Source organism: Crotalus tigris, unplaced genomic scaffold (assembly GCF_016545835.1).
Source record: "Crotalus tigris isolate CLP2741 ecotype Arizona unplaced genomic scaffold, ASM1654583v1 scf7180000024366.1712601, whole genome shotgun sequence".
In the NCBI taxonomy this organism is placed as follows: Eukaryota; Metazoa; Chordata; class Lepidosauria; order Squamata; family Viperidae; genus Crotalus; species Crotalus tigris.
The window spans coordinates 1,091,331-1,235,509 of record NW_024100534.1 but is presented as its reverse complement, the minus strand read 5'-3'; the positions used below and the strand labels follow the sequence as shown (position 1 = coordinate 1,235,509).

Sequence of the window (144,179 nt, the reverse complement as noted above, 5' to 3'; positions counted from 1 at the left end):
AAAACCAGGACAGGTGGCTTCAATGACTTGTTTCCTACTGTCATGGTTGACTCACTACGCAGCCTGCTTCAGCCAGGCAACAATAATGGGAGGTGGGAGGGAAGGCATTGGAATGTGAGGGTGGTTTGGGAGGGAAATTCTGGAATGCAAGTGTGCCATATGGAAGCCTGAGGCAGTTCCGCCCCAAGGCCACCAACTTTGAGGATGTCCGAGGTTGTTCTCAAAACAACCCAGGTGGCAACTGATTGGTGGCAAAGGATCATGAGAGGACTAGGGAGCAAAGGGCAAATTATCTTATGCTTTTGCCCATGAAATGTTAGAACTGGCTTTTCTACTTCTGTACCCTTATGGCTCTTCAGTAAAATATACCATTGGAGAAAAAAAAAATGTCTCAGGGGTTTCTTTTGTTGGCTAGCATATTGGGACAGTTGACACCTACCAGTATTGCCACTTTCTGTTTGACAGCAAACTGGCTGCAACTTGCTGCTAGACTCTTTTTTGCCAGTAAACAATAATTACATTGTTTATTTGCCACCTTCTGCTTATTTGTATTTTTTTAAAAAAAAATTTGCAGGAGGCATCAAGTTATTTCAAATGATTTCACTGACTGTCCTGTTACCTAGATCAGAACAAATGGTTACTCAACTCTTACTGGATTTACAATCTCTGTGGCTACCAATACGTAATGAACAGAATAGACAGGTTTGTTTGTCATTTTATCCCCATAAAAATCATGCAGAATAGGTTATGAGAAATACTGGCCCACAGTCACTCAGTGACTTTCCATGGCTCAACCTGGAATTAATTTCTTTGCTAGGCACCTTCTGATACCTGCCATGGTTTTGAAGCAAAGTCAGTCTTTGTGGGGAAGAGTGAGACCCCTCATTTCATTCCCTCTGGTCTGTCTTTTATCTTTATCTTCTATGTTTTATTGATTTTATTGTATTTATTTTATTGTTTTGAGCTGTCTAGAGTTACTGCAAGTCGGGTGGCATACAAGTTTAACAAATTATTATTAAATTATAATTCATGACCAGCACATGCTTGAATCGGAACACATTGGTAAAACATTTTGCCTTTGTTCAGATGTTTTTTTTTTATTTTTAATATTAATTCCATAATGCATGTTCAAACATAACCAGGATTTTGAGATGAATCTTTGCTATTTACCTATTCTCTGATCTTTATTTCTGAGACTTCATCCAGATGAGATAAAATTCTGGATGTCACTTGGGATGTCACTATGGATTTAACCCTGATCCTGGATCCCCATATTTTCAGCCAAAGATCAGGGGTGTATCTTCACAGCTAATGGTAAGTGTGATGCGCTGCCTCTTTCTCCAAATGTCTGAAACAGGAAATGTGCCAGAATTCAAATGCTTTTATTGCCCAAGAAACCCTGTATCTTGAGACCAGAGGAGCTGAAAGTTTTGCCTTACATAGAACTGCTTTCTCTTGTGGTAATTCTCAAGCTTTAGAACTCCTAGCAAGGGAGGTCAAGTCAATGCCTCCTCCATTAACCTTCTGCTAGCAGGCAAAACTGTTTTATTCAGGCCAGCCTTTGATGTAGAAGCTGTTTTTTTTTTCCCAGTGGGATGGATGCTTTTTTTCTTTTCTTTTATTAATGAGTTTTTTCATAGTTTTATTATTACCTGGGCTTGTAATTTGTTTTATATTATTAGTGAATCTGAGTAGCAAAGCACAGTTGGTGGAAAGGCAGGAACAATTAATTCATTAATATTTAAATCTATATAGATATCTTAAAGCTAAAATGTGCCTATCAGCATCATTGTAAATTATAATACATTTATAATGATAAATTAAAAGGATTTAGATTAATGTACTAATAAACCAATTTAGACAAATAGACTCAGTTTGATGCATTTTTCTCTTAATACAAAGATAGAAGGGTTTTTTTAAAAAAAGGTAAATAATCAATGTACATTAATCAATATTACAAATACATTCACCTTTCAGTGTGTAGTCAATCATTTCCCCACTTATTTGTAAATTCAAGTTTCTTTGTTTTGCATAGTTCATCTTTATCCCCTTCTCTTTCACTGTCGACATAGATAGCTGCCTCTGTAAAGGCTTAATTTGGTGAGTAATAGTTGTCACCCCTAGGGATTTTTAAACTAGTTCTTCCTTTTTTTTGTTTCATCCACAATAATGTATATTTTCTTTTGCCTTGTCTTTTTAAATTCACTACCGTATTGCATTGAATAAAATATACCCTTAGCTTTACTTGCATCCTAAACCATCCTTACTAAGGTGCCTTTGTTAAGATTATTTTCAAAAAATTCCTTTAGCTTCTTTTTACAATTCTCCACTACCATTTCATTTTGTAACAATATATCATTCAATCAAAACCTAAAATAATCATGTTTTTAAAAGACCCTGCATTGTGATCTGAAATGTTTAGTAGTGTCTCCATTTTACAGTATCAACATGAATAGTGAAGTTTTAGAAATCCAAAGCGTGTCTGTTCTTGGAAAAGATTCGCTTTTGGCAGAGCAGCCTTCAGTTCACTATGTCTTCACCAGATGTCCATAATGCCATATTTTCTGAAACCTACATCTTGTATTTGAAATGCATGATCCCATAATGTACCAAATGCATGATCCCATAATTATTGCTCTAATATTTGACTGGTATGAAAGTGTTTGAAGTGACACAAATGAAATCATCTATAGTGAATCTCATAGACAGCTGCAAACTCTAATAGGTTTGAGATCTTCCTTTGAAGATACATTGCTCTGATCTTTAAAAGAAACTTTGCAAAGGAAAAGTCAGTCTGTGCAAAATCTCTGTTAAATCTTCTTTTCCATATCAATATCCAACAGACTGCAAGAATTCTGTAACAATCTCTCTCTCTCTCTCTCTCTCTCTCTCTCTCTCTCTCTCTCTCTCTCTCTCTCTCTCTCTCTCTCATAAAAGGAAGAGAAATAAGCATTCACATTTACTTTATATTGTTTGTAAGCAACTTGTCTAAAATCTTGCAAAAAATAAGCTAAATCTTAAAGCATCAATAGTTATTTTTCTCTTTTTCTGTATTCCAATCTAATGCAATGGTAGAAGAATGTGTATAAAAGGCCTCAGAACTCTGTCTATCGGGATAACTGAAAACAACAGAAAAAGATCAAATCCAGGAATCATCCAACCTCCATCGTGCAAGAAGGATCCACAAAGCCTTCAGTGTATGCAATTTATTTTTATAATGACTTTGGAAATTTAATCCAAACATAAATTTTGCCTTGGTTGGCAATTTGATTAAGGTATTAGTTTTAACACACTCATTGAGTTCCCAAGGGATCACCTATCTCCCTTTGAAGCTATCTAGGCATTCACTTTGGCAAGAGAAGCACTCAAATACAGTCAGTTCTCTGAGAGAAGGCATTCTCCTCAAACCATTCACCAAACTTTTTGCATGCTTCTCTGGCAATTGTGTTAAGCTCACACATTTTCCACTTTCAGAAAAAGAATAAAGACCTTCCTCTTCCATTAGGCCCAGTTATATTACTACAACTAATCAGTTTCCATTTTGTTTTCAGCTTTTCACATTATATTTCAGAGTGCTACAAATGCCCAGTGGGCAGAAGCCAGGCTCTAAATCAAATAATAAATAAAACTAAATGAAACGTATTTTAAGACTGGTACAAGTTGGCAGCAATCACTGTGTCTTGTGGTATGAATGATTCAAATGCTTCTGCTCAACCAGCAGATGGAACAATCAGGAAATATTCTCATTGTCTTCACTGATATGCCGAGTGGTACATAATTCTACCATCCACACCGAGAACAAGGCCAGTATATTACTTGAAATCTAATTGAGACTGGTGACAAGCGCCTGCTGAGCTTGTAATGGGAACCTAAAATAATTGACCCTGAGAATGCAACTCTCCATCTTTTGTCTGATTAGATCTCAGCTTCATTCACTGCTATCAATACTGGAAAGGAATCAGCTTAGCCATTTGTGTTTATTGTGAAAGAAGTTGCATATTTTATTGCTAAACAAAAAAGAAAAATAGTGACAGAACAACCATTTTGGTTTGTGATCTAATGTTATCTTTTTGTGACAGCAGCAATGCAGAGAAGGGTCTAACAAAGCCACATTATCTGAATAGCATGAGGAACAAATACTGGTCTTTTGTCTCTAAGTTGAGGATATTCCAGAAATATGCTCTCTCTTTTCTATACTTAGAAGACTGGGACAAAATGTTATATCATAAAATAGATTGTGATTAATTGGGACCAGAATAAACTAAAATAAAATGAAAAGACTATGGTACAATGAAAACCTGAAAACAAAATGAAGCCACAAGTAGCATTAAAAGAGAACTGCCTCTATTTTCAGCAGTGAAAACTAATTTGAAGCTCATAATTGAAGGGACTCCATGCTAAAGACAGAGAAAAGACATAGGGGACATTGCCAGCACATGATCACTGACACTGATTTAGTTGTTCTCTGTTACTCTTGTACAGAACAAATGGGTTTAAAATCAGAACACAGTGATATTAGGGAGTGATTTCATACTAGACTAGAAGTTAGACTTTCCCTTCTCAGAAATGATTTCTCTGGGGAGATCTTTAAAATAGACATCATTGGTATCCTCATGCCTGTTTAAAGCAGTATTTCTCAATCTTGACAGCTTTCAGATGTCAGAATTTGAAATTTCCTAGCCAACCCAGGGTTGGCTCTTGACCTAACCAACATTTGTGCCTGGAAGAACTGTGGCTCTCAGCTGAAATAACATTTCCAATTTGCACCCTCAATAGAAATAGCTGCTTAATATATATTGTCAAAGTTGTTTTTATGAAGAATTGTCCTGCATTGTTCAGTCACTTTCATCTCCACCTTTGCAATCCTTTTCTATGATATGCTGCAAAGCTGGAATTCAACTTTTGACAAGTTGCTCCTCTCAGTTGCTCCCTTCTATTATTTCCAGTTTCAGAATAGCTTAAATGAATACTTTTTAGGTATCTGAAAAAATATATGACAATTCAGCAGAGTTAAAAATACAGAATCAGTGTCAAAAATAGATTTCCATGTTAAAGTCCTTGTTTTTGGAAAATTATTGAAAGTACAGTAAACCTTCAGTTTAATTACTTTTGGATTTACAGACTGGGTACATCATGTTCTTTTGGACATCACCCCAAAATAAAGAATAAAATATTATATCTAAGTAGTCTGGATCAGGGCTTTTCAACCTTTTCACCCATTGTACCACTTTTAAGATAAGGCAACATCCGAGTACCACCAGTCGCCCAGCAAAGTGTCAAAAACTTGACCCCCCCCAAAAAAGGAAAAAAGTGATAAAGTCCTTGACTTACAACAATTTGCTTAGTGACTGTTCAAAGTTACAATGGCACTGAAAAAGTGACTTATGACCATTTTTCACACTTATGACTGTTGCAGCATCCCCAAGGTCATGTGATTTACATTCGGATGCTTGGCAACTGATTCATACTTATGAAATTCACAGTGTCCCAGGTTCATGTGATCACCTTTTGCAACTTTTTGAGAAGCGAAGTCAATGGGCGGGAGGGCACGGCCAGTTCATCACTCAGGCTGCAGGGTGCCTGTGGGGGGAAATCCGTGGGTCTCTGGTGGAGGGGGGGTGGGACTGGGGTTGAGGTCCCTTCCTTCCCTCCCTCTCTCCCATTGTCCCTTCCTTCCTTCTTTCCTTCCTTCCTTCCTTCCCTCCCTCTTTGTCCCTTCCTCCTTCTCTCCCTCCCTTCCATTGTCCCTCTCTACCTCTCATTGTCCTTCCCTCCCTCCCTCTGTACCTCCCTCCCTCCTTCCATCACTCAATTTTAATTTCTTCGATGGTGGTTCCTTTGCTGAATCACTGTAATAATTAAGGTGAGCAGTGTTAAGTCCAGTATAAAGGAATGACTAAATCTCTTGATACAGGAACAGTTGCAAAAACTGCATGCCAAGATTCTGGTGCAAGAAATCTCAGCCTTTGTGTAAGAACTACAACCTCCCATAAAAGACACCCCAAAAGCTGTTACCCTTGTGAGTGGGCAGGAGGGAAACCAAACTTTTCAATAGGCATGTTACTGTTTATACTCTGAAGGGCAAATATGCTGCTTGCTAAGTGAAGCCCCAGGATCAACAGGCTACGTGTGTGTGTGTGTGTGTGTGTGTGTGTGTGTGTGTGTGTGTGTGAGAAAGGGAGAGGGACAATGTATATGAATATGCATATGTATTTGTGCATATATTCATATTTTATAGTGCTGTTCCAAGTTCACATTATCCAGATTGCATATTTAAATTTCATCTTGTTGTATATTTGTAGTATGAATAAGCCTTTTAACATATTCTGATTTGATATTGGTTTTTAGTCAAAATGTTTGTCTGAAAGTACTTTTTTAACTATCCTGAATTTGTCACTTTAGTTTTGGATATTCTGAGTATTTGAAGGCCAATTCTTTTGTTCTGGTTAATGACTGCAATAAAGTTAAGATGATGATAATGATAATGCAACCCAGAAGGGTGCAGTAAAGTTGAGAAATATTGAAAAGAATTAACACTTTGCTTCAACTGATAAAGAAGAGTATTTATAGCTCAGGGTTGACATGAGGGATCCTTGGTGTTCTCTGAGCTTGGTTTTCTTGCAGATGTTTCATTACCCAAATTAGGTAACATCAGCAGTGCTAGTAGAGAATGGGGTTTGCTGTTAATTTATATTCTAGTAATGGGTTGCCCTGTCAGTATAGGGAGGAGTGATCTTAGAGGTTTTTTGTTTCTTTGCAACAAAGCTTAGAGAGCACTAAGGACATCTCCCTTTGATTCAAATTGGCAGAACTTTGCTATGAAAAGTAAGGTAATTAAAATTTGGGGACCAAGGATCTTGATGTTTAACATATTACAACTGACAGGAAGAAATAAGAAACTCTGGAGAAATCAAATAGATCGAGATTAAGAGAGATTACAACTGCTTGAAAACTGTAGCTAATCAAGAAAATTACAATTAAGCAGATTCAAACAAGGGAGTAGATTGTCCCAAGCAGCAGAGAAATAAAATTCAGAAGACACAGAAAGGCGTCAAAAGCTGTTGATAGATAGAAAGCAAGCGGAAACCAAGCGAGGTGGGCAGGAGCACGAGACTGGCGTTTCTGAGCACACACCGATTCGCACCCCTGTCCATTCTCACTCACTTGCAGGGGTCCTGACCGACCTTCACCGGACAAGAGCGGGGAGGGCATAAAAGAGCCCAGAGGAGGCAATTGGAATTTGACTGCCACCGCCGCCACTTCCACCACCCCCGCTGTTGCTGAGCCAGACAGCTGCTACTGCAGTTCTTCCCTGCTGCTTCTCCTTGGCTGTTTCCTCTGAAAAGGAGCAGCAGTTGCACTCGGCGCAGCCGGGAGCCCAGCATAGCTGCTGTTCTTCCACAGGAGGAGGAGACCTCAGGCAGCGGAGGAGCGCATGGGGGCGGGGAAAGAGCCGCGGCTGCCGGACTCCCTCTGATGTGTTGCACACGGCTGCAACTGGAGAAAAGCAGCGAGCGGGGAAGCGGCTCATTCATTGCTGCAGCCAGCCCCGAGGAAGAACCGGCACAACCTGCAGGTGAATCCCTCCTGGCTGCATTCTTTGTGGCCGAAAGAAGGGCTTTGATCCCACTTCCCTTCGCTCTGGCCGGGTCCATGAATGCCAGATTCAAGAAGACGGAGGAAGGCTCACATGTCTCCACCCCAAAACTCCCAGCCAGCCTGCTGGCCTTTTGAACTGCCCTGGGGTTAGATCTGGCATTCACAGACCCAGCCTGAGCGAAGGGGAAGCGGGATCAAAGCGAGAATGGGCAGGGACGCGAATCGGCATGTGCTCAGAAACATCGATCTCATGCTCCTGCCCAGCTCACTTGCTTGCTTTCCACTTGCTTTCTATCTATTTATCAACAACTTTTGACCCCTTTCTGTGTCTTCTGAATTTTGTTTCTGCAAGCAAATGAAATGGGCAGGAACATGAGGTCGGCGTTTCTGAGCACACGCCGATTCCCACTCCTGTTCATCTCACTTGCTTGCAGAAACAAACTTCAGAAGACATGGAAAGGCGTCAAAATCTGTTGATAGATAAAAAGCAAGCAGAAAGCAAGTGAGATGGGCAGGAGCATGAGATCGGCATTTCTGAGCACATGCCGATTTGCGCCCCTGCCCATTCTTGCTCACTTGCCGGTGCCCACAATCTGCCTGGCCTCCCCTCTGCCTGCTTTGTGCAGCTCCTCCTGGGCCCCCCGTACCCACCATTAACCCCCCTGCTACCATGCAGGGTAAGGTTGGTGTCCCCACCCCCACCCAGATGCCCTCGCTTCCCCCAAGCATTTTTTTACTCACCTGCTTTCAGCTGCACTCCCTTCCTCCTTTTGCCTCTCTGCCTTCATTTGCTTCTCTACCTTCACCACGTGTTTGTGGGTAAAAAAGAAAAAAAAAGTTCCATGAGATTTCTAACTTCTGGTGAGAAGTTAAAAAGTCTCATGGAACTTTTTTTTTGTCTCACAAACACATGAAGGCTGAGAAGGAAAGGAGAAAGGGAATGCTGCTGAAATCAGGTGAGTAAAATAATGCTTGGGGGAGGTGAGGGCATCTGGGGGAGTTGGGGGCACCCAAGCAATTCATCGCACAGCTCCAGTGGAATCTCCACTGAAGACTGCTTGAGGCTGCCTGCTACCCTCAAGGCCGCCGCCAATCAGCTGGAGCTGCGCGCTTTGATCCTGGGCTCTCAGTAGGACCCAGGCAACCTGCAGTTCCAGCTGACTTTGCCACAACCCTTTGCAGCGCTGCTGCCACTTCACCTCATCCACTTTTACACTTTTTTTACATATTTCTTTTTCATTTTTTTTCACCCCATCCTACACATACCACCAGCCAGATGCTTGCGTATCACTGGTAGTACGCGTACCACCGGTTGAAAAGCCCTGGTCTAAGGAATGCATGAGAGCCTCCTGCTGCTTGAGAGGAGTTTTCCACCAAGGTCAAGTTCTGAGAACTGTTTAAATGCTGCAGATGTATTCCCAAAACAAAAGAACTGTGAACAATGAACTGTGAGTGGCTCATAGAAGAAAAGGGGGTTTTATTTTGTGGGTTTGCATGGGAAAACCTCAGAACTAACTTTGCTTCTGCTGTACCTAGATGGATCTTTCAATAAAGTTTTACTCTTGGTGAATACTTTGGACCAGGACTTCCTTTTTTAGAATGTGCCAACTGGAATGGCTGACAGTTAGTGTTCTTTGTAAACCTTCCTTCTTTTTTCACTATTTCACAATAAGCCCATAAAGCAACAACATTTGAAATAGTTATACTGTGGACTTCTTGATGCTCTCTGAACTTGGTTGTTTGCTTAAAGATGTTTCATTACCCAAATAGATAACATCATCAGTGCTAGTAAACACCAGGAAAATAAGCAGAAAACAATACCTAATCCAGGGCGAGCAGCAGGCGAGCGCATGGGTACGTGTGTTCCCCTTGCGTGAGCGGCAGATGCCTGTGCCCATTGCTCACACAATTGGAGCACATGAGCTCACCTACTCCATGTGGAACCATCCCTTCCCCCCCCCTTGTCAGGCTGCCAAGCCGAAAAGATTGGGGAACTCTGCCTATTCTGACTCAAAAATAAAAGCACCTTCTTTTAAATCCAGTCAGATAGATAACTCAAAAGAAAAGATCTTATAATAAACAAAATATATTTATTAGAAAGATTACTTGCATTCACGCTGTGGTTGATACTCCTGGAAAATACATCTTTGTCCATTTCTTTAGACCGTCTCTTTAGGTAAGAGAATGATGCTCTTCCATACCATCTTTATAATGACTCAGGCTCATTGTGTGACCTTCCATGGCCCATGCTTCTTACAGACAAAGAGATTCCCATGTGGCTTGTGTCCAGGAAGTCTCCCAATGACCTTTGAGACTCCGCCTACTGACCCATCCACATACGTAGCATTTAACCCAATAACTGCCAGACACTCCAACATACTGATACCTGCTCTCTAGTTAGGGCTACATATACGTTCCAGAATACTGCCTTAAACAAGGAACTACTAAGGAGAAAACACATCACCCACCCAAACTGGCAGGGCAAGCTACTGTCTATAAACAGGGAGAAAGCCACACACTCAACTGCACTGATGATGCAGTCAAACAACCAAGCTCAGAGAGCACCAAGGACTCTACAGCTCACCCTTAAGTTACAAATATTCTCTTTTATTGGAATAAAATATTCTCTTTTATTGGAATAGTTATATTCCCAATATCCCAGTGCCACACTATGCATGCAGTAGCGCTAGAGGATCTCCATTTGAAAATCCCTTCAGTTCACAACAGCAAGTTCGGTCTAGATTCAGATGACTGTATACAAAAATACTGACATAAATTCAGAAGTCCATCATCTCCTTCCTCTTCCTCTCTGTTCACAGAAGCAGACGGTGCGGCTATAGTGAAAATGTACTTGTCATTTTAAAAACAAAACATTCTTGCAAAATTTGAGACAAAGCTGAAGACCATTCTTTTTTTTCCCCATCTTTATAAAATGATCCAACCGATCTTTTTGATGGAGAATGGCAAAGGCTATAAAGAAAGGGATTAAAAATCTGGAAGAGTCATGGAAAAAGATTAGGAGTCATGGAAAAAGGATTCAAATCACTAGCACAGAAGTCACAGATGACTTCTCTGAGCACGTGGAAGCACTTTAGAAAATAATCAAGAGAGGTCAAAACATTAAATTACTTCCCACCATGTTCATATTTTCCTGTGATACAATAAAGCATTATGGAAACCTATTTTTCCTGCTCCAGGCAATGACATTTTTCTCATTACAAAACTGCTGAATGGAATTTCAGAATATATTTGGCTAGATTCTGAATACATTAGTGATTTCAGTGGTGTTAATCTTGGGGTTATGTCTGTGCAAGTCTTCTATAAAAGGCAAGGAAACATTTACCAGCATTAAATAACTACATGTTTAAAAATCTACTTCTGTCTGCTTCCTGTAAATTCAGAGGGAATATGTGACACACAATTATTAATCTTTAATAATTTGTATTTTATAAAAAATCTAGAAGTCTCAAATTTATTATTAAAGTTGCTTTACATTATTTACTAAATATGTTTGAGATTTGAGGAAAAATAATATTTTGCTCTGATCTGCAACAAATGTCTAATCTTTGTTGAAGGAGCAATACAGTTAATATAATGAATAACTATATATAGTTTATCTTTTGCTGTACTTTGTACTGATCTCTGAATAAAATTATTACTATCATAAATTACTATTAATCCTCAAGGCAGTGTTGATTCCTAGTAACCACATAAAAACATTTTCTCCATGACCTAATAAAATGCTAGGAAGTATAACTGAGAAGATGTTAATGAACCTATTATAGCTTTTTCCAATACATCATCTAGAATAAATGGGATCAGTTCAGAACCTTGTAATACTTAATACATTATTGCCAAGTTTGAAATATGACAGCTCAAAGCAGGATAGGGCAACTGCTGAAGACCAACAGGTGTCAGATAGAAAAGAATAAGAAAGAATAAATGATGACAGCAATGATGAAAACTAGTGGGCAGGAGGAAACAGACAGAGCTATTGAGGGAGTGAACTGTGCAATAGTGTTAGAGGTGGGGAGAAAATGGGAAGACTAAAATAAACCTTTTACTGACTGCAAATTTCAAGGGTTTCAGCTTTGCTTCCCCTTAAAATAAGGGTAGCTGTTTTTATCCAAATCTACTCTCCTAAATCATGACACTTTTTGGAGTAGGACTGGAACTGGGAAACCCATTCCATGAACTGCTTTACTGTAAAAATTGTTAAATTTCAAAGTCAGAGATAAATTAGCTAAGACAGTTTTCATAACTTTGCCATACACATACAGATAAACAGACAAATATATACACATACAGATATACAGAATTTAACTTTTAGTTCCATTTAATAAGGAAGGTTTAATCTGTAAAATGTATTAATTAGCCTACTTCACTACAAACTATAAAGTACTACTTAGCATTTTATGACACAATTCATTATTAAATAATTGATGATTGAATTGTATTAGATTGAACTGAATTGCCAGTGATCACTATGGTTTAAGGGAGTCAGACTAAATATTATTGTGAAAATAAATAAATGCTTATACAAAAGCATTGTACAAATCCCATGACTATAATACAAACATTTCTCTGATAAATTCTTGTACATTTATTATTTAAGAGGTATTTCACTTGTTATAGTTGTAGAAGAATCTATAGAAGAAAAATGATGAAATTGTAATTACAAAGAATTGTTTGGCTACATAGAGTAGGATGAATATATGAGTGACTGTAGAAAGCTACAGTGGAATCATGCATATGTCATAGGACAGAGCTCAGAAATGTCCACATTCCCATTAATAAAGTTGATCTAGCAATTAATGTAATTATATCATGCCAGAAATTACATAAATATTTCACCCATTTTCTCCCTAGCATTTATGCAGAATAACATAATCAGACGCTTAGTAAATATTTTGCACTTTCATTTCTATATATAGAATAAGATGTAGATTTCTTCCTCCTGTCATTCTTTCTTTCATTAGAATTAAAGGTAGTCCTCAACTTAGACTGCAATTGAGTCTGCCCATTATGGTCATGAGGGTTGTAAAGCAGGTCATCACATGACCAAACCCCATTTTTTGCAGTGGTTGTTAAGTAAATGTGGCCATTGTTAAGCAAACCCATTGTGCTGTATGGGGTGTTTTTGCCAAAACAGTTGTTGGCAAAAACATAGTAAATCAGAGTCACACCATGACATGATGCTACAAACAGCCATAAATGAGAGCCAGTTGTCCAACACCCAAAATGCATGACAATCATGTGACAGCAGGGGGTACCCATCAGAACTTTGGAACTGGATACCTGTCATGCCTCCGTCCGAGCCTGACTCTGAGGACAACATGGAGTTCCCTGTTGAGGTTCAGGAGGGGGTGTCTGTGGCTTCGGAGGACTGTGGGGAGGAACAGGCTGAAGCAAGCCAGGGCCGTTCAAGTTTGGAACAGGGAAGGCAGAGCTCAGGCAAGGAGCAAGGCCCCTCCCCACCAGATCCCAGAGCAAGGAGAGCAGAGAGGAGGAGGGAACAACAGAGGCAGGCTCACTTGCTCGGGAGGAGAGCGTCACGCCCCACTCCACAAGGCACACCTGGGGAGTAGGTATTTAAGGAGATGCTGTGGGATGGGGCATTTGCTGGGAACAAACATGAACTCTTGTGATGTGAGCTCTTGTACCTGGACTCTTTGTATTTTGGATCAAGTTTGTCTCCTGCTGAGTTCTCCTTGCTATCTTTTGCAGTTTTGCAGTTTGCAGGTTACAGGCAAGCTGGGTGTGGAAAAGATCATACTTTGTTATCTGTTTTACTATAAAGAATGTTTAACTCCATTGACTGTTTTACTGAACTTGTGCCAACATATGTGGGGGCTGTTGAGTGAACGTTGGCAGTGCTTACAAAGACAATTATTCTGACCAGCTAAGTGCTTTGCCTCTGTTCGGGGCCCTGGGTCATCACAATACCTTTTGGCGGTTCATTGTATATGCTTGCTAAATGATCGGCCATAAGGCAAGGATTACCTGTACTGGCCATTGTCACTTAGTTCATGTGCATGTTTTCTACAATTATTCTCTTTTCCCTTTACACCAGCATAAGTTCTCCAGCAGCTTACTCATCATTTGAGTGCAACAGACCAGAGATGACTTTTAAAATATACTATTTCTTAGCCAGAATTTCTGCAAATCTAATAGTGGGGAAAATGCTCCTGATGCATCTTTGCACACTTAGAATAGGCAGGTTTCCTCATTAGCAACTCTGAACTTCAGTGTTTAGCTAGAAAGATTCATCAGTGCACCATCTGGAAACCATCTGAAAGTAGGGTAGTTCATTTCTATTCCTCCAGCAAGAACAAGAGAGTCAATGAAGAGCAAGGAAACAAAACCACATGTTGAGAAATCACTATAAATTATTAAATTCCAAGAAGGAAGGAAAAACTGGTTACCTGCTTGCATGGATTGCATCTGAGAGACTAAATGAAAAACTGAAACACTCTGAATTAATCATTTTCAAACCATATTTTTAGATGCTACTATACCCCCATCTCCTCTTCCCAATTATAAATGTCTGTTTGCTGCTGTACAGTGGGAGAAAACAAGTCTTATAAAATACAGGGAAGGTAGGCACAAGTAGTAAGCTGGTGGGTTCCTTCCAGCTGGAACTAGGTTGTTACTATAGCAACAACCAAATGACAGACAGGGTTTGGGGGTTTTTTGTTTTTTGTTTTTTAATTTGAAAAGGTCTACTGTGATAATAGCACTTCCAGGATTTTTCCCTGCCAAGTGGTTTGAAAAACCTGTTAGAATCCAAATTACCATATGCCGTATGGGTACAAGTGCTGATTTTTAAATACTTTCCCAACTTTTTTTAAACTGCTATCTATTCTAGAAATATGGCTATCTTGATGACATTCCACAAACAAACCCTTGTTGTTATCCATATACATGCACACACATTATCCTTGGGACCCAAATCATGATACTAAGGAAGCAGTCTCCATTTGCAAGAGCTCTGGAAGTAATGGCTTGGGAGAGAGTGAAATTAATCCTTTGGGCTAATTTTCTAACCCCATTTTAGAACCTTTCCCATCATGTGGCTGTTCATGATGCAAAATGATGTGGAAGATGAGTTTTGGGCCTGGTGGGAATACAACACCTCTTTGCTAGTCATTAAAAAAGCCCACCTGTTTGAGGCTTCTGCACAAGTCTGGAACAGATGCCACTGATTTAAGGAATGCTTTCATTAAAGATAAAGTAACTCTTAAAGCGGCAGCAGCCCCTTTTGCATTGCACTTGGAAGCCAGGAAAAAGCCAATATTATTTAATGGCTATCAGAGCAAGGGATGGTTTACAAAGCCAAAGCTCTTTTTTAAACATTTGAAACATTGTGTGCAGCCCTGATACTTGGAAATCAAGTGCTGAGACAGGAAGCCATCTCTTTCATATGTCTGATGATTACTATAGAGTGGCTTTGTGGATGTAAACATTTATGCAGGAATAAAACCATACGTCCACCATTAGGACTCCTATCACTTTGGTGACAATCCTTTTCTCAACAGTGATGACTTCAGCTGTATTCCTGTCTCTTAGAAAATAATAGAGTAAAACTGCCTGATTACCAAGCAGCCATTCTTTCTATGTTAAATCCCATTAAGGGTAGCAATGATAAGTCATCAATTTTGTGACCAAGTGCTTTGCCCTGTGCCTCTAACTATGACGGTGGGTTGCAGCAGTGGCTGAAGTGAAGGAGAAGAGGCAATAAATTCCAGACAAAATCAATACTTTTTAGGCTGCAGAAACTCAATCTCATAGCAAGGGCACTTCCATGCTGTCACAGTTTCTACTTCAGTAAAGTAATCAACATCCCTTCACATTCTGCTCCACAGAAAAGGGAAATAAACAAAGAAACAAACAAAAACCTTAAGCATATTGCCACTTTACAGATCTGTTCTGTCAAAAGGAGGAGGAAACAAAAAGAAGTCTTATCAATTCCACTGTTGCTGTCATACCAGGGTAAAATGTGTGGGGGATGTGTCGCTCTAGAGTTTTATACATTTGAGATTGCCAGAAGTTGAGTTTGACTAGAAAGAGGCTTACTTTCTTTTTACTTCAAACAAATGTTCCTTAATTCAGTAGTGTAATTGTGAATCAACTCGTAGAAAAAGGTCCTGGGTTTATGTATGTATAGCTGGAAAAATATCAGATAAATTATGCAGGCCAATTTTGTCTTGCTTGTAAATCAAATAAGCAGCTTATATCGTCCGTAAGATTCATTCATGAGGCAGGATATCGCACAGCGAGTTTTCCTTTAGTTATCAAATCTTTCATAAGTATTCCAGACAGTGTGAGTAAAAGCTGGTAGAACAGATTTACAATCCCAATTTATGAAGAAATTGAGGTATAAAATTACAGCAATAAAGTACAACACTCATCTTGTATATAAAAAACTGTTTTCAGGTACTGCATTTCAATGATTTTGCAGGGAGAATTTAACATACAGTGGAAAGACATTTAAATGTACAATAATAGTTTTTAACTCAATTAAAATTTTCACAGATTTCACCCAAAAAAATAACATGGGCATGTAGAAAGAAAAAAGGAATCATCTGCTCTTCAAGAGAAGACATAATCTCTGGAGCTTTCTTAAAAATTGAGAGAAAAAGACTAAAGCTTTTGTAGAAGTTGAGATATGAGATAGAGCAGGGCTTTTCAACCAGTGTTACAGGTACCACCTGTGGTACATTGGCACCTGGCAGGTGGTACATGCCCATCCTAGAAAAGTGGTAGTGGGGGAGGGGAATGAATTGAACCGGTGGCAGCACTGCACAAGCCTGAGCAAGAGATGGCTGGAGCTGTAGGGCTGTCAGGGTTCAGCGGAAGTGCCAGGATCAGCGCTTCTTCGGGGCTGTCAGGGCTCAGCAGAAGTGCCAGGATCAGTGCCAGGTTCCAGATGGAGCTCGGTGCTGATCCTGGCGCTTCTGCTGAGCCCAGAAGAAGCGCCTATCAGCTGGAAAGCAGCACTGATCGTGGTGCTTCTGCTGAGCCCAGAAGAAGCACCCATCAGCTGGAATGTTACAGCATCTTCAGGGTCTTGTGATTTACATTCAGATGCTTGACAACTGATTCATATTTATGATGGTCACAGTGTCCCAGGGTCATGTGAAGTGACCAAAACCTGCTGCAACCACCCAGCAGACGGGGGAATGAAAACCAAACACCCCCCACCCCACCTCTGCTGCCAATCCTCAACAGAAATGCTCACAACAATGAAAACCTTGGACAGAAGGAAGAGCGCAGCCAGGAGGGCAGGCAGGTGTCTTGCTCAGCTGTGGCTTGGGGGCACTTTTTTCAGTGCCAATTGTAGTTGTAAGTTGAGAACTACCTGTATATAATTAATTAATTAAAACTGATTTGTAAATGACAAAAACTTTGCTTCTCACTACTAGACGTTCAAACAAATATTGAAGAAAAATATTTCTTCAAATAAACTTGCAAAACTCCTGTCCAGCAAAGGTAGAAAATTGCCAGCCCTATATGTTAGACCAAACTAAGAAGTAGACACTATGTGTGCCTAAAGCTACTTTTATAAGAATAGCTGTAGAATTACTATCTTGCAAGTCTGGATTTGCTTCCTTGTTTCCCTCTTTTATTTTCATGCAAATTGAGGGGGTGTCATTTCCAGAGACCAATTTCTTGGTCTGCACTCAAGTCACATTTATCTGATCATTCCTTGGTAATGTGTTTTGCCTCTATCATTCAAGGCTATGCTGTACATAAAATAAACCAAATAGCAAAAATGTTAGAATACTTGGAACCAAAGTATAGGCTTATGTTCCCAAGAAAAGAAGATAAAATTGAACCTCAGAAGTGATGAAAGGGTGTTTATTGGTTATGGGTTGAACTGAAAAAGAAACAGAATCCTTGATTTTTCCACAGAAAGTTAAATTACAGAGGGTGGTATGCTTTGATAAAGAACAAAAACCAAGCACTAATGAGATATCATAAATCAACTTAGACCTCCAAACAAGAGAAGAAATACAGTAGTGCAACAGGCTGAAGAAGAACACACTGCTGCAAGAAGAACAGACTATGATCTTCACTGGCAACAGGGAACCCAGTCAAAAAGAAGATGCAGAAATTGGGTCAAATACAAGCATACCAAACAAAAAGGGGTCACCTGGTATAATTTCTCTTCTGGAAGAAAGGAAGAGACCCTGGATCCCTTCACATGAAGGACACTGGAACTATACTGATGCTGAAGCACAAAAATAGATACAAGCCATGAAAAAAGGAATAGAATCTCATCACAGAATGAAGTATGGACTCTTTACATAACTATCAAAAGAGAGAATGACCCTTGAAATGTAATGTGGTCTTCAGCATCAAAGGAAAGAATGTTCAATGTTCAGCTAGCTGTCAAGACATACTTCCAAAACTATGAATATGGCAATGAAACCTTCATATCAGCAGTGAAGTATACTTCCATCAGGACATCAGTATTAAACAAGAAAATGAATGTCCATAAACCTTCTTTTATGGAGACATTAAGAAAGCTGTATACATGCAACAAGCATCATTGTTTGAAGAACCTGAAAAAATAGGATTCCTGTGCAAGCCTGAATCAAACTGCTACCTAATGGATTGTTAAGGCTAAACACAATGTTTCCTAGGAGTTTACAAAATGTAAAAGTGAACCCTACTTGTACCTGAGGTGCAAAAGTGAAACATGGATGTATATCTTACTGAGTTGATTTTGTATGTTGATGATGAAAGGGATAGTCAAGAAATTATAAAAGAAATATAGATGGTACAATTCTTCTATTGCCTACACACTCAAAGAAAATAAGATGGAAGCTTTTTCCTTAACCAGAAAAGAAGATAATGGACCTGATGAAGTACACTGGACTGGTAAAAAACTAATGAAATGCTACAGATATGAAACTGAATTTATTTGTAATCAATAGATTAGTGGAGTCTGTGGATGCAAACTGGGCTGAAGACAGAGAACACTGAAAGTCTGTTTGTGGCATCTGTTCTATGATGGAGGAATTATCTGTCTGTGTGCATAGTGTAATGATTACACCATGCACAAAACACATGGATGCTAAATACCACTTTATAAAAGAAACAGAAAACAAAGGGCTTAGTGAGCTGAAATATTGCACAACAGAAGAAATGTTGGCAGATATTTTCATTAGAGCTGTCCCTGAAACAAAACATTACATTTGCTATCTTCCAGGCCATTCATGGTTCAAGTAAAACAAATACAGAATGTTTTGCCTGGTTCAGTTTTGAACAATTTGAAACCTAAAACACTTTCAGATGTTCTGGACATAGAAATAGTGGTATTCAGAACAAGCCTCTGATTCCAAACTCAGGATGACTGACTACTAAACTATAGCAAATAGACATGGAAAACTTCAACCCTTTGCTTTTCTGTAGAGGCCATCTATATTTTAGTAGACCTAGGTCAGGGGTAGGCAACCTTGGCTCTTTTATGACTCGTGGACTTCAACTCCCAGAATTCCTGAGCCAGCATGGCTGGTTCATGAATTCTGGGAGTTGAAGTCCACGAGTCATAAAAGAGCCAAGGTTGCCTACCCCTGACCTAGGTAGTGTATGAACTATAAATGATTTTATTGTAAATTACAAGATAAATAAGTTGTTATAAGATTCATTTTACTAATATACTGCAAATTTTATAGAGTCCAATTCAACTGAGATATATATATATATATATATATATATATATATATATATATATATATATATGTTTCATATTTTTTTAAAAAATGAGTGTAGTTAAATCTCTTGGGTATTAGTTATAGAGCAGAGCTTAGTCACAAGTTGATCCAAGTAGCATTACATAGTTGGGGGAAGTTAAAGAAAATTAGTAAATAGTACTTACCAGTGCTTTTTTTGTAAAAAAAAAAAAAAAAAAAAAGGTACCAGAACTCACACATGTCATACAACCCACCTTGCCTACCCTACAAGGTTTACCTTTGTAGTTGAAAAAAAAAACCCTTCAATTTTTAGTGTATCTAAAAGACTAGGATTTTGTTCAAGGTAAGTTAATACTATTAATGTTACCATGCACTGTGTGGCTTTAAATTACAAGAAGGCATTTTATTAATCTTTTGGGACATTTACCACTGGCATACCCATTCAGTTTAATGAGTGGAAATGTCAGTTTTCTATGTGGAATGAAATTGGCCCAATAAAACAAGATGTGGTTGCTTGTAAAAGATTGAATTATTATTAAGAAGTTGTCAAGTAAGGTGGAAAAATTTACATTTGGAGTTTAATATGGATATTGACTTGAAACAAATTAAACTTGAAACTTTGTCAGTGAACAGATTATTTTTAATTTACCTTTAAGTTAAATCAAATTTAATAAATAGATCTGATCAAACCTCATACTGTAGATCTACCTTTACATCTGACCAATACATAATATATATTATTAATAATAATAATACCTCCAAATCACAAGACATTGGCTTTATTCTTATTCTTCCCTTCTGCAGTTTGAATATAAAGTATAAAAGACTAAAAAGAGATTTTCATAGACATCCCAGCCTTTGAACTTCCCAAGGAACTGAAAGAGCAAAGTTTCATTGTTGGGCAAGCTTCCATGACAGCTGCCTTTCTTTCCTCTCACTTCGCCTCTTTTTAACCACACCCCACCTTTTGTAAGGGAAGGCAAAAGGCTCACTCACCCTCTCATGAAAGATGCCTTCCATGCTTATGCATCTTCCACCACCACCATCGGCTTCCACACCACATGGTCCGACCAAGCCAATCAAGCCAAGCTGTGGTGCTCCAGCACCCCATGGCTTCTCCTAGAGGAGGCAGACAGCACCAGAGGGGACCCCACTCGCACCATACCGCCAGCGGGGCATTTTCAAACGAGGATAGGAAGGGCAATAATAGGAAAAGAATGCAACTCTGGAAAATCTGTTGAAAAAAGGTGCCGGAACTTCGTTCCAATGCATTCTATGACAAAAAAAAAAAAAAAAAAAAAAAACAAGCCCTGGTACTTGCAGTATATTCCCAACATTTCCTCCAAAGGCAGCTAATTTCTCAACTTCTTTATCTGTTTAAAACACACCCTTATCCTGAACATTAGAAACTGGGTTGTCAAAGATGGGTTGCCTTGGTCCAATCTACGCTATACTCTGGTTTTTCTGTAAATTGTCCACCCATCTTATTTGTCAAAAAAGATAAACAGAGAGACTGTAACATCAATTTACAAATCTGTATGGCTCCTGTCTTTTTTTTTTTTTCAGCCATTTTTCAGCTCAGAATCCACCTCTTTTTTTATCTATAGAGAAATACATAATCACTGCCCTGCAAATACAGTATATTTCAGTAACATTGTCTTAAGTTCTATAGAGGATGAATTAAACCTGGATATATTTAGTGGATTGGCTGTTCCTATTTTAGTACACATCTTTTGCATGCAGCAGACTTCTTCTATAAGTTAGTAAAAACTACGCTATGGATTCCCATGGATAGATTCAAAGTCCTTTGTTGCTTATGTGAGTTATTTTTCTGTTCTTTCTTATCAAAACATCATGGTTTTTGATGTCTAAATCTTATCTAGTGCACAGTAGATACTTTGAGCACTTAAAAATACAGTTTCATTGATGGTATGAAATATTGCATTGGAACAGAGCCCAGATGCAGGGATTGAAGCTAAGAAAAGTATATGTAGTACAACATGGCATCCAAGAATAACTTTCAAAGAATACCTCTTTTTTTGTTTGAAAGGAGAAAAGAGTTTTACTAATATACTGGATTTTTTCTTCCCTAAAGGACCCATAATCTCTAGTTGGTAGAGCAGAAAATGAAAGTATCATGTAGAACCAAAAAAGGCATCTGATAAAAAAGAAATATTCTATAAATCTTCTAACCAATGTTATATTTCAATGGTACACATTTACCCATTCAACACAGCATCTATTTACTAATCCCATAAGAGGGCAGAATTATTCATTGCTGCTGACATTTGCTTTGAGCCTTTACAAAGAAAGAATGAAATCTGTTTCATACTGCAAATCCTAATGGGAAAGGAAGGGAAATATACTAAGTTAACAAGCTTGGTTTCACTTTTATTCAATGAATGAATAAAATTATGCACCTGTAGGTCCTATTCTGCCTGTCCTAACACCAACTAGTTCCATTCCATGCTTTGAAGGCCAAGGGATTTAACAGTTGGAGATGGAGATCAGTCTGGAGATATGATTATTATGCTTCAGAAGCATACCAAACAAACATCCCACAAGGAGTCACACATATTTTACAACAAAACAGAACTATAGCTATATTGTTTTTTTCCATTAGAAGTCTGGAATACACTGATTTGTATTTCCTTGAAGTCTTTGTTGCAGCTTTCCTCATTTGCCATCAGATTTTGACATTTAATGAGAAGATGACTAAATACATGAGGAGTGGTGTGTAGAGATGAGAGACAGGCGAAAGTTGTGTGTGGAAAACTGCGTCCCCCAATGCTTGTGCCTTTGCTATGCATCTATCTTCTCCCCCCCCCCTCACATCACCATGGTGACGTGACAGTACGCAGGTCTGTGTGACCTTGCCAGTTTGATAAGGCTGGCCGGTGAACAGCAAGTTTCCCTGTTTATGGCCTCTAGCTTTTTTCTCTTGAGGATTGGTAAAGGATTTTAGCCAATGAAATGCTGTTGCCATGCTGTATCTTTTGCTATTTGTGAACCTCTATATAAACAATAAAAGGCTTCATAGGGTGGCCATTTCTTTGCACCCTTCAATGACTAAGGAGTGATTACTACAGCTGGCGCCCTCAGCAGGGACATTTTGTTTTGGGACCCCTATGGGAAGAAGCAGCTACCAACATACTTACCATTGGAACAGACCCCTAGGTGCACTTTCGTCTTACGAGACCCCTCAGTGAGTAAGTATGGGCTGTAAATTATCTCACCCTCAGCAAAAGCATGTACAGGAGTTCAGACTCCTGCTACAGAAATCAGGCTTGGCAACGCTTGAAACGAACATAAGGAAGCTGATTGGGGAGATAAGAAAACAGTGTTCTTCGAATCTTAAGCATCGGACGCTTAGGCTAAAAGATAGAGCATAAATTACATCTTGAACCTTGGGCTTCAGTATAACACCTATAGTGTTCACTCCTGTCAGATAGGAAAGAAAAAAAATGGACCCAAATACTTCAGAACGGCAATTAACTATCAGCCCGCTTCTGCTTGCAACTAAATAAAATTTATTCCTTCTAAAAACATCTTTAATTGGATTTTCAGCTTCTTCTGAAGAGGCTAATTCTTTGCTTATTAGTTGAGACATAAATCAAAATTTACTCCCTCAGAACAAAGTCTTTTGAGCAATCGGAATGCTTTGGAACTTTGCAATATATTAAGTTAGCCGTCAGACAAATGTCTGGTTGTGTTTTGTGTTATGTGTGTGTGGCCACTCAGAACATTATGCTTGGGCTTGGAATGGTGAGAAAAATGGGAAATGATTAGGGCCCTCAAAACCACTTTTTGGTTGAAATCACCTTGTCATTTTTCTCGCTTCTTGCAGGACAAGTTATATGTCTAAATAAATGTTGTTGTAACAGTATCTGTGTATATATGTTTGTCTGTGTTGTTCTATGTTATTCCAAGACTTGGAAGAGGCTCAAAGCCCTCTCTGATAACAACAGTACAAAAAGGCCTTGCTAAGAATATATGGTTTGCCTGGAGAAAGTATAAATGAAATAATTGTATGTGGAATGGTTTTATGCAAACAGTCAGTATGAAACTGAATGAGTTAATTTGTTGAAGTGTGTGTTAGCTTTCAAAACCCACCCATTTTTTCCCTAACTGTGAAAATAATAGTAAATATTTGTATGAGAAGAATTTATTGAAAGATGTATAGGAAGGAGGTGAAACTATTTTTTAGTGGTGAGATTTCCCCCCCCCCCTGTCTCTTTCAGCTGGCTGCGTTGCTTAAAGAGCCAGAGACAGGAAGGGGGGGGGAAACTGTTCGTTTAAAAAAAAATTTTCCTCTACTTGGAATTGTAATCTGAGAAGAGTGGAGTGAATCTGAAACTTGACATTCACCTATGCAGTTTCGGCAAATAAATTTTTTTACTCAAAAGAGAATGTTGGACAATATTTTTTATATCCAACAACCAAAAGAACTAACTGAATTACATTGTTATAGATTTATACATGTTTAACCTATTTATATACAAATTGTTTCCATCTGAATGGACTTTGCTTAAATTGAAGCACCAAAGATATAATTTAATTGGCTTTCAAAAAATATAAAATGATTTAGGATTGCAATAAGTCCCAGAAAAAATATAGTTGCACAAATTGATGACATCATGAATACTCAATTTGTGGACAGAATTTCACACTTTTGATTTTTTCCTACTAGTAAATTACCTAATGGAGCATTAACTGTAATAGAAGTGCAGAAAGTATATTGAATTGAATAATATTTACTTATCCCACATCTCATCCCAAAATGTTTATTTTTTATCCAGGTGGTTGCTAAAATGATAACCTTGGACGCACAAGAGCTTGCCATCGAAAAGGAACTGATTAATTAATATTGTTTTCAAAAATAACTTACCTCTTTAATGTGCTTTAACTGACTATATAGGCTGTATTTCATATCATTTGCCTAATGATCTTTGACTTGCTTGTTTAATGACTTTTTCCTTTCTAGTCCAGCCACTGCTTTCTTCCTCTTTATCCCTTGCCACAAGTTATTGCTTTTTCTGATGGAGGGTGAATGAGAGGAGCAATTGCTTACAAGGATGATACCTGGAAAGTGTCCTACACTGCAATGCAACCCTTATCACAATGCTCAGAATTATTTTAGCTTTTCAAACCTTTTCTCAACAGTCTTTTAACTTAATCTCTGACTCTCATTATGTGTGCCAACTTACTTTTACTTCTTCAGGTGCTTACATCACGCCCAGGATTGGCCCCAATCTTATGACCTTGTTTTTAACTTTGCAACAGCTGCTCCATAACTGAAAGCATTTATAATTTTGTTTTTCATATACACAATCACTCCTCCCTTCCTGGGCCTAATTTTTTTTTATGTCTTTTGTATGTCTTTTTTTATGCCTTTTATGTGGTTTTGCCTCTAATCAACTATGACAAATGGACATTATCCATGTTTTCTTTTTTTGGCTTTTTAGAAATGTATATTCACAAATAGGTATTTAGGAACAATTTCCCCCACCTCTATGAGGGGAAACAGGTTCACATGTTATTTTTCATCTTTTTTTGGACAATTTTATACAACCTGAAATATTGTTTTTATTCATGGTCTTCTCTATAATTCCACCGATCAAGCTATCGTGGAACGTGCTAATTGGTCTTTCAAGGACTGCCTTCACGAACAAATAAAAAAGGACGGACTATCTAGGATACCCAATTTGTCATGGGTAATACAACAGGTTCAAAAAGTATTATTTACATTACACCAATTGAATATTTCCATTCCAAATTTGACTGCTTATCAGAGACACTCTCAACAGAAAACAAGCTTGCCTCCACCTCTGGCATATCGGGCATTACCAGACAAAGCATGGTTGGGACCAGTCCCTCTGATCACTTGGGGGCGGGGCTACGCTGCTGTGCTTGCTCCAACAGGACCTTTGCGGATTCCAGCGCGTTGTGATCACCCAGCCAGGGATGTCGTTGCACCAGTCCCTGGACCCAGTCCCAGAAATGGCAAGGGTGACTCTACAGATGGCACAGCAAGTAATCCAATCCTGACATGCCAGGCAGCCAGTGACATGGGGAGATGTAAAGAACTTGATCCCTGAGAACCTGTGTGCTGCCATTTTTGCGGTTTTAACTGCAAATTTCTTATCCATCATTTGTTTATGTCTGATCATTAACATCTGCCCTTTGACAACTGTAACTGTCATCCCACTCAAACAATCATTCGAACAACGAATGAAGCAAAATCTAACATCACACTAAATGACTTCTTTTGTTTATCTGAAATGTATTACATGTAATTTGCTTTCTATATGTTTAGTCTTTGTTTGCACCCCTTCTGCAGTAATTCAAAACTTCACTGACTCTGGGAGGTTATTGCTTAAAAAAAATTCACTGTCATCGCATTGGCTTACCTGCTTTAAATTGCACAGCTTCAATAGAGACTTCCTTTCATTTTGGACATGCTTGGCTACTGCAAGGAGGGTTTTTTATGTGTGGTCAAGAAACTTTAAATTATATTCCTGCTAATATTAGTGAAGCGCAATGTTGCCTCAACCAGCTGATTCCTGTTTTGCTTTCCAAACAAGTTCACATGAACCATTCTCCACGTGATGTCATGCTAGACAACACTTGTGACTCTGAGACAACCTTACTTTGTAGCATTGGCTATATCTCCAGTGGGCATGCCAGGACTTGCTGTTCGTGCCCACCTCAACATTAATGCTATTACACGAAATTTGGCAAAGACAATTAATACTACTTCTTCAACTATTTCATCGATCAGCCATGAACTGCAAAATTTGAGAAAAGCTATTTTGCAAAATCACACTGCAATTGATTATTTGCTTCTACACCAGCATTTGGGTTGTAAACGTTTTGAGGAAATGTATTGTTTCAATATTTCTGATAATTCATGAACCATCCAGCACCAGATTTATATTTTACACAATTTGGCCTCTGATTTGAAAATTGGTACCTTAGGATCTTTATGGGTGCTGTTTATGTAATGTATTTCTTTTATTTTGCAATATATGTATTAGAGCTTTAAATCCCAGTAGATCCTCTCTCACATTGCCTCAGGGTCAAGTTTTGGCCCTATATTAACAACTGCAAGGATGCTCTTCTCCTGATTATAATCCTTTTATTAACCCCGCTTATGGCGATATTTCGTCTAACAAAACAAAAAGGAGTGAGATGTAGAGATGAGAGACAGGCGAAAGTCGTGTGTGGAAAACTGCGCCCCCCAACGCTTGTGCCTTTGCTATGCATCTATCTTCTCCCCCCCCCCCACATTACCATGGTGATGTGACAGTACGCAGGTCTGTGTGACCTTGCCAGTTTGATAAGGCTGGCCGGTGAACAACAAGTTTCCTTGTTTATGGCCTCTAGCTTTTTTCTCTTGAGGATTGGTAAAGGATTTTAGCCAATGAAATGCTGTTGCCATGCTGTATCTTTTGCTATTTGTGAACCTCTATATAAACAATAAAAGGCTGCATAGGGTGGCCATTTATTTGCACTCTTCAATGACTAAGGAGTGATTACTACAGTGGTGATTTTCACTTTATTTTAAACCAAATTTAGTTTGTGTCTTCATTATGCGAGAGCCTTAGTTACACCTACATCTTTGGTTTTATCCTACCTATTTTTAGGAGCCTTCTCCCTTGGTGGGGCTTCAAGAGCCAAGATGTGATCCCATCAACAAAATATTATAAAGAAGAATATTAAGAATTGGATTTGGAAAGTTATAAGGCTTTGTATAATGATGGATGCTTCATCCAGATCCTCCAGAACTCATTTTCTGACTTGACAATTCTTATCTTGTTACTGCACATTCTGAGAGTTCTTTTCACTGCTAAGTATACTAAAGAGGGTAATTTTTCTTATTTACTGAATAACCCAGCTTCTAGAGGCCAGTGGAAAGCATGAAACACATTTCTATTAAGACTGGATTTCATCAAGGCTCTGGCTAGAATCCAGTGTTGTGTAAATAAAACAGCTAATTGTCAGTACATACACATTGCCAGTCTGTGTCTCAAGTATATGGAGATGCCTCTCAATGTTTCTAAGCAATGCTCTGTGTGTGTACGTTAGAGAGGGAGGGAGGGAGGGAGAGAGAGAGAGAGAGAGAAAGAGAGAGAGAGAGCATGCTCATGTGTATGTGCACTGTGTATTATTAAAAGAGGAAAATAGTTGCCTTCCCGTGCCAACTAATATACAAACAAGAGAGCTGAACATTCCATGTAATAAAAACTTTCATCAATGCATCTGTTGGTTATGAGTGTGCTTAATATATTCTAATTGTGTCATGAAGCAATTTTAGGGAGTGCACAAATTGATAGTGTGAATCAAAGTGCAGGTTTGTACCAATGTATCCTGAAGATAAGCTGCAACATGTTGAAATATTTTAAGCATTTTTTTTAAAAAAATTATTGTACAATTCATTTAGAAGCAAGAGTGGCACAATTATAGACATAACATGTTTTTACTAGAATTCAGAAGGCTAGTAGCTTAATTGGTCACCTAGGGTGCATGTTAAGCAGCTTGTCAAATTTGATGGAAAATCACTACCACCACTATTATCTTCATTCTGAAATGGAAATATTTCCCAGTTTTTACACAACTCTCATTCTTGATACATCCTTGAGGAGGAGGAGGGGGAGGGACATTGATTAATGGTTTCCCTAAGGTGTCAATTGAGGACAACCAGAAATGCACCAAACACTGGTTCACCTTTTTCCCATCTTAAAGTTGCCATGGTATCCAGTTATCCTAAAAGAGGTTATGGAACTGCTATACTTATGCATGCTGCACCCCTGAAAAAGACACAGGGCTTTGATCACAAGGTTGCAGACAGCATACTGTTTTGTTTTGTTTTTTACTCCCTGGCAGATGCTGTTGCTTTTAGATCTATTACAGTTTGAACTCCTTTCTCTGCCATGCTACCCCTTCACTCTCTGACTCCATTGTATTATGGAGGACTAAAGAGTCCCAAGATTAATCTAAATAAAAAAACCCTCTACAGTATCATTTATTGTCCACATGGATTCATGTTTCAAAAGAAACAGCTGTAATGGGACCAGATTTCATCACTATAGGGAAAGGTATGATTCGTTTTTGAAATTAATGACAATCTTTTGATCAGGAAGCAGCAAAGAAGAAAGGGTTAATCTGCCTTTTCCAGTTCTATTTCTCTAATCAAATTTTTAACCACCCCATTTGTGCTTTTAAGTAAAAAATGAAAATGGTGGCACAGCTCATGAATGTCACATTAATTTTGGCCCTGAGGCAGTCCAGTATGCTATTTCTGATCAGAATTTTATTTGTTTGCCTAAAAACTTTAACTTGATTTTCATTATATTAATAGAAATTCCAAAGCAAGACCAAAAAAAAAAAAAAAAAGAATCAGTAGCCATACAATTGCATTATCTTAAATACATAAGTACACAAATGTAAACGAATTATAAAAAATGTCTTTTCCTTTGGCCAGGACAGTAGCCTAGAGTCAATTAAAGGGCTAGTGCCAAGATCTTGGACTGATTAGAGAGGAAATTTCTTAGGGTATCTGCATTAAGAATGCCTTTTAGATTCTATTTTTTTGTCTTGCTTTGGAATTAATATTACTGGCACATCGAACACTTTAGGAACCGAGGTCTTAAGACTAGACTGACACAGGAATCTTTATCTCCACACTCTGTTAAGTCACAAAGCCATCTGAGTTGTTCAGATTGACCCTGCTTTTTTCTGCCTGCTACCTAAAAGATTAAGGATTGATTATATTTGGAAGAAGACTCCTGAGACTCCTGTAGACTAGTCAACAGCAAATCAATCACAGAACAAATCAACCCAGGGTTTTCACTTGAGGCAAAAATGACCCAGATTTAAATTATGAGGTTTGGAAAAGATGTAGCTTCCTGAAAAAAAATATTATAATGATAGGCAGGGCTTTTTTTGTCATAGAACACCCAGAACAGAGTTCCGGCACCTTTTTTGGATAGAACATTGTAGGGTAGGCAAGGCGGGTTGTATGACATGTGTGAGTTCCAGCACTTTTTTTTTTCTTACAAAAAAAGCACTGATGGTAGGAAAGGTTGAAGGGGAGAGAAAAAGAGGAAACCCAGCTACAAGGTGGATGAATTCAGTTACAGTGCAATGCGTGCACTGTTGCAAGACCAAGTTAGGGACAGATCATCATCATAGACTGCTTAATGTTGTCAGCTTGAAGGATATCCAGGTATTTGTAGTGATCATCCAGACTCTTTAGGTTATTTCTATAAAGCCATGGTGGCACAAGAGCTGTGGTAGCACAGTGATTAAAATGCAGTATTGCAGGCTAACTCTGCTTACTGCCAGCAGTTCAATCCTGACAGGCTCAAGGTTGATTCACCCTCCCATCCTTCCAAAATCAGTAAAATGAGGACCCAGATTGTTGGGGGCAATATGCTGACTCTATAAACTGTTTAGTGAGGGTTTTAAAGCACTATGAAGTATTATATAAGTCTAAGTGCTATTGCTATTTGAGGTGATCTTCATCCATACTCTTGCAGCTGTTTCTATGGGGCATCTTGCAGATTTCATTATTTTTTCCCTGTTCATAGTAAGGATGGCACATTTGTTCAATAAAATAATAAATCAATATATTTAACTGTGTTTATCTTACCCAACATACTCAAGGAAATTATTAATAGTCCAGACAGCCTGTAATTCTAAAAGGGCATCTCATTCCTAGATGCTACCAAAGTCTTCAAAACATATTATAAATTTCCCCTTTTTAAAAAAAAAAAATCCTCATCCATGTGGCTCAGGAGGTGTGAACTCATTTTCTTTGCCATCAGAAGTAGCAATCCAGGGATTTCACTATGTGGTCACATGTGGAGTCTTATTATGAGCCGAAGATCTAATTACCCTAATCAGTCTGAAATACATGGAGTGTGAAATTAACTTGACTTTATGTTTACACTGTACAATAAACCAGCATTATAAAATTTGCAGAAAATGAAATTGTGAAAGATGTATAAGGCAATCATGATGATTACTGATTATGATATTATTAAAGTGCTATTACAAAGGATAGCAGAGTTTGTGTACTATTTTTATTTAGTCAGAGATTTTTTTGCTATAAAAATAAATAATCCCAATAAGATATATTCATAAAACAAATGGGGTAGATTTATAACATGGGACAGATGTCTTTTTTGTTTGCTCATTCTTCATTGGTTTCCCATAATAAAGACAACTGATATTATTGATTTGGTCATAATGTATCAGAATCAAGATGCATCTGTGAATATTTCTAAGCATTTTATTTTACTTATGCCCTGTTGAGAACTGCTTCACACTGGAATTGCAGCATATTCAGAAAAACAAAACAAGTTTCATGAATCATGCATTCATTCTCCCCACTTCCTTACAAATGTTTCCACAACCTATTATGGGCTTTATTTTTTTTTTAAGAATTTAAATAAATTAGAAGTGTTTTCAATCTGGAGCCTCAAAGGATATTTCACGCCACAGATACTTTGCTCTGTCTAGCTTTGCTCTGCCAAATTTACAGCTCTTTTTATTACCTGTGAACACCATCCTCCTGGGTGTTTACTAAATAAAAGTTGCATTTAATAACTGGTCTTGCAACAGTTCCTCTTTAAGGTTGATGTAGAGTCCATTTCAGCCAGGGAATTGCACTAATTACAGTAGCACCCTTTAGAAGTGTTGACATTATTTTGTAATGGCCAAATGATTAAGGGGAAATTAGCTAGATTAATATTTCAGTAATACAAGAATAGACAAGCAGGAGAATTTTGCCTCCGTTTCAAGCCTAGGGTGAGCAATTAATGTTAGCTATTTCATTCAATAATTTTGAAGTCTTACAATGATGTCAGTACTTTAAGCAAAACAAAAATTCCAGTCAACCTGGGAGACATTTGTGAAAAAAACAGAGGTATAACATAGAAATAATATTGATTTTGAAATCTGTCCATTTTCTATACTATTCTTATTTCTAAGCACTATAATTAGCTTATGTCTAAAGAACTGGAGTTGCTTCAAATCATAACTGAGAATTGATGTGACCCAGTAATTTCTTGGATTGCTTTGACTTCAACTACGGGAGCAAAAACAAAAAACCAATAATCTGAGATGTTGATATTCTCTACTGCAGGTCGATAAGGCCAATGTTCTTAATGAAAGACTACCTCACATCAGAAAAAACTGAAAGCAGGGATGGGACAGGATGAAAGGTGCTGATCCAGAGATACTCCCAAAACATAAATCTGTTTTTTATTAACAGTTTTAAAATCTTATATGCAGGGGCTACCTACCTAGAGATCTTCTATATTTAAATAAACACTAAAAATATGTTGAAGCAAAGCCATTAGTGTACAAAAAAGACTTAAGACAGAAAAGAGGACATTCTATTTAGAGTTTAAAATTATTTATTACATATCATACCAAGGCTACAATGTTAGCTTTTCCAAATCTGATAACCCCTAGTTTTGTTGGTCTTTAGCTCCCATTGCTTTGCCCCCATGCTGGCATAAAATAGCAGTTATGGGTCAATATATAAAGTTGTTATCAGATGCATATGAAGTATTTGGCTTTTACTGTGATAGATTGAGAAATAATAGCCTAAAACATTTTAGTTCAAAATCTCCTACTTGGCTTTATGATTTAGTGATTTTTTAAATGGATTTCCCTAATTCCATAGTTATCAAATAGTCATTCTGCATATATGAAGGCTAAAAAAGCAATGGAGGAATTGAATTGATGAGCACTAATGAATTTGGACTCATTTTCCTATAAATTCTTCATTTCTTTATTCTTCTTTAATGTGGATGGTTTCACTCCACATTATGGTTCCAGTTCTCAGGGAAGTTTACAAACATCTTCAGCCATTTCACAAATTCAATGTGCAAACAGAGAAAAGCTTGGAGCATGAAGGTGTTAACCAGATAGCTTGTGATCAATACCACACTGGCAGGTATTGACTGAACATCTGGACAGATTAGACAATGGTCAGAAACTAAGTTGAGATTTGTAAGAGATGGCTTAAGGAGTAGCTTTTGGTTAGTATTAGCAGATCTGGATTGTAAAAATCCAAACTATTACTAGATGGAATTTTCTGTGTTTCTTTGCTACTACCTGATAACTCACTTTGTTACAAACCAGCCCAAATTTGAACGTTCCACTCTTAGTAACAAAGTGAAAGGAAACAGTATTTAGTATTTGATGGTGGGCATTGTTACCCCCCCCCAACCAAGAAAGACGTGCTGAGTTACTTCAAAGCAATTTCTTTATTGCTCCTCACCTATACAGAAATCTTTCCGAACTAAGCCAAACTACTTGCATCATTAAATATATACTCTAAGAATTTCTAAAGAGGAGCTGACTTGACTCTCTTCCTCCCAGCAAAACTATCTAAGCTTCACTGTCTCTGTTCTAAAATGCAGCTCCTACCTCCCGGAAATCTGGAATACATTTCACCAGAGGGTCTAGGGAGATTCTCAGTCATGCAGGTCATAGTTGTCCTAAAGGTGCTTTTTCAAAAGGCAATTGGATGTTCTTTGTTTCTCCACCATTCAGTCAGAACTGAAGAAGCTTCTTGGATGAGAAGCAAAACGTCTTCAAGCAAAACAAAGAAAGTCCAGTTGCCTTTTGAAAAAACCCTTTTCAGACATTCCACCAGAGGCATCTATATAGTAGTTTTAGAAAGACAGAAGTACAGAAGAAAGTAAGTAGTAGGAAAACAGAAGATAAAAGTGGAGGATTGTGAGCTTATCATTTGCATGTTTGGGTTGTTTTTATAAAAGCTAATTAAGGCTATAGTCCCATGTAATTTATGTGGGATTAAATCCCATTGATTACAGGCAGATTGCAAGTAGAGATATATTGGGTTCTTGTATATATCTATTTTAGTATTTTTGCATTGCAAAAGCAGAAGAAAACATTATATAAATATGCAGCCATTCATATCACAAAGAGTCTTGTTACAGTTTCTATGTCACATTGGAATCATTTACAAGTGATGCAATTAAGACAAAAGGTGTAATTAGCATTACTTGTAAAAACACCTCTGGAAATTAGAGTGGTTCCAGAGTAACAGATTTATTTTTGAATCCTTCACTAAGCATTTTCAGGAGTAGCTCTACCTTGTAACAGGATGAATGATTAATTCCAACAGCAACACAATGAAAAGATTAAATGATGTAAGGACAATGGACAGTTTTAAGAGCATTAGTTAAAAAATCCTGGGTGGAATTGAGCTTTTTAAATATTTAAAGCACCTCCAGAGAAATCCTTGTTATTTATTTTTTCTTCAATGCCAGACTATTTTTGCCCAGATTGTTTCATGAAGTTTGAAGTGTTTACTACTTTTAATATTTGTACAGTATAAAGTAGAAGCAGGTTTGATAGGCCCATTCCTCATTTTGGGACATAGTATCTGGCTTTGCAGATGATGAGAAAACAAACTATTCTATAAATATAAATAGTGAAGATCAAACGATTTCTTCCTAACTGTTCCTTAAAAGACAAAGGGAATACAGTAATACACATCAGCTTCAGATAGGAAATATGAAACATGATGTAACTGATGTTTCACTATATTTCATTTTAATCAGTCCCCAAAGAACACTAAATTCTGAAGGCTTCATATGCTCACCTACCATCATGTTTGAGTCAGTTATTCAGTGAATATTCACATAAGGTGTTTTATTCAGCTAATATAAATCAGGGAACACAATAATATTTCTGCACTTTGGACATTCTATCTCATTCTTTTTCAGTTAAAAAAGTTTAATATCATTGTGTATGCATGGAAGATTCAGTATTAATGAATATTTAGTATAAATAAAGCAGAGAATATCTCAGGGGCTGCCATAAAGAAGAGGGAACCAAACTATTTTCCAAAACACCTGAAGGAAGGACAAGAAGCAACGGGTGGAAACTAATCAAGGAGAGAAGCAACCTAGAACTAAGGAGAAACTTTCTGACAGTGAGAACAATTAATCAGTGGAACAGCCTGCCTCCAGAAGCAGTAAATGCTCCAACACTGGAAGTTTTTAAGAAGACACTGGACAGCCATTTGTCCGAAATGGTGTAGGGTTTCCTGCCTGAGCAGGGGGTTGGACTAGATGACCTCCAAGATCCCTTCCAACTTTACTACTACTACTACTACTACTACTACTACTACTACTACTATTATTATTATTATTATTATTATTATTATTATTATTATTATTATTATTATTATAGAAGCTTACTACATTATATGTAGATAGTTCTAAATATGCGTATATTTTGCTTGATTTTCCAACAGGACAACTGGATTGGCTAATGAATATAGACATCCCACTGGGAAATATTCTGATTGGGTTAATACCTTAGAACGAGGGTATCAAACTGCTGGGCCCGGGCCGGATGCATCATAGCAAAACCACACATATCCCATTACCGGCAATGGCAAAAAAGTCACGATACGTTGCGACACGTCACGTAATGTTGCGAGTTTGACACCCCTGCCTTAGAAGGTGACCAGTATCAGACAAAGGCTCATCTAAATTATCATTTCTTTAAATATAAATAACTTAATGGCAGGATGAGGACCAGAATATAGCCCCCTCTTGTTCATATAATTCTGGGAATGATACTACCTAAACTCAAATGCATTGCTCCAAGAAGAATGATATCTTCATAAGCAGTTAATATTGTGATAGGTACACTTGTAAGATTTTTCACGAAGTCACGTCCACAAGGAAGGCTCCAAACCTCAGAGGTGGGAGCCGTGGTGGGATTCAGATATGTGAACAACCAGTTCTCTGCCTGGATGCTTCTTCCAGAAGTCCATTCTGGGCCTGGGCAACAAAAAATTAGCTACCAGTTCTGCCGAAGTGGTGCGAAACAGTTGATTCCCACCACTGGATGGGAGGAAAAAAAAAGGATTGTATCAGCTGAATCCATCCAACAGAAAGACATTTTGTGAAGCTTTGCAGGAATAGTTTTCTGAAACTCAGTACCCTAAAAATGAGAAGGCTGGGATTTGTGATTCAAAAGTTCAGTCAGTATTAGTGGGAATTATTGATTGTAAGTGTTATGTTCGCAGGTTGGAGGCATTAAGAGGAGACGCATAGTGTAACAACAAGCCTTCTTATTGTTCTCTTCCACAACCAACAACAGCAAAAACGGCGTGCAGGCCTTTTTTTAGTGTCCTAGCCCTGGACAACATCAACCAATGGTTGCAGAGGCTGTTTCCTGCCTTGTGCATGCACGCAAGGCTGGAGACAGCCAGTCTGGTCCCAGGCAGCTTTTGGTCTGCCCGGGACTCCCGGCCTCTTTTATAGGCCATTCCCGGGTCAATCTGCAACTTTTTGGCGCGCCAGCATTTGCGCATGCGCACAAGTACTGGCGACAGCCTGTCTGGTCCCGGGCAGCTTGCACTTGCCCGGGACCACTTGCAATGTCCTGTGAAGAGGCTCAGCTACACTAGCCTTGTGTGGAAGAAAAGAATTGTAGAAATTCAGAAGGCCCAGAAAAGCCTGTAGTTCGGCCTTAGACTTTGGCCTTGGGGCATGCATAATAGCTTTCAGTTTGGATTCAGCAGGGTGAATCCCAGTAGCATCAATTTTGAATCCCAGAAAGTCAGTAGAAGGCACCCCAATTTTACATTTGTCCTTCTTAAGCTTGAGGCCCGGTTTCCTGAACCTTAACAGAACAGCCCTTATTCTGTCAGCTAAATTGTGTGTAGAGTCTCCTGCAATTAAGACATCATCAAAATAAGGGCAAACCCCTGGTATACCCCGTAGTGTGTTTTCCATTATGCTTTGGAAAATTCCCGGAGCGACATTTACTCCAAATTGTAGCCTCTTCACCTTGAATGCTCCTCTATGGGTCACAATGGTCTGAGCTACAGCAGCATCATCATCAACAGGCAGCTGTTGATACGCTTGAGCTAGGTCAAGCTTTGCAAAAACACGCCCCCCCTTGAGGGAGGCCAGGATATGACTGACCACAGGAACAGGATAGGCATGTTGCTGCAATGCTTATTCAGAGTGCATTTGTAATCAGCACATATGCGAATGTCCCCATTTGCCTTGAGAGGGGTGACAATGGGGGTCTCCCAGGGATTGGAGTCAACAGGCTCTAGAACTCCTTGCTGAATCAGTTTGTCCAACTCAGTGTCAATTTTACCTTTTAAAGCAAAAGGGACCCTTCTTGCTTTAATTCTAATGGGAGTGACAGTGGGGTCTAGCTTTAATGACACAGGGGGTCCTTTGTATGTGCCCAGCTGGGGGCTGAAAACATCTGCAAATTCTTTGCAGACTTCTTGTAGGTCAAGTGTTTGCAGACTATTGAGCCCTGTGACGTGTATTCCCAAGGCCTCAAACCAATCGAGTCCTATGAGACTCGTTCGTTCACCCCCTACTACTATTAGATCTAGTGGACCTTCAAAATCCTTATACTGTACGTTAAGGGTGGCCTCCCCCTTAACACACACTCTGGAGTTTTGAAAGTCTGTTAACACAATGTCAGAAGGCCTCAGCTTGGCCTGAATTCCATTACCAGAACAAATCTTCCTAAACGTTTGCATGGAAATGATCGAAAGTGCAGACCCCGTATCCAGTTCCATAGCCAATGGAACCCCTTGTAGCTTCACCTTAAGTGACAGCTTTTTCTTAATGGGCTTGTGTGTGCCTGTCCTATAGATGCTTCTTCGCGAAGCGCAAAACCCACCCTGTTTTGGCTGGGAACCCTGGTACCTTTCAGGTGCAATTCTTCCTGATGTTGTACCTTCTGATGGCCCAGCACACAGCTGCAATGTGTCCTTGTTTTCCGCATGCTCTGCAGATAGTGGAGCGGAACTTGCAGTCGGTTCTCTTGTGGCGACCTCCACAACCGAGGCACTTGGGGAGAGCTGAAGAGCTTCCTTTCTGTTTCCCTTCCTTCGTGGGGTAGAGACGGTCCACTTCATTGTCAGGATCCTCCTCAGAGTTCCTTTGGACTCCTTCCTGGTGCACGGACGCAGTATCTGGAGTGCTTCTCATCGGCCGCATGTTCTTGATGGTGCCACCCGCTGCTTCTTCTGCAGTGACCTCTCTCAAGGCATCTTGGAATGATAAGTCTTCTTTGGCAAAAAGTCTCTGCTGTAACTCTCTATGCCTTAGTCCGCATACAAATCTGTCTCTCAGTCGTTCTTCGAGGTCCTTGAACTCGCAGTGTTTAGCGGCTTTTCTCAGCGCAGCAATGTATTCTTTGGCCGATTCTCTGGGTCGTTGATCCCTCTGTTCGAAAGTGTGGCGCCACGCGATGACCGACAACTTGGGCTGGAAATGCTCCTTTAGTAGCTTTTTTAGATCTGCGTAGCTGACAGAGTCTAGAGGAACAGGTGCTGCAATGTTCTCAGCGATTTCTAATGCATCTTGACCGCAAACGCACAGCAGGGTGGCAGCCTTTAAACTATCTTCCCTTACTTGATTTACCTTGAGATAGTTTTCCACCCTGGCTGTGTAGGACTCCCACCTCTCCGGATGTGAGATGTCGAATTCCGAAAGCCTTCCAATTTTTGCCATTTTGTAGAAAGAAAGTGTCTATCAGCCAGCCTCCCCCCGATGCTCGCTAGATTGGCGGGTAGCTGCCGAGTCAACGCCGTTCCTGCCACTCAGGACTCACTCGGGTAAGCTTACACCTTTCTTTGTCGATGTAAGGCATCCCACCTTCATCGCCAGTGTTCCGTCCTTCGCGAAATGGCAAGACACGAGAAGCAGTTGTAGTTCTCAGGAAACTTCTTTATTTCAGTTCAGCATACTAGGTACAAGACGCCGACAACGCCCAAAACTCCCGGCCTCTTTTATAGGCCATTCCCGGGTCAATCTGCAACTTTTTGGCGCGCCAGCACTTGCACATGCGCACAAGTACTGGCGACAGCCTGTCTGATCCCGGGCAGCTTGCACCTGCCCGGGACCGCTTGCAATGCCCCGAGCCTGCTTGCACAGGCTCAGGACATAACAAATATCATTCTAGGTGGATAAGCTATCCTTTCATTGGCTGTTCCTTCACAGTATTGCCAAGAAATTAACTCTTCTCCTTTGCCTCCTTCTAATCTGCACATGAAGCTAAATTGTAAAATAGTTTCAAGATACTTCTTTAGTAAATACAACTACTTTCTTCACAGTTATATTTTGAATAACTGTTTCATATAAATGAAGGATTTCACTCTCTTAGCCCATACACACATTTATGCCTAAATGAAATACCGTATTCAATTTCCTTTTCCTCGGGTATGTCCCATGCTATCAACTCACTTTTGTATCTGAATCTTATTCTATCCCTGGCAAGAAAATGTATTTCATCATGGCATATTTAAAGGGTTGAGAAAATGCTTGTTTCAGAAAAAAAGATACCTCATATATCAACTTTTGGGAAAGGATATGAAAAAGAAAATTGATTTATATCCTTTCCTAAATACAGGATATTAATCTTTTGAAAGCAAATTTTACTTTTAGACACAATTACCTCTCCAGTGAATCCATAAGGAACAAGAATTGTATCAATACCTATTTTGTCAAATAACTGATATTTATTATTTCTGCAAACAGTATACTTCTATGCAAAATGAGTTCTGCACAAGCCTCCATTTATAGGTACAAAAACATATTATAATCCAGAAATGTGAAGCTACAGTAACTTATTCTGGTTCTGCGATATATTGATCCATAAATTTTGTCTTGCAAAACCGATTCCAAGCCCGCAGGATGGCCATGTACATCTGACAAGCCACTGTAAACAGAGGCATCTGTTACAAACCATAATGAAAGTAATAAATGAAATGTATATTATGATGTAATAGCACAATCCTGACCTTTGATACTGCATCATAGAGTTTGCATCATAGAGAGATGGAACAAGTTTTGTTACTTGTTCCATCTCGCCATGAATATGATTGCGAAAAGTGAAGTGCTGACCAAAAGCCCTGATCCACCAAAGCTAATCTTATGTTCTTGTGATCCCATAGCCTAGAACTTTAATACCTTCACTGCTTAGGACCAAAAGGGTCCGTGGCTCTTCTCTTTTTATCAGAAGAAAAAGCTCTGGTTTCAACTGAACGTCAGTCTTTAAAATTCTATAATTAACAAGCTTCTATTCAGCATCTAAAATGGATGTTTCAAGAAATGATGAAGAATGAGTCTATTTTGCACCATGAAGAGGCAAATTTCAGATATGTTCATTCTCTATTCATCATATTTTAGCGCTAAGTCATTTGGCGGAGAAATACAGTGGCAAATCTAATTGTTCTTTGTATGTTATCTCTGGTTTTAAATTTGACTCAGTTTTAAAGTCCATCTTATGGGAAAATCTAAGGAATATTGAGACTGATCATCACCTATTTTCCTTATTTAAAAACTACATTAAAAATCCAGAATCCAAATAAATTGCAATTCACAACTTATCTATTAATTTAAATCTTTGCACACAAGGGAGAGGGACAGCCTTGCATATTAGAATCATCCCTGTCCAATCTTTATATTCACTTTGAAGAAATTCACAGGACTTAATTTCTACCCCCACCCAAACCCCCAAATAAGTGACAAGAAACTCTTGCTCTGTGCTGTTTATGCAGCTGGTATTTTGAAAACTTTGGTTGGTATCAGATGAGGATTTCAAAGCTTAGTGCAACACTCTAGAGAAAACCAACTAGTAATCGTTTTTGGGATGAATGAAAAAACAACAACTGGGAACACAATATGGGTTTTGAGTGGGTAAGAGATCATGTGGGTGAGGAGTTCAGATAACTTGAAAGCATATGTAGATGTGGCTACTTGGAGGCCCAAAGATGTGTTTCTGAGGGCTTAAACTTCTTCTGCATGGGGAATGTATCTCAGCAGCCTTGAATTTTCTTTGTTGTTGCCAACCCCTTTGCTCAGCTACTTCATAGCTTGCTGACTGACATCTATCCAAACATCAAGTCATTGGAAATAGTGCAATCTAAGTTCATGAGCATGCTGCTTTTAGGGCCAACCTGAGCATCTAATCTAGTCCTGAGACTGGGCTGCTAAAAATCAAGGCAGCAAATAATTAATTACTGACTCGGATATCATTGTTCCCCAAAGGGGCTAGTTTACTTTTTGTTTAACTGAATAATTTCAATCCTCATTGTCCTAGGCAGTTATAGAAAATCTTTTCTCATAGTCTTTCAGGAGATTTCTTAGATCTTTTACAAGTCATTAATAAAATAATCAGAAAATCGTTCTATACCGTGAACATAAAATTAGGTTGGTCTGATCTTCTTTTTCTTATTCAAAAATTGTATGAAAATGACCGAATCACCACAAAGTGTCATTCACAAGAAATATGTTTGCTATCAGATCAGAGCTTTGTACACAAGAGATACAGATAGCTGGGGGTTGGACTAGAAGACCTCCAGGGTCTCTTCCAACTCTGTTATTCTGTTAGAGCTAGGTATCAGCATCCCAGTTTAATTCATTTGGAAAGAAATTCACATCTGAATTTGGCCTAAATTAAGAATCCTTTAGGACAGTGGTTCTCAACCTGTGGGTCGGGACCCCATTTGGGGTCAAACGACCATTTCACAGGGGTCGCCAAACAACGCAGTCCGCCATTTTTTCCCCCTTTTCCTTAGCTGTGCTACTCCCTTTTATTCTATTGGCTTTTGAAAGCCAATAGAATAGACTCTCTTGGATAGAGTCTAATTCTATTGTCTTTCAAAAGCCAATAGGAATTGTCCAGGCTGTCTCTGCCCTGCTGAGCCCGCCAAAAGTCCCATTCTGCAAATGGTGCTGCACCAGTTGAGTAGTCCTCGACTTACGACTGGTTGAGTAGTCCTCAACTTATGACCGGTTGGGGGTCGCGGCATTAAAAAGGTTGAGAACCACTGCTTTAGGAAATAAACAGAAAAATGCCAGCTGGAACCCACTAATTATATCAATTCACTTATTTCACCATCCTAACAAAGGTACTTCTGTAGAACAAGATTCAATATTCTATCTTCAGCAGGAAAATTTATTAAAATCCCTATAGCTTGCTGTACTTGTCCCTCTGGCTGTGGTGCTGTTAAATCTATTCTTCATGTATAACTCTACTGACCCTCTTATAATGACAGCTGGAAAAACCTTATTTGTCCCTTGTTACTACCTGCTTCAGGTTATTCTGCCGAATTTTATGTTAACTTCTTCAGGGAAGAAAACTTCAGTCACAAAAATGTTGCCAAGTTTTATACAGCAGCAAAGATCCCATTTGTAAACAATTTATGTTGGACTCATAATATCAACTAGACAACCTATGACCCATTCTTTGAGAAAAAAGGAGTGGAGTCTGATGTGACCAGAATGAACATTAAATTTCCTGAATCATATTGCTATTCGTTTGGTTTGAAAATTAAACAAGAAAATATCAGTTTGTTAAAAAAGAAAGATTATAGCTAGTCTTTGTTTAACAAAGGATGCTTTTGATGACATTTGTGGCTGATCTGCCATCCATTAAGAATATTTTAACATTTTCACTTTTTTCCACTAGCTTAAAATGACATACAGCTGACCATACTGGAATATTAGTTTCTCCAGATAAATCAGCACATTCATGGTCTGACCTTGCACTTTATGTATAATGAGAACAAAGCATGACTATATTGGGAATTGGTCTGATGAAGAGGGACATCTTCACTTTCTGAAAATTCTTGGATTCACGACAATGTCATTTTTATATGCACCAATGTTTATCTTTGCTACAATTATAATTTGTAGGGTTCTTCCATGATCCACTGCAAAGTATAAAAAGTAGAAAGAGGGGCCCATAACTAAGGCAGAATATCAGCAAATAGCCTGAACCTGCAAAGATGAAGTGAGAAAGCTAAGGCTCAAAATGAACTAAGGCTGGTGACAAAAGCCAAAAATAACAACAAAAAAATCTTTCAACACGTAAAGAAGATGACAAGCAACAGGAAGAAAGCAGAACTGCTTAATGCCTTTTTTGCATCCGTCTTTATACAAAAGGAAAAAACAGTCCAACCTATCAAAAATAGTACTGTAAAAAGCAGATTATGAATACAAGTTAAAATAGGCAAGAAAAAGGTAAACAAAGTCATAATCAAAAGCCAAAATGGGTTTGTCACAAAATGCCAGACAAATCTTACTGCATTTTTGACAAAGTAATAAAATTAGTAGACCACAGAAAGGCTGTGGTTATAATTTACTTGGACTTCAGTAAGGCATTTGATAAAGTAGACCACAACTTACTGCTTAATAAAATAGAAAAATGTGGGTTAGATAGCATCACCACCAGATGGATTCATAATGGCTGACCAACCGCACTCAGCATGTAGTGTTCAATGTAACTGCATCTACATGGAGGGAAATATGCAGTGGGGTACCCCAAGGCTCTGTTTTAGGCCCAGTACTCTTTAACATCTTCATGATGTTGACACTCTAGAAAGAGGGCAGAGAAGAGCAACAAAGATGATTGGGGACTAAAACATATAAAGAACAGTTTCTGGAATTGGGTATGTCTAGTTTAATGAAGAGAAAGATTAGGGGTGACATGATAGCAGTGTTCCAATATCTCAGGGGTTGCCACAAAGAAGAGGGAGTCAAACTATTCTCCAACATACCTGAAGGACAAGAAGCAACAGATGGAAACTAATCAAGGAGAGAAGCAACCTAGAACTAAGGAGGAATTTCCTGGCAGTTAGAACAATTAATCAGTGGAACAACTTGCCTCCAGAAGTTTTGAACGCTTCAACACTGGAAGTTTTTAAGAAGAGATTGGACAACCATTTGTCTGAAATGGTATAGAGTTTCCTGCCTGAGCAGGGGGTTGGACTAGAAGACCTCCATGGTCCCTTCCAATTCTGTTATTCTCTATGCGTCCCAGGATAATGTTGGAGGATCCAATTTGGAACCAAAGGATTATTCTTCCAAGCTTTCAGGCTCTTACTGGAGCCCATGATCAGGGAACTTCTCTTGCACCAGAATATGTGTACTGAGCTGTTTTACCTGTTGTATTTATATGGTTCCTTATTGTGTGTTAGCTTTTAATTGTAAACTAGGGAATTGATAACTGGCTGTTAAGTTGTTAATTGTTGCTTCCTTATGCTGCCTAATCAGGTAATCAGCATTCCTATTGATTGATAAAGGGCCCATTTTGATTTGATGATTGAAGACTGGGAAATGGGCCCTTTCAATGGGCCCTCTTCAAGTTGAATACTTCTGTGATTAAATCTAGCCAATCATTTGGCTGTTGATTAAAAGAAGATGCTATCAGATTTCAGGCCACTTTGGATTGCATATCATCGTAAAGAAAAATGAAGCATTTTTCTTTTGTACATACATCATTGACATTGTTTCATCATATATTTTGGTCCACTAACATGTTTTGAAAAGGAGATGATGAGTCTTCTGATGTTTATAAAATTATCATTATTCAGTGCATCAATCAAGTCTCTGTATGTTGTTGATCTCAAAATTGCTTGATTTATTGGGATGTAACTGAGCCTCTCACCTTCAATTTTAGCAGGCATGTCAACCAGGTATTGTTGAAATAGACATTCACTTCTGAGAGATTATTAAACTCATTCTTGTGGTGATATGCATATATGCATAGTGACACAATGCCAATCTCTGCTCAGGATCAATGACAATGGAATTTTTTGCAATGTCTCAAAATTTTCTATTTGCAAGTGGAAGGGGTACCACAAGGGGGGGGGCACATTGAGTTGTCCTATGGAAAGTTTCCTGTGATCATTTGTCCCGTGCTAAGAGGGTGGAGCCGAGACGGCCATGCCAAGACCAAGGTGGCAATGGTGACATGGCCATGGCAAAATTGTGGCACTGAGATGGCCATGCCAATGTGACTGTGGTGACATAACCATGGCAAGATGGTGGCACTGAGATGGTGGCATCAAGATGTCATAGACTCTGATGATTGGGGTCTGGAATTAATTGTTCAATGTATAGTAAGGATGGATTTGCCCTTGAATAATCATAGGATTCCATTCATTTCTCATTGGAAGGACTTCTTTGGCACCAAAGGCTATCATTTGGATCAGGCAGGTATATTATTTAATGTTCTTCCTGAACTCACTTGCAATAGGTTCATCACTGCATATGAGTCATACATTTTGTCTTATTCTTACTCTATTGAGGTCACTGCAGTTAGGCTTGTAATGTTGAGGAACTCTCATATACTTACTGTTTACCATACAGTATATTCTTGAGTCAATCTTCCCTTTTCTTCTCCATCTCTTTTTATCTCCTCATTCTGTGCCTTTTGTTGTCATTTTGGAGATGTGCAGCCCTTTCATCCTTCATTTCCTCATCTCTTTTATTATTTGTTCTTTGTTTCTGATCCTGCAGACAGGTATTTCTATGCTCTTTTGTCTTGTCCTCTCTTTTCCTTTTGTGTGTGTTGTTGTCATTCTGGATATGTGCATGCCTCTTCTTCTTTGTCTCTCTTTTTCTCATGTTATTTGTCCTGACTGATCCTGGAGTCATCTAGCACGGGCCTCATCCAATTATTTTCTCTACTTCTTCTTGCTCCTTCCCAACAATGTTTGGTGTCATCTGTTGACCATGATATCCCATATCTCTTTCCATGTGGCATAATTAGGCTGATGATACTGTTTTTTAAAAAAATCCTAATGCTGATAGTGTCTTCATCACCTCAGAGGAATATCTATAACACATGACCCTGGGATGCTGCAATGGCTTGAACTTTCCAAATAAAAATGGTATAACATTGTGAAAATTTCAGTTTCTTAGGATTAATGAGTTCCCATTGTTTTTACACACTCTTTAACTTACAAGATTTGAAGAGATTAGTTTCTTCTATTCAACAATGTCCAATTCTCAGAGACTCTCAGAGAACTTGTCTGGACAGGTTCTTGCATTTTCCTTGGCAAAGTTTTTCAGAAATGGTTTGCCATTGCAACCTTTCTAGGGCTGAGAGAAAGTGACTAGCCCAAGGTCACCCATCTGACAATGCTTCTAGCTGGACTAGAACTCACAGTATCCTTGTTTCTAGCCTGATGCCTTAGGCACTGCACCAAACTCAACACAACAAATTTGAGGCACCTTGATTCACAAATTGTTGCAGAATAATGCAATAGGAGCAGGAGTGACTTCTGACTTCCTGCTGACTTCCCCATTGACTTTGCTTGTAGGAAATTGATAGTGTTGGAAATCATGATCATGTGACTGGCTAACCACAGCAATGTTGCAGTGGCCAAAACTTTGCAAATACAACAACTGTGAAAATCCTTGAAATTTCAATTACACAGGAATAATGAGATTCAAATTTTGTGTGCACTTTTATGTTAATGGCTTTAAGCCAGGTATTATGATTCAAATATTTTTGTGCTATAATGCAGAGTTTGGGCTAACAGAAGGTTGCAAACAGGAGAGGTTTAGTAGCATATAGATATTTTGTAGAGTAACAATATGAATATAATTTATAAAACTCATATGCTGTCCAAATTTTAATGATTCTACATTCAATGTAATTTTATTTAATTCTTGTTAATTTATTTGTTGATCATGAACTCTGATTGCCATTAAATAATATCATGCATTTAAATGCTTGTTCTCATATCTTCACTGATTCTCATCCATATTCAACTGTTATCCCCTCCTCCATATCTCATAGGTCTCTTAATTTATTTTCCTTATTTTATTTCCAATTATTTGTTATTTGAACTTGTTTTCAGGATGTATTCATTTAAAATACAAACTGAAAATGTATTATGAGTTTCTTTTCTTATTGCTACATTTCATAATCTTGTGTAAGTTTCTCTAAAAGAATTGGGCTCCTTTTTTAAAACACCTGTTGTAGTACTCAGGTTTCAGAGTATCATAGATTTCTAGGTCAACTTCCTGCCCAGTGCAAGAAATCTCAAACCATTTTGGATAACTGGTTATCAGTCTTTTCTTTAAAACTTCCAGTGATAAAACACCCAAATCACAAATAGGCTGTTCCACAACATAATAGCTCTCACACTCAAGAAATTCTTCCTTATAGATAGTCCTCCTTAACTACCTTAATTGATTTGGGTTGAGGTTCAGGGTAATTGCACCCTAGAATCTCTCAGGAATATATCTAGTAGGTTAGAAAGTTAATCCATCTATCTATACAATGTTTTACTTATCTGTATAAAATTTTACATTTTACTGTTTCATTATTATATCTTTGTTTCTTTTCTCTTTTGAAGATGCTCCTGTAATTGGCATTGTTCAAATTTTCTAATAAAAAGTTTCTAGGCTTCTTTTCCTGGACTTGCATTATAAAGCACATATATAAGAAATTTAAACTGTGATCTAACAATCATCTTTTATTTTAGAAAAAGCAAGGAAATTTGACTGTATTTTCTAATCATTATTTATTATTATGGTTCATTGCACAGCCAGCCAAATGTTTAAACTGAATTTGGGATTTTAGTCCATCTCTCCCCAAATATGTGGGATGGGCAAACATTGTTGTTTAATGGTATCATTGCAGGATGTAAGCTGTTCCAAGTAAACCTGAATTTTGCAGTTGACTGATGGTGATTTTGTCAATGCTGATGATATTCAAATGGTCCTCCAGTTGTTTTGGGATTGCACCCATGGTACTTATTACTATTGGTACTATATAACTTTCTTTTACTATAGTTGTTCTATTTCTACTGTATATCTAGGAATTGTAGTGTTAAAAACTATAGAAACTATCCACACATCTACTTAAATCCATATGATTAGAAACCAAGCTAGATGTACATCCATTCTGCAACAAGCATTTCTGCTTCTAATGCCAGCAGTTTTGCATCAGGTCAATTCATTCTTCAATTGGAGTCACACCTTCAGCTGTGATCTGGACCTATCATCTGTTTGAGACATCTTGAGACATGGGCAAGGTTAGCAGCAGCAGCAGCAGCAGCCATCTGTTCAATACTAAATACCTAGTCTCAAGTCAATACAAGTAGTTACCATGTTTCCCCGAAAGTAAGGCCTACACCAACAATAAGCCCTAGCTTGATTTTTTGGGATGGGGCTAATATAAGCCCTATCTCAAAAATAAGCCATAGTTTTGGGATGAGGCACACACCTAAAAATCAAGCTAGGGCAGGGATGGGGATATGGAGCTGCCCCACCCGCCCCGCACCCACTTAACTTGCAGTCAGGCCTATCCTAGCTGGCCCAGTTCTTCTTCTGAGGCCTCTTCTGCAGCCATGCCTGCATTTCTCAGTCACAGGGCTTTCCAGAAGGCCTGTGCAGCCAAGAACTAAGCTATGGATTGAATCCATAGCTCAGTACTCGGCTGCTTAGGCCTTCTGGAAAGGCCTGACTGCAAAATGCAGGCCAGAATGCAGCTGCAGAACTTCAGCCCCAGAAGACATGGACCAGTTGGGGTGTCTGTGCTGGAGGTGAGGTAAGGCCTACCCCGAAAATAAGACCTGGTACCTCTTTTGGAGGCAAAAAAAAAAGACCCGGTCTTATTTTTGGGGAAACACAGTAGGTGGAAATGGCTTCAGCTGCTAGAGATAGAAATGCAACCAGCGGGACTATTTGCTGCATCTGTTCTTAAGTACAGTTCCTGCCATAGGAGCTTATCTGCAGATAAGCTTCCACCTCTGGTTGCCTGGAGGAAGCATACAGCACTGGATTCAGTTACGTTGTTGTAGAAGATCATAATTAACTTATAAAAATATATTTAAAATATTACTTATATAAAATTTCTGTCAATTCAATTTAAGAAATATTTTGTTCATGAAAATATATTTAAACATATAACTTTTAATTAGTTTAAAATAATGCATTCCATAAATAATTTTGTAGGTTCTGTTATCGGTACTGTTATGTTTGCGGGTTAGAGGCATTAAGAGGAGGTGCATCGTGTAACAACAAGCCTTATTTATTGTTCTCATCCACAACCAACAAAACTGCTAAACGGCTCGCAGGCTTTTATAGTGTCCTATCCCTGGACAAGGTCAACCAATGATTGCAGAGGCTGTTTCCCGCCTTGCGCATGCGCACAAGGCTGGAGACAGCCAGTCTGGTCCCGGGCAGCTTTTGGTCTGCCTGGGACCCTTTGCAACATTTCTGAGCCCACTGAATGCTTCAGCAGGCTCAGGACATAACAGGTACCTATTGTTGGATTTTATGAGTGAGATAAACCATCGATTAGGGCTTTTTTCATAAAGCAGATTATTAGTTTTTGATCAATGGAATGTTAAATTGAAACAGAATTATGATATAAATTTTACAGCAGCATTGTTAATTACAATCTAAAGCACCAATTTCATACCTTGGATTATATTTGTACATATTAATAAAGTGTGTGTATATCTTATTTTAAAAACTAAATAGCAAGCAGAGAGCTTGTGGAACTATCCCTTTATTGCAGCTCTAGAATAAATAGGGGAGAAGTGTATCTTCCACAGACTACTCACTCATTTTTCAAACAAGCCACTAAGCAACCAGTTTTACTTTTTATTACCCTTTGTTAAAATTGCTCTCTGATTAAACTCCAATCATATCTGTTATGGAATTTGTAATTTCAAGGTAATTAAGTAAACCCAATTGGCTGATTGTGGTTCTGAAACAGTCACATGATGGCACATCCGCTGGAAAAGGTAATCCTTTGATGACTGACCTTAAGAGAAAGACTCAAAGTTGAGTCCTTCCCTTAAGGTCAGTCATCAAAGGATTGAAGATATAGACTAACTATTGGCATTCAACAGCTGGTAGCATCTGGCAAAACATGTCTCATCTTACAAGCTAAGTAATGGTGGGCCTGATTAGTAGCTGGATGGGGGAATACTAGGGTGTACACCAGAGTGGGAAACAGAAACACTTCCTACTACTAGATTGCTCCCTGTTTATAAATTTTTGTCATTCTACAGATGGAATTAGATAGTAAGCTTTGCTGGACGCAGAGTATCAATTGTAGCAGTAGGGAACTAAACAGTAGTTATTGGTAGATCCGTAGCCTGTTATAGGAGGACAAATTTCAGGAATTTAATAGTTGCTCTCTTCCAGTGGCTCTATAAACTCTTGGGCTTTAAGGATGTCCATTCATGAAAACTGCACTTTCTTCTCTGTAATGACAAATCAGGTTGGATAAAGCTGAAATCATATATAATTTGATTATGTATGATGGAGTTGTCTAGCTTGGATAACAGAGCTGGCAAGATACATTGGCTACAATAGTAGTCTGTTATAGAGTTCATAAGGAAAATAGTAGGAGAATAATGTGGCTATGTTTCATAGAAATAATATTACTCCTCCAGGATTCCTGTGAAGAAGTTGGGTCTCAGAAAGTGATTCTACCTCAGTCTGTGGACCACAAATAAGCCAAGGTTTCTGTTTCTGCATTGATCATCTTCTGGCCCACGAAAGTACCTGGAAAGCTAATGAAATTATTAGCAGAGCTAGAGTTTTGGAATGCTTTTGATTCAAGAGTTTTTCTGGGACCTCAGATTGAGAGAATGGCCAGGAGCACTTTTAATCAGTTCCAAATGATACATCAGCAACTTTATTTTTAGAAAGCTGGTAGATATGAAGACCTTTTGGCTTGACATCTGCAGTGAGCTACCTTTGAATATAATGAAGAAGCCTCAGCTACTGCAGAATTCAGTGATAACTAGCCAGCGTAGTCTCTGGAATAACCCAAGTGGACAACATTACTATCACACAGCATTAAATAATTACATTGGCTGCCAATTTATTTCTAGATGAAGTAGAAATGATTGGTGATCCACTATATCAGTGGTTCTCAACCTGTGGGTCGGGACCCCATTTGGGATCGAACGACCATTTCACGGGGGTCGCCAAACAACGCAGTCCGCCATTTTTTCCCCTTTTCCTTAGCTGTGCTACTCCCTTTTATTCTATTGGCTTTTGAAAGCCAATAGAATAGACTCTCTTGAATAGAGTCTAATTCTATTGGCTTTCAAAAGCCAATAGGAATTGCCCAGGCTGTCTCTGCCCTGCTGAGCCCGCCAAAAGTCCCATTCTGCAAACGGTGCTGCAAGTTGTTTGCAGCAAAGGCGAGCTGTCTGGAAGTTTCCACCCCTCCCTGCTGAGCAACTACTAAAAATGTAAGTAAAAGAGGGCCAGGGGTGGGAGGTGGGAGGCCGGCGGGCGCAGGGAGGGTTGCTGGCACGCGTGGGGCCCGGCGGGTGCCTTACCTCTCTTGGGCTGGGCCAGCTGGTGGCCCAGCTGGTGGTCAGCCTGTGCCATCTCTGCCACTTGCCAGCTACGCCTTGGCTGGCGCAGGGGGCGGCACCACGCACACACGGCACTCCTGGGCAGGGAAAGTCCTCAACTTACGACCGGTTGGGTAGTCCTCAACTTACAACTGGTTGGGTAGTCCTCGACTTACAACCGGTTGGGGTCGCAGCATTAAAAAGGTTGAGAACCACTGCACTATATACTCCAGAGGGCTTAGATCAGGAGTATCCAACCTTGGCAACTTTAAGACTTGTGAACTTCAACTCCCAGAATTGCCTAGCCAATATTATGAAAATAATTTTATGCAAGATTCTTTTACAATTTCCATAAATGCAAATCAGGACAAAAGTTCTGAGTGCTCCATTATTTTTGTTAATTTCCAGTACTGGAGACACACAAAGTAGAAGTTCCGAAATTTTGTTTAAGTTAGTATTGCACTTACTTTCTTAGATTATGTGTTTTGGAAAAAAGAAAATCATACATTTCTGTCAGTAAAAAAAGGTAGACATTTACATGCATCCAGGATTCAACTGTAACCATTACTCATGTCAAAGTGCACCCAATTGACAAACAATTTTTTACAGTTAGATTTTTCATAAGTTTTAAAATGATCTACTTTCCACATCCTTTATTTGAACTATAGGCAATGACACTCAAGTTCTAGATCCAAAAGGACTCACAAATGTAATATTTTTACCTGACAACTTTGATCTTAAGTGACTTTGATGCTGTGCAATCTACAAGGACTCCTATACAAACATATTGTTAACAGATTATACTTTTGTGATTGTTTTATTATTGTATGTCTATGTCTGGTTCTATGGTATTAGTAAAAAAAAGAGGGGGGACACCACACTTTCCTAATCACTTGCCATGTTTACATTTTTATCATTTTTTTCCCATTTTATTGTTGTAAGCTTTCCAGAGTGGCCCCACAGCAAGATGGAAGGCAAATAAATTTAACAAACAAACAAAAAGTATATGATTTCTTTGGACAGCATGATGCACTTCAATAGTATGAGGTCTTTTCAGTGTTTGTGACATCTAAAAGGCATCCTTTCTAATCTATGTGAAATAATAAACAACCCATGACCTACTGGGCCATAGTTTCAGAGATCTGTCCTTACCATATTCCTCAATGCCTTCAACAACTTCAAAGCTTCTAATGTAGTTGAAAAAAAATTTAAAATTCTGAGAGCTATTCAGAGATCTATCTGCCTTGAAAACAGCTCATGTTGAACTGTATAGCACAGCCAACATCAGTAAGTGATCAAGGAAATGTTTTATTACATCCAACCTGGAGCCCTCTAAAATTTGCAAAAGGTCACACTGGGTAACTATTTTGGGAGCTACCCTCCCAGCAGATCCCATTAGACAGGTAGGATTAAATCAACATACAGATTACATTATGGCAGCCTATGTCTTATTTTGTTCTAGAACAGTGGTTCTCAACCTGTGGGTCGGGACCCCATTTGGGGTCAAATGACCATTTCACGAGGGTCGCCAAACCATGCTGTCCGCCATTTTTTTCCCTTTTCCCTAGCTGTCCTACTCCCTCTTACTGGTGGCCACACCCACTTGGGGGTCACCACAACATGGGGTTGTATTATGGGGTCACAGCATTAGAAAGGTTGAGAACCACTGTTCTAGAAAATAGTTGTTTATTTTCTCAACCATAATTAAATGTAAATAAAATCTGACAATAATTCAGGTAGATTTATTTTATTTTCCTTATATTGAATTTCCTAATTTTAAACAAATATATGATGCCCTTTCCTTATGTTCTTTATTTCGAGGCTACTTCCTTTGAGTAAATGTTACAATTTAATAATGAATTAAATTGAATAACTCCTAAAGTATTTTACTAATTAAAAAAGTTAAAAGTTTTTAAAAGTTGCTTGCTTTTGAATATCACATGGCTTCAGATTCTATAAAGGATTTTGCTGGAGAAAAGTCAGATTATATCTCTTTTAATGCATGCCAAATGCAAGTTTAAGCCAAAACTACAAGTCATTGAATCTTCTGACAAATTTTTCTTTACTACCAGAAGCTAAAGGAATCTAGCTTGTTTGTGGAATTAAAACTGGGAGTAGGTGTTAACTATTTTTGTGTGTAATTTTCACATTTCAGATTATTTTCTAATTAATACCACAGGGTGGGAAAGAATGTACAATACTATTACTTATTAATTCAACAAAAGGACAATTTGAAAGTAAATTAATTTCAGGGGAGAAAAGGATAAAAGCAATTTTTTCACAGTGTACCCACATTCTTGATATTTTATAATGTTCTTTGAATTTTGAATTGAATATTAAATTCATTCTCAGTCTAAGAAATTTTGTAAGCATTCAAACAAAATGTAGTTATAGCTACTTTTATATAATTGTGATAGATACCCAAGGGCTTCTATTATCAGTTGGGGATAATGAAAGTTTGGTTTGTTTATAAGAGTTAATAATAATAATAATAATAACAACAACAATGCAAGAAGATTGCACAGACTGACTACAAGCAGCAGCATGACAAAGTAGCAACAATGGTGCATTGGAAGATCTGCAAAAAATATCATTTGCCTGTAAGCAAAAACTGGTGGGATCATAAAATAGAGAAAGTCATAGAAAATGATAAAATTAAACTGCTCTGGGACTTCAGAATTCAAACAGACAAGCACCTGTAACATAACACCCCAGACTTAACAATTGTCGATAAGAAAGACAAAAAAGTCTGGATAGTGGATGTGGCAGTGCCTGGAGACAGCAGAATAGACGAGAAAGAACTGGAGAAGATAACAAATACAAAGACCTACAAATAGAAATAGAAAGACTGTGGCAAAAGCAAGCAAGGGTAGTACCAATAGTGATAGGCTCCTGGGTGCAATCCCAAAACAACTGGAGCACCACTTGAACACCATTGGCATTGACAAATTCGCCATTAGTCAATTGCAAAAGGCGGCCTTACTAGGAACTGCTTCCATCCTGCGACGATATCTGTAATACCATCAAACATCCACATCTGCCTATCCCAGGTCCTGGGTAAGGACTCGATAGATAGACAAAATGCCAAATCCAGTCTGAACATCTGGCTGACTGTGCGATGATCCATAATAATAATAATAATAATAATAATAATAATAATAATAAAGTTGGAAGGGACCTTGGAGGTCATCTAATCCAATCCCCTGCTCAGGCAGGTAACCCTATACCATTTCAGACAAATGGCTGTCCAGTGTCTTCTTAAAAACTTCCAGTGTTGGAGGATTCACCACTTCTGGAGGCAGGTTGTTCCACTGGTTAATTGTTCTGTCAGGAAGTTTCTCCTTAGTTCTAGGTTGCTTCTCTCTTTGGTTAGTTTCCATCCATTGCTTCTTGTCCTGCCTTCAGTCACTTTGGAGAATAGCTTTCCTTCCTCTTTGTGGCAGCCCCTCAGATATTGGAACACTGCTATCATGTCCCCCCCCCCGTCCTTCTCTTCATTAAACTAGACATACCCAATTCCAGCAACCATTCCTTATATGTTTTAGCCTCCAGTCCCCTAATCAGCTTTGTTGTTCTTCTCTGTACTCTTTCTAGAGTCTCAGCATCTTTTTTACATCGTGGTGACCAAAACTGGATGCAGTATTCCAAGTGTGACCTTACCAAGGCATTGTAAAGTGGTATTAATACTTCACGTGATCTTGATTCTATCCCTCTGTTAATGCAGCCTAGCACTGTGTTGGCTTTTTTGGCAGCTGCAGCACACTGCTGGCTCATATTTAAGTGATGGTCCATCAGGACTCCAAGATCCCCCTCACAGTTACTACTATTGAGCAAGGTACCACCTATACTATACCTGTATATTTGGTTTTTCTTGCCTAATGTAGAACCTTACTTTTTATATGCATCACATCTAGCATTTATTTTGAATTTACATATTAAAGGACTCAAGAGGATCAGGTATATACCTAGCTTCAGATAGGAATGGATATCATAGAGAAGAACTCCTAGTTAATGTCAAGCATACTGAGCAAGATGAAACAAATGACTTACTGCATTTTTTGATATCTTTGGCTTAGACTTGACTTATGGCAACTTCCTGGACAAGTCCATGTGGGTTTCTTAGCAACATTTTTTAATCTGGTCTGCCTTCTTTTAGGGGCTAAGAGAAAATGACTGATCTAAAGTCAGCTGAGCTGGCTTTGTGCTTAAGGCAGGACTAAAACTCGGGGTCTCCAATTTCTAATCTGGTTCCTTTAACAACTACATTAAAGTGGTTCTCACCATATATGTAGCAACTTCTTATATTTCTACATAATTCTTTCATTCCTTATCTATTACTACAAAACTATTTCTGGCATGGAATACAGAACCATAGGATACAGTCTTTCAGAGTGCATTGACATTTTTCTTCGAAACTTCCTTGCTTACATGGAAAAGTGAGAAGACCAATAAGAGACCACTAGAAGAAATTATGATATGAATCAGATTGAATTTAGATTAATTTATATTTCAAGTCATATTTTGAGTCAGGAAAAGCAGGTAAAAATACTTGCTTCACTACCTCCATTTAGCCTGTGTAGGATGGTCCAATTTTCTGAACTGTATAGCACTTCCCTTGCTAACAAAATGGAGAATTGAAATATTAAATGACTTGCTATAAGCGTACTGCATAATCTTTTGTTGATAAAATTGACCAAATGTTTCCAACTTGGATTTCAGTACTGAGACTGGTTATAGGAAAAAAAAAACTTTACAAATTGTGTGTCTTAAGTGGGTTCTTTTCCTGTGACAGATCTTTACTCAGCATGAGAGCCAATGTAACATAGTGTTAGGCAGTGGGGAAAGTCAGATTCTAGGCTGCCTCTCGAGGCAAATTTGTGCTAGTCATGTTCTCATGGGCCAATATACCTGACAGAGTGATGGAAGAAAGAAAAGCACTACGAAGATAATCTTCAACCTGACTCAAAGTTGATGCATAAATAAACAAACACATAAATACCAGAGCAGCTAAAGTAATATGGGTAGAATGTGATCTTCCTTGCTATGTGTTCCATGTGTTTTAATTTTCATTTTTTTAAAAAAGTGGCATCAGCACCTGCACAAGACACATTATATAAAGTTATACACTTGTCCATCATCTATAAAAGATGTTGACCCTGTAATACAGCTTCTTTCCAGAAACATGCATAAGTGAAAGAATTTGTAACTGTCCACTTTGAATATAGCTCCATAGATAATTTCTGTCCAGGTTGCTGAATTTACTAGGATAAATAACAAGGAAACTAGGACAACCATATGTCTATGAAGCACAAATAAAAACATATCATGCAAAGAGATAAATTAGAGTAGAATTTTCAAAACTGGCTGAAGTTGCTGAGTTTTGGAAACATAACTGTTATGGTGTCTGTTTCTCCAAAATGGTTGTAAATCTAGCTTTTTGATGCTCAGAACTTAAGAGTCAGATTTTAAGTTCTTTTCCATTCCCCAGTCAACACAATTAGATTTAGCACATATTAATGAATATCAATAGATAAAATTCCTTTTTAGAGGTTTTCTGAAAATGTCTCTTTAAAAGTAGCATAAATTATTTCTTCCCATTTAGAGAATTCGCAAAAAAAGGAATCATTTTGCTTTAGAGTTTCGTAAAATTCAGCTTGCATTATAAATTTTTCTTTAATATTGCTGAGATACTGTGGTCATGAGAACCTAAACATGAAAGACTATTTTATGTTATAAAGGAACAAAAAGAAAAATGTATAAGTCAAGAGTAGAATAAAAAAAAAATTGTACAAATACAGATATGGAGCAGGATGTGGTAACTAGGTCATACTAAAGTTGAATTCTGAGAGCTAAAGACCGTAACATGGCAATTATTAAAAAATTATGGCAATTATTAAAAAATTCTTCTCCAGCATGATGAATGTAGAATCCACCAATGGGTAATCTCAGCCTTCCTGCTCAGATGAGACTAAGTCAGAACTTTAGCCACGCCTCCCTCTGGGAGTATCCTCCAGTTATTGACTTAGTCTCAGCTCAGTAGGACGCAATTCTTTTGGCTCCTCAGTTAGACTAAGTTAATTGATTCACTATTTGGTTTTTATTTGGATTTTATTTTATTCAAAAGTCTCTAAATAGATTTGGCTTATTCTTGATTGAAATTTGGACTTAAGCTGACTATTTGATTGGAATATTACTCAGGCCTTTTGGGCTTCAACGAGCCTAACAGGCTCCTGTGAGCAGGATACAGGCCGAGTTAAAGTGGGGCTTTTAGCTCCGGATCGAGCTGATCAGCAGGAGTGCGGATCAGCAGAACAGCTGGCTTGTGGCGAATAGGAGATCCTCAGTGCTCAGGCAGACCGGAGGGCTTCCTTTTCCAACTGTTGTCGAGGCCACGAGATTCTCTTTGGAAGCAGGTGAATTCAGATCACAGTGGAGGCTGCGCGATTAAACAACAAGTGCATTTGAGGAACGGGAAAAGAGGGCTTGTTTTAAATTGAGAGATCCCTTAAAGTCTTTTCCCTTCCAGGGGGCCTCCTTTCCTCCAGTTTCTCGGCGCGGTCGCCATTTTTAGGAGGGGCTAAACAGGTGCAGCCGCCATTTTGAACGTGTGCTTAAGGTGTGGCCATTTTGAGCACCTCTTCAGGCGCAGACACCATTTTGTAGGGACCTTGTGTTCCTCTGAGCAATATTGGGCCTGCTTTATTAGTTGCCTTGGCCTGCTGTGTCAGGCCTTTACCGGGGGGAAGCATTTTGGCGCTATTTCAGGGCAACTCTGAGCGTCATCAAGATAATCACATGAGTGATCACCTTATTGCAATTGCATTATTGTTCTAACTACTCATTGAAGTTCAGGTTGCATACTTTCAATACCTGTGAATTCAGCGAGGGGGAATTTATTTTAGGATCCACCTGTTCCATTTAGTCCAGTGGTAATCAACCTGGTCCCTACCGCCCTCTATTGGGCGTTCCAGCTTTCATAGTGGGCGGCAGGGGTTTTGTCCGATACTGAAACACTTTCCTTTTTTTTAATTTAATTGACTTTTTAAAAAAAATTCATAGCATTATTTAAAAACATTTTCATTAGGTTTTCATAAAATTCCCCGTGACAATTTAAATTTCTGAAAATATACTATTTGTATCGCCCGCGCATAAGTTTAGTTCACGTTATGTAAGTGAAACTAAATGGCGCTATAGTGCGACCACAAACAAAAGAGCCTCGTTTCAGAATAGCTCGTGCATCTTCCCCCACACCACCCAGCTGTAACAGACAAACAGAGCTGGTAGCCGGGGGCCCCCGCAAACCCAATCCACGATGCATGAAAGGCATGAACAGACAATGATACACGGCGCAGGCTCTTTTGTTTGCGGTCACACTGGTCAGTACACAGTTAGATTTGTGAGAGTGAGCACGTGCTTACAGCTTCAAACAAAATATTGTGAGTCCATGTCTCAAAAAAAGAAATACGTTCATGGCTATTTGCCAGAGTATCTGAAGATGGGTTTCATAGAATCTGTTGTAAATAAACAACATCCAATGTGTTTATTGTGTCATAAAACATTATCCAATGATGCAATGAAGCCAAGTCGACTGTGAGAACATCTTTCTACAAAGCATCCAAATGATAAGGACAAGCCCATTGAATATTTTCAGGAAATATATAAAAAATTTCAAAATCATTCAACAATCGTTGCATCATTTAAGAAACAACATGCAGCGAACGAAGATGGATTAATTGCCGCTTATCGCATTTCACAATTAATTGTAAAAAGTGGCAAAAGCTATAATATTGGAGAAACTGTAATAATGCCCTCTATAAAAGAATTTATCTCAACAGTAATGCATCAGGATATACCTGAAATTTTAAAAATGTTGCCCCTAAGCAATAGCACAGTAAAGCAATGAATTGAAGAAATGGCAGTTAATGTTGAAAAACTCTTCATTTTCCATGCAATTGGACGAGTCTACCATTGCAGATAATAATGCTTTATTGATGGCATATGTACGTTATTTTGATGAAAACAATACATTACGAGAAGAAATGCTATTCGCAATAAATCTCATTACAGATACAAGAGGATTATCTATTTTTAATACTGTGAAATCATACTTTACAAAAAATAATATTCCTTTGAATAATATTGTTGCATGCGCTACTGATGGAGCACCATCAATGGTAGGTCGCTATCGTGGATTTGTTGCTTATTTGAAGGAAGAAGTGCCAAATGTTTTATGTATTCATTGTGTGGTGCATAGACAACATCTTATAGGAAAACATCTAAGTACAAGTCTCCATCATTAACTATAATAATTCGAGCCATAAACAAGATCAAATCCAATTAAAAAAATGATAGAATGTTTGGACAGCTTTGCCAGGACAATAATGAAGATTTTATTACGTTACTTTTGCACACAGAAGTTCGGTGGCTGTCAAAGGGTACATCTTTGGCTCGTTTTGTAGCATTATATGATAGTGTCATACAATTTTTTGAAAGTAATAATGAGACCAATCTGTGTCAACAGTTAAAAACCGTAAAGAATAATGCCTTTTATTTGGCAAATATTTTCAAGAAATTTCATGATGTCAATTTGCAGCTTCAAGGAGCTAATAAAACTCTTATAGGTTGCCAAAGTATTGTGTCATTATTTATTGACAAACTTGAACTATTTCATTATAATCTATTGAAGAGAGAATTTCATTAGTTTCTTGAATTATCATCTATAAAATATGATGTAACTCCAGAGGATATTGAAAGATTCAGTAGCCACCTCAATGAACTTAAATTGGACATGGAAAAACAATTCGAAGATATTTTGAAATTGAAGGTGTATGACTGGATGAAAAATCCTTTTTACTGCATATATTGAAGAAGCTGATACAACTTGCCAAGAAGAACTGTTAGAAATTAGATATGATGAAGAAAGTAAACATAAATTCGATATGAAAACCTATGGCAAAGTAAAAAATGCCTGTCTTATATCCAAATATGTGGAAAATGATATTCAGTTTATTGATACCTTTCTCTACGTCATATCTTGTGGAATCAGGCTTTGGTGCTGTTAATCATATTATGACCAAAGAAAGAAACCGCCTGAATATTTCCGAAAGAGGAGATCTTCGTTTGTTCCTTACAAAAATTGAGCCAGATATCCAATATTTAGTTTCGCAGCATCAGCCTCAGGGATCTCATTAATAATTTCATTAATTAAATGTAATTTCATCAGACTTTATGCTTCTATGTATGCAAAGTATAAATAAAAAGATAGATTTAACTACAGTAAGTTGTTTTATAAAGATGTATTCTGCCAAACTTAGCGAAAGTCCAACATAAAGTATTTGGTAAGTAATTATTATTATATGCTTTAACTTGCTGTAACTCTGCTTTATAAATTTTATAAAGTAAAGTTACTTCCCTACTTTATAAATCACCATTACTATGGAATTGGTGGGCGGTTAGGAAATTTTACTACTAACAGAGATACAAAAGTGGGCGGTAGGTATAAAAAGGTTGACTACCCCTGATTTAGTCTGTGGCGCTGTGCCACAAGGCCTAGACAGGAAGTTCTAGTGAACTGTTTGCCATTGTTGTTGTTCAGACTGTGGGTTGTTTTCCCTCTCTGACAACCAGATCTGCGTGTTACCAAAGATATATATATATTAACCTTGTTCAAATAAGCCAACTTTATATTCCTTCCTTTTATTTTTAACAATGTTGATCTTTACTCTCTTAAAATATTCTAAATTTATTTCTTTTCATTTTTTCTTCATCCCTTCTCCCAAAATTCTTCAAAGGTTTAATAACTCTTTTTTGCAAATCCAATATAAGATTATTATTCAGATCTTGGTTTTTTTATTTGTATATCCTTTTAAATTAATAAGACATCATCTGGTTTGTTTCATATGTTCAGTATAATATCTTTTTTCATATAATTCTTGTACTTGATAAATAATTTTCAGCCTGTTCTGAAACATAAAGTAGAATGGTGGTGGAAAAAGTAGCCAGGGACCAGAGCAGAGAGGCCCTGCTTTAGCATCTAAAGGGTCCATGGGAGCTGCAAATAATCAGTCTCTGGCCACCTCATCAACCATATCAGAAATGTTCTAGTAATGTGTATAGGTACAGCACTATATAAAACTGGAAGAAATTGTTGTCACATAGTCAAAAAAAATAATAACCTGGTGCAAGATCTATTACCAAAATAAGAGAAAAATGGAATTTGGGCTTCCTACCTGAAAGAGAGGGATACTCAGCCTGCGGTATCCCTCAAGTGGGTTGCAAGGGCAGAGAACATTTAAACTTTGAAAGTTTGAACTTTACAGATGATACAGAGCTGTTATTGGAATGCTTTTGTAGTAGCATTTTAGCTTTCCTAAAATAAGCCTATTGAGCTTGTGTCCTTGGAAATCTATTGCTGAAGGGTTTTTTTGCATTGCCCGCTCAGGGAAGCCTGACACACAGCTAAAGATGTCTTTCAGCTTTCTGAAAGTCAGCTGTGTTTGAGGAATGTGATACACAAAACATTATGACAGCACACCATATAACAATAGGTACTACTACATCTTTGTGCTGCAGGGAAGGGAACATGCAAAAAGCCACATGTTAGCTAATTCACACACATCATGTCACAAGTCATAATATGGTTCTTAGCTTAATATAAAGGGTGAATCCATCCATTATGGCTTACAGTTATATGCAGAGCAGATTAAGATGCTGGGTAAGAAGTTGGATTAGGATGATCCATATTTAAGTCCATCAGCTATAGAAATGCATTGGGTAACTCTAAACCAACTTACTGCATAGGGCTGTTCTGGATTAAAGCAAAGGGAGAATTCTCTGTAAGCCATTCTAAACTCCTAGAAAAGAAGTTCTTAACCTGGGATCCACAGACCTATGGAGATCTGTGGATAGATTTAACAGGTGACATGAACATCAAAAAAAAATGCAACTTTATTTTCACTAACCTCTAACTGAAATTTAGCTTACATTATATTGACTTAATGGATTGATAAAGCAATATATTGCTATGTTACACATTTGTTATATTTTAACAGCTGTATTTGAACATCATTATATTACAAAGGAAATCAATCTACAGTATATGGATTTTATTATTCATTTAAATACATTTCTCTGAGAAGTTTCTGTACATTTCACAGGTTTCATCATACTCTCAAAGGAGTCCGATTCCAAATGGTTAAGAATTGTTTTCAGAAGAAAGGCAAACTAAACACGTGAACTAAATTCTAGCAGTTTTGCCTTTAAGAGCATCTAGACTTTGACTTGGGTGGAGTTAAAAAGGAATAGCCGGAATGCACTTGCTCCTGGCACCTATGTACTATTTTGCATAAGATCTTCCTGTCCAGCGTCCACACGAAACGCGCAAACAGCCACCGAGATGGATTCTTTGTCGATTTTATTACAATTCTGAAGCACACACAAATGTTAGGGAGGAAACCCATACATTACAGACTCCTCCCGTCAACCTGGCATAAAACTTAGGAAAAGTGCTGTTAGTTTGGGGGATGGCGAGGAGAGGTCAAAATGCGTGTACGCGCGCGGGCGTCAAGCGCAATGGGTAGCCTCCCGCGTGCCACCGTCCCCTCAGTTTGAAGGATGAGGCGTGCTCCCCCTCCCGCACGCGCTTTTTTGGCGCAAAAGACGCTAGCGCCCCCGCCTGTCTTTTCCGCCCCTGCCCTCCCAAAGAGCAGGGAGGGGCCACGCGGAGCCGCGCGCATCTCTCGGCTCCTCCAGCCCTCGCCGCCGCTCTCAACATAGAAGCCTCGGAGACGCAGGCAAAGCCGCCGCAGCGGTAGCGCCCGAGTTGCCTTAGCATGCTCGCCTCTCAGCACCGGCGGCGACGGGTACTTGCTGCAGCCATCCGGCAGAAGCACGACCAGCAGCTGCTGCCTTTCTTCCCGGGTCTTTAACGCCTGGCTTGCTTCTCTTCTACTGCCGCCACCGCCTCCAGTACCTCCTTCTCCGGGTGGGGCGATTGTGCATTAACCGGGCGGCTACACTGACACCCCAGCTGCTCTCTTTTTCGTGGTAAGACTTGGCGTGTGGAAAAAGGAGCTGGCAGCTGCTGCTTCGCGATCCCGCGGGCGAGGCGAAGTCATCCCAGTCCCAGTTAAGACACACCAGTCACAAATCCCAGAGTCCAAACCGAGAGAGGTCTCTTGCCCTGCCGATGAAGAGCGGCGCGCGCGCGCGCGCGGCTCAGCTCAGCGGGCAACCTCCACGGCCATGTGCCAGGAAGGAGCGGAGCTGGGGTCAGCGGCCGCTTAGCGTGGGGGTGGGGTGGGGGGGAGAAAGAGGCGGGAGCAGTCCAAAGCGGGGGAATTAATGGGGGAGAGCTGACAGCGGGCACCGGGGGAGGGGACTGTTGTTGCTGCCGCCGCCGTGTGTGGGAGCTGGATGGCGCGAGCATCTCAGGGACCTGACTCCGGGTCCCTCGAAGAGCAGGGAGGCGCGAGAACTGCGAGTGGGAGCGTTTGGTGGTTTCGAAGAATTCCTAGAACGCGGTAGGTTGCGCTTTGTAGGTCTCAGTGAAAGAGTGAGCTTTGTTTCGCCTCCTTCCCTCTCCCGTAGTAATGCGAGAGATGCTATCTCTCCTCCGCCCCCCCCCCAAGTATCACTGGCTGGGTTTGGCAGCAGCACTAAAGCGAGCGAAGGGCCCCCAGTGCGAGCACACAGACACCAGACTGTGGCGGCGGCAGCTGCGAAGCTCGTGGGGATCCGAAATAGTTTGCCCTCGGGTTCAGGAAAAAGCGGTTTCTCGCCGGCTCTGTCTATCTGTAGCCACCCGAATACTGTTACTATAAAGGCAGGGAAAAATAATGCCGTGGGGGAAAGAAATAGATACTCGAAGGGACAAAGTTGCTTGACGAATCTCTTAAAATGTTCTTTCCCATAACGATCTAAAGAGAGAGTGGAGACTCATTATGAATGTTACCTTTTCCCTCTCCCCTAATTTTTATGTACTTCTTGTAACCAGTAAATTTGAATCTGAATTTGTAATCGGTGGAATGTGATTGCTGAATCTTTTTGCCTAGTTCTTCACTTTCCATGAGCTATTTTTATTCTACTTTATTTTATTGTGAGTCAAAGTCAAAGGAGTGTGAATGGGTTTATACATTGCTTAGGAAGAGGTGTTTCCCGAAAATTTAAATGAAATATTTAAAAATAGCTTTCTGGGACTTTTCTGGTCCTTTCCTTTGTTTTCTCAGGTTTAGACTTTGCACTGAATCTCAGAGAAGTCCATGTTCATGAACAGAATGATTGAGTTCACACATTGGGCTCAGCCATAATACACATCATGTTTGATTTTGACCTTTTTTAAAAAAAATGTGATATTCTATGAATCCATCAATATCGTTTATGTCTTAATAGGTGATGTGGTACAACCAGTCATGATTTAGCAAACCATGGCTTAATGCAGTGTGTGAACAAATTTTATAAGCATTCTTGAGAGATTTTTGTATGCAATTTGTGCCCAAGAAACTATATATGAGAAAAGGGGAAAATGTGAATTGAAGAGCTTTTATGTCTCAGAGTATTAGAGTAGAATTAACTGTTTGGACACAAATGCTCATGGCATGTTCCCATAGATGACTAGCCTCTTGAATTCAGTGACACTTTTATGTAAGTAAGCCAATGGGATTTACTTCAGAAGAGACACAGGTAGAATTCCATTATGAATGCTATCCGTTTCAGGTATGTTCTTGAGGTTTATATAAATCTGACTTTCTTTCTCAAATAACTTTTTTTACTGGTGTAAGAAAATCAGCAGTTTTTAAAGGAATGCATTTAACTGTTAAAAGAAAAAAGAGATATTTCACTTTAAAAATTAAAGTTTTTTTAATTAATTCATTTAGCATTTAAAACTGAAAATGAACAGGTAAATTGCTTAGAATTTCCAAACAAAAGTACAATGAGATTTGAACAAAATTCTTAAGAAAAATTGCATGTTACAAATGGTATATTTTGCAGAGAGTTTTTCTCCCCTTAAAAATCTATAATCTGTGCAGCTAAGACAATGGTAGCATCATATTTGATTGTGGAATATTGGTAAAATGGTCAAACATTAATGTTTGCTTTTGGGGTATTAAGAAATATATTATTCCTCACTCTTAAAATGTATATTCATTTTAGTTATGTTTCTCTTGATATTCTTTGTTGCCATCCAAGGAGAATGACATTTTCAGATCAACTCCTTTAGGATACCAAATGGCAGGAAGAGTTCTCAATTTTATGATCCGCTAAATAGGTTCAACTGTATTCATCTTCCTTCTGGTTGTTTATAATAGTATGCCCAGCTGCTGTTATTTTTTTCTCTCTCTCTACTTAGCTAATTGCCATGAAATTCTGAAACAGTCAGATACAGGACAAAGAGTTACATTTTAAAGACTCTTATTTTTATGTTAATCTCACTGTTCTTTTCTTCCTAAATCCTCACACATTCATGTTACCTTGCAATATAGTTAAAATAGAGCCATAAAATATAGCAAATAATAGGTTCACTAAAGAAGTAAATTGGTTGATTATAATTCGTAGTTTATTACATATATGCTCATGGGGTTTATAAATCTGCTGTTAATTAGAAGCTAATTTTAAGATTAGCTATATAAATTATATACAATTTAAATATTTGAATGGTTGTTGCATGGACAACAAATAGAAACTAAGGCACAAAGTTTGTTTTTGAAAGTCTGACTTCCTTGTTTAATGTATTTATCCAGGATACAAATATTAGTTCACTGTTATAGCTTCACAAATTCTAAAATCTATTATTTTATTAGTTGATTTGTAGACTAATAATAAAGATGATGTTGCCCCTCTATGCCTAAGAAACTGGAGGTCTCTGGGTCATTAGATAAAATGGGGAAAAACCATGTTTCAAGAATCTCCACTCTGTTAAAATGATTTCCAAGTACAACCAGGCCCAGGTCCTCCTGCTTAGCTACTGAATCTAGACATATTCAGTTGGATGTAATACTTGGGAAGATGCTTTGGAAGAAACTAATCCAAAATTTTAATACTTTGAATTAGTAAACCCAAACCAATTGTCTGAGAGCCACCTGAATGTGTCTCTCCCAACAACACTGATTACAACTTTATTGTGTCAGATAAAGCCTTGAAGGGATAATATACAATAACTTTATCCTGGCTTCCCTTTATATCATTGTGTATTAATAGAGAAGCAAAGGTAGCTCAGACATAATTATGTTCTACCAAAGAATCTCCTACAATGTTCTCCCATTCTACACATAGGTGGTATCTTGAGGATTTAGGAAAGGCGAGTAAGCACTTAGCTGTCTGTTTGATATATATCAGCTCTAAGGGAATAATATAGTTGCAGTGATAAAAGGCTATCCTATTGATTGCTTTCTCCTCCTTCTGCAGGGGAGATTGCCCTTTGTACAATAAATTCTACTTACTAGCATATTTCATGTACCAAGAATATATGCTGAAGGGAATGGAGGAATGTATACAACATCATTATGTCCACTTGTTTCAAAGGACAAAACCACCTTTGTCATCGTAGACAAGAACGTCCTATGAAATTGAACTGTAAATGTATGTGGGAGTAACAATTATATGTATACTAAATCCTCATTTGATGCTTGAAGGAAGTAACTGTAAATTCTGTGGCTTTAGACATTTGATAAATTTTGTAGAAAAAGCTACTACCATACATCCTTCCCAGTTCATCTAGTTTTACTGCCTTGAGTATTAAGAAAGAAACTTTAGCATTATCAACATGCTTTCATCATATGAACATTGTATATCCATAATCTCTTTAAATTCATACATGATTCCATAGCTTTTGTAGTGTACACAGTGCATACATATATTACAAGGCACTTTCTGGAGAGCTAGAGTTTTAGCTTTAACATTTACATAACCTTCCCGATTTTAAGAGCTTCTCAATGTGCATTTACTGTTTTTTCATTCTGAAGAATAAATATTTAGTTTTCAGTTAGCATATGCTAAGTATACTGAAATATCGGCGTAAGATGAAAACTTTCCTTTTTGCTTCCTGTGGAATATGTCAGTAGTTTATAACCTGATTCACATGTATAAATAAACTATACATAACAGTTTATACTTTATGTAATGTATTCAGTTTTTAAGGTAGGATTAAACAAAGCATATCCTTAGTGATACATTCCTTTGTTATATTATGAAATATTATGCTCATTGTGTCATTTATTATAGTGCATGAGCTTGAATTTGGGCACCTGTTCATTTATGTGTGGGTTGTAAATATTTGGAAGAGTAGTAGTCTAAATTAGACGTCAATTTATCAAAGTAGCTAAACTTGTAGCAATCTATGTCAGGTTTATAAGGTACATATGAAAAGCAACAGATATGTAATTGTAGTTGATTGATTCCGCAGACAAATAGCATTAACCTGTAATTGAAAGAATAATAAGCTACTTGGCAGAGGGGTGTGTGTTTGGCATATATGTTAATGAAATTAAACTGGACATAGTAACAGAAGAAGAATGTGATTACAATAAATAAATCCATCCCATTTTTGGCTGGTACTTGACTATTCTAATTATTTCAGTTTTCTCAAGGTACCTGCACAAATACTCTTCCTAGGGTTAATACTAGTTTTACTTTCTTGTACTAATGAAGCTAAGAGAACGTCTGAAAAATGTCTAAAATTCAACATTTTTTAATATAAAATAACATTTTAGTTACTAGACTGCTTCTGGATGTGCTGGGATAGTTGTTAGTTATTGTGATAGCTTTTTGTCACAACTATTGGCAGAGGGAACAAAACAAAATCCATTAGCTCTCAAACCATGGATGCAGCCCTAGGAATTTCAGAAGTTACCATTGAAGTGAAATTTGCAATGTGACAAAATGGGGAAATCCTTAAATATTTGGGGGGGGGAGTCATCTTAATTAATTTGGCTTACATTCAATTTGCATTTAAATATGTTTTAATTTTTCTCTTTTACTTTCACATTTTTATATGTGACTGCTGAACATGCCATCTACAGGCCAAACATAACCTTTTATCAGAAAAAGCTTGTCCAGTTCCGTTACAGCCATCCTTGACCTGGTGGGATTTTTTTGGTCACTATTTTATTTCAAAACATAGGTAATAATCATGCTATGTTTATAATAGATAAGTATATGTGAGAATACACTTAAAATGAAGTTTAAAACATTACAATTTTTTCTGATTAGTGCTGGAAGTTTTTCTTAACTAGTTTAGAAAATATTTCCCCAATACCACATTTTTTACTGATTATTTTTGCCTTCATTTATGACTCAACAGTTAGAATAAATCAATATGGAGCAGACAAACTACGTATTTTGTGAAGAAGAGACAGCTTTCCTCAATCTGTTCTGGCTGAGAACTCTGAAAATTTTAGTCTTATCAGTTGTTTTCTAGCCTGATGATCTGGAGGCCATAAGGCTGTTAAATACACAGTGAGTTTTTCTTAGTTATGCTTTTCTTCTACTTATTTTTCATTATGAGGATAGTTATTATTTTGGAATTATATCATTTTTAAGAATGTTTATTTGTATTATTTCTTTATTAAAGTAATGCAGTCATAAATGTTGGGGGAAGAATAAAGATACTATAAAAAGAGCGTATAGTGCTTCAATACACTATGTTTGATAAGTGACAGGGCTAACCTGATGATCAATAGGAACAGTAATTCCCAGGTACACAGAACTGTTAATGTCAGGGCCAAAAAATAGCAGCATTTTACTCAAAAAAGTGGTAAGAGGCTGAATTTCATGTTTTGTAGTAAGGCTGATCTTTTGCACATGTATGAATTGTTTCCTATAGTCAATAAAACAGCATATCTGGCCATTTTATGTCAGTGTTCACTGACATAAAGCGCTGAATGTCAAGATTTATTGCTATGCCTGCTGTGAAGTCAATATGTAGCATTATGGATTCCAGCTTTAAAAGGTGTTTACTGGCACATTGTGATTTAGAAGATATGACTGTTCTGCAGGCACAGTGATGCAACATACCTGCTTAAATACTGTCTACTATATAGATTTTAGATGACATTTTCACCCATGGTATAAATTGGCAATGCTGTTTGATAACATGGGAAAGATTTCTTGCTTTGTTTCTGTAGTAGAAGTTCATCTCTAAGGTCTGTCTATAATTAACATTTTGCTATATTTGTAATTTGTGTCACTTTCCACAGGCAGTACTGTATCTGGATTTTACTACTGCACAGTGGCAAAACAAAAAATGAAGGAGATACATTCAACCATGAATATTGATGGTAATGGATTAAATGAAATCAGTGTTATTTAGGACAGAGGTTCTGTCTCACTATGGCCCAGGAGATGTATTTAGGTTATTTGCAGATAGACTGTAGGATAATCAAAAACATCTGTGAACTTGATTTATATTTTCTAACCCTAGAAATAAAGGCAGTTCTTATCTGGACATGTCTCTTGTCTTGCCTAGTCCAAATTAAAAAGCAAGATAATTAAGGAAACTGAACTGAAACCAGAACTAACAAATATCCATGCTATTGTAAAATTGTACTTTTAAAACAAAACATTAGAAATATGTGTATGATTCATACTAAATAAGATATATATTTTCTTTATAGATTTAAAGAAGAGTATTACATTATCTGTCAAAGCTCCCCCCCCCACGGTTTGGTTTTCTCCCCTCTCGAAGTTTAAGCTTTGTTGATGTAGAACAATTAAATATGCACAGAATAAAGATCTATATTTCAGCCAGTAATGATGGTATTAATTCTTATAGTTGAGTTCTAAAAAAAACCTCTCTCACAATTTCTTTGACCCAGAAAATAGGCAAACAGATGGCATTGCTATTAATAACTTATTAATAATAGGATTTATTTTTGTAGTTGGTATAATAAAAAGTAAATAGAAATAAAAAAATTGTTGATGTAAATAAAGAAGAAAAATAGAGGAGAGAAAATTGACATGAAATTTACATGAAACATAGTCATTCCTAGTGCTTATTTCGCAAAATATTAAGAATAAGCATTCCATTTTTTAAGATCATTTAAATGATCTTGTAAACAGCATTTTTGACAAGTTTGCATGGTAAACTTTTATTATCCAATAAGAATCTTAATGTTTGCCTAAAATAAATGTGTTCATTTCCTACTTAAAATCAGTGTTTTCATTCCCTACAATGTGAATATTAATCAGTAGAATACTTATTTATTGGATATAATTAAATATATCTAAATATTTTATAGTAAAAATTGTTCTGCCAAACAAAATTAATAAACACAGGGCTTACTTTAAAATAGGATTCACTTTAAAGGATTCAGTTTAAAGATTTGAGTTCTATGCCATGTTGCATGAACCAATAAGCTGGATTGCATCTAGTTATAAGGAACATAGTTAATTTTTATATTTTTGCTGCATGCAATTACATTGTTGAGGTTTGTGAAAAATGATAACATGAAATTCAGTTTCAAAAGTTGGATTAAATATTTTATATTCAAGGATTCACCAGAAACTTAGAAAATACGTAAATTTCTTGTTAAACTTTACTAGAATATTTATTTTAAGTCAGAAGATGTTTTGGAAATAATTAGTTATGTTTTTATCTCATCTCAATTATTTACATATTTTTAAAATCAGTCTTATTATTCCATCTCTTTTTTATATTATTTTTATATGGTCCAGAATGAGTAATGCAACAATCTTGTGCTTATACCAACATTGACTTAATGTCTCAACTCAGCCTATAAGAAATAATAGTCAGGTTACCATGTGCCCCAAAAAAATCAGTCTTAGTTTTCTGTGTTAAATATTTATTTATAAGTAAATAGTGATCACCTCCAAAGCTGTGAAATTAATAGATTTTTGCCCTCCCCAAGCAATTGGTATAACTGCATTTAATCCCCATCCTCTAATGTTTCACTTAGTTATATTTAGACTCCACTCACTGACACAATCTCCACTAAACTCCATTAAGGATCTTCATTGAGTGAATTTTCCCACAAGTTTTTGCTTGGAAAAAAAGTAGAATCTGCACCCATGCCTCCTAATGTAAAGCTTCCACTAAAAGAGTTGCAGTAGGTGCAATTTGTATATATTCATAGATTGTTTTACTCTATCACAATCTTGGTATTTTACTATTAATAGATGTAAAAACCAGCCTCTAAGGCAGGTAGGAAATATCTGGCCAATGAGTCTAATTTGTCTATTCAAGCTTCCAACAAAACCCCTCCTGATTTTAAACTCCATTCCAATTTTTTCCCTTTCCTTTCAGTCAATTGGCATGTGAAGGATCAGATGAAAGAATATATGTACAGATGAGGCCATGGGGATCAGAAGAAGGATCATATGACCCAGGTGTGGGTGTGATGAACATGAATGTGAGGAAGATGAATTCTCAGAGAAACATTTACTCTTAAACAATTAAACAACTTTTATTTCTTTCTGCTTACTAGGGGATTTGCAATACAAGCTTGCTAACAGTTGACATATAGTAGTGGCCAAAATTGTGGAAACCTTTTGGGAAAAGTGTACAGTACAAATGCCACCTTTGCTTAAGTTTCCACCAATTTTTTTTCTAATTTCTTTATAACTGTAGCCTTGTTCACTTAATAATACTATTTTACATCGCTTTCTGGGTGACCAGTCAACTCTTTGCACCATTACTTTAATTTTATTACGTTTTACAAGCTCACTAAATGAAAGAACGCAAAAAAAAAAACCCAACCAACTTGATAGCGATCACATAACACACTGACAAATGTCCTCCTCTCAGCTTCAGTACATGACATCAATAACTGAATCCAACTATGATCTGATTGGCTCATTGCCAAAACAAGATGACACCTGATTGGCTCTCTAAACACTCATGCTCATTGGCTACAATCAGATGAAGGAAAGCTACCTGATATCAACCTAAGCAAGTTGTGCTTCTTTTTTCTGGTTATTTGGCTATAACTTTTCATAGAATACAGTACATATAATTGAACAACTTTGTTGCATTACATTCTTGATTAAATTATATTTCCATTGATATATAATTTTATGATACTACTCCCCAAAAAAAGTGGTGTATTAGCCATCAAACCTCAAAAATACCCTTTTCCCAAAGGGTTTCCACAAGTTTGGCCACTACTGTACTTGATAGCATTGCGAGGGGGGCTGCGGTGGGAAGAGGGGACTGAAGGGGCAATGAAGCGAGACAGACTTACCTGTCAGAAACCACTTAGCCAGGATGTTGGGTATATGAATAGCTCACAAGAAAACCCAAAACCACATAGCTGGAACAGGAAACTAGAAACTTTGCAAGAAACACATGACCTGAGATGGGCAACAGGTGGCATGACATTTATCTATTTTGCATAGCAAGCCAGAAAGCTTTAGGGGGCTGCAATCCTGATAAACAATCAATATATGTTATGAATGTATTATGGGGGGGAGGACAAAGGAGTATATGTGATTCACCTTTGACTGTAAAAAGTGCTGTAAAACTGTAATCAAGGCCAGGGCCCTTATATCTTGGTACCAAAATAAAACTATGTTTTTGTTTCACACCTTGTGTTTGGTGGTCAACTGGCTTCGACAGCGAGCTAAGGCCCAGTTTTGAGGACAACAGTTTTGGTGGAGAATACGGGCAGTTGCTTGGATCCACCACTGTCCAGGGACAGATCCAAAGGGAAGGCCTCCAAGTCACATAAGTAGGTGGTTGAGAGAGGAATGGATGATTCCTAATAATAATATCCAGCCAGGTACCTCAGCTGTGCATCTCTTAGAGGCAGCCACCCTTAACTTCTCATGAACTCATATGAGTTGTGACCAAAGAGATTAAATAGCAAGAGCCTCTGGACAAGGCATGTGTGCCGTCCTGGCGCAGAGAAAGAGAAAGAGTATGTGACCATAAGCTGCATGCCTTTGGATTGGCCCTGGAATAAGTCCTTGGACAGTGTGGGACCCTAAAGGATGAAGCCCAGAAAAATCAAGGTGTGGACTCTTGACTCCCCTTCTTGCATTATCGCAGAGGCAAATATTGGAATAAAGCAGGCTCCCTCAGGTTGCATGGCAGGCGGTTGGCCATCTGCAGGACAAGGTGAGACTAGTTGGGGGATGCCCCCAAAGGTTTAAAGTTGCAGAGTCCCAGGCGGAGAGAATAGAACACTCCCAGGAAAAATAGTCCAAGGATGGGTAATAAAATTCCAGGAGGCAAGGCCCAAAAGGATAAAGTCTCAAAAACCAAATCTAAAGGGAAAACAGTAAAAGGAGGGCCTCAGCAGTCATGAACAGTCCCGTAGGATGTATTTTGATAAATTTCCAGGAATTAGGCACGAAGATTGCCCTGTGCAGATATTGTATGTCAATGTGGCTTCATGAAAAATTATCACGGCCAGGTGACTTCTGGCCCCCAGAAGGGTCAGTAGATGGTCATCTGATCAGCAAATTAAGGACAGTATTGGAGAAAGGAGAAAGACATACCAAAGTGCAATTCCTGGACTTATTTACCAAACTAGCCAACAGTCCTATATTGCTAGAAGTGTGTGGATGTAGGGTGTTGCTAATGAGTGAAAAGAAACAGGGGACAACCAAGAAACCTAGTGCCCCTTTAACAATGCTGATGGAAAATCCGGAGGATGGATGGCCCCCAGGAAACCCTACCCCCCTTTATATCCTTGGCATGAAGTGGCTGGGGCTGAAGAGGTAGGGAGACCAGGGAGGCAAAAGGAAGAGTCAGATATCGGTCAAGAAGGACAAGCAGCCCCAGTAGGTGGGACCAGGAAGAAGGAGACCAAAGAGGTGCCTGAAGAGGCAAGTTCGGCTCCCCCAATATCAATCGGACCACACACTCAGTTCAAGGGAGCAGTTAAGCCAGAACTCCAAATGCCCCTAAGGGAAACTGTATTGGGGAGTGGTGAGGGGGAACCATAAAGATATTGGTCTATAACCCATTCTCAACAGCTGATCTGTAAATTAAACTCCTAGTTATAGAGAGTCCAGACCAGATGCATGCCCTTTTTGCATCCATCTTCTGTACTCACAGTCTACTTGGGCAGACATACAAAGTCTGATGGAAACTTTGTTAACACCAGAGGAGAGGAGGATGGTGAGGGGAACTATGGACAAGACCCGAGAGAAGGATCATGCACCTTATGTAGACTGGATGTGCCCTGTGAAGGAACCAAATTGGGAACTAAGTTCATTCAGTTACATAATTATCGGACCTTGTTTTTGTTAGGACTCAAACGGGGTCCCAAAGATTAAGAACTTGGGGAAAGTCTACCAAATCCAACAAAAGAGGGATGAAAATCCAGGGTAATTCCTAGAATGCATTTATCAAACCTTTAGGTAATACACTGACTTAGATCCAGAGGCTGAGGAAAATCAGAGGATGGTAAACATAATTTTTATTGGGCAGACAGCTGATGACATTAGGACTAAGTTACAGAAGACTGAGGGGGGCCCTGGGAAGGAAATTTCTGAACTTTATAAGTTTATTAATATAAACTTTGGCATACAAAGTTTATATTAATCAGGCCCAAGAAGAAAAGAAGGAAGCACAGAAGGCAAGAAGAAATGCCATATTCCTTTCTGAAGCTCTTAGACTGGAAAAGAGGAAAGGTAGAGGGTCTCGCGGAAGAGGTTGGTGAAGAGGGTTATAGGGGTCAGTAGGAAGAATTCCAGGCCCAGGCAGAGACAAAGGAGGAAACTGAGGGCACCCCTATCCAGGGTCTAACCAATGCTTTTGTTGTAGAAAGGAAGGCCATTGGAAAAATGAGTGTCCAATGATCTTACCGGTGATAGATGAAGAAGACTGATGGGGCCAGGGGAGGGGAGAAACTGCCTCCCCAACTCCCGAACCCTTGGTGGAAGTTCAAATAGGGGAAAATGTTGCAAAATGTTGCTTGATACAGGTGCAAGTAGATCAGTTGAAAATAAGATGATAACTAAACCAACTAGTGACAACCTCATAGTAATGGGGGCATCGGGAACCACAGTGGCGGCTCCCTTCCTCCAGCCTCTGGAATATAAAGTTGGCAAGACTCTTCTGACTCACCAGTTCCTCTATATGGCAGACTGTCCCATTCCCTTATTGGGGCGAGATTTGTTGATCAAACTCCAGGCAACCGTAACTTTCAAGAATGGGAAAAATCCTAATGAAAATGCCACCTGAAGTTTCATGGAGACTGGTGGCTTTGTCAGAAGTGAAATCAGGCAGGCTATGAAACCCTGGGTCGGGGCAGATGTGGAGCCGGGAAAGGCAGTGTTTACACAACCAGTGTCAATCCCTTTAAAACCAGGAAGCCAAATTGCAAACATTAGACAATGTGACATAAAGAGAGAGGCAAGATTAGGACTAGAGGCAGTGGTAAAGAAGTTTCTCCAGTGGGAATTAATTAGATTCATTTCCTTACCTTGGAACACTCCTGTCCTACTGGTCAAGAAGGCCGATGGGTCCTTCAGATTCATAACACAATTTAAGATGGGTCAACCACAATACCATGACCCTACATGCAGCTGTCCAAAACCCCTACACCCTGTTGAGCCAACAGGATGCTTGGTTTACGGTACTACACTTAAAAGATGCTTTCTTTTGCATTCCTCTGGCTGAAGAGTCCCAGCCCATTTTCGCTTGTGAATGGAGAAACACTGAAATGAGGGTCACCTCTCAATATACCTGGACCTGACTGCCATAGGGATTGAAAAAAAGTCCAACCATTTTTGGACAGTGTTTGGTGGCTGATTTCTATAGACCTGAGTGGGTGACAGAGTATTCCTTGTTGCAATATGTGGATGATTTATTGTTAGGGGCAAACACAAGAGAACAATGTGTAAAGGGGACAGTGGACTTCTTAAATTGGTTAGCGACTTGTGGCTACTGCATGTCTGCTGGCAAGGTGCAGATTGCTCAGAAGGAGGTGAAATATCTGGGTTATTGTGTCTCTAAAAGGCAACAAACTGTATTGGCCCCCAGGAAAGAAGCAGTCTGTAGGCTGAAACCACCTGAAAACAGATGGCAGATGAGAGGATTCCTGGGGATGGCTGGCTTCTGTAGAATTTGGGTCCCTAATTTTGACCTCATGACCAAACCTCTTTATGAGGCATCAAGGGGCATGACCAGAAGGTGTTTGAATGGACGCGGGAGTGTCAGAATGCTTTTGATGTGATTAAGAGGAACTCATACGAGCTCCTGCCCTGGGGCTGCTGTACCCATCTAAGCCCTTCATATTGTCTGTCCATGAGTGAAAGGAAATGCTGCTGGGATCCTAACCCAAAAATTGGGTTCTTGGAACAGACCAGTGGCTTTCTTCAGTAAGCAGATTGACACAGTGGCCTTGGGGTGGCCAGTTTGTTTAAGGGCGGTAGAAGAAGCCCAGAAGTTGACTCTTGGCCAAGAGCTGACAGTGAAGGAAAGATCCCGCATGGGGTCAAGGAAGTCATGGAAGTAAAGGGAGCATTTTGGATGATGGGTGGTAGACAGGCTAAATACCAGACCATCTTGTTAGATGCACTGGCAGTAACCTTAAAAGTATGTAATATCTTAAACCCAGCCACCCTACTGCCATGGGTGGACTCAGAAATACAACATGATTGTGTGGCAGTCATTGATTCGGTCTGTGCAAGCCGATCTAATTTGTCAGATGAACCACTAGAAAATGCAGATTGTGAGTGGTTCACTGATGGTATCAGCTTTGTCCAGAATGGTGTCCGCAAGTCTGGTTATTCAGTAGTCATGCCCTGGGAGGTTATTGAATCAGGGCCCCTTCCTCCAAGTACTTCTGCAAAACTGGCTGAAATCACAGCCCTAACAAGAGCTTTCCAGTTGACAAAAGGAAAGAGGCTTAATATTTACATAGACAGTAGATATGCATTTAGAGTCTTACATGTGCGTTGGGCTATTTGGAAAGAAAGGGGTATGCTAACTGCCCAAGAGAGGGAAATCAAACATGAACCCCAAATTACAATTACTGGACGCTGTACACATCCCTCAACAGGTTGCAGTCATGCACATAAGGGGTCAGTCAAACAAAGACACCTTGGTGGCAAAGAAAAATTGGGTGGCAGACAAGGCAGCGAAAGAGGCCTCTCAACAGGCCTCTGCATGTGTCTGCCCCCTGACCTCCTTTCAATCAGAAACATCCCTGCCCAAACCAACCTATACTAAAGAGAAAGAGAAATGGGCTCAAGAACTGGGGGTGGGTGGTGGAGGTTAGGACCAAGGTTGGTGGTGCCTAAGATTCCCCTAAGAGTTTTGCTGACCTAGTTACACAAAGACACCCATTGGAGAGCAAAAGTGCTTGCCGATTATTTTGCAACCCGATACATGCTGGCCAAAGGCATGTATGCCATCGCCAACCAGGTCACTGCAGCCTATCTCTGCTGTGTACAAAACAACCCAAAAACAGCACAGAAACCTCCATTGGGAGTCCTCCTACAAGGCTCCTATCCAAGAAAACAAACCCTTGGGCCTGGACCATCTACTACATTTCTTCGAACCAGAAGACTGGAAGAAGAGAAAATCAAGCAAAGTTATAATGTGGATTTTGGAATATAGAAATTAATTGATAGTGATTACTTTGTAAAAATAAACCCAGACAACCCAGACACACTGTTTACCAAATATCAGGATGTTTATATTAAAAAATCAATAAAATATATTTTTTTAAAAATAGTTAAAAGTGAGGAATCCACACTGCTTCATGAAGCAGCTTCAGGAGATGCCTCATTTATTCCTTCATCAAAGTGAAACATTTCTTATACAAACCTGTTAGATATTTCTGAACTTATATCCTCCTTTTTGCCAACAGATGGCACTCAAAGCTGCAAATAAAAAATGAGAGAATAGTTATTAATGGCATATTAAAACAAAAAAGAGCATAAAAAGCCATTTTTAAATCCACTATTGCAATAGATAAAAATAAAAATTCCTTTAAGGTAGGCTTGTTTCAAAATGTGTTCTTGTGCAAAGAGTTCAGGCAAGTATAATATTGAATTATTTAATAAAATAATTATTACATTAAATGATAAAATGTTTAAATTAACATAAAATAATTATTAAATTAAATAATAATGAAAACAAGCTGAATTGATGTTCTTAGATGCAGAAAGGGCTATTGACAATTTGAACTCAACTTCCTTGTTTAAGGTTCTGAAATATAAGAATTTTGTAAAGAACTTCATAAAATGGATAAGATTGATCTATACTTCACAGAAAGCACAAAAATTGTTAATGGAGATCTAACAAAACTCTGTGAGATACCAAAAGGGAGAAGACAGTGATGCTACCCGTCTCTTATTTATTTTGGTTCAGGAAATATTGAATAGAGATATAGATAACATGAGAGACTTGTGGGAGGAAAAAAAAACTTACAAGTGAAGGTCTTTTGCAGATGAGTTGGGGTTGGTTCCGGAAGATCCTTTAAAGAGAATTGAAATATTAATGAGGTTGGTGCTTTAGCGAGTTTTAAGATTAATAAACAAAAGTTAACAAAAATATGAAAATCAAAGTTCAGACAGAATTGAGGGTTTTTTCCTTTTTAATAAATTTATCGATATTTTTAAAATTCTGTTTTCACTTTGTCATTATGGGATACTGAGTGTAGATTAATCAGAAAAAAATGAATTCCAACAACTGTAGAATCAGGCTGCAGCATAACAAAATTGACAAAAGTAAAGAGGGTCTGAATACTTTCTGAATACACTATAACAACCCAAGAGAGGCAAATGGGTAATTTTCCTGTATTGGATGAATTTATTTATTTATTTTTAGTTAGTTAGTTAGTTAGTTAGTTAAAATTATTGGGCACACATGGAGACAGAGTGGGGGGGAGGTGGGATCTGTTATTAATCACCTCCATTGTGCTGTTCTCCCACTGGAGCCCCAACCCAATTGGCACAGCCAACTCTTTAGGTCCATATGAAAAGATAAGACCTCACATCGGGGACAAGATGTTCCAGTGCGCAGGAGCAACAGCAGAGAACTCCCTCTTCCTGGACCCCACCAGCTTGAATAATCAGGCTGACCTGCAGTACACCTCCTCTGCCAGCATGAGTAGTACAGGCCAGTAGGGTGAAACAGTCCCTCAAGTAACCTGGACCAATGCCATGAAGGGCTTTAAATGTGATTACCAACATCTTGAATTGCAGACCAGCAACCAACATAGTTCACGGAGAAGTGGTGTTACCAATTGTACAAAGACTTTCCTAGTCGCAACTGCCACCTGTTTCTTTTTTTTTTTAAGTTTTTATTTTCAATTTTACAATACATTACAATCTTAAAAATACTTCAGATAAAAAATAAAACAAATTGATACACACCACTTTCGGTATTGTCCACCCATTTCCCCCAAACCGCATCCACCCCCAACCAACTTGCCTCTTTCCCTCTTCTTCCTCTTCCTCACTCTCCACCTCTCCTCAACCTCCCTACTTACTTCTCACCTTCTTCTACCTTCTCTCTCCGGATGCGGTCCAGGGGAAATGCCAGAGCAATTCCTCTCTCCAAATTGAAACATTAATATTATATACGGTAAAACTATTTCTACTTTATCTGAACTACTTAAACTTTGACCCATCCACCCCCCACCCCCCTCCTCCCACCCCCCTTCCTGATTTCTCAGAGCAAAGTACAGGATTATACAAACATATTAAACATAATCTATTTAAGTTTACTAATTATACAATGAACAAAATCACATTAACCCTTAACTCTCTTCAAACAAAATGCTTCTGGAATGATTATTGTTTTCCTTCCTCTGCTCCCTCATCATCATGTTCACCATCATCTTCACCATCATTTTTATACACTATCTGTTTGCTTATATAAATATATAAAATGGTTTATCCTCTCTACCATAACGCTTCATAGAAAACAGCAGTAATAACTGATATGGAGATGAAATGATCACAGATTAAACAGGAGTTGTCTGCCCTTCCATGCAAGATAGAAGTATATTGCTATTCTGGGATTGGATATCCTAGCTCTCTCTATTGCTTTAAAAAACCCAAAGCACATTTAAAATAAGCCATAACTCTTAACAGGTAAAACACAACTTAAAATAAATATTAGAATATGAGTTTGCACACAATTTATTCCAAGCAAACATACTGAGACTGGAACTCCCAAGCTGTAAAGTTGAGCAGTCCCTAAGAAGCAGTCAGTGCCTCCATCTAATAAGTCTATTGTCTGTTATCCAATACCCGTCTTGTGTATTACATTTCAGTGTAGTAATTCAAGCAGCAGTAAGAAGGCCAATATAGTTCCTTTCCTTTCCTAAACACTTCCCTGTTCCCACAGATTGCTACTATTGTCTGATTCATGCAATTTAGCTACATGAATTGGAACAAAATTATAAGCTTGTTGAGCAAACATCATATCAATTAATAGAATTTGTAGAAGGTACACGAAGATAAGCTTCAACTTAGGAAGATGGTGTACTTAGACCATTGATTTAAAATGAATGATTCATGGACATTTCTTGTTCTGCTTATGTTGTTTTCTGTGGAAGAATTGTGGTTTCTACTTTTGTTGTTTGCTTCTTTCCATTTTCTTAAATTGTTGCTTTTAGCATACATTTGCTCCAAAATTGGCTTTGTGTAGATGGAGATTGCATGAACGTATTGTATTTGTCACAATACTGTTTTCCACTGATAGTTGTTAGTTATTAAGATGACATTTCATGACCCTGCTGCTATAGCTTCTTCCTTTATTAGGTCAATCTTTTTCTCCTCATTTCAAAAATCCCAGGTGGCAGGTAGTATTATTGGCATTAAAAAAAAAAACCTTGCAGGCAAATCAAATCTATAATATCCTGAAGGACCTGTCCTATATATGTTCTACATATAGTTTTCATTTCACTCATTGAGTTGTGCAACAGGTTGACTTTTGTGACTAGAATGAAATAACTATAGAACCATCCCATCCAAAGTGATTTTGCAAACAGTTGAAAGGTTTGCTCCTCCCCAATTAACTATGACATTGTACTCCAGTCTTTTTCTAGCTGCAGATGAAAATGATATTCTTTTTCTGAATTCAGTTTGCTATATCTTAATTCAGTCTCAGTTCTCATCCAATTTTCTTGTTTATCATTCCTAATTAGCCATTTTTCACCAACTTGGAGTGATTCTGACCTTCACAAATTGCTTCAGTCTTTGATGTATATTTTCATGATTTCATGCCAGTAAACAGCATTTGCAAAATTAAGAAATGTAATAAATAATTCCACAGTGTCAGTAATGATTTTGCTGGGGAAGTTGAGATTCTTCATTTAAAAGAGATAGCCACTATGGTGGATAAATTGAGTAGATATAAATGTGGATGCTTCTTTTGAAGTCTGAACAAGCCCAAAGCATCTGCTATCCCAGTCTGTAGCTGAAGAATCTGATTTACTGCTGATTCATTTTTCCTTGCTTTTGTTTTTTCTTTTACAGTAGCTTAAAAATGCACAACAACCTGAGTTTCTATGATATCAAATAAGTATTTACTGGTTCATAATGAAAGCAATAACTAACACTTTTGCTGGGACAGCCAAACAACAAAATTAAGATGGATGCAAAAACATATTGCTGTCTGCATTGATGCCTCTTTGAACTGTGCAGTAATTAGAGGCTCTCCTAGAAAGTCAGATTGGGTAAAAAATATTTCAGCATGAGGAAGTTTGCCTGAACTACTAACATAGCACATTGTAAGAAATAAAGACTGAATTTTAAATAGGAATACTGGTCTGTTCCCAGACTCAACACAGTTGTATGCTTCAAATAGCTACATAGCATTTAAACCAAGAATAGAAAACATCTTTGGTAAATGCACTGAGAGTTAAATGAAGAGATGAGAGAAAGGTTTTGCAATTTATTCTTTTGATTAAGCATTGGGAATTGTATGGGTTCTATAGGCTTTGAGTCATATATTTAATATTACAGTATATAAATGTTAGAATTTCTTGTGTGCTCAACTATAATAGTGTATTGATTTTTGAAAGTGCAACAGATAATTGCAGATATATCTATGCTGTTTTCCTTTCAGTGTATCTTGTAGTATCCATCATTGGCTGTTATATATGCATGGATTTGTAAAGAATAGAATCATTTTATTTCACTATGTATTTGTATTTTCCAAAATGAAGAGAAAATCTAAATTAAAATGGAATCCTAGATTTTTCTTGTCAGCTGATTCTGTCTGTGAATTCTAAATGTATAATTGTTAATTTTAGCTATTTTCATTTCTCATTTATTGCCTTTGATTGTCAAGAATTGGGGATGAGGAAAAAATAATAGTTATTTGTTTTGGTGGTTAATCTTTCTCATTTCACTGAAGCTCAGAATAGGGCATATGAGTGTTCTAATGGAAAATGAATATGCACAATGAATGGATGACTGGGGAATTGTTTATTTTATATATGTTATGATTTTTTTAAAATGAAAGAATACTGATTCAAGATATGATAGGTACTTAAAACTATTAAGGGTGGGTCTGACTAAGGAAGCATCTTCAGAAAGCTATAAAAATGATAGATAGATAGATAGATAGATAGATAGATAGATAGATAGATAGATAGATAGATAGATAGATAGACAGATAGAAATATAAACATATAACATGATAATTAAAGGGAATAAAGAACAAAGACTATACAATAATAGCATAAGCAAAATTATCCCAAAGATATTTGACAAAATTTTTCAAACGGACAAGGCAAATCCCATCCTTATCAAATTACTCAACTGGGGAGTTAAATAATCAAATTATAGTTCTCATCTCTTTACATATCCTGTTTACATGCTTGATATCTACAATAGAAATAAACCTAAAAGAACAGAACAAAGATTTGCTGAGATCATATCCCTGTGACTTGACCCAACATAGGGTTTTAACCTATATGAATCCAATTGAATATGGCACCTTCACATTAGTGATTATGCAATTGTCTGTTAGAATTTAATACAAATAGCTAGCAACAAGGTATCAACTATTTTTTTTTCTACATATTGGTGAAAGTAAACTAAACAGTATACAAAATAATACCTCATCTATTCTAGTCAATACAATAAAGGTAGAGAAGGAAACATTCTATTCTGCCTTTGGCCTTTAGATTGATTGATTTATTGAATGTTGAATCAATTATGTGCAATCAAATCAGTGTTGAATCTTAGCAACCACATAGATTTTTTTTCCATGAAAATCTGGCCCCAACCTGGTCCTTCAAGTCTTCCAAGAGTGCACCATTGCCATTGTATCTGAGTCCATACACCTTCCTGCTGATCATCCTCTTCTATGTTTCTACTAAGTCCATGCATTAAAGCCTTATCCAAAGAATCAGGCCTTCACATAATGTGAAGGTATGATGTTTGAGTCTGGTTGTTTCTGCCTCAAATGAGAATTCTGGGTTCATTTGATCAATAATTTATATGTTTATTTTCTTAGTAGCAATATTGTAGAATAAGACTTTAAATGGACCTGAATCGAAGCCCCAAGATTTTATTTACTTGTATTCCACCTCTCTAGTAAACCAGGTAGTTGATATGGAATCTTACATAGCAATGACAATAAGTTGACCCCAGGTAAACACAGGGCATTGTTAGGTATTCAGCATTTGAACCAGCATTTTTTTTAATATTGCCATTTCTCACATTAATTGATTTGCTTTTATTATCTTGTTACAAGCTTATTCTGAATATGAATGCCAGAGATGGGAAATTATAATTCTGAGTCTGTGGTTTGCCAGTGTAACTGCCAGCAGCCGAACCAGCAAAACCAGAGGGAGGGATGCTACCAGTGGACATGCCCCTTAATGTAAGCTTATATAAGTGAAAACATTGTTCACATATAAGAGGAAAACGTGGAGAACCATACAGTTTGCCAAAGAATTTCTTCCCAGTTATTAAAAAATGAAGTGAAGAAGAAACATAATTAAATAAGTTTGAATAAATGCTGAATATGTATAGATCCTGATTAAGAGTAGGCAAAATAGAGCTGCTGAAGAACAAAAATGGGAGTTAACTACTAAGAAAGAAAATCTAAGAAAGTTTTTTTTAAAAAAAATTATAAAAGAATTAGTCATGAAATCATGAGTGATAGTTGGAAAGAAAAATGTTGTATGTAAATATCTAGTTTTATATACAAATATATGAGTGAATGATTTATCTGCTCTAATTGAAGGTAATGCTGGTTAGAACAGGATGAATCTTAAGGCATTTGCTTCTGCTTAGTCTGCCTTAGCTGGAAACATAATTCTACTAAAATGCCTACCTTTAAAGAAGATAGCTGAGCTTCCCCCCCCCCCAGACTAAATGCCTGCAGGTCAGTTAGATTTTAATTCTCAGAATTCTCAACACTGGGAATGCTGGGAATTGAAGGTCTAGATGCGATTGTCAGAGGTTCTTTTTTAAACTGAAGCAAATTTGATTGACCCAGGCTCAAATGATTCACAATAGCATTGAACAGTTTGATTTTTATATTTCCTTATAAGGGTTGGGGTGGTATTTTATTTTGAAAAGGATTAAAGTATAAAAGTGAAACATACAAATATATATGCATGTTTCAATTGCTAGTATACAATTTTCTCTAGACTCTATACTGCTTCTATTACTGTTACTAGTATAGAGCAATGTTTTACTCTTACAGATACTGATCTGTCTTTAATTCCTCTTTTATTTGTGGTTTCTACTGTTTTTTCTTTATTAATGGACAGCATCTAAAGCACATATGCTTTGCTGTGACTCTTCTGTTTCCTCTGGACCGCTCGATCTCTGTGAAGGAAAAACACCTTCTTTAATTTGGCTGCTTTCTGTGTTGCTGGCTGCAAAGCTTCCAAAATGCACATTTCGTCTCCCACCTGTCTCACGGTTGCTGCTTTTATAGGCAACTCTGCCGTGGTGGTCCTGGGGAGAAGACTCACACAGGAGGGAAGAAAAGCAGCTAGATGCTTGCAATTTTTCTCAACAGCCTGGTTTTCCGCAGCTTTGGAGATCATGTAAGTTGAAGATTTAACCTCTTCTCTCTGTAGAGTATGGAAGAATGCATTTCTTCAAGAAGTAATATTGAAAATAATGAACTATGAAAAAATACAAAGCCAGATTCTGAGGTAATTATTCCTTTACAACTTTAAAAAGTGTAAGCTTTTAAGCATTTATTTCCTTTAGGAATTTTCAAATAATATTGATAAATTGCAGTTTCAGATGATGTCAGGTGAATCATGTGGGCTAAGATCAGACTGGACCAATTTGAGATAAGACCTCTGAGAACAAGTCTGATTTGTGGTTAAGGCATCACGGTAGAAATTGGGAAACCATGAGTTCTAGTCACTGCTTGCGCATGAAGCCAGCTGGCTGACTTTGAACTAGTCACTTTCTCTCAGCCCTAATGAGAAGGCACTGGAAAACCACTTTTGAAAAACCTGCAGAGATTTATCCAGGCAACCATCAAGAATTAAGCATGAATGGAAGAAAAAAAATCAGTTCTTTAAGAAGCACCTGAACATAAGAGCAATATAAAATGAAAGTATTCTTTAAAAAATGATTTGAAACTATTGGAGAGGGAAAGCTATAGTGAATAACCTATAGAGGATCATTGGACTACCCCTTCAGATCAGGAACTCTTCATGAACAAACTGAAACAATTTCTTTTATTGTCTTTATGTTTTCAATAAATTTGTTTTGTGGGTGATTTGTTGTTGAATTTAACTAGCATCTTCCTATTTTAGTCTTTCTTGTCCTTTAAAGTAAACCAACACTAATTAATTTAATTCAGTTACCATCAAATTTGTTGGATAAATGCAACCAGATTTTTCGCTTATATTCCGATGCAGCATCTGAGAAAAGTAGTTCCACAATGTCCCCCCCTCCCAAAAGTAATACTCCTTTCTTTTGAAGAAACCCGAACAAATCCTCCAAATCTTAACTCTCTGAAATATAGCATGAGTGTTCTCTATCTTAGTTACTGTTTCATGCAGTTTTCATCAAATTATATCCCAGTGACACCATAGCATATCTTGGAAACACTATCACCAATTTAGTGACATTTGTCAGGCTAATTCCTATTATAAAAATGTACTCTGCGTGGAATAACAACAAACCAATCCTTTGTATTTCTCTCATGCTAGATAATGAACAAATGTTGCTCTGGATTCAAGGCAACGTTGGATTGGAAAATCTGATTCAGTCCAGACTATATTAAACAGTTCTTGAAGCTTTGAATTGGACCTCTTAACGGAATATTGAAGTTAACGCACAGCAATATCTTATTCCAATTGGAATAATAAATCTACAGTAAATCTGTGGTTCTTTAGTCCTCATTATTGGCAGGACTTGAGCTGCAAGAGTTTCTAGAAAACTAGACTTCCCCTCCCCCCCCCAAGCATATACATACATAGACTGAATAATATATAGCAAAATTTACAAAGCTTACATTGTTAATAGTCCTTTAAGATCAGGAATTATTTTCAAAACTAGAATTTATTCAAATTTGCTTAAATAATAAGCGGTTGGTTTGGCATTACATAAATACATTTAGAATTGAAGTTTGAACAGTGTAAAGAATGGGTGGGTGGGTGGGTCGTGTGCCATGAAGTTGTTCTCATCTGCTAATGACCACCTAGATGTTTTCTATGATTGAAAAGATGCAGGGAAATAATGAAAGGGCAGGGAAGAAAGTGTTAGACAGATAAAATGTGATCTACAGAGTAATGTGGCATCCAGTTAAGAGTCTATGGCATATATTAGTGACTGGGTAAATTTGACAAATTCTGAGATACTTTATCTAGAGGGATGGGATTTACTTTATGGGTGGCATGCCTATTTAATATTTAATAAAAAAATAGATTGGGCTTTTAAATCTCATATTTTAAGAATTTCTTTACTTAGGATGTGGAGAAAATATTATAAAAGTGATTTTAAAGTACCATTATGGGCTATACCTTGGCATGCGATAGAAGGAATAAAAAGAGGGGTTAAAATGGATATGGTGTCTTATAGACAGTTACTTAAATGGGATGGACAAAACTGGCAATTAAAATCACGGGAAGAATTAGCACAAGAAAATTTTACTTATTCTTGGTTCCAATATAGGCAACTACTAGATAGATGGAAGATGGATTGCAAGGTGGGTTTTCTTAGAGAAGATGAAAATCTTATTAAGCAACTGAAGGATCAAAGACAAACCCACATTAAGAGAATTTATGGGGTTTTAGTTGAATTGGACTCAGAAACGGAACTAATTAAAGATTGTATGATTAGATGGGCGCAGAACTTTGGTGAGCCAGTTTCATTGGACACCTGGGAAACTATTTGGGTGAGAAATGTCAAATTTACTCAAGCACAGAATTTAAGGGAGAATTTTTATAAAATGTTTTATAGATGGCACCTTGATCCACAAAAAATGTCTTATATGTACCCTGACGTGCAACCTAAATGCTGGAGATGTGGTTACAAGGAGGCTTCTTATTATCATATTTGGTGGTCATGCAGAGAGATAAAAGCATTTTGGATCAAAATATGGTGGAATATCCAGAGAATTTTTAGAAGGAGGGTAAAATTCACTCCGCAATTATTTTTGTTAGGTATTGTTACAGATTGTGATACAAAGGAGGTTGTATTGATGTTAAACTTGATCACAGCCGCGAGGCTGTTGGTTGGACAATATTGGAAGAAGGAATCTTTGCCTACATTGCAGGAATGGTTTTTTAAAGTAGCTTATTTGGCGGAAATGGCAAAGATTTCGGCTTTCTTAAAGCAACAAACGCAAGAGAAGTTTTTTGCTATCTGGGACAAATTGATAAAATTTATACAATTTAGATTGGGTATACAAAAATATTATATAGCCTTTTCATAAGTTTTATTTTTATATATATTATAGATATCTTTTTTATATATATAAATATAGAGTTTTTAATTTAATTTTTATTTTTTATTATTATTTCTTAAGCCTATATTCTGCTCTGGGAAGCTCAGGGGGGGGGGAAGGGAGGGTTTTTGGGAGGGGTGTGGGGTGGGGGTTTTTTTTTTTTTATATGTATTGTTTAATTTTTTTTTCTCTTTTGTATATGTTGTTTTTTGTTCTGTATTGTTCTTGTTTTTTTTGTAAAATTTATAAAACTTTTAATAAAAAAAAAAAAAAAAAAAAGAGTCTATGGCATATATTTAAGTATCACAAAAATTCAATTACCTTTTGCTTTCTGAAATTTTGTTGACTACACTCCAATTTTTAATGTATGTAGTCTTTATGTTTTTAAGGAGCACTTGAACTATTTATTGAGCTATAGAGCACAAAATCTACCATTTCACATTCCTTTCCAGCTGCTGCTGGAATGGAAAACCTTATTCAGCTTGTAGCCTACAAAACCAAATTAAGTGTAGTTTCATTATTTAAAGACCATTGATGCTTCTCAAAGGAATTAAGTCTGCTTAATAAACTTGAACTGTCACTTTGTACTATGAATGGATTGTTCAAGTTTTTTTCAGTCAGAATGAGTATGATAAAATCCCATTGCTGAACAATATAGTTTTTCTATCTACTGTAAATAAATTAATATGGTTACAGTCTGATTATTTTATGGAAGTATAGTTTTTGGATTTGTAATTATGCCTGTGAAATATTAGTAAAAGGAGAGAGAGGAGATGGGGGAAATCTGTTTAAATTGCCTAAGAAACATGAAGTCATAATATGCATAAATAACTTTTACAGTATTGATGTCAGCAGTAAGGTAGTGTATAATTCAGCTTCAACATAACCACATTAGTAGTAAGCATTAGAAGTTGCCAAGATAATTTTAAAGTAACTTTTAAATTTTTTCAGCCAAGTCATTTTAAAAGTGCAAGCCAATGAAAATTAGGAGAATATCCAAATATTAAAGAACACCTCATTTTTGGAACTCTTTTTATCTTTGGAATGCTTAGTCCAATTTATTTCAATGTGAATAAGCAAAATGAAACACCAGCTCTATTTTGGCACAAAGTTATGTTAGAAATTTGACATTATATAAAATGTTGTAAGCTAAAGCTAAATTATAAAGTTGTAAGCTAAGGTTTTAGCAACTTCTTTATCATGCACTTTGCAGATTAAGATAATGAATTTATTAAAGAATATATACCACAGATAGAGCTTGCAAACTTAATAAAATAAAATTAAAATATATGAAAACTAAACTAGTAATTGCAGGACAGCAAAAAAAAAAAACCTTCTAAACCTGAAAAACATTTACGTTCCACAGATATCATAATAAAAAGAATATCTCTCTTTATTTAGAATACCTAATGTAAGGCTTCTGACAGAGATTTTATTAAATAAGGAAGCTTGGTTTTCCAAATACTTTCTGTTCATGAAATTACATCCCTGTAATTTTAGTCTCATTTTTTTTTCACTGTGCTTGATTTTTATAACTAGAGCTTGTAGAATTTTAACATTTTGGCTATCAGAATGTTGTCATCAACATAGTGCAGATTATTGATGTTTCTTCTCCAACTGTAAAAACACTCATCATCTTCCAATCCAGTATATATTCAGGATATAAAAAGGGAACAGTATACAATCTTGTCACACTTCTTTGCCAGATATATTTATGTGGTTTGTAAATTCAATAATTTATAATTTATTGTTAGAGTTTCAACTCCTTCTTTTCAACTCCTTTCTTGTTTGTTTAGATAGATTGGGTCAATATAAAAGGGGGGGGGGAAATGACATTGCCATAGGTGTATACTATAGGCCACCCAACCAAACAGAGGTAATAGATGAACCTTTTGCTAGTCAGCTAACTAAGGTATGTAGAAAGCAAATAGTAATGGGGGAATTTAACTACCCTGACATCAACTGGGAGACAAACTCTGCACCAAATGGAAGATCAAACAGATTCCTGACAAACCTACCAGACAACTTTGTCTCCTAAAAAGTAGAGAAGGGAACTAGGGGATCAGCCATATTGGACTTAATTCTCACTAACAGAGATGAAATGATAGAAGGTGTTGAAGCCACAGGAACCTTGGGGGGGGGGAGTGACCATGCAGTATTGGAATTCAACATTATGCAAGCACAAACAATAGAACACAGTCAAACTAGACTCTTGGACTTTAAGAGAGCTAATTTCAACAAACTTAGAGAGAGCTTGGGAAGGATTCCATGGATGAGATTCCTCAAGGGGAAAACAACTCAAGAAGCTTGGGAAATTTTGAAAAGTGAGATTATAAAAGCCCAGTTTAGCACAATACCAACAAAGAAGAAAAATAACAGCTCTCAAAAGAAACCAACATGGCTGTATAAAGAACTCTCTGATAAATTGAAAGACAAAAAGGATAAGTATAAAAAGTGGAAAGAGGGGCACATACCTAAGACAGAATATCAGCAAATAGCCCAAGCCTGCAAAAATGGAGTGAGGAAAGCTAAGACTCAAAATGAACTAAGGCTTGCAACAAAAGTCCAAAATAACCCAAAAAAAGCTTGTAAAAAACAAGAAAAAAGTTAAGAAAATGATTGGTCCACTAGTGGGAGAAAGTGGCAAGAAAGTGACAAGCAACAGGGAGAAAGCAGAAGTACTCAACTCATTTTTTGCATCTGTATTTACACAAAGAGAAAAAACAGTCCAACCTATCAAAAAACAATACTGTAAAAAACAGATTAGAAACACAAGATAGGCAAGAAAATGGTAAGTGAGCACCTGCCCACCCTAGATGAGTTCAAATCACCAGGACCAGATGGATTACACCCCAAGGTTTTGAAGGAACTGGCAGATGTGATCTCAGAACCACTGAACTATATCTTTCAAAGATCCTGGAGCACAGGGGAACTACCAGGGGACTGGAAAAGAGCTGATGTAATTCCCATCTTCACAAAAGGGAAAAAATGGGTCCAGGAAACTACAGACCTATCAGCCTGACCTCAATACCTGGAAAGATCTTGGAAAAGATAATCAAGCAACAAATCAGCAAACATCTAGAGGTAAACAAAGTAATTACCAAAACCCAACATGGGTTTGTCAAAAACAGACAAATCTTATTACATTCTTTGACCAGGTGACAAAATTAGTGGACCAGAGGAATGCTGTGGATATAATTTACTTGGACTTCAGTAAGGCATTTGATAAAGTAGACCACAACCTACTACTTGATAAGATAGAAAAATGTGGGTTAGATAGCATCACCACCAGATGGATTTGTAGCTGGCTGACCAGCCATACTCAGCATGTGGTCCTCAAAGGAACTGCATCTACATGGAAGGAAGTGTGTAGTGGGGTGCCCCAGGGCTCTGTTCTGGGCCCAGTACTCTTCAACATCTTCATCAACAATTTGGATGAGGGGATAGATGGGGAACACATCAAATTTGCAGACAACACCAAGCTGGCAGGAATAGCCAACACTCCAGAAGATAGGCTTAAGATACAGAAGGATCTTGACAGACTTGAACATTGGGTGCTATCTAATAAAATGAAATTCAATAGTGAAAAAAGTACGGTTCTACATTTAGGCAAGAAAAACCAAATGCACAGGTATAGTATAGGTGGTATAGTAGCAACTGTGAGAGAGATAGTAGTATAGCTTAATAGTAGCAACTGTGAGACAGTAGTATAGCTCAATAGTAGCAACTGTGAGAGAGATCTTGGAGTCCTAGTGGACAATCACCTAAATATGAGCCAGCAGTGTGCTGCAGCTGCCAAAAAAGCCAACACAGTGCTAGGCTGAATTAATAGAGGGATAGAATCAAGATCACGTGAAGTGTAAATACCACTTTACAATGCCTTGGTAAGGCCACACTTGGAATACTGCATCCAGTTTTGGTCACCACAATGTAAAAAAGATGTTGAGACTCTAGAAAGAGTACAGAGAAGAGCAACAAAGATCAGGGGCCTGGAGGCTAAAACATATAAAAAACAGTTGATGGAATTGGGAATGTCTTGTCTAATGAAGAGAAGGATGAGGGGTGACATGATAGTGTTCCAATATCTCGGGGGCTGCCACAAAGAAGAGGGAGTCAAGCTATTCCCCAAAGCACCTAAGGCAGAACAAGAAGCAACACATGGAAACTAACCAAAGAGAGAAGCAACCTAGAACTAAGGAGAAATTTTCTGACAGTTAGAACAATTAATCAGTGGAACAACCTGCCCCCAGAAGCTGTGAATGCTCCAACACTGGAAGTTTTTAAGAAGAGACTGGACAGCCATTTGTTTGGAATAGTAGGGTTTCCTACCTGAGCAGGGGGTTGGACTAGATGACCTCCAAGGTACCTTCCAATATCATCATCATCATTATCATCATCATCATCATCATTATTGATGCAATGTTTCCATATCAAGTTATTTTTTATAAGTCTTTGAATCAACAAAAAATATTTTAAATAATGGACAAGACGTGGGAGCAAAGGGAATCAACATTTACATAGTTTGTGGAGAAAGTGAAAAGTGCTTAACTGAGACATGAGCACAGTAGGAGCTTATACAGAAGCTGGGAAATTACTGCTGAGCCACCCTACTAGATTTTAAGAAGTTTTTATTATATTGTTTTAATGTTTGTGTTTGTGTGTACACATTTAGTGAGGAAGAAGGAAGCAGAGAATTAGATGTCCAGGGAGAAAATACTTGCATAGTACAATAATCAATGAGGGGAGGGAGTATGGCAAGTCTAGAGAAAAGAAGGACCCAGAGTGGGGTGAGGAGACATGATAGCCGTATTCCAGTATGTGAGAGGTTGCCACAAAGAGGAAGGGGTCAACTTATTTTCCAAAGCACCAGAGGGCAGGACAAGAAACAATGGATGGAAACTAATCAAGGAGAGAAGCAACCTAGAATTAAGGAGAAACTTCCTAACAGTGAGAACAATTAATCAGTGGAATAGCTTGGCTTCAGAAGTCGTGGGTACTTCATCATTGGAGATTTTTAAGAAGAAACTGGACAGCCACTTGTCTGAAATAGTATAGGGTCTCCTGCTTGAACGGGGTTGCACTAGAAAACCTCAAAGGTCCTATTCTGATTCTGAGATTCTGAAGTTTATTTAAAAAAAAAAGTACCCGTGCTGGACTTAGAATAACTCATACTGGATTTATTTTATAAAACATGTAAAGTAATACACAATCCTACATTATCTACACATGCTAGTGCCTTCAAGATACTCAATTTCGGATTCTAGTAATCATGTCTTCTCCATCCTCTTCTCTTTGAAATTCAATACCTTTCTAATCAAAATACTTGTTCAGTTTTTAAAATCTTCCACTTAAAGATAAGAAAATAACAAAGTGCATGACATGAAGAATTTCAACTGTTTCTAAAATAAAAATAAACTATACTTTGCGAATTAAGGGCTAGAACTGCCACGATTGCTTCCTTAAATCTATTTGTAGATGTAATTAGAAGCCAAAGTTATTACTAGTAGAAGATTGTTTCAAATGAGAGAATGGTTAAACCGCCAGGTAGACCAAAGTTCTAGTTGACCCTTCACCACAGAAGCTCACAGGATGACTTAGGGCCATTCGTTCACTCTCAGACCATTTGATTGTTGGAAGAAAAACTTGAGGAGGGAGCGCTACATACATTAAATAAGCAAAGAAATAAGTAAAATTTAGTTCTGTAACATATGAAGTATTATTTTTAAAAAAGTGTTTTAGGGCATGTACAACACAGTTTGTCTACCACTGCAAATAGCCTCCAAACATCTTTTCCTAGAAACAAGACAATGGTGTAATTTCCATGTCAGGTAAGAACAAATGAAGCTGATTTCTATCAAGTTAAAACATTACTGCTACTTTTTCACTGCTCCCTATCAACTTACAAGGCTGTCCAAAGTTTTTGTCGCAAAGAATGACATAGCTGTGATTGGGGTAATATGTGTTAAACTTCCCTGCATGCATCTGTTCTATAAACTACCGTATAGCACATTATACTGTAACTAGGGTTTGAATTTTAAAGCCTTATACTTTAATATACTTTCTTGTTTTTATTGGTTAAGGATGGACAAATGACTTTCACTCTGTGAATTAATCTGAGGTAATATAAATATGTTTTCCTGCCATGGATAGTCAGTTCATGCATCAAGTTGATGATTAATTCTCTCCATAGAAGTTATGCTGCTAGACTCAGACAATAATCTTATATTCTTGTTATAAACTGAATTCACAAATTAAATAATAGATGTTGTGAATTCTTGTACTGTATCTTGTATTAAGTCTCTTAATTGTGTATGTATTGTATGTTATGCTAAGGAAATTTAGCATCAGGAAATTTAGACAAAAGGAAACAAATTAAGACCTCTTTCTAAAACAATCATTAAGGACATTTCCAGATTGAGGAACAAATGAAGTTGTCACACTTTGCCCCCAAGAACAAGAAAACATATGGCTGTGAAGCCAGAGAATGGGCCCCGTGCAATAGTAGTAGGATGCAAGAATAATTCCTGGAGCATAAGTTTCCATAGTGGGTGGTGCTTCTGACCAATAAAGTGCTAAAGATTATCATCCCAATCAAACTGAGATATTTCAATCATCATCTGTCAATTTTTCCCTCTTTGTTCAGGTAGTCCTCGAGTAGTTCACTTAGCGAAAGTTCAAAGTTATAACACACATCCCCAAAAGTACTTATGACCAGTCATGAAATTGCATATGTTGCAGCACCATTGTGATCATTCGCCCTTATAACCAACCACAGAAATGCTGCATAGAATTTCCTCCCCCTACACCACCATGAACTCCTCTAGTCTTACACTAGCCGAGTTAATGCTGAGGGAGGGAAGGGATGCAGTCAATAGCAAACCTCTCCTTCCTATAGACTTGTGTGTGGGGGTCCTTACACATGCTTCTCCTTTTTGCAAAAGCACTTTTATGAAGAGGGAAAGTGTGTGTGTGTTTGTGTACTCGTGCATGTCCTTGTGCACACTTTTCTTCTTAGCAAAAATGCTTTTGCGAAGAAGGGAAATGTGCATAGGGATGCACACACACAAGCCTGTAGGAAGCAGAAGTTGGCGGCATTCTTCTCCCCCACCATTAACTCCACTAGTGTAAGATTAGTGGAGCTAATGGTGGGCAGGGAGGGAAGTCTAGCATCTAGCAACAATGAGAGGAAACAGCTTCACCAGCATCTCAGAAAGACTTTTCTGTCACATTGCCTAGCCTGTTCTCCTTTCCTACCCAAACATCTTGAGTTCTGGAGATATTTGAAAGGTAAGTGACTGATTGATGACAGAGGGTTGGTGTGGAGAAGGCCCAAGGAACTGTAGGGATCCCAAGGGATGGGAAGCGAAGCATGAGATATCATAGTGGGTGGGGTGAGGTCTTGGATGGCCAGAGGCAGTTAGTCTTGTTCCTACACTAGGCTCCCCACGGTCTTCCCCACCCCTGAGGTATCCCATGCACATTTAATGACCAGGCATTTGATTAACAATTGCATTAGGGAGAGCAGGGATGGGAGTTTGTTCACTTAATATGATTCTGTTAACATCCTCTTGGGTAATGTAATGGGCAAGCTCCATTACGGTCATAACTCAAGGACTACCTGTTCTTGATTCTTTTCTGATCTAGCTCCACTACTTAGAATTCTGGTCCCTATACCTGCTTAAGTCATATTTTGGAGTCTAACCTTGTTAGTTTGCTTCTTTTAATTTAAAAGTCTATGAGATTTGACTATCTGATTGCCCTATGTCAGGGGTAGGCAACCTTGGCTCTTTTATGACTTGTGGACTTCAACTCCCTGGCTGGCTCAGGAATTCTGGGAGTTGAAGTCCACAAGTCATAAAAGAGCCAAGGTTGCCTACCCCTGCTCTATGTTAATGTTATTTCAGGATTCCTAGTGTTTGATATTACATAGCAGGACATGGCTAATTGTAAGATTTCTTATCCATTTTCAGAATGTAAATTCTACATGTTGGAAGTGGAAATGAGGATGAATGTGACTTTCCTATGACTTTACACTAAGGTTTTCACTGGCCAGCATTGCTGACTATTTATTTTTTCACTTAGTTTATGAGGTATTTTAAGACTTTGATTTGCCGGAAACAATCAGGAAAAAAACCCTGCAAGATATTAGTACATGTACTCCTCAATTTATAATCAGAATTGAGACTATAATTTTCCATTGCTAAGGAAGGTGGTTGTTGAGTGAGTCATGCCCAATTTTACAACCTTTTTTGCCATAGTTGTTAAGTGAATCACTGCAGTTGTTCAGTGAATTTTGTGGTTGTTAAGCAAATCTGGCTTCCCCTATTAACTTTGGTTATCAAAAGCCAGCTGAGAAGATCACAAATGGTGATCAGATGACCCTGGGGTGCTGCAATCATAAATACTTGCTGATTGTCAAGCCTCCGTATTTTGATCACATGACCATGAGGATGCCACAATGGTCATAATTGTGAGAACTGATTCTGTCCCTTTTCTCAGGGCTGCTGTAATTTTGGTGGCTAAATAAATGGTTGTAAGTTGAGGACTACCCATATACCAAATTAACAAAAGAAATTATTGATCAAGATTGGAAAATAATTATTAAAACAAGCATGTGCCATACATGTGGTCTGAGGATGTACCCAGTAATTGTGCATCATATTGAAGGTCAGACTTTAAAAGTTGAATGCAAGGCTTAAGGAATGTAACTGTGTAAATATTTTAATAGATTCAAAAGACAGACATAAGACTCAAAGGTCTATTTTTTCCTTCAGAATCAAAGAGGGGTTAAATGTTTTTGACCTCAGCCATTCTGGAGGTTAACTTCAAAAGAGAGTCTGATAATCACCTAGCTCCAGTTCAGGTGTAACAGGAAGCTAAGGTTAATTGAAGACTTCCTGATTTATTATGGAATGCTGAAGAAGGAAAACTTTTGGCACAAGTCTTATATGTAGTTCACCTTATTAAGAATAAATGTTAACCTGTCCTCTGTTTCATGAACTGCAAGAGGCTAATTTCTACAGTCAAACATCTGAGTAGATGATATGAAAAAAATAGTAACTATATAGCCCCTTTTGCAACTCAAGTTCAAGATTTTTTGGTGTTTCATCATTCTGATAGGGGAAAAATATGTTACAAATCTAAGCTAGAATTGTTAGCTCAAATTATCAACATTCTTCATTCTGGAGCCTAAAGTTATTAGAATTTTTCACTAATAGGAATTATTCCATCCTAAGCATTTATTCAGTACTTCTTGAAGTCAGAGTTCAAATAAACTTTTTTGAACGTTTGAAAGGAAATTATAGATTGTCACGTTGACAGGGAAGAGTGTTAGCTTAGATCTCTGAGATGCTATGTTTAATTACACAGGTTCCTGCAAAATTGCTTAAGAGATATTTTAACTGTTTTAACTACTCTCTAGCTCGGTAATACATTGAGGAAATATTGTCAGTAAATTCAGAATGAAGATTTGCATAGCTCTGTTTGAAAATGGGAAAGTGATTAGCAGGCAAAATAGCTGATAATAATTTCAAATGAAAATTAGAATTTCATATCTAGATACAATCCTTTTGTTTTCAGAATTTTTATTCAACATACTCTTATATTTTTATGTACCTCTATATAATGGATATATCTAGTGTATTGATGATAAAAGCATAAGCTTAACCAATTCAAGTAGTGATAGACAATGTTGCAGAATTATGTCCATCAGCTCACAAAGAATTGGGAGTGAATGACTAAGCGACAAAATAATGACACATATTTTTAAAACAGTTTCTTTAATACATGACTTAAAGAAAAATCATGAAAATAGCGTACATTAGAGAAATATGTAATGGATCAATTCTTTGTTCAGCCAGAGTGAAGTGGATCTCTTCTTTATATTTTTTTTGTGATAATACTTTATATGCACTCAGCTTACATACCCATTTTTCTTACCAACTAAAATCGATTACTAATTCTCATTTCTAGATGCTAAAAGAACAAGTTATTTTCATCAAATTTGCTTAAAGGAGCAATTGTCTCAGCTGAAGATGAATGTGTTAGAAAACAAGCATTGCTTTATTTTATAAGAGAAAGATAATTAAATTATCTTGTTTAGGATTTATTGGCTTGTCATGAACTATGCAAACTAATTTTATGTTTTTATTTAAGTCAAGAAAGAAAAATAGTGCTAAACTAGCAATTTTAGATTAGCATTTTTTTTCAAATTATTTTCAGCCTTTAAACAGATTTTTAAAATCTTATTTTGTCACATTTTCTTAGGGATGGCAATCTTTACTCACAGTACAAATTTAAATTAAATTCCCTAAATAAATTTAAATTAAATTGGTAGAAAAATTTGGGGGTTGTATTGACATCATTAGTAAAGATGTCAAAGCCAGAAAAATGTGATTTTTTTCAAACACATGGAAGCCAAATAATATAAATATATATCTAAAGGTAAAGTAATAAAATTTGTTATGAATTCTGTATTTCTTTAATATGATTACTATAAACATTCAATGAACATTAAATTCTAAAACTTTATGATGAGTTATGCAGCATAAATATTTTATATTGGTTGGTTTTCTCAATATTTTTGAAAATATCTCCTCTAAAATCATTTTAATATAAAGAAAAAAAGTTTAAATCAAAATGAAATCTCAAATTATGACCCATTGGTTGCGGATTTTCAAGAAAAGATTGGACAACAGGGCTCCTGCCTTGGGCAGGGTGTTGGACTAGAAGACTAGAAGATCTTCTTACCTAATGATTCAATGGTAATCTATTAAAGATGTTTGGAATTAAATTGTAAAATTTTCAGGTTAACTTTTTGTGTGCAATTATTTTTAGAATTGCTGCCTAATTTCTAAAAAAAAAACCAAAAAATAAAAAAGAGTAACATTGTGAACCAACCCAACCCTCCTCAGAATGAGGTACAATTTTCATTCCTTCTCGTTAAAAGCAAATATGGGAAGAGTTAGTTTTACATTACACCTGAATGACATATTTTGATTTAAAAATAGTTATACATGTTTATGTGTGCTGTATCAACCACAGCACACATATATAAAATTTATTTAATATACAGATTAAATAAATTAAATGGTATTTGGCAGTTTACAAAAATGTAAACATTAAAGCCATATGGTCAGCAAAATAAAAAGTCTTATAATCCTAGATATAAGGGAATATTTTTGCACCTTTTCCTAAACTGTGACAATGAGGGATGGACCAAACAATAAATGTTTTTTTCAAAATATATAAAAATGGCACACACACAAACACACTCTTGTCATATTTATTTAATAACTTTATATGGCCATCTGATTTATAAGCATGACTCTGGGCAACTAAGAGTTAAAACAATGTAAAAACAAAGAAAATTTGAAACAACATTAATAACATAATAACAAAATTAATAACATTAATAACGTAGCTGACAACATACAAGATATTCCACATTTAATGCAACCATAATACAACCATGATCAAGAAATAGGTTCCTCCACCCATCAGGGCCTCATACCTGGGCACAATATCCTTTTTGTTGTATTGATCCTTCCTTCCTTCCTTCCTTCCTTCCTTTAATTAGATAAGGCAGTGAATTAATAAAAGATGACCCATTAAAGATTTTCAAGTCAATTCTATAATGAAAATTAAAGTACATGTTTTCATTATCAGTTTCTGATAACATTTTTTCCTCCTTGTTCTTCTCATGGCTACAAAGGTAAATGTGGATTTAAAACTTCTAAGGTGTTATATATAAATTACACTCAAAAATATATATAAAATATACATAAAACAAGTTTGCTTTGTCATATATCTGATAGTTCTGTCATAAAATTAATTCAAAATATGCATGTGGCTTTGAAGACTTCAAATTATTTATAATTTCAAAATATTTTCAGTATTTAAGATGTGTTCTTCTGTTTCCTCAAAAATAATGTCTGGAATATAGTTGAAAATCCACGCCAAGTTTATGTATACATACTTCTGCAGATCTGATATTTGGGAGAGAAAGAGCTTTTATTGATCTTAAATGATTCATTTATACTAGAAGACATTTTTCACAGACTCTCTAATCCTATTATACCTGATGTATTTTTGTAACCCTATACACCTGCTGTATCAGAACAGGAGAGTGCTAGTTGAATCACAATTTTTTTAATTCATATGCTTTTCTACATTGTACTAATTAGCTTGTGTTTCATTTCTGCTGCACCACTGTTAACCTTTCAACTAATATGTCAGGTGCAGGAAAAGGGACATTTTAGAAGACAGAGAAGTTTAAAATTATAACTCCTTTGTTCTTCCTCAGCAGACATAATTATTCAGAGGTAACTTTAGGATGATGATGTTAGCACAGCAGATGGAATGTATGATAATTCATGCTCCTGACTCCTACAGTTCTTGAGGGTTTTCTAATAGGATTGTTCTCATTTTAAAACAAGAGGTATTTCATAGGCTTTAGCTAAAGCTAAAAGAAAATATAGTACTGTAGTATCAGATTCTGAAATGTAACAAACATTTATTAATTAGTTGTTTTGGCACCACATAATATTGGATAGTAGTGAGTATTTTTTTTTCTTTCCACATAAAATATATACCCTTGTAGTAAAAGTTATTTAGCCAGCTAAGACAACTTATATATAAATTTCTCCATATATACTTTTAGAAAATGTTATTTAGCAAGCTTATCATGTATTGTAAATTACTCTCTCTATAAGCCTTTTATCTGTATTCCTATTTGTAACAATTAAAGCAGACAGCGTGAATGCCCTAATTTAACACTTTCTGAGCAGTGGAGAGCCAGTGAAGAGCCAGAGACAGGAGGGAATTGAAATCCTAGCAAAGACTCTGGACTCTGTCCACTCAACAACCTGTAAGATTGCTTAACAACTGGAACTGGGAGTTCCAAAATTTTGTTTATTAGATTTTTATCCTGCCTTTACTACTTTATAAGTAAATCAGGGTACTGAACATACATACAGTATTACTCCTTCCTTCCTCCTCCTGATCACCCCACAACAACAAACCTGTGAGATGGATTGGGCTTAGAAAGAGTGATGACCCAAAGTCATCCAATCAACTTTCCACCTAAGGCAGGACTAGATTTCACAGTCTTCTGGTTTCAAGGCCAGCCCCTTAACCACTACACCTTGCACTCTGCCGGCACAACTGATCTTTAGTACCACCTCAACTGATCTTTGCTGTCTCTTTCTCCTGCTGTTGACAAGGCATGCCTGGCCTGGCTGCTGAACTAGGTTCATGCTGCACTGAAAGCAGCCCCCTGAGACGCAGCACAGAACTCAGCCCCAGCCCAGCCCAGGACCATGCAGCCCCCTCAGCCCAGTTCTAGCCACATTCTCATGAGGAAACTCATGCATGACCGGGGAAGAAAATCTAATGTGGCTAATAGCTGCCTCAGGAAGAGCCAAGCCAGCCATGTCCTATCAGCAGCAGAAGCAAGAAGACAGCAAAAGTCAGCTGGGGTAGTAGAATATAGCCCCCACCCGGGCCCTAGAAGGGCATAGATCGTGGGGACATAGGTGGGTGGGTAGAGTTAAAGCCTCCTGCGTCATAAATATAAGCAGTCTGCCAAGCATCTGAACTTTGATCATGTGACAAAGGGGGTGCTGCAATGGCCATAATCTTGGGCACCAATGATAAGTCCCTTTGTTCAGCACTATCTTATCTTTAAACAGTTGTTGAATTCATGGCCATAAATCGAGGACTACTTGTACTGTAACCTTATTCTTTGCAATTCTTTTATTTCTTAAATTTTCTAAGGTTGTATTTTGCAGACAAAATATTTGAATTAATTTCCTTCTCTTTAACTGTTGTTCACGGATTTTCCTTTGGGCAGGATCTGTTTTATTTTTAAGAGAAGGTCTGAGCTATTTTCCATTCTAGTGTAGCAAAATAAAAACACTGACAAATAGACAAAAACCTTGATAGTTTGTTTTATTTTTCTGGTCTATAACTATGTTGGAATCCATAATCACTTCTTTAAAAACAGAATGTGGAAACAGGGACAATTAAAATTATAAAATTTACTGGAAAGGGCAGTTAGGTCTGAGTAGTAAATTATTATTTTGCATGGCACTTAGCAAAACCTTTGTAATTTTAGTTCCAAATAACCTGAATGTTTTATTGATTTATTTATGATTTCTTTAATTTTATTTCCTGTTCTCAGTATCCTTACTATAATGTATTTACAGGTTTCTATTTTTATTCATATTTTTAAACATGATTATTTTTAAACAATTCATATATTTGTGTGGCCTATACTCATTTTATTGTAAATTGGCTACATAAATAGGACAATGGAAAAAATGGCTTTTTATATTGTGCATGATAGATATTAATTACTCATATATCTGGAATGCCGGACAGAGGGAAAAGGAAGAATACCTTCATTTTTATTATATTTTCACCAAGAATCTTTAAAAATTCATCAATACAAATATCAAGTTAATATTTTCTAACTGTTGGGTAGATTTGTTTTAATTTGACATTGTGATATTTTCATTTTTAATTGATTTTTCAATTGTAATTAGAGATATATTATCTGAATATTAGTATCTGATACTTTGAACATAACTTTAAATGGTGAGAGGGATATACTAACAATTAATTGGGTTTATAAACCCAAAAGTTGCAATATATTTCTTTTGTCCATCTTCCTGCAAAGTTTTGTGTAACCTATCTTTGTCAGGTTGAGCACAGCTATCTTTACATGGCATGGGCTGATGACTTCCAATCTTCCTATCTCCAATAGGCTTTTTACATTTTAGGGATTAAAAAGGGTTAAAGAAGGGAGGGAAAAAGTAAAACGGCTGCTACTTGATAGAAAAAAGGGTGGGACTCATAATTCTGTTCTTTCTGTCTGTCAGTCTTCTCTTTTTCTTATTTTTCCTTTACTTTTTTATAATTTTATTGTATTCAAACATTCTAATAATACATTTGTTTTTAAGAAAAAGCTTCTTTAGTGGGTAAATTACATCAGTTTAACTGGTTAAAATCACTTTTGAAACAAACCTGCAATAAAGAGATAATGTTCCATATGATGCACCAAATAGTGAAAGATTAGTGAGATATAATTGTATCAAGCCCTTGCCCTCAAAAGCTTGTTTCTGTTTCAACATTCCCTTATAAATTCTTTGCCAATAAGCATTACTACTGAAGAATCACTAGTGGTGGATATCTGAGACACCATGAATAACCTTTTAAATGCGCTCAGCCATGATTACCAGTCACTGAACCATTTATTTCATCTGTAGTCAAAAAAAGTCATAACTTGTACAAGATTTTCACTGAAGGTAGAGAATAGTAGAGATGTTCTCATTGAGCTCACGCACCAGATTCCTTTACTGTTTCATAATAAGATTTTTTTCAATTCCTTAATCACTATCCTTTGCAAATCAGCCAGATGGCTTACTTGATGCATTAAAATAAAGACTCTTGACCAGTATGAGAGACCAAGGTGACATGAGAATGGCTATCAGTTGCTCTCTTAGCCCCTTCACTGATTGAGATATATGGTTTTTGTCCATAAAAACTCAGAGGTTTTTTGTCTATAGGAAATTTTTGACAGATAAAGGTAAATATCCTGTGAATGATGTGCTTCATTTTGTTCCTGATAATATTTTATTTTATGATAATCTATATTTTCCTGATTGTATCTTTGAAAAAAAATGATCAAATTTGTGAGGTTCTCTGTTTTCTTTTCCTATTATTTTCTCAGTTTTTGCTACCAGTGTATTATTCTTATACTGCTCGAAGTAGCAGTTGTTTGAAACTAAACTAGCTGGCTTTTCTCACTGCTAAATTTTTAATTGAATTCCTCACAACAGAACATTTATAACTTAGTGATTTTTTTTGCACCAATATTCTATTAACCATATTTTGCTATCAATGATCTAGCATTTTGTATTTTCTTGGTCAGCTGTGGTTATTCAATAAACGAATCATACCTTAAAGTGATGTCAGAATACAGCCATCATTTATAATTGACATACTTCTTATCATTTCTGTTATATGTAAGCAAAATTACCGAGGTTAAGTAGTACACTGTATATGCTTGTGTAGGTATATGCATGGAAGCTTCCTATTCTGTCCTGAAACCCAACCTGCCCTCTTCCCAATGATTGGAGGATCTAGTCAGTCAGAGTATAACTATTAAGATCCCTGAGAGGACATTGAGTCACCTGTAGACAAATTGATGTTGGTGTTGGTATATTGATGGCCCATCAATTCAGGACACAGGCAAAAATGTCAGACTTGTTCAATGCATCTACATCGCTGCTAATAATTGTATGCTGGGCTACATAACAAGTATAACTCCAAGTTCTGAAGAAAAGTTATAATTCACTTTGTGCTGAAAATATTTTTAATTACTATTACTGTAAAACATTTTCTCTACTTAACCTGTTTAGGCTTCAAAAGAAATTTGCTTTTGAAATGTCTGATTTCAATAATTCAAAATCTTTACTAACCTGGGAACAAACTTCTAATTGAAAAGTGCTGATGGAGGAAATTCATCTGCCTTTTATTTAACAGTGCCTAAATTTGAACTCTGATTATCGTAGTTTTGTCTTTTTTTTTAAAAGGAACTCTAAGCAATAAGAACAAATGAAAGAAATTGCTTGAAAGAAATAGAGATGCTTCTTCCATTCAGATCTCCCATAATAAATAGAAGGAGATCTAATTTAAAGTGCCTTTGTTACAAATAATGGATTTAGCAGAGGGGCTACACTCAGGTATTTGTAAGTGATCAAAGGAAAAATAAGACTCCTTCAGCACAACATGTTTCAACAGAGAGTGTTCTTTGTAAATAGTGACCTGTATGATCAGTTCTAGGACTCTTAACTGTCATGTGACTTTACTATATTGCAATTTAAGTGCAAGTAATATCATTAATTTTACATTTTATATAGAGCTTTTAATTGTTTAATAAGATTGCTTCACAACTTTTCAGCATTGTTGTAAGATAAAGCCATCTTATCCTCATCTTTCAAAAATAGGTATGTAGAAGGGATAAGTATCACAGCACATGATTATGTAGAAAACTCAGTGCCCAGCAAATGTTTAAATATTACATGTCAGGTCTATACTTGTCTTGAATCTAAATAAAGTTTGAGCTAATGTATTAGGTTACATTGATGAACCTTTCTAGATACAATATATCAGTACATTAAATTCCCATTAGCATATTTTAGTTCTTCCAGCTCTTTAGCACCTGAAATAAAGTCTCATTGAATTATACAAAATTCATTCCTTAATAAATACACATTGATTTTATTACATTTCTTTTTTAGTTCTGAGTAAAACAATTTCATTTTGCTAGAAGCTCTGTGATTCTGCACTAGTTTACCGTCCATAGTTTAGTTATCACACAACAGTGTCCCCTAAAATCACCCAATGCTGAATAGATGGAATACAGCTTTCCCCAAAGAACCTCTCCTATTGATACAAAAGAAGAATTTTATTACATATGAATTTTATTGCATAAAATTACATTTTACTGGGGAATGATGGTTATATCACAATTTATGTGACTGAACTGTTAGTAGAGAAAAGCAGTCCATCCTACAATAAGAATAGCATGGTATAGGTTGTTCAGAATCATCACATTTAGAGTTCTTATTTTTCTGAAAAATAGATTGCTTCTTTGCTATCTTGTGAATATTTCAAGAGTTTCATTAATACTATATTTTTTCCAGGTTTTATTTCTTTTCATAAAATCTTTAAGGCACCGAGGAATTGTCACAAACATTGCCATGAAACCCAATCTGAAACAATGGAAACAAGTAATGCTGTTTGGAATATTTGCCTGGGGGCTCCTGTTCCTATTTATCTTCATATATTTCACAGATAGCAACACCACAGATGCAGTTCCTAGTTCCTTCTCATATGTTGAGACTAAAAGACTCTTGCCTATTCAAGGCAAACAGAGGGTTATCATGGGAGCAATTCACGACACACCCTTCTCCGAAACAGTCAATGAGATGCTCTTTAAGAAAGATGTCTTAGATTCATTTAAGTCAGAGACTGGGAATATTAAAAAGTGGACTGGCTTAGATAACAGTTTTGAAAGTGAAGAATTTTTTCCTTCTCAGTTAAGAAGAAAATCCAAAAGCAATTTTCATCAGAGGAGCGGTGATTATTTATTTGCTGCTGGTCAGCCTCAGTTATCAAATAATGTTCAGCGAATAGTGAAATTAAACTCTGCACAGGGAGAGGTTCAGAAGAGGAATATTTTACAGAATACTTGGTTCCCTCAAAAGAAGATAAAGAAAAGACACATAAATCACAGAAGAAGAGAACTAGTTGAAGAGTCTCATGAATGGAATGAAATCTATTCCACAATGTCAAAATCGTTCCTGTTCAGGCTTTGGCGGGGGGATGTCTCCTCCAAGATGCTGAATCCTCGCCTTCAGAAAGCAATGAAAGATTACTTGAATGCCAATAAGCATGGGGTGAAATTCAGAGGGAAGCAAAACTCCCAACTGACTTCAGAACAGCTCTTCTGTGAGCTAAAGGCACATGCAAACATCAGAACCATTGATGGCGAGGAAGCTCCTTTTTCAGTCCTTGGTTGGAAAAAACACGTCCCTCAAACCTCACTGAATAAATTATATCCTCGTGGATTTGGAAGCTGTGCTGTCGTAATGTCTGCTGGTGCCATACTGAACTCTTCTCTGGGGCATGAAATAGGTGGGTAAAGATGTTTAATTTATTTGAACTCTGGTATGTAGCTGAAATTCAGATAACCACGTGTGGGCTATTTCTGTATTCTTTGGCCTTTATAAGATAAGGCAAAAGAAGCACTGGGTTAGACCAAAGATCTAAGACAACATCCTATTTTCTATAGAGGCAACCATATTCTTTTTCTGGGATTAAACAGAACAGCATTTTGTAGCAATCTTCCCATATTGCTATTCTCCAGCAATGTCACTATAGCAAGGAGATTTTCAGTCATCCATATCATAGTTGTCTCAAAAGTATATTTTTCTTCAAAAGACTACTGAACTGTTTTTTCCTTGAGGAGGAAGAAGAAAACATTTTGCTTCTCATCCAAGAAGCTTCATTCCTGCCATCAGAACTGATTAAGCTTCTTAGATAAGAAGCAAAACATTTTCTTCATCTTCCTCAAGGAAAAAAACAGTTCAGTTGCCTTTTGAAGAAAAAAAACTCCTTTGAGACACACTACCTTTGGTTCTCCCAGTAATATAATTTAATAATCTTTGTATCATATTGTACAGTAACAATAAGCAACTGAAGTAGCAAAACCTCCCTCCCTTCCCCTCCATTTTGGTGTTCCTCTCCAATTTTCAAAATGGCTATGGGTTTGGTTGGGTTTGTTTTTACTGAATTGTATCTTATTTTTCTATAGAAAGTTTTGAAAAATGTTAATTAGCTAACATCAGAAGTTGACAGATGAAAAAGTAATGAATTAATTCCCCTGACTAATAAACTCATGTGGCCACAGAACATCTACAAGACAAAATGCTTAAGCAACATTTCATGTGCAACCTCAATAAGACATTTATCCTGTACTTCAGATATGAAAAATGCTCTTTATAAATGCAAAATAAATCATGCAGAACTAAAATATGAACACTTTTCTTTAGGAATAATGCAAATCTATGTCTATATCCACTAAGAAGTATGCAAAATTTGAAGTACTCTAAACCATGTGGTGCAGGCAGTCTTCCATTCACCCCTTGCCACATGTTCTTCAAGACAGAGAGAGAGAGAAGAGTTTCTCTATTATTAATCCCACAAATACTAAGTTGTTCTATGTACTTAAATATGTTTTCTTATTTTTAAATTTAACTATCATTCTTTATATTAATACTTGTTATTGTTTTCTCAAAAACTAAAATGTTTGTGAGCATTATCCAGTTACTTCAGTAGGCATCTCTGTTCAGTCTAAGAGCCATGCTGTCTTAGCACTGAAAGTCAAAACTGGGTAATATCAAATATTAAGGGAAGTCCTACTGGTTTGAAAAATAAAATAGTGTAACCGTTTTCCCCTTTTCTCACAGTGTGCTGCTGCTAATAATAAAACAATTCAAGTTATAGATTTTTTACAATGATAGTTGCTCACTGTCTCATTTGTATATCCCTACTCCTAGGAGATTTATTGAATATACATTAATTAAAACATTTTCTAAGCCAAGTTTAGTTTTAAGGGTTTTGAAAGAACAATGACAATTTATTATATAAATATGTGTACCACTTTTTCCACTAATCTTTGTCATTTAAACAGAATTAACAGTTTTGTCCCAAGCATAACCTTCCTGGAAACTTTCTATTTAGTATGTTTACTATATTATGACTCATCCTTTATTGAAAATGTTTCTCTTTCCTCTGTGGTGATACACATTTCCTTCTCTTCAAAATATTCATTAAACATCCTTATATATATATGCAAATAAAGTTACCAGCTTGCATATGGAAGAGATCATCTTGACTAATACTTGGCTGAAAAAAATTCTTCCAATTTCCTGAAAGTTTTCTTCCTCTGGAAAAAAAATGCTTCTATCTTGTATCGCTCTCTCAGATTTATGAGAATTTATCAGATTTATGAGAATTTATTTTAGTGATGCTTATTAGGTTTGTTTATTTTTGTGAAGCAGTGGAGGGTACTATGTATCATCCTGTATCTCTCTTATCATTCTGTGGCCCCCCTGACTGTCTCCTTGATCTGAGAAATCCCCATGTGGGGAGTTGCCTCTTAATGTCTTTCTCTGAGATGTTTTTGAAACAGGGGGATTAGAGAGGCTGCAAACTACAGAAGAGATCATTTATCATTGGGACATTCCAACACAACTTCAGAAGCAATTTCTTTCCCATTAATTTAGTAAGATTACAGATAGTTCTTGACTTAGGACCACAACTGGGAACAGAATTTTCATTGCTAAGCAAGATGTTTATTAAGTGAGTTGCACCCAATTTTATAATCTTTTTTGCTACAAGCAAATCACTATAGCTCCTAAGTGAATCATGCAATCATTAAGCAAATCTGGCTTATACTTGCCTGTTATCAACATTCAAACTTTGATCACATGACTGGGCATTGTGTAGTGGTGATAAACCTGAGTTGTAAGTCACTTTTTTCAGTGCCGTTGTAAATTTGAACAGTCACTAAATGAATGATTGTAAATCGAGGACTAGCTGTAGTAAACATCTTTCAAAGAAAGCCTTAACCATAGTAATATCTGAGAAATAGACATACTATGGATAGTACGTAGTCTTAATCTAAAATAAATAGGATTGGAAGTGTATATCTTGATGTGATTATTTTCCCATAATTGCAAATGCATGTATTCACTATGGGAATACATGTGTTCTATTTTTGTAGTTATTTTACTATGCCTGCTGGGCTTCTTATGGGATCTGTGGATACAGGAAGTTCAGCTTCCAGTCAGATTTTCCTGTTGCATTTATCATGAGCTAACTATGTGTATGTGTGTATATGAAACAATGATAATTTTGCAAACAAATGTTAGTTATAAAACTCATGCTATCATATCTAATTCCTGGCAACCCATATTCTTCTGTTCTCTTCTTCTATTTTGCCTGTACGCCCCCCTCTTAAAATAGCGTTCTGTCATTCCAGGCCTAATGTTTCACTCATTACCTGCTCTGGAGAGTTTCACTTATATACCTCTAGGCTGATAATGATAGCAATAATAATAGTAGTACATATAATTTTATCTGCCATGTTTCAGATATTTAAAGCATATTTGTGATACATTTATTTCAGCAAATAATGAGATAAGCTGCAAAATATTTAAGATGGATTCCTCTAATGGTAATCCATACAATACTCACTTCTTTCATATTTCTCTTTTCTTCATGAACTATCACCCCTTTTGTTCCTTTGTTGTCTCAGTGTTAATTCTTTACTGTTTTTCTACATTGGGCCACTGTTCGTTTCTTTTCACCTTTAGTTACTGAGAAAGGAATGCACAAAGAAAAAGGACAAATGTGTTATTTCTTAGTACATATATATTTTACATTCTTGCCTGTACATATGTTACTTCTGCTAATGCTCACTTTATTGCTTATTTAAGGTATCCTGCTTTATATCACATCAGATCTCATGGGGGCATAGACAGGTTCAAACCTTACAGTTTTAATATGCAATTTTTTACCATATTTGTGTTGGTATTTATAAGAAAAGGCCCTCTACTTTACTAATTTTTCTCACATTTTGTGGGAGAGGAAAAGATGAATGATAGGTGACAAAGCATGAAAGAAAGGACATAGAAGTGGAAAATACTATCATCTGGACCTCCTACAAAATACCATGAATGAGACAGCATGATGATAGAGCAAAAATATTTTTTGAAAACTCCCTGTATCTCACAGTGGAACTGTCAGCCCTTCAAAGTACTCCAGACAAGAAATCAGTACTATCAGTATTAACACTACTACCTTACTATTGCCCTGACTTTGGCTCTTTCTCTTCCTGTCTCCCAATTACAGGAACATTCTTTTTCCTGACAGCTACATTAGATTGATCTGGTGCCATCAAGCCACTGACAACCCTTAGTGATCACATAGATTTTTCTCAAGGAGAATCTGGTTCCAGCTTGGTCTTTTAGTTCTTACAATGGTGCACCCATTGTCGCTATAATCGAGTCAACTCAACTTGCTGCTGCATGTCCTCTTCTCTTTCCTTCAACCTTTCCCAGTATTACAGACTTTTCAGATACTATTCAATCTAACCAACACATATAATGTAAAATTTCAGGCCAGTACAGAATTCTATCACAGCAGAATAGCAGAATGCTGTATGGATAACTGAATTATATCTGATGATGAAATGAACATTGCCAAGATATATTCACACTGTCTTATAATCTAAATGTTAGCATAGTAATTCAAGGCATCGCAAAAATGATAAATATACAAGATACATAAAAATATCCAAAGTATATAAACTTTAGAAAGTTCATTACAACTCAATATCTCCTCAGAGCATAGCTTTTAAAACAATAGTGAAAAAGGAAACAATAAGTGTAACTAGATGATGATAATAATAATAGTAATAATAATAATAATAATAATAATAAAAGTTGGAAGGGACCTTGGAGGTCATCGAGTCCAACCCCCTGCTCAGGCAGGAACCCCACACCATTTCAGACAAATGGCTGTCCAGTCTCTTCTTAAAAACTTCCAGTGTTGGAGCATTCACCGCTTCTGGAAGCAGGTTGTTCCATTGGTTAATTGTTTTAACTGTCAGCAAGTTTCTCCTTAGTTCTAAGTTGCTTCTCTCCATGATCAGTTTCCATCCGTTGCTTTTCGTCCTGCCTTCAGGCACCTTGGAGAATAGCTTGACTCCCTCTTCTTTGTGGCAGCTCCTGAGATATTGGAACACTGCTATCATGTCCCCCCTCGTCCTTCTCTTCATTAAGCTAGACCACAGGTCGGCAACCTGCGGCTCCGGAGCCGCATGCGGCTCTTTGAGCCTTCCCTGTGGCTCCCAGCCTCCTCTGCCTTTGCAGAGAGAGACATAGACAGAGAGAGGCAATTGCACTTCCCTGCTTCTCTCTCTCTCTCTCTGTGTGTATCTCTGTGTGTGTGGGTGGGTGTTTTGTGTGTGTCTGTGTGTATGTGTAAAAGAGAGTGCGCTCACAGTGTTCTCCGAGGAGCTCAAAAGCTTTCTGGGCGGAGCTCCTCCCTTTGCTGCGTCTCTGAAGGAAGCAGGAAGCAGGAAGGGCAGGAGAGAGCTAGCTAGCCCAGCTAGGCTGACTCAGGAATTCTGGGAGTTGAAGTCCATGAGTCATAAAAGAGACGAGGTTGCCTACCCCGGAGGTTGTTGGACAACAGCTTGAAGCTTGCCAGGTGAGCAGCAGATAGGAGGGGGGGGGGAGAAAGAGAGAGAGAGAAAGAGAGAGAGAGGGAGAGAGAGAGAGTGGGGGAAGAGGAGTGGCAGACCAAGGGCAGATAGAGAGGGAGGGAGAGAGAGACCCTTTTGACATCTAAAATGAAGATAACACTGCATATATCCTTTTTTTACCTGTGTGTGTATGTAATTTTATTCTCTTAAAGCATTCTCTTGGTGATCATTGTTTTAATAGTATGGATATTCCCAAGAGTCATATTTTTACTTTTATTTTTAATGTGTATATGTGTGCGTGTGTCTGTGTATGTGTGTGTATACACACACATATACACATACACATACACACAAACACACACACACACACACACACACACACACACCTATAATAAAGGTAAAAAAGGATAGATGCAGTGTTATCTTCATTTTAGATATCAAAAGGGTTTTGCGGCTCCCAGTGTTTTGTTTTTGGTGGGAAACGGGTCCAAGTGGCTCTTTGAGTGTTTTGGGTTGCCTACCCCTGAGCTAGACATACCCAATTCCAGCAACCATTCCTTATATGTTTTAGCCTCCAGTCCCCTAATCATTTATTGTCTCTTCGCAAAAACAATTATATATGACAATAGAACCATATTTTCATGGATTCTTAATTTTTCTGTTCTAATTTCAAAAGCTTAATGAAATTTCTATTTACATAGACTGTTCACATTTCCATATTAATTTTAAAAGCTTAAATATTTGTCTTGGCTTAGATTGTTCTTTGTACTAAGTCTGAGAGAATTTAAATATTAAAGTAAAATATAATAGAAAATGACCAGTGTGGTGGCTTAAAGGTAGAACTCTCACCTCACAATCATGAGGCTATGAGTTCGATCCTAGGTAGCAGTAGATATCTGCTGTGAGCTCCACACAGGTATCAGGAAGGGCATCTGGCCAGTAAATGCTCAGCTCCATTCAATCGCCCTGATCCCATCCTGATGCAAGGAATTAGACACTTGTTAAAAGAAAAAAAAGTGGAATACAATAGAAACTAATACCTGCAGATCAATTGATACCTGCAGATCAAGCATGTATACTAGCATCTATTTAGAACATAGTGGTATCTACCTTTAAATAAGCATCTGTATGATTGCACATGTATAAAACCCCAAATAAATGTAACTTTTTTCACACTAGATTCTCATGATGCAGTTCTGAGATTCAATTCTGCTCCAACAAAAGGCTATGAAAAAGATGTTGGAAATAAAACCACAATGCGCATCATTAATTCCCAGGTAAATCTGTTGAAGATCCATAAATATATATTATTTTCTAGGAGATATTGACTTTTTGTAAGCAATATGAAATTTAATAAACACATTTCTAAATGTTTACATGTATCTCCATCCATATACTCAAGAGAATTTCTTTAACTATTCTACAACATAATTTTATTTATTAATCAAAAATGGATTGCTGCTCTTAGATAGTTGATAATCATCAGTCAGCATGCCTATTAGCTTCAGTGTAAAATTCTGTTAGGATTGTAAATAATAAACTCCTAGCTTCATAATATGTAGGACATTTTTTTAATTTTATATCCTAAGGATCACATTAAAAAAATAGGAGAGGAAAATAAACAGGAAAGCCAGATGCAGTGGCATTTGTTGATTTGTCTGTCCTTATCATCTTTATTATTTCATTCTTTATAAATGGTAACTTAAGTAGACAACTTCATTTTTTTCTGCATTTTAAATGTGCAAATTTATGCTTCCTAGGCAAATAATCAGGAGAGATCTTTTGGATAGTATAATTTTCCAGATACGTAATTTTTATCTTTAAAAATGCATGCAAAAATGGTTTGGAGAAAGATATTTTAAATTAGTTAGAAAGATATTTCATGGAGGAGTAAATCTGAAGTTGTAGAGAGTGGAATGAAGTTAAGAGCTGTAATGATTAGAGATTCATGACCAAACGGAATGAATACTCTTTTTTAAAAACCTGCAGCACCCTCTTGTGGCAGGTACATTATTTACTACAAAACAAACTTCTATTTGTATGCATTTTGAATTTTGTATTTCTTAACTATGACATGCAGCAAATAAATTCCCCATTCCTCAGGCCATAATTATTTCTTAAATACTTGTGGGAAAATATTTCATGGCTGCAGTATCCCCGTACATAGGCTGAAAATGACTACATTTTTTGCATAGGATCTCACCATTCTTGAGCATACAGGTAGTCCCCACTTAACAACCACAATTGGGCCTGGCAACTCCATTGCTTAAGTGTCGTTAGGTGAAACATCACATGATCACGCTGCTCTTGTGACATCACTTTTACTTCCATAGTTAAGCAAATCACCACAGTCATTAAAGAGGCATCAGTGACTGCCACTTCTTTTTGACTTTTTGTTTTTCAGAAGCCAGTTGTGAAGCGCACATATAGCAATCATGTGACTGCAGGATGCTGCAACAGTTGTAACTGTATCTTCAGCTGTTGTAGTGAACCAATAGCTAGCATTATTTTAGCAGTGACAATTACTGATTGCAACCTACAAGAAAAATTAAAAAAAACTGATTTATTCTAGGTAGACAGCAGCATGTTCTTTGGCAAAGCCATTCTCTCTCATTTCTTTCTTTCTTGAAAGTGATATGAGAAGACTTACCTTCTGCTCTGCGATGGTATTCTACATATGGAGTGTGTGCAAGGGTACTTCAAATTTCTTTTCGAAAGTGTAAAGTGCATTTAAACCTGATGACAGAAGAGTTGAAGGGGATTTAAAGCTAATTTTTAAGCTAAACTGCCAGATAATGGTAAGAACATAGAAGAGAAATAAAGTTTGGAATGTTTTTAGTAGATATGTGTTTCTTTGCATTTAACAGATTCTTACTAATCCTAATTATCATTTCGTCGATAACACCTTGTATAAAGATGTTATTTTAGTGGCTTGGGATCCTGCTCCTTATTCTTCAAATCTGGATAAGGTAAGTCATCAGTTATTGTGTTGATGCCACTGTGCACTTTCTTTATTCAAAAGAAATGAGCTTCATAGTCTTCCTTAGGGCTTTTGCCAAAACTGAATCTACGAGAGAAATTGTTAAACCATTTACGGATCTATATTTAAATGTTTAAAATATTGAAAAGCAACATTGTTTTCCATATCTCATTGAAATGTATTCCTAGAGCACAAAATGACTGACGTACTGATCTGTCTGTATATAGTTGAACTTTAGCCATTTTTAAATATCTACCTTTGGGAAATTTCTGTATTTCCATTTTTTTTTATGTTTTCTGATTCATACGTGCACACATTCATGACCATTCTCTATTTATCCCACTATTTTCTTTCAAGATAAGTAGGGTTTAGAAAAGGAGTAATAGTAAGCAAAAAAGAAAGGATGAAATAGACAGCAAGAAAAAGGCAAGAAAAAGAGATACCACCATTCATTATTCTATCAAGCTTGTTTCACCCTGCTTCCTAATATGCCTTGTGTTCCCATTTCCCTTTTTTAGGATATAAATTCACCACAATTTTCTTGAACTGTCCGTTCCTTTCAGTCCATGTATTTTTCCTTCATTTATCTCTTTTTGCAATTCGGCCTTCATTCATTCTATTTGCTCAAATCTCCTCATCATACTTTTTCTGTATTAATCACCAACTCTTGTATTTATTCAGCACCAATTCGTTTTTTATTACATCTCTTCTTGTTAACCATTATCCCATTCAGGTTTCATTCAACCTTTATGTTTCTTCAGATATTCCATTTCAAACTGCCATCTCATACCTGTCTACCATCATCACATACTTAAAATATCTCCATCCATTTTCTCAGCTTCACTAAACTCTTCATCAAATTCAACTACTGTTCTTTTGCCATGCATGTAGAAATATAATTAATTAATTCCATTTGTATAACTGTCAATCACAGATTAATGACTCTAGGTGGTTAACAATGTTAGAAATATAAAAACAGAAAGAACAAAAGCAACACACATAAAATAGGGGATTTAGATATATAGCGATGCATGGGCTCAACCTTCCCACCAGAGTCCCAGGCAGAAGTCTTTAAGGCCTTATAGAGGCAGACCAATCTGATCACCAAGGGTAAAATATTCCAAAGGACAAGCACCATGAAAAAAAAAAAAGCCCCCTTTCTGAATCCTGTCAGATGAAACTCTTTAGTAGATGGAACCTGCAGCATGCCTTTTTTGTCAGATCTAATGGGAAGGTAGGCATAATTGGGGAGAGGCAAGCCCACAAATAATCTGGCTCCAGACCATGAAGGATTTTATAGGTTACAACCAGCGACTTGAATTGCACTCAAAACAAAATGGCAACCTAGATAGGTACAGGAAGGAAGAACCATAGCATTTTAAATGATATCTGGGATTTTAAAATCTAATCTGCCAGGCTTAATAAATAAAGTTTCATCTTTTTACCTTAGAGAGAGATTCATATCACACATGGTCAAATTATGCAAGTTTTACATATTGCTATAACCAATGGTGGGATTGAAATATGTGAACAACCGGTTCTCTGTGTGGATGCCGTTTCCAGAAGTCCATTCTGGGCCTGGGCAACAAAAAATTAGTTACCGGTTCTGCCGAAGTGGTGCGAACCAGCTGAATCCCACTACTGGCTATAACCAGTTCATTCATAAATCAAAATCTAGAAAAAATGTGTAGCCACATAAGTACAGAACAAATTTCGAAAATGGAGTACATATCTGGTTAGGGTAAAATATGGACAAATAATAAAGTCACATTTTAATCATTCTTATTTTTCTTGAATATTTTTCAGGGTTCCTGCAATATTCTATCATTCTAAATTCCTGAAATCTTTTATCCTTTACTACCCAAATATTCCAGATGTCTTTATAGGTAGCACCTGGTTTATGAACATTCATTCAATAACTGTTGTGACAATGTTGAGTGGGTGCCATTGCAGCACACCCACGGTCATGTGACTGCATTTGGGGGCTTGGCAACTGACTGAAACTTCCAAACGTTGCAGAGTCCTGCAGACATGTGCACAGGGAAAAACAATGGGGAAGCTGGCAGGGAAGATAACAAGTCACTCCTGCCCCTTTTTCTCCCAAGGAGCCTCTTACAGAGCACGAGATCCCAGGAATCTCATACTCCTTAGTGCATTCATGCCTGCTGTACTCTCCCAGCCGTACTCCGTAAAGACCATGTATCCAGCCATGCCATAATATCTCCTCCCCAGCTCAGCTTATTCTATACCAGCCTGCTTGCAAGCCATTTGGAACTTTCAACTTCCTGCTGACAACCTTATTGATTGTGCTTGTTGAAATCTTGCAAGAAGTCACAAGTCCAGTCACATGAAATTCTCACTTAACAACAGCATTGGCAACTGCAGGGATTGCTGTTGCTGACCAATATACTCATGTGACATCATGCTTTATGACTCCATCACTTAGCAATGGAAATCATAGCCCCATTTACCATAGTTAAGCAAGAACTACCTGAAAATGCTGCAGTTGGAATTGTATTTGCTGGAACTGTAAATGTGCAAAGTGTCATATTGGGCCCTTTTTTTTAATCTTACCCATTGGTATGATATCATTACAAAATCGAATAATGGGATGTTGCACCAATAGAGAATAAAACACTATATTTTTGCTGAACAGTACAGTCTCTAATTTTGACAGCATTTTCATAAAATCATAGAATCAAAGGGCTGGAAGGAATCTCAAAGGTCTTCTAGTCCAACCCCCTACTCAAGGCAGGAACCTTATACCATTCCAATTAAATGGTTGTCCAGTCTATTTTTTAAAATCTCCAGTAATGGAGCTCTTATTTAAATATAAATAAAAATGAATAAAAAATAAGGTAAAAGAGATTTTACCTGAATCTCTCTCTGTGTGTCTGTACATGTGTGGTGAGATAATTGTTTCCTAAGTCCTAGAGATACTGAAATTTATGTGATAATAACAGCTTCCTAACCAATCCTCCTATCAACTACTAATCTATTGCAAACAACGTTTAGAGGTTTATTTGTATTTTAGAATTACCAAGAAAGTGTGTCAAAATCTCTGCTCATTTTGCTGTCTTTTGTATCATAAAATATATCATTAAGCAAATTACATGGTTATTAACAAACCATGTGGTCATTAAGTGAATCCATTCTGAATGAATGGTTTTTTTGCTCAAAAACTGACAAAAAAATGCTAAAAGCTGACAAAAATCACAGTCACATGAATATGGGACATTACAATCTGTCATAAATTCAACCAAGTGCCCAAAATGCCATCATGTCACCCGGGGAGGCTGTGGGGCAGTTGTAATTTTGAGGATGGATTGTAAATAACTTCTGGGGTTATTCATAATTTTGAATGGTCACTAAGTGACTGATCATTAACTGAGGACTGCCTGTAAATTAATAGTGATTAAAATAGTGATGGATTTTTAAGTAAAAGATGTAGCATACTGCTTCTGCTGAGCTATAGCATGAGTGCATTTATATTTACAGAGATGACAATGTGATACTTTAGATAATTTTTGGTGTATGCTGAGCACTCTATGAAAAATTTTATTTTCAATTTTTTTTTCCCTGCTAGTGGTATAGGAATCCAGACTACAACCTGTTTACTCCATATGTACAGCACCGCAGTAAAAATCCAAACCAGCCATTCTACATTCTTCATCCAAAATTTATATGGCAGCTCTGGGATATTATTCAGGAGAACACTAAAGAGAAGATACAGCCCAACCCTCCTTCTTCAGGTTTCATTGGTAGGTATGTCTGGTGGTAGGTTTTCTCATGTGTTCTGTTGTAAATAATTATTTATATCACTTGAAATCTTGTATATCAAAATGGTAAAAATGGTAAAAAAAATTACAGAAACCGATGGAAAGCATGTTGTTCAGGAATAGGTGCCATATCAGCTGCTCTTATTTCTGAAAAAATCATTTATTATTGAAGTGTGCACCACAACTTTTATTTATGGTGGACAAGAAGCTTTTATTTGGTTTCATACAAAGATAAAATATAAAACTAATAAATAATGACTAAAGTCATAAATCATTTTACCAGGTCACAGTTCAACTCTAGATATGAAAGTATTTCAAACTCTGGCTCGCTGGCATTTGAGAATTAATACACTATTTTAACTTATGTAGCTGAAATTATAAATAAATTTGCATAAAGGTCTTTCAATGATATTCACATAAACATCAAATAATTTATGAAACATGTCACAATTCAAAGCAGATTAAAATATAGTGTCTACTTTTTAATATAACAAGGTCTTCCAGCTGCCTTTATGCCAAAGGCAGGACTTGAACTAGGCCTCCCCATTTCTAGCCAGGTGCCTTAACCACAGCACCAGACTGGCTCTCTTGCCATTCGTTGGGTCATCTTTTTACTTAATCTTAGTCTTATTTTTTCACTGTGTTCTGTGACTTACATTATCAGAGCCTGCAGATCACTAGTAGTGTGATTACCATAACATAGCAAATTGTTATTCTTCTAATTTTAAAGCCATAATAATCTTTGAATCCTGCTTCCTTCAATATGTATTCAGCATATAGGTTGATTAAATAAGAAAAGAGTATACAGCTTTATTTCACTCTTTTGTCAATGTGAAGCCAATCTGTGCTATGCTGGTACAATGGTTAGAATGCAGTATTGCAGGTTTTGAAAGATTCTGGCATTCCAATTTTTCTAAGCATATTTCAAAGTTTGACATGATCAATACAATCAAAGGCCTTTTATACGAAATAAGCACATATTGATTTATTTTTGGTATTCCTTGGGTTTTTCAATTATCCAGTAATAAGATTTCTTGTTCCTCGACTTTATTCAAACCAACTTGAACATTCGGTTTTCTCTCTTACCACACAGGGCTCCAATCTTTATTGCATCATCCTAAGCATTATTTTGTTAGCATATGAAGTTAAGGACATACAATAGCTTGCAGGCAAGTCTGCTTTCTTTGGTATTTGTATGTAGACTAAGCTATTCCAGTCTATTAGCCACTGTGTCATTTTCCAGATTGGCTGGCATAGTTTGATTAGAATCTTTATTTAGTCTTCTTTTGTTGCTTGCATATTTCTGTAAATATTCAATCAATTCCTGTAGCCTTCTAAATTGGCAATGCTAATTTGACTGTCTCCACTGTTGTTCAATATCTACTCTGAGTCAATCTTCAACTAGGCACTGGAGAACATCGATGCTGGCATCAAAGTAAATGGTGATTGGATCAACAACTTAAGATATGCTGATGATACAGTTCTGCTTACTAGTAAGCATGAAGACCTTCAGCTCCTCATCAACAGAGTCACAGAAATATCTGGGGACTTCCGGTGGATCTGCGCGCGCGATGGCGGCTACTTTGTAGCCGTCCTCCTGGGTAAGTGTTTGAATCGCTATGAACAGCGGACATCAGCTGTTCAGCGGTTCAAAAACCCCCTCCCGGGCAAAGGGGGGGATAGAGAGGTGTCTGAATAGTGGTAGAGCCTCTTATGCACCCCCAAAGTTTTTTTGGGGGGGTGAAAAGAGTGCTCCCACGGAGTTCAGACTGTCTCCGCTTCCCAGCTGCTTTTGTCCCTAGGGACAAAACAAGCCGCTGCAACCACCTCCGCAATTAAAGTTAACTGGTGAGGTTTTTTTAGAAGCGGACAGAGCTGAGTAGAGGATTTAGTTTTTGCTTTCTTGGATTTTATTTGGATTTTAAGTTTAAAGATTTATTTTTACTTTTATATTCCCTCTTTTTATTTTTTTTCCTTTGTTGAAAGGGAAAGTAAAATGGCGATCGGCAAGTCTTTCGGTGTTTTTTTTTCGGAAGGTAGAATTGCGACCGGCAGGCTTTTTGGGGTTTCTTTTTTCCCTTTCCCTTTTCCTTTTTTTTTTGTTTTTCTCTAATGATTGGAATGGAGTATTAGTATTATTATTTTTGTACTTTTTTTGGTTTGTTTTTTGTATTTTTTGTATTTTTAAAAAAATGGAATGGATTTTTTCTATTTAATTATTCTTTTTTCTTTCTCTCTTTTCTTTTTTTTGAACTCCTTTTTTTTATTATAATGATCTCCTCTTGAAGGATTTTTTTTTGATTTTATGGAGTTAACTTCTTTTTTTCCTTTGTTTAATTTTTGCAATTTCTAAGAAGGAGTAAAGATTTTTTTAAGATGGCTCCAAAGCATCCAGTAATCCCTACAGCTTCTAAAGTGGCTTCTTCTTTGGTGTCATCATCAGCGCAACAACCTAAATTAATAGCCTCATCTTCTTCTTTGCCACAGTCAACAATGGTGAAGGATTTGCAAGATATGATGGGAGATGTTATACTTCAAATTAGGGGAGAAATGAAACAGATTCTAGAGGAAAACAATAAGACTTTGAGGCAAGAGATAGTTTTGGCTTTAAAAGGAGTTGCCTCTGTTCTTGAAAAGTTGAATTCTCGTGTAGAAGAAGTAGTAGAAAAAGTGGAATTGATGGAGGAAAAATTTGAAAGTATGGAAAAAGAGATGAAAAATTTTCAAGATGAGATTCTTATGCTTCAATATAAACAAATGGAATATGCTTTAAGAATCAGAGGTTTGGGTGAGTCTGTGCAAGGAGATCTGAGAGAGATGGTTGCAAAGGACTTTGCTGTGATTTTGAATAGAGAAAAAGAGGAAATACTTAGTGAAATTGAACAGACATTTAGAGTTAACTCTGTGGTGGCAGAGCAAAAGAATTTACCAAGAGATGTGGTAATTTACTTTGGGAAAAGATCCCTGCACAATGAAATTATACAAGCTTTTTATAAGAAGAGGTTTCAAATTGCTTCACAAAATGTTATAATTTTAAAGGAGATCCCATCTAAAATTTTAAGAAGAAGAAAGGAGTTTGCTTTTTTAGCAGACGAACTTAAAAAGAGACAAATTTTGTTTAGATGGGATGTTCCGACTGGAATGGTGGTGAATTACCTGGGGATACGTTATAGTCTTAATACTGTTTCTAAAGCAAAAGACTTTTATACTTCGGTCCTGGGGGTATGCTCATCGCCACCTATCACGTTTAAAGCTTTGGAAGATAAAAAGGTAGAATTGCAATCTGAAGTGCTTACACTTATGAAAATTGGGAAATTTCAGTTTGAGGGGCCTCAACAAGTAGAGATGGAGGAGCAGAAGACAACTGGTATAACATACAATTGTAAAGAAAAGGATCAACAGAAGAAGGTCAAGGAAGTTTCACAAGTATTGGTTCCTGAATCTGCGGGAGAAGTAGGATTTATAAACTTTTTGGAGCAACCTTTAAGGGCAGAATTGCAGTGTGAAGAGCCTATATTAATTAAAAATGGGAAATTTCAGTTTGAGGGGCCTCAACAAGTCGAGATGAAAGAGCAGAGGATAACTTGTGCAACATATAAACGTAAAGAGAAAGACCAACAGAAGAAGGAGGTTAAGGAAGCCTCACAAGTATGGTTCCTGAGTTTGTGGGAGAACCAGGACTTACAAATTTTTGGGAGCTACCTTTAAGGGCAGATTTTAAAGTACTTCTTTCGAGATTTATGGACAAGAGAGACTGATAAGGATTGTGTTTACAGTGGATGGAACTGGCTATTGGAGAGAAGATTATGGAGATCGAATGAAAATTTTAGATAAAAAGTTTAAGTTTAACTACTTAGTTTAAGTATTTAGAAGACTATTGAGATTGCGGGAGAATTAAGATTTACAAACTTTTTGGAATTACCTTTAAGAGGTTTATGGATAAGAGAAGGAATGTGTTTACTGTGGAGGAATTTGTTATTGGTAAAGATTTAAACAGGTATAAGGGAATTTTAATGTTTTAAGTTATGTTTATGGGATCTACTATTATTATTATTTTTAAGAGAAGCTAATTTGTTTAATTAAACGTATTTAGATTTGTTTAGGATTTATATGCTTTTTAAGTTTTTTCTTTTCTTGATAGGAGAGAAGATTATGGAGATTGAATGAAAATTTTAGATAAGAAGTTTAAATATAAGTATTTAGTTTAACTATTCAAAAGAGTATCCAGTCTTAATGGTATAATGAATGTTTATATGCTTATTTTTGTGCTCTAGAGTAAAGAAAGAGGGAGATTAGATCTTATATTGTAGGTATGGATATTTAAAGAAAGTAATGTTTAAATTTGTGTTTTGGGGATTCTATATAGAATGATGGATAATAATATAAGTACAATACTAGAAAATGTTTAAAGTATATTATAATGTGTGTTTAATGTTTGCAACTATTATGTTTTAGAGAAGATAATTTGTTTAATTTAAGGTATTTAGATTTGTTTAGGATTTATATGTGTTTTAAGTTTTTTTCTATTTTTTATTTTCTTTGAAAATTTTAATTAAGCCTGTACTCAGCTCTGGGAAGGTTGGGGGAGGGAATGGGAGGTTTGGGGAAGATGGGGGAGAGTATGGGAGGGTGGGGGTTTGGGGAAGGGATTTGTTTTGTAAAATTTAAAAACTTTCAATAAAAAGAAAGGAAATATCTGAAAAATATGGCTTGAAGCTTAACACCTTAAAAACCAAGATCATGGTCGTCAGCAAACAACCCGTTAATTTATCACCAATAAATTCAGAAGAAATACCACTAGAAAAAGTTGAAAGGATCACACATCTCAGTTCCAATTTACATGAAAGCTGGGACATGACCATTGAAGTAAAGACAAGGATAGAAAAAGCTCAAACAGCATTCTTCAAAATGAAAAAGGTCTTCTGCAGTCATGACATAAGCCTAAGACTGAAAATCAGGCTTGTCAGATGCTATATTTTTTCTATCCTGCTCTATGGAGTAGAGAGTTGGTCTCTGACAGAAGGCCACCTGAAGAAACTAGAAGCATTTGAAATGTGGATTTACAGGCGGCTGTTACGTATAAACTGGGTTGACAAGATCAGAAATGAGGAGGTGATAAGCTGCCTGGGAAAGCCAAGGGAAATCATCAAAATAATTAAAAAACGAAAATTAGAATATTTTGGACATGTGATGTGACACTCAGAAAAATAAGGCATACTCCATTTAATCCTCCAGGGAAAGATTGAAGGCAAATGAGGTCCAGGCAGAAGAAGAACATTGTGCCTTCAAAATCTAAGGGACTGGTTTGGACAAAACTCAGCAGCACTTTTTTATGCAGCTGCTGATAAAAACAGGATTGCCAACATGATCGCCAACATCTGATAATGGATATTGCACAAGAAGAAGAAGAAGAATTTGGCTTCATCATCTTGTACTAGAAATTCTTATAAATAGGAAATATCTTCTAAGGCAGGGGTGTCAAACTCGCAACATCACGTGACATGTTGTGATGTATCACGACTTTTTTTTGCCATTGCCGGGCACGATTTTGCTATGATGCATCCAGCCCGCAGGCTGGCAGTTTGACACCCGTTCTAAGGTATCTTGAATTTGACATCTCTATTATACAAAATTTCATAACATACTGACTTTGGTTTATTTGCTTAGAGTCAATTGAATCTTTTAATACACCAATTTGAGGTTGGAAATTTTCTGAGTCAAAAATATTTTGGGAGATTTTTTTTGTTTTCATGTTAGTTCCCAGGTTTTTATAATTTTCACTAAAATACTTCTTTTTTTAGCAGCCTTCTGAAATTCCTGAGATCTTTGTCTCGTTGGCACTCTGTTCTAATATGAAGTTTACTTTCTTTTGTTTCTTAGCCTTTGACAATCCTTTTTTATATTCATGTTTAACATCTTTGATTTCATTCCATAATCTCTCTAATTCTTTGTCATTGATGTTCTGAATTTCAAAGGGATTACTGATGTTCTTGAAAATGTGAGTATATGCTCAAGATCATATCTTAGATTTGGAAACTGTATACTTTGTCCTTATGCTTTAGTTTGATAGGAACTTGGAAATAAGTAGTTCATTGTTCCACAGTCAGCTCCTGCCACATCTTTGCTGTTGCATCTGAGCTCTTATACCCCCTTGTGCTAATAATATGATCAGTTTCATTTCTGTATACTACATCAGCTCTCTCTCAGTAGTGATCCTATAGCAATAGCACTTAGATCATCTATGAGGATTTGTGTGTCCAAATAGGATGGCAGCTACAAGTATGAAATCAAAGTACTTTTTTACATGCATGCCTCACTATCTTGATATTTGATTCTTCCCTGCTGATGTCCTTGCCTTTTTTTTCCCCTGGTTTAAAATATTGTGTAAATCCAGTTCAGTAGATAAATGCAGCAATAGCAATAGCACTTAGACTTATATACCACTTCACAATGTTTTACAGCCCTCTCTCTAAGCAGTTTACAGAGTCAGCATATTGCCCCCAACCATCTGGGTCCTCATTTTACTGACCTTGGAAAGATGGAAGGCTGAGTCAATCATGAGCCAGTGAGACTCAAACTGCCAAACTGCTGGCAGACAGCAGAAATAGCCTGCAGTACTGCATTCTAACCACTGTGCCACCAGGGCTCATCCAAGCCCATCATCCAAACTGCGTTATCAATCACTTGTCTATCCAAGTGGCTTTCTTGGTAAACAGTCACTCTGAGTTTGACAGCATATTAGGTAGGTAGGTAGTAGGTAGGTAGGTAGGTAGGGAGGTAGGTAGATAGATAGATAGATAGATAGATAGATAGATAGATAGATAGATAGATAGATAGATAGATGACAGACAGACATACAGACAGACCACAAGAGTGACAGATAAAACACACACAAGTGATTTATCATTCCTTTCCTGCTTTGCAAGATGAAAGTATGCCTGTGCTATTGTTACTAAAATGATCATCCATATCCACCATTTTCCTAAATTGCTGCCACTCTGCTTACTTTAGCTGGGCAGCTAAGATTATTTTCATGCACTGAATGATCCTGCTGAGAGAATATATAATCTTGGACTGTACTCCTGGTGTTTGCTCATCATGTCCAGAAGCACCCTTTTCCCATGATAAGGCAATACAGCAAGACTTGAAATGCTGTTTTTCAAGATCCTCTCTCCATCTTACATTATTTTCAGTTCAATTCATCATTCTACATTCTTACTTAGTCCTTTATTTATCAAGTTTTCCCATGCCTACTTTTCTTTCCAATCTTTCACAACATGTATTTTATGTTCCAATATTTTATTTTGTTCAAACATTTTTTAATTGTACTAGTTTTTATGTCTCCCTCTTTACTAATGTATTTATCCCTCCTACAGATCATTCATTAATGAATTTTAGTTTCTTTTACTACGTGTCAGCATTTCAAGGTAGACCAAACTAGGAAACCAAAATTATGAATGCTAATTAGGCAACCCATGACCTGTTAGATCATTGTTTCAGAAATATTTCCTTACCAGATTTCTTATGTATGCCAATTGGTGTACATTCAAAGTGACAATAAAGTTGTTGTTGTTGTTAATGCCTTCAAAAGTGGTAGAGCTTCTAATATATTACCTTTACTGGAAAAAGTTTTTTTTTTTTAATTCAAGTAGATATTCAGAGATGTATGTCCCTGAAAATAGCCCATGTTGAGCACAGTCCACAGGAAATGTTTCATGATATATTGTATTACATATATCATAACAAGTTTTATGATAATTCAAAATGTTACATAAAATTTGCCAACTTTCAATTCTATGGGAGTCATGAGTCCCGGATTTTGGATGCATACTGTAAGTTAGCCTATTTGAGGTACCTCGAATCAAAAAACGTTGCCCTACGGTGCAGTTTCCGCTAGTTAAAGGTTTACAGACACAAGAGTTTTACCAATATATCGATACTACTTTTGTTATAAGGTTACAATAACAGAATTTTGCAAGTCTAAGTGCACCTCCCCCTTCCCTCCCTTTATCTTCATGAGAACTATGGAACATCATGTCTGGGAGGCTTTCTCAAATTACATTTCTGCCCCACAGTTACAGTACACTTTTTTTTTATCTGATCTTTGCAGCTCTTCCTCCTATTCCTCAGGGTTACATTTACTGCCCATTACACTATGGAATAGTACACTCTAGATAAGCAAAGACATGAATCTGGATTCTGCCAGTCTTAACCTGTCTATTACATCATGCAAGGTCTGCTGCCAATAGCTTTAGTGAGGTTTCCTTCCACTTCACTACACTGTCACAGAGGTGTGGGATAAATGTGAACCAATGGAGAGGTGATGTAGTACACAGCATAGCTAAATGGCTGTCTAGCAATACCTCTTGGAGCCTTTTGGAAGATTGGGAGGCATCTACATTCTAGTAATCAGTTCATAAATAAATTGATATATAATTTGAGCTCCATTTGCACCAGATTAAAATATTGACATCACTGTGTTAAAAAAAGTTTTTAATTGCAAATCTGCTAAGAAACATGGAAGTCAAGACTCTCCATTTTTCTTAGCTATAATAGTTACATGTATCTTCATGATACAATATTCCTCTCAGTGCCAACAAGTGTGAGAAAAGCTATTCTATTCATGTCTGGCTTTTGGCTGTGACCACTGGTGGGAACTGAATGTTGGATTACACAGGCTTTGGATGTCATCCAGAAGGGAAGTGGTTTTGTCCTTAAACAGTTCTAGACATAGAAAGATTTGCAGCATTTTAGAGTCAAAGATATGAAACAAGCAGGGATGTAAATCTAGCCTCTTGTCAGAAACACCATAAAGCAATTATCATATTCTGATAGGTGCTTAGTGTGTACCCATGCATGTTTGAAATCAGTTTATTCTTTTGGTCCTAAAAATATTGTTCAACCATGTGGATCAGTGATTGCAATGAACATTTCAGTTATTATTATGGATTTCTAACTCCATAAATTCACAAATTAAAATTATAAATATGCGATTTTTACTATTTACTGTTTATTTGACCAGAATGAAATACAGTAGACATTAATTCCATGTTTTAAAAAAAGGAGCAAGGATTGCTGCATTTCAGATACATTTTATTTTAAATATTTGAGGGGGAAAAAATCAACACCTTCAACATTAATGAAATACCATCTGGATTCCCATACTATCCTTTAAAGCAGGAGTTGGGAATTTTTGTCATTACAGATGTTGCTAAACCACAGTTCCTAGCATCCTTGCACAGTTAGGCTGCTGGATGTTATAGTTTACAACATCTGGAAGATCACAAAGTTATGCCTTTGCTTTATATTGCAATATTACCTTCCTTTCATTCAACAACTGATCGTAATGGACTACAAAGGAGTTAAGAATATCAATTTAAAATCAGCTATTTGGTTGTAGAGTAATAACATTGTAGGCTCTGAAATCAGCTGTACATAAGTGACACATTACTAGCTTCTTACTGATATCACCAGAACTAAAAGTGATCCGTTTATTCTGAATCTTACTCTCTTTTCCCTGAAGAGTACTCTGTTTATACTTCAAAAGCAGAATGAGATTTGGGCAAATAATACTCATTAAAGACAACTGAAAAAGATGGGTTTCTTTCCTCTGCAAAGGAAAAGAAAAGAGCTGATAGCAACCACAGAAACATGGGAACATTCCATCATAGAGGGCAGATATAAAAACAAAGGTCCCAAGTAGCCTTGACAACTTGTAAACTGTGATAAATGAAAGTGATATCAGTGATGATTTCATGTTTGGTTTCCTATCTTAAAAAGAACATTTTTTTCATAAAACTATCTAGTAATTTTTAATTAGACCCAGAATTGTGTGTGAGTACAGTATATCTTGCAAGCAATCATGTCTTGTTTTATATACCATAACTCCCGAATTTTCATTTATTTGAGCCATAATGATTATCTGGTAAAATAGTCTGTTGCTGAGAACTGTGATTGCAAAACTAAACATTAAAGAAACTTTTAAAAAAAAGCAGTTACTGATGAGTCTGAAATTGGCATTGGCTGTAGCATAAATTGCTTTTTTGTTTTGTTTTTAGTTTCTGCAGTAACAGAATTCCTGCTGCAGTAACAGCATTGGAAGGGAGGCAAAGTATATTTTATAATGTCATGTAGAAAAAAACATTTACAATGTGTAATTTCTTTTTATTTATTATTAAATTTATATAGCCACCCATTTCACAATGTTGACAATCTTTATTTTTAGGGTTAAATTATCCGTTAGAAAAAAAAGATGCTTTTTGTATTCTAGAGAATGCATTATAACTTTATAAAAACTTATCTTTTATGATAAAGTATTCAGAGCATTTGCAGAGCAATTGTAAAATGCCATATTTGAATTTAAAAAGAAACAGTGGCTTTTTATAGCTTTGCTATATGTAAATATTACAACATTGTCTGCAGAACAGGAAGAAGAGGAACAATACAAATTGTTCCAACAAAGGATTAAATCATTTAAAATAAATATTAAATTTTCAGTTGATTAAACTTCACTGAGCAATGAACATTAAATATTTGCAAATATGGTATTGTAGGCATTAAAGTATTAGAAATTATATTGCTGCTTTATATTTTGCAAAAGGGAGAGTTTGGATAGCTCAACTGCAAGAAAATTAACAGTTGTTATATTATTTATGCTACACTCCATACAAATCTTCTCAGAGAGAGAGAGAGAGAGATAATCTGCCTGAAAATATTCAATGGTTACATACATGTTAAAGGAATCACACAAGGCAGCGGCCCCCAATCTTTTGGGCACCAGGGACTGGTTTCGTGGAGAGAATTTTTTCTGCGGACTTGAGGGGGTGTGGTTTTGAATGCTTCCTGCATCCCATGGGGCTTTGCTTCTTTGTGCGGCCCAGTTTCTGACATGCCGCAGAATGGTGCCGGTCCATGGACCTGGAGGTTGGGACCTCTGACATAAGGCATACATTGAAAGATTATCATAGCCCAACCAGGATTATATGCATGCTTAACAGGTGGCTACATTTAACAACCTCCAGTGGTGGGGACTCTACTGATTTTTTTTTTATTTTTATTTTTGCTAAATTGTATGTTGAATCAGTATATGAATGAAATGAAAAACATTTCAGTAATCACCTTGGTCCATATCAGCAGAGCCACGAAAAACAGCAGCAGCCCTCTTCTCATCTGGAAGAGATACTATGTGATGACTAAGAAGGTCAGAGGCCCAGGCCTATTGTTGTAATAGCAGTGAAAAAGAAGTAGCCTTCAGAGCCTCCTTATTATACTTTGGTCTTCTGGAATTGAACCTTCAGCACATAAAGACCTCCTTATGAAGTTTTTCCTCCCTTTATTTTTAACATACTGTAGCTAGGAGACCCTTGGTTTGTTTACATAAGCAGATACATGAGTGTGCACTCCCCCATAACTCTGTCTTACAGGTCTGATGATATTATAAAAATAAAAAAGCAGAAAATCACTTTGAAGCTCTAATTACAAAGCTGGGGAAGGAATTGAAATCCAGAAAGGGGTTTCTTAAACCAGTTTTATTTCCAGCTAGTTTACACATGGGACTCAAGCATCTTAAGTCTGCAGTGTGGAAAACTCCTTAAACAAACGAATTGCCTTTCTGCAGCCTCCAGATATTGTCAGACTATGATGTTGATCCCTGAATCCCCTCCCCCCCCCGGGCATCTTAGCCAATCTACAGCCTTGGCAACAAAATCTAACCCTGAAACATTGTCATCTTAAGGTAGATAGGCTAATTAAAGCAAGATCTAGATAGCCCTCGGAGGTCCTCTATACAATTTTCATAGCCATCATTCCTGGAACATAAGAAAGAACCAAGAAAGCCTTGGAAGTCAATTCATTCATCTAGAGTTCATCCAAGAAGCCAAAAAGAATTGGTCCTCTGAGTATGGAACCTGTCGAATCACTATTGCCTACATTCTGAATGAATGAATGACATGGGCGTCATTGGGTAATTGGTTAGCTACTATGTGAAGGTATTACTGGGTTAGATGGGCCAGAGGTCCAATCAGCAGAGCACTTCCAAAGTTCTTTCATCCGCTGTCATAAAGTGGATATGTCCATCACCTGAGCTGCTACAGAAAGGAGCAGCTGTTAGCAAGTTGCATTCACTGTCAGGAAATGTTATTATTCTTGAAATATATTTATCAGTATTCAGTTATGAAGGACAATCCATTTATATGTGTTGTTGTTTTTTATGCACTTTTAATGTCTTTTTAGCTTTGCTTTGTTCTTGCATTTTTTATGTTTCTGAGTTTGTATTTTAATTTTGTTAATAAAAATAAAAAAATATTGGAAGAAAAAGGAGCAGTTGTGCTGCCTGCCACTGCCAGCAGTTTGACAGTTTGATTCTCACCAGTTCAACGTTGACTCAGCTTTCCATCCTTCTGAGGTCGGTAAAATGAGGACCCAGATTATTGGGGGCAATATGCTGACTCTGTAAACTGCTTAGAGAGGGCTGTAAAGCTCTGTGAAGCGGTATATAAGTCTAAATGCTATTGTTATTCACTGTCAGCAAATGTTGCTGCATTCTTAAAGAAAAGGCAATTCAGGCACTTTTCCATGTACTGATATCCAACTGGATTATAAACAGATGGGTTAAACTTTATTTTTCCATATCTTTGTTTTTATCATAGTTTAAATTCAAAGCATAATTGTTTACATACAAGTAGTCCTCACGTTACAACTGTAATGGAGCCTGCCCATTTCAGTCATAGGTTGTGATAGTTATACAGAGGGTCACCCTGTGGCCAACCTAATTTTACAATCTTTTTTGCAGCAGTTAAGCAAACCAATTGTTGGTTATGGGCTGCTTTTCTGCAGAAACATAAAAAAACACAGTTGCATGACCATGGGACCAGTGGTGGGATTCAAATATGAGAATCTATTTTTGTTTGTTTTATATAGCCAGGTTGTAAGTAAGATCCTATGAATATAACAAAGTCAACTGTGCTTTAATGAGAATAGAGTCTGTATCAGTGGTGGGATTCAAATATGTGAACAACTGGTTCTCTGTATGGATGCTGCTTCCGGAAGTTCATTCTGGGCCTGGGCAACAAAAAATTAGCTACCGAAGTGCTGCAAACTGGCTGAATCCCACCACTGCATGGGACTCTGCAAATTGCCATAAATGCAGTCCAATTGCCAAGCACTCAAAATGTGGTCATGTAACCATCAGGTTGGGCAGCCATTGAAAGTTTGGAATTGAGTCATAAGTACCTCTGAAAAAGGTCCATCATAACTTTGAAAGCTAAGCAGGAGATTTGGGATAGATAAGAAGCAGTGGTAAACTTTCTACAAATTGAATACAATAAAAGTTCATTCACAGAGGATTTTTAAGTTTTAATTTTGCTTTTTTATTATTGTTTTACCTGTTAACTGTTTTGTCATTAATATAGTAGATAGATCACAGGTTAATAATCTGCAAATAGAATTAATAGTTTTTAAAAAATTGAGTGGAAAGGGGTGGAAACCAATATTGTTGTAATATATTTATCAGTATTCAAATGGAGAGGATAATATGTGTATATGAGTTTGTGGTTTTTTTAATGCACTTTTTAAATGTCTTGCTTGTTTTGTGTTTTTTGTTGTTTTTTAAATTTTTGGAGGTTTTTTATTTTAACTTTTGTTTAATAAAATAAAAATAGAAAATAACTTTGAAAGCTAAGCAACCAGTTGTAAATCGGAGGCTTCTTTATTCAGAAGATTTATAGGTATTTGAAGGAAATGCCTATATAAAGACAGTACATGCAATGGGAGCACTATGCCCTTTTCAAAAGTTCAACATTTTACTGGATCACGTTTATCTTTAAAGTCAGATGAGAAAATTGAATGCCTTATTGATTAAAAATAATGCAGAGATTTGCTACATTTGTTTTAACAATCAAATGATTGTGCTTATTTTGTAGCACAGAATTTAATATCATATTCTACTTTTCATTCTAATAAACAATTATGTTATTTTTATGCTTATATAGTACTTCATGCTCCCAAATTTAGCATCATCCAGATGTGTTGGTGACTCTGGTTTCTGATAGTTGCTATTATAACTGGGTTGGAGCATGATTTTGTCCTGGTAACCAAACTATATATTAGTAATAGGTATGGTAAAATGTTTTTACTTTATGTTTGTGAAAGCCAATTCCATTTAGAAGTGTTTGATTTGACATTTGTATATGCAGCCATGAAAAGAAAAAGGGATTTGATATTATCCCAAAGATGCTTTTTCACAAGGCAACTGGACTTTCTTGTTTTTCTTTGAAGACGTTTCGCTTCTCATCCAAGAATCTTGTTCAGCTGTGACTGGATGGTGGAGAATGGAAGGGTTTATACTCCTTGCAGGCAGCTGGTCATTTGCATTCTTTTAGAGAGTGGTTGAGCCATCTGGAGGTTTATCTGTATCCTCAAGGTCACTAAGTAGTGCAAATGGGTGTGGAGCCTTCTTGGAACTGCTGATAGGACTGTGTTGTAGACTGGAGATAGGAAGGTCTGCCTACCAGCAAAGATGGGAAAGAAAAAGAACTAAAACACATCAAGGAAGCTCTCAGAACTTGCAGCTCTCCCAAGCGGACCTTCATCAAATCCCAAAAAAGACCCAGCATGAACTTCTCCATAATAGACAAAGGAAAATAAAGGAAGAAACATAGTCATTCCATATGGCGCAGCAATATCGGAAAAGCTCAGGAGGATCTTCAGCCAACACAACATACATGCACACTTCAAACCCAAGAATACACTAAGGCAGAACCTTGTCCACCCCAAGGATAAAATACCCAGACACAACTGAGCAACATACATCATCTATCTCCAGTCTACAATACAGTTCTTTCAACAACTCTAAGAAGGCTCCACAGCCATTTGCACTATTCAGGTGACCCTGATGACACAGACAAGCCTCCAAGTGGCCTCAATGACTCTCTAAAAGAATGCAAATGACCAGCTGTCTGCAAGGAGTATTAATCCTTCCATTTCCCACCATCCAGTCAGAGCTGAAGAAGCTTCTTGGATGAGAAGCAAAATGTCTTCAAAGAAAAACAAGAAAGTCTAATTCCCTCATCAAGAAGCATATTTGGAACAATTATGACCTGGATGACTGAGAATCTCCATAGTCATTGAGTTGATATTGTAAGTGCATATTACAGTCTGTGACAAAACTGCAGTTATGTATGTACTTCATTTTTAGGGATTTTCATCATGATGTCCATGTGCAGTGAAGTCCATGTCTACGAATATATTCCCTCCATCCGACAAACTGATCTTTGCCACTACCATGAACTCTACCATGATGCAGCTTGTACCTTGGGGGCTTATCACCCTTTGCTTTATGAGAAACTGCTGGTGCAGAGGATGAACACAGGAATCAAGGAGGATTTGTATCGGAAAGGGAAAGTGATTTTACCAGGGTTTAGGTCAGTGAGATGCCGACGACGATTCTGGTTCCCATAAGAATGATACATTTCTCAAACAGTGTGCAATAAGGTGCTATAGTCAGACTGATAAATAGCAGAAATACTTGAAAAATTGATCCTAGACTAACCAGTGTTAAATCTACAATGTGTAGTTAAGTAGCAGGCATGATAGAAATTCTTGTTTCTAGGGCCACATTTTTTCTTTGCAAGGTTTTTTTTAAAGATGTAGCTTTTTGAGAAATGCAAAATATAGTGAAAATAAATTTGAGTATTTATGTGTGGTCTGCCAGAAAACATCAAACATTTCTACTTACATGTGTCAGATTAAAGCCTTTTAATGAAGCATAGTATTAGTTTATTGTAATACAATAAAACAATTCTTAGAACAAAAATAAAAATGGAATGATAGCGAAAAGTTCATAGCCTAGGATTTCTATCCTTTCCCTCTTCTAAAAAATTAAAAAAGAACAATCAAAAAGAACAAAAACTGGATGTGTATTTAATACAATGAGCCATATTTTTTGTTATTTATGCTAGAATATGGCATCCCAATCTTACAGGTATTTGTGCTAGTCTATTTTCAAATGCATTGAGACTCTATTTGATTAAATATATAGATAGATTTATAGATAGATAGAAAAGAGTGACAAGAGAGAAACTACCTATTATTTCAGAAAACAGTTTATTATTTTGACCTAATGCATTAGCCAAAAAACTCTCTAAAAATCCGCAGGGGCAAAAACACCCTGCACAGTGGAAAAGAACATGGTTTGTGTGCAGGAGATTCCAAGTTAAATTCCAGCATCTCCAGCTAAGGCTAAGAAAAAAAATTTCAACCATTGCCAATAAGTATTGGATTAGATGGATCAGAGAATGGTGAAGTGGGTTGCTTGCTGTGAAGCATTTTACACCATTTGACAAATATTCAAGTGCTGCTTTTACCTTTGATCATTTGTCTAGGTTCCGAACAGGGGAAATAGATATAGAAACTGATACTGATATGGATCATTGGAAAATGTTTATTTCAACAAACTATATCTAATCAATCATCCATTTTTATTCCAAAAACAAACAAGTTGATGCCTCAGGGAAGTTCAGATGCAGAGCTTAAAGATTATAGGCTCCTATGGAGATAGAGACTTCCTCTGAATCCAATATTTGGGCATTAACTAACCATTTTCTTAAATATGAAGATCTATTGAGCTGCCTGGCCTAATTGCAAGTAAATATTTGGCATTACCAAAAATATGTACTTTGTACCCTGACTAAAATTGTAACTTTTTAAAAATTAGTTTGGGTCAAGATGAACAAAGTTGGGGTTTCAGAACTACATAAGAAACACTTTTTAAAAAAGCTGGAAACACTACTATGTATTAACTAAAATAATTTACATAGTACACATTATTATGGTATGTGCTGAATCATAAGCAGGCCTGATTAAAAAAAATGACCAACTATACATTCTTTTCTTTAGATGAACTCTTTTTAATATGTGCACTCAGCTGGGTTTGGGGAAAAATTCCATTTGTGTGCACCTGCTGGTTTTTACCAATAATCAGACAAAGCATACTTTATTATTTAAAAAACTATAATTTGATACATGGCAGTATACCTTGAGCAGTCAGTTTAACCAAGTGTCATTTGATATTCCTTCAAGGATTTTTATTCAGTGCATAGTGCCAAATGGACTTTTCCCAAGTATTGGTTGTTTTCCAAATACGGACTAGCACAAACTTATGGATGCCAAGATCCTATTTTTCAACTAAACTTTGTTTCTTATCTCACTTTTTCAAATATTCCAGTGCAACAACTTCTACAATTTAAGTTGTGGTTGTTTATTCTATCAATTACAATAGCCTTAGGCTGTAAAGTTTAGAAATATATGCATATTTTTGGCTCTTATTTTGAGATTATTGGTTTTACAAGAGAAATGTAAATGTATGTATTTTAGTCCTATGTAATCTGAGGGAAGAAATACGAGAAAAAGAATAGGAAGATAGTAGTACGCCACTCTCTTCTTCCTCATTCTATCTTACTAATTCTTAAAATGTTGTGAATAGCAGAATGAATAATAGATTATTGGAAGTTTATTTCTTTTGAGACAGTAAATGAATGTGAACTAAATGTTAAATAGAATGTGTATAGTTTTAGGTCATCTTACTATATATACAAAGAGGGGGGAGAGAGCAGAGTGCACATGCATTTTGGTTTATCTATAAATACTGCATTATTAACATTTGTACTGTAATTTAGTCAAAAATCTCACAAACGCATGTAAATTCTATTTAAGAGTTTGCTTTATTTGCTGCTTTAAAAAGCAAATACAGGTAGCCCTTGACTTACAGCCACAACTGAACCCAACATTTCCGCTGCTGAGCAAGGCAGTTGTTAAGTAAGTCATGTCCCATTTTATGACCTTTTTTGCCATGCTTGTTAAATGAATTGCTACAGTTAAGTGAATCATGTACTTGTTAAGCAAATTTGGCTTCCCTCATTGACTTGCAAATGACAGTCCCAGGATCCTGGGTAACTGCAACCCTCATAAATACAGGCTAGTTGCCAAGCGCCTGAAGTTTTATTGGGTGACTGTGGGAATGTTGCAATGGTCATAAGTGTGAGAACTGGTCATAAATCACTTTTTCAGTGCCATTGTAACTTTGGTCATTAAATGAATGATTGTAGGTCAAGATCTACCTGTAATGTTTTTTAAAAGGTAGGAATTGATTGGAAAGGTAAGTTTCAGTTGACACAAAGACACTTATAGCCTCACTCATCTCTGTATTGATATCGATACAGGTGAAAAGCTGCACTCAATTCTTTTGGTAAATGATTCATTTTCTGTTATTTTATAACCTATACTTTTCACTGTGAATTTTTTAATGTGGTGCTCTCGATTTTTTATAAATAATGCCTTCAAATGGTGAAACTGAAATGTTTTTTATGTATATTGCAGGGAATTAACTATTAAGCCAATTTTTCACTGCTAGACAAAAACAATATTCATTAAATTGTATTCTTCTAATCTTATATGTAATTTGAAGGCATATTTAAGCTAACATTGGTCTTCCCATTAGTCTTGCTTTCTGAAATCTTGTTTTTTTTTATCATAGTTTATATCCAACATCTGTGCTCTGATTCTACCAGAGCACTTTAAAAGAGTAGAACCCACTTTAGAAGTAGAATCCAGTTTCCTATGAATTTCAGCTTTTATGATGTTAAAAGATAAAGAGTTCTTACGTTCAAGATTAGACCTTCAAGGTATATTGAAAGTAGGATCGCAGTTTGTTGGAATTTTAGAAGACAAGGATGTCCAGATAAGATTTTTCAGTGGTTTGGGAGAGGAATTGTGTGCTCTGTGTGGTTTTCACAGAACCCACAATGTTGCTTAGTTAAGTCTCTGATTCAATTTCTCTGATGAAACCTGAGTTGCCTTGAACTCTGAAAATTTAATTATTTTTAATAATGAGTACAAATAGCCCTATTCCTATATAAACAATGCCTTCTTATGAATGTGTAATCAGCAGAAAGTTTTCCTGGGTTTAGTTCTAAAGATAATATTCTAGTACTCTCAAAAGGATTTACTTTCAAATAGAAAGTTAATCTTAATTTTAAGGCAATTACAAAAATTGAAAGATAAATATTTAGTATCATTTCAGTTATATAATAGTGGGATTAGTATAGAACAATGATGGCGAACCTTTTAGAGACCGAGTGCCCAAACTGCAACCCAAAACCCACATGCATCGTCTGGTGCTGGGTGGGTGTGGCTCATTAGGTGGGTGTGGCCCATTGGCTGGGTGTGGCCCATTGAGTGGTCATGGCTGCGGTGGTAACAGCAGACTGGGTGGGACTAAAAAGTTCAATCAATCAATTCCAACTTGGCGAGATCTTTTTTTCTTCCCCGAGAAATTGAAATTGACTGATTGAAACGTTTTGTTGTTTTTTTTGCACACAGCAGCGGAGGCCTAAAGTGAAAAGGTTTTATAAAACCCAGCTGAAGGCCTAGGACTGGGGTGACAGCGCACGTGCCCACAGAGAGGGCTCTGAGTGCCGCCTCTGGCACCCGTGCCATAGGTTTGCCACCACGGGTATAGAAAGTCCCTGGATGACTTCGGGCTAGTTGTTAGCCTCAAAAGAGTTGTTGTAGAGAGAATTAAATTGGAGAATAATGCTGTATATATTGCTCTGAATTCCTAGGGGACAATATTGATGTTGATGTAACAAGCAAATGTAACACTTAAATCATACTTTAAATCAGAATAGCAGAGTTGGAAGGGATCCTGGAGATCTTCTACTCCAACCCCCTGGTCAGGCAGGAAACCCTATACCATTTCAGACAAATGATTATCCAATCTCTTCTTAAAAACTTGCAGTGTTGGAATACCTACAACTTCTGGAAGCAACTTATTCCCCTGGTTAATTGTTCTAACTGTCAGGAAGTTTCTCCTTAGTTCTAGGTTGCTTCTCTCCTTGATTAGTATCCATCCATTGCTTCTTGTCCTGCCTTCAGGTGCTTAACTGACCTCCTCTTCTTTGTGGCAGCCCCTGAGACATTGGAACACTGCTATCATGTCATTCCTAGCCTTTCTTTTCATTAAACTAGATATGCGCAATTCCTGCAACTATTCTTCATATGTTTTCAGCCTACAGTCCCCTGATCATCTTTGGTGCTCTTCTTTGCACTCTTTCTAGAGTTTCAACATCTTTTTATAATGGCAATCAAGATGCACAATTTTTTTTCAAGCCAAAAAACATGTTTGCCCATTTCAGTTGCTGTCCCAGGATAGCCTGCCAAACGGTGGGCAAAGTAAGAACAAAGAAGTAAATGACTGAGGACAGGACAACTAAATTTCCACTAATTTAATTAAAATTAGATATATGATCATATTTCATGTACATAACAGGCAATAATGAGCCTTGGCTTCTGTACCGTGTTTTCTTTCTTTCTGGTGGAGTGATGAGATCAGTCTTCTTACTTTAAAGTCTCCGTAGTTTGTCACTACTGCACATCTATATGTTTGAAAAATGCAAATTATTGTTAGTTTAAATGATAGATAGTTGCCACAATCCAGGACAGAGCAAGGAAGTTCTTTGTTCCTTTTAGAGGAAGTTTTCTTAAAAGCAAAATCTTTGATTATTATGTGAAATTTACTTGCTTATGCTATCAGTGTTTACTTTAACAAAGCAACAGAAAACTGTAACATTTTTTCTAACAATTATATTGTAAAAATTTAGCTCTGTTGCTGCAGATGACTACCTTAATTTAAATTTAACATAATTGATCCTTTGGTAACTTAATAAAGTACATAGGAGGATGGGAAATGTGCTCATGCCCGTATATAAATACTTTCATTCCAGATAATTAAACTATGGTTAGTACAAACTTGACAAATGTCATCTAGTATTTTGGACTCTAGTTTCTATCATCTCTAATTACTGGAATGGAAATCGTGAGAATTACAGTCTAAAATAGCCAGACTAGAGTTTAATCCAAATGACTGAATTTAAACTTTAACCCTAAGCACACTTATTTGGAAGTATAGTCTAATACATGGGTGTCAAACTTGCCGCATCACATGACATGTCACGATGTATCATGACTTTTCACATTGCCGGAATTGGGGTGGGCGTGGCCTGCTCGTGATGCAACTGGCCCGTGGACCAGCAGTTTGACACCCCTGGTCTAGTAGGATCAGTGGTATATATTGCCAAAGGGAGGTCTGAGTTGTAAATATGTGTAGTGAGGTGAAATGTGTGCTTGCAATGTTTTAGTTTTTTCTCATAGATGAATTATTAAAAGAAAGCAGAACAATTTGGACTAATTTTAAGGAAACCATGGTAAACTGGATTTCAGAATGTAAAGCCTTGCTTGAAGAGGTTTTGGAGCCACAGAGCATCAGACTTATATTTCATAGCACCATATTTCAATTGGGCCATGTCAGACACCATGCCAGCCCTCTGGTTATATCTTTCATCTTTAAGTCAAATATCTGAAACAGATATTAGTATTATGTATAGATTGAAAAAAGGCATGTATTAATAAAGAAAATATATGCATTAGTAATAATTATTATTAAAAGAAAGTCAGCTTATTAAATATAAAATACAAATGAATGTACAGGTAGTCCTTGCATAACAACCATAACTGTTGCTAAACATTGCAGTCATTATGCAAGACATCGTATGATCATGAGGGGCTTACAACCTCATTTACACCACAGTCATTAAGTGAATCACCTGTAGCTATTCTGCAAATATTGTGTGATTGTAACTTGCAGATTTACTGCTGGCTTTCTCCATTGACTCTAGTTGTTGGAAGCCAGCAAATGGCAATCACATAATTGTGGGATGTTGCAACAGTTGTAAGTGTGAGGAAGCAAACAAGGCAGTTGTTAAACAGGACTACCTTTACTGGAAAATATTCAGGCTCTATGTGATACTGAGCACTTAAAAAATGTGCTGGTCAAAGTTCCTCATTTAATTTTATTACAACCCATATTTTAATTTAAATACACAGGGATATATATTAAACAGTATGCCAATGTGGTTTTCTAGTGTTCCAGCTGAGCATGTACAAGCTGACAATGGAGATTCAGATTGCTGTTTTTTGTAGACTTCAGAAGCTCAGCCATCTATAGCTTACAAAGGTGAATTAAATATCAATTGAATTCCATTTAATATCCAACTTTTTTCACCTGGTATTCTATGATTTGGAAATAAATGAATTACACTGTGGGCAATTTTTAATAAATTTCCTTTATAGAAATAGAGATGGTCATAATATTGTCTTTGGTGTAGCAAAAATACCTTAATAACTGGTTTAGATTTTAGTAACTGATGCTTCTTGAAAGTTTATGGAACTAAACATTTTTTAATATTGCAAATTTCTGTTGCTTAATAAAGGACAGTATCCTTTATGGTTAAGTAAAGGCTGGTTCATGCAACAAACCTTTTCCTTCTCCTCTTCGGAAAACAAGAAAAAACAAATGGCCTCGGTCATGGCTTAATCTACTGAATATAATAGACTGTGTGTTAGGAGAATTGCCCTTATTGAGAATCTTTCTCTGTTGAATTTTCCACTTCACACTGCAACTCTCCAAGATGTAGTTAGTAATATTCAGTACGTTTGATACTTGGTGGAATGATCTTTAGGGGGAATAGAAAGCTACAGCAAGAAGTAAGAAAAGTGAGTTGCACAAAGCTACCTTTCTCTTAATGCAATTTTGCATACAATGCATGAGTTTAAATTTGTTCTTAAATTATCTGTGAACTGAATTCTTTTAAAGCTAGTTGCTGAGCTATTCAGTAGAAAACTGTGTACTTTTTAATAGCCTTGATAATTATTTTGTATGATGATTTTTAAGTGAATGTACACTCTTCAAGAAATGAAAGTTTGAGATTTTCCAGAAGTCATGTTTTTAAAAAGTGTTTGTATACATTTTAACACTTTTGTATTTTCTAGTTTGATTTTATATATTTTTATGTAAAAATAGTGTACAGACTTTCTTGTAAATAAAGTTCTTTTTGGTAAATTAGAAGCACTAATTGTTTCCTTATTTAGCTTGAAGTGAAATTGCCTGGGATACAAAAGAAGCTATTTCTGCAATCCTGTCCTCACTCCTGAAGCAGTAAGAATGCTACCTCCCTCACCTGCCCATCCAGTTTCACATGCCTTCAAGACAGCACCCTTCCCTCGTCCTTTTGGGCTACCTACCAGGGAGAAGGTTGAATGATATGATAGAATTGTCTGTTTCAGTTCTACTCTGGTATGGCCACTGGACTTTTGTTTAAATCTTTGTTAACTGCCCAGAGTCACAGAGAACTGAACCCTCAAGGATAAAGTGTTGTAAATATTTCATGAGTTACTAATTAGAATTAATTAAAACCAAATGATTTGGAGATGAAGAGTTGGTTAGTTTTCTAAATTAATTTAGGTGTGATAGAATCACTGCATATACTTGTGTATAAGCCAATTTGTAGATAAGCTGACCCTTAAATTTTTAATCAAAATACTATAAAAATTTAAATGCCAACAAAATTTTAATGATAAAGATTTTAAAAAATAAAAATGTTAAAAAGGTTTTCTAAAAAATTAAACACAATTTAAAATGTTAATCTTGTCAGTCATGTATTGTAGAATCGCTGTTAATGAGTTGGGAAGCTGTAAACATTTGTATAATAAATGAAAAATGTTCCATTTTCAGATAAGCTGACCCTCTAGATGTTTGTATGTTTTAATTTTCAAAATTGGCTTATGCATAGATGGCATATTTTTCATGATATCTTGCTTTAAAATTAAGGGGTGTGCTTGCTCATAAGTATATATGGAATATATGGGTACTTTTAAAAGTTAAAATGAAAAATTTATCATGTATACTAATAGATAAGCCCCTTCTCACATAAGCCAAATTAAATTTTTTATGTATTTCGGCATCTAAAATCTTTGGCTGATCTACAAATATATATGGCAATAACCAGTGCTTTTTTGTAAGAAAAAAGGTGCCAGAACACGAGTCGGACTGCCATGCTAAGGTGGATGGGATGGGCAGGGTAGGCCCAGTCCTCCTCCACCATTCTGAAGCCGGGGGAGTGACAGTGAACAGCTCCGCTGCCACTGTGCGCCACTGGGGGGGCTTTCTTTAAACTTCGCCTTGCAGATCACCTGCCCGGGCGCAGGCGCCACCTCCACCAACTCTCCTGTGGCTTGCGCCATGACTGGGTGGCACAAACCTTCCCTACTGCCTCCCTCCACCAGTCCTTTTTCACCTGTCTCACGGAGAATGGAGAACACAGCAGCTCTGTGCAAGGATGCAGAGCAGAGAACAGCACTTGCTTGCTGCCCTGCATTGCCCCACGTCTCCCTGGAAATGGCAGCCCCGTTTTCTGCCGCTTCTCCTCCCGGTGCAGCTCCTCCCTCTTCCCAAAAGCATTTCTTTGCTAACCTGCTTTCCAGCTCTCGCGTGTTTCTCTTCTGCTGCAGTTTGTGGGACTAAAAAAAGTTCAGTCAGACCTTCCAACTCCTTGTGAGATTCTTTTTTTTTCGCAAGTTGGAAGGTCTGACTGGACTTTTTTTAGTTCCACAAATTCCATTGAAAAAAGGTGCCAGAAAGCCATTCCGTGCATTCTATGACAAAAGAAGCCCTGACAATAACTAGTAGAGGAAGGTGGTATGCTGTAAAAGTTGTAATATTAAATTATAAATCAGTTATTTGTAGGGAACAGACGTATTGGCTTTAAAAGAGGGAAATCTAGCCTTAATTCTCCCCAAATAGCTCTGGAAGAACCTTCTAAAATTGTAGATCCTATCTGTTCTAGGTCCCTTGTATGCTAACAATGAATTAGCAGATTTACATGCATTCTGCCTTTACTGAAACCAATGGGAAGAATGATGATCCTTATTAATAGTATTACTAAGTTTCTTTCCACCTTACTGTCATGAGTCCAATAATATCTTGACTATGAGAGCTACCGTAATCTACTTAGTGATCAGCCTCAGGAAATATTATCCATTAATCATTAGTTCTATTGCACCTAACCTAATTTGGAAAATCAACTTGATCACTGATTTCCAAAATTAAACATTAACCATAATTAGCTATTAATCAGTGATGCCTGACTTGATTGCCTCCTGCCTAACACAGTGAATAAGAGTAATATTTTAAAATAGAACATTCAGCAACAATCCCTAGTGTCAAAAGAAATTTTCCCTGATGTGTGCATTGTAATTTAATTTTCCTGCAATTAATGGTCCTCATAATTCCTTAGGAAGTTTTTCTCTATATTTAATACACCCAGATTGACAATTTCAGCAAAGTGCTTGTCAAAGTAAAATTTCCAACCCACAGAAAGTGGTAGTTCTCCTATATTTGGCATTGGTTAGATCTAATCTCTGAAATTGTGTCCAATTCTGAGCATTACACTTTTTTACAAATATGCAGAAATATGGAAACAAGTTGCATACAAGACCAACATTAAGTAAATAGAGCAATAGTTCTGAAACTGACCTAATTATCCTTTTCCCACATATTGAATAATGTCATCATACACGCACTTGTTTTACCCCATGTCAGCCTTCTAAGGTAAGCCAAACTTGAAAACCAAAGAGCCTCAAAGTAAAACTAGTTTTATTATAAAACTTTTGTCACAAGTCTGAATGTGCTTCCTTCTTCCCTCCCTTTATCTTCAAAAGAACTAGGGACGGTCAAGTCTGATATGCTTTCTTAAATTGCATTTCTGGCCTGGACTCAGATTTCTTTTATCTGACCATTTTCTCATTTGTATCTCTTCCTCCTGTTCCTCAAAGTTATTTCTTCTGCCTATTACACACAAGCATCTCAGCAGCAGCTGTCCCAAACTGGATCTTTGACCCACAAACAAACAATTATAAATTTGTGCATAACTTCCAGGTATATCCTCTAAGTTTAAGAACCATTGGATTAGGGGACAAAAACAAAATATTACAAGGCTTATGGAAGGAGAATCTTCAGAAAACCCAATGGGTAAATAATAACAGCTTCAAGAAATAACTTCTAGAAAGTCAAAGATTGTTTTCTTCAGACCCACAGTGCAGGACACAACACCAGGTTCTTGAGTTACAGGAAAAAAATATTCTACTTGAATGTTAGAAAAAAACATAATTGTTTTGAAACGTATTCTGGATTCTCAGGAGGGAGGGGCTGCTTTTCAGAGGGCAAAGAGACAGTGGATCTTAGAAAGTTCATTTGGCAGGAAGGGAGTTAAACAGCTCCTCCCTAGCTTTTTCCAGAGTGTATCTGTGGTATGAAAATAGTTGCTTTAATCTGACAAGAATTCATCTATAGGTAAATAAAGGAAACTACTTAAGTAACTTTACATGTCCTTCTTGATTCTTGGG

General features: G+C 37.0%; 1 protein-coding gene across 3 annotated transcripts; it reads left to right on the top strand.

Moving 5' to 3' along the window:
* The first annotated feature begins 61,480 nt into the window (after positions 1–61,480).
* Positions 61,481–137,065, top strand: ST6GAL2 (ST6 beta-galactoside alpha-2,6-sialyltransferase 2). Of its 3 annotated transcripts, XM_039327741.1 has the most exons (8): positions 61,481–62,520; positions 83,108–83,236; positions 84,135–84,416; positions 104,995–105,988; positions 112,308–112,405; positions 113,996–114,097; positions 117,695–117,869; positions 133,081–137,065. In XM_039327741.1, the coding sequence occupies exons 3-8, from the start codon at positions 84,366–84,368 to the stop codon at positions 133,341–133,343; spliced, it is 1,683 nt and encodes a 560-aa protein (XP_039183675.1). In that variant the 5' UTR covers positions 61,481–62,520; positions 83,108–83,236; positions 84,135–84,365; the 3' UTR covers positions 133,344–137,065. The 3 variants fall into 3 exon arrangements, with proteins under 3 accessions (XP_039183675.1, XP_039183676.1, XP_039183677.1); XM_039327742.1 differs by lacking the exons at positions 83,108–83,236; positions 84,135–84,416; XM_039327743.1 differs by lacking the exons at positions 61,481–62,520; positions 83,108–83,236; positions 84,135–84,416 and adding an exon at positions 62,963–62,996.
* Positions 137,066–144,179: the final 7,114 nt, after the last annotated feature.

Excerpts from the sequence above, each read along its gene's own strand:
- ST6GAL2 (XM_039327741.1), top strand. The coding sequence starts at position 84,366 with ATGCTTGCAATTTTTCTCAACAGCCTGGTTTTCCGCAGCTTTGGAGAT. Across the intron at positions 105,989-112,307 it reads TTCTCTGGGGCATGAAATAG|ATTCTCATGATGCAGTTCTG; the intron begins GTGGGTAAAGAT and ends TTTTCACACTAG. Across the intron at positions 112,406-113,995 it reads TGCGCATCATTAATTCCCAG|ATTCTTACTAATCCTAATTA; the intron begins GTAAATCTGTTG and ends TGCATTTAACAG.